A 144,179-nucleotide genomic window follows, 5' to 3' on the forward strand; every position below is an offset into this window, starting at 1 on the left:
TCATAATCCCTACCACACATTTCGACACAATTCATTGAATGAGAAACTACACCATTTATGAAAAACACCTGATCTTATAAACAAAGATTGTGGAAGAAAATGTCAAAACCTGAATGATTGGCCAAAGGCATTTGATTCTGGCACAACAAATCCATCTGATGCTTCTTTTGGTATTGCATTCTCTGACACTTATATTTTCAAACAAAAGAACACAAAAGTTAGACTCCAATTGAACTAAGCTTATAGACTTATAATAAAATAAAAATTATTAACATTCATGGACAAAAGGAAGAAGGAAACAATAATCAAAGCAGTACCAAGTGCCTGGTTCTCAACGGCAATCATCTTGTTCCCACTTAAAAACTCAAAAGAAGGCAAACAAAGCATAGACAAAATACCTTTGAAAGGCCCCGGTCAGATTTATAGGTAAATAATAAGTCCTCAACTGAAAATAGACCAGGCTTGGACTCCTCATCTGCAAATTTTCATTATCCTAGAGCTAATTTTTTCAAACAAACTTTACGTTAAAATAACTTGTTTCCAACTCCTCCACTCACCAACACTCCCTCTTGGCCTTGACGTTGTAGACATCCCAGCTGTTGATATTTCAGCTTTGGTCAGGGACGACACTCCCATCGTCACCAGGTTATCTATCAACGTAGAGGAAAGTCTCAAGCCTCTAAAGTCTATCCTTATCGAGCTAGGCAAAAAATCCTTAGCTTTCTTGGCCGAAGCCTGAATGATACACACAAAATAACAAAAATAATTAAACTTATAAGGCAGGATATGATAGTAAGAAAAGAATTTACATAAACCAATCATTATCTTCATCTTAGACATGTATCCAAATTCCTAATGCTTTGGTTGTTTTGTTGCCAAAAACATGCATCGTTGTCATTTACAAAGAAAAAGGGGAAAAATAAATGTGATAACGAATTGAGTCAACTTTGAGGATAATCACATCCTATTTTTCGTAATGCAAAAAACTAGCCTAAGATATGGATGACAAGACAATCCAGTCATATATGGCCAACTCCATGTTTTGCGTTCTATTATGAGGATAAGGTTTAAAAAAAATAAAACCAACAACCGAGCTAAGATATTTGTGTATGAATAGCCAAAAGCCACCAAGAAACTTCAGTGTTTTGTTTTGTTTTGTTTTTTTCCTCCATTGATAGGATTGGAACCTAAGAACTCTGCTCACCAGGAGCAGATGATTGTATTTTTCCACATAAACATGACTATGTGTGAGTTTCTATCTTGTATTGTATTTACCTGAAATAGCCAAGATATGCATGACATGTATAATTAGGGCATATTAGTTAAGAAAGTATAATTCATTTTTTCTGCCATTGAGGACCAGGTCAAGACATTGGTTTCAAGAGAAAATTATGGGATTGGTTAATAAATCAAGGGATTGATTGCTAAAGAAAATCATGGAATTGAAGTAATCAATATGTAATTTTTATTCAAATGTCATGGACTTTTGTATCCCATTATAAATATGAAATTCATTGTAATGTAAAATGTGAACGAGCCTTTTAAGTTGTAGCTCAATAAGCTTCTAAGGTAGTTCCGAATGATGCATCCAGATTCAATTCCACTCTTCCCCAACTATTAAATTATTAAATTTAAAAAAAAATGAAGGAGAATCTTTATATATATATATATATATATATATATTTATATATATATAAAGGTGGAAAAAAAACCGTGATTTAACAATTTTGTTCTGGCAAGCAGTGATGGCAAATCGTGTTTGAGACATGGTATGCAGCTACATTGGCCAATCCTAACCTAACTCATTTAATAATCATTTCAAAACATGTCTACCCTAACTGAACCCATTTATTAAGCAAGTGACACAACATGACCCACATAGCTCCCTTAATATACACAAACACTACTCATTTCAAATGTTTGATAAACTTGTTTAGGTTAACATTTAAATGACCCATTCCAAACCATTCAAAAAATAAGCCAAAATGAATTTAAAATTCTTTTAATGACACTGTTTCGAGGGCAGTTTTTTGCGCATAGCCATGTGTCTTTCATTGGAGGTGTGACTTTGCTAGGTCCGGATTTGTTTTAGGGAGGTCAACCCGGAACTCGACATTGGGTCGCATAGACCAATGGCTTCCAGTGTATTTTTAAGCCTACAAAATAGATAAAAACCCAAAATCTTAGAATCATGATAATGGTTGAAATAAATAAATAATATGCTTAGCATGATAGCTTTAATTAAATGGTGAGTTGATGTGTTATTATTATGTTTATTAAGTAATGTCCAATATTAGAAAGTGTTTAATTAGGTGTCCAATGTCCGGGATGAGTCCAATAATCCATGTCTAGTTGCGGTTCATGGTTCATGTTCAACATGATAAGGTATGTCTGGCAATGGTCCATATCCAAATAATATATGTCCAATGGTAGTTCATGTCCAAAAAATGTGTGTCCAAGGATGGTTTATGTCCAAAAAATGTGCGTCCAAGGGTGTTCATTGATTTATTAATATGTATGTTCATTAATGAAGTATTAGTGAGATCATGTTCATTAAATAGTGAGATGATATTAAAATAGCTTGCATCCAGCGGTAAAATGATAATGAATAAAATATATTTAATAATATAAATTTGAAGATAAAATATAACGACTTATCTTCATATTTTGCAACTCTAGCCGTAACATCAGTGGACTTAGCATTTCAACAACATGAGAAAAGGAGTCCAGTAGCATAATAAAATTAGTCGAGTGGTATAATGACAATGAATAAAATATACTTAATAATATAAATTTGAAGACAAAATATGATGACTTCATTGGACTTAATGTTTTAGCATCATGATGAAGTGAATCCTTTCATGGTGACTTCATGTTTGAAAGGGAAAAATGAGTGCAATTGGAGGGAGAGAGAATATGTCCAGTCGTGTGCATAGGTTGGTTAAGTTCATCCTCTTTATCGTGGACTTAAATGATTTTATTCATGTAATGCTCTTTTGGTTTTTTAGCCAAGTATGAGTGATATTGCCTTCCATGAGAAGGACTTTTAATTTTATGAGTTTTTGCCTTTCATAAGAAGGGCTTTTAGCATTATAAATATATATCTTCCACAAGAAAGGGCTTTTGTAATGTGTTCTTAGAAGAGTATTTGATATGTTTTTAAGATGTGTGGAGATGGTAAGAAATATATAGATTTTGTGAGATATGGTGTTTGTAATATATATAGGAATTATATGAGATACTTTGTTGGACATGGATCTTGTATATGTATACTATGTGAGACATGGATTTTAAAGATATATGAGGAGTATATATGGGTATTTTGTTAGGAATGTGTTTGTAAAATATATGGAAGTGTGAGATAGATGATATGAAGGTTAAATATAGTAAATAGATGAGATTATAGCTGCTGCTAGAGTGGTTTTTGTGTTATGTCATGGGTTGTGTTGCTTTCTAAGGAGAGAGATTTTGTATGAGAAATAAAGAATGAGATGGAGATGTGTTTTTGGGCAGCAAAATGATGAAGTTTCAGAATATTGAAGTGTGGGAGAGATGGATAATGTGCAATGTTGTGGTGTAATCGGTGTAATGTAATGGTGTTATCTAACAAGAGATATCTTTGTAAGGAAGATGGAGAAGTATGGAGAAGTTTAGAGATATGTGTAGCAAGGTGAATCAAGTTTCAAAATCTTGAGGATCAGAGAGAGGGATCAAAGAGAGGGCCCTTTAGTGTGTAGCTTGGTCCTCTTTATATAGAGCCAAGCTATGTAACTAGATCAGAACTAGTTGAAGGAAAACTTAGCAAATCAGGAAAAATCTTTGACAAAGTAAGTGGTCTTTTGTTTTTTGGCCAAAAGAAGAAAGCTAAGGACCTTAAGGCTGATGGAGCTGCTATCACAGCTATCAATCATAGTTGTCACAGCTGGCTAATGACATCTTTTGCTTGGAGGACAATGCTTAGCATTAAATTCATGATTTGGCTAAAGATGGTAAGATAATCTTTATGGGATCCTCTTGTTTCTAGTACCACAGCCGCTAGGATTGGGCATTAATGGGCGAATGACATCATTTTAGGACATGTGTCAACCTGCTGGAGCTTCTGCAGCTTCTGCTGGGGTTGTCACAGCTTCTGCAAAAGCTGTTTGCAGCTTCCGCTAGAGCCGTTTTAGCTTCTTCAGAAGTTGTTGCAGCTTCCGCTGGAGCTATTACAGCTTGTGTAGAAGCTATTGCAGCTTCCGCTAGAGCCGTTTTTGGTGTTTTCGGCTAAGTTTTCTCTTTTGAAAAAAATATATGCTTAGTCCATATATAATTTTGGTAAGTAATAGACTAGTTGGTTGATAGTTGATGAAGTTTTAGAGATGTAATTATGGTCTTTTTGTATCTTAACCAAATCTTGGAGAGTAAGGAGAGCATTTTAATGCTAGATATGAGATATTAATATATATTTAGCCATGTGATTGGAATTGATTTATATGATAATAATATAATTGATATAAAATACTATAATTACATTTTTAAACTTATATTATATGATGAACATTAATTTTTATGTAAAGAGCATGGGGAGTTTTATCATTTTAAGTGTTATGTAATATGAGAGGCTTGCCTAAATGTTACCTATTGCACACTGACCTGTCAGAGTTCAGGGAATTGGGGAAGACATGCCAAGCAACATGCTTTCCTTTATCAACTTTGAACCACTGGAGCTTTACTGAACATACTTCTTGACCCTCCAAACCATGACTACCAAAATTCCCCCGATGAGACTCACGAGCTTGGATCATGAGCCAAAAATGAGATGATGTACCATGAGCTTGAACCATGGGCTTTGACACCTTTTTGTGTAAATATGGGCTCTTTTGGGCTTTAAAAGAGGTTTTCCCAAAATCCATGATAATGTTGACGTGGTGCAAGTTGCCAATGAAATGAAGCCATATGGTGTGAAAAATTTGTCCTCAACACACTGTTCTATAGAGAAAATTCAAATTTATATTAAATGACATTTATTTATATGAATGGAGCCTTCTAGTGTTTTGGCTTGGATCCAATATCCTGAGGGGACTGGTCAAAATTTAAATATCCTTCAAAAAAGTTAAGCCCCTTTTCTTTTTAAATTCCAAAATCTCTCTTGTTTTAAAGTTTATGCTTGTTTTTGTTTGTAGAATTAGGTTAGGATTTTGTTTGATCACTTAGAATGAAGAAGATGTAGAATTAGAGTTTCACTTAGTTAGGATGCGTACACATGCCTCACAACTGCGTATGTATGTTCAATGTATGTTTATGGAACAACAGGTCATGTGTATGCTTGTCTGTAAAAATAACAATTTGGAACCTACTTTAGGCTAAGCACACATTGTTTATAATCTTTGTACCCTATTTTCTTGAATTCTTTTTATTTTAAATTCCACTCTATCTATATATCTATATATATACTAATAGACAAAGCTAATAGAAAATCAAATTAGATTTTAATTCGATTCTCGATTTTGCACCACGTGTCCTATTTAATTTTTAATTTTGTGTCACGTGAATTATTGAGTGTATAAATCAAAGAGTTCAAATCCAATCCATCTATCTTTTTTTTTTTTTTTTGGTGGCAAGTGAATTATTGGGTGTAAAAACCGAAGAGTTTAAAACTAATTAAATTTTAAATCACACACTCATGCATACACACATACACATACACACACACACACAAACCGTTCCATTACCTTGAATGCAAACTTCATTATAAAACACACCTCATGCTTAGATGACAAATTTGTAGGAATGGTGTTTTCTCTCATCTACCAGTTATGATCAAAGCCTTTAAACTTCACTCTTCCCAGATGAACTCCTCTGCACATTTTCATTCTAAGATAGTCTAGTTTCTTCTTTGTCACAATAAGATCTTTTTCAATAATCATCATGATAGCTTTCAAATAACTTTTAGACTTGCATTTTCTGAGACACTCAATCAAATAGAGATTAGAAAAACAAGATGTATTTGAAGCAAAAGATCTTTTCTTGTTGATTACAGCCATGACAACAAGGGTCAATGGATCACACAACAAAGATTAACCCTAATCAAAGTGTGCCTACTCTGATACCACTTGATAGGTCAAGAATGTATTGAACCCTTGGGTAAATTAACCAATTAATTGGCCAAGTTAATTAATTAAGTCAATTAACATGCAATATGCGTGGTAGCACAAACAAATCACCAAATAACTAAATGCGGCGGAAAATAAATTTGACACGGTAATTTGTTTACGAATGGAGAAAACCTCCAAGGCAAAACCCCACTAGGTGAATTTAAGGTCACCATTCCCGAAAATCCACTATTATCAAAACAAGCGATTACAAGTAAAGGAATCCTAGTACCTTATACCAACCTACAGTTGAACATTTACCCCAATACACATTTGGACTTATAATATAGTGACAATCTCTCCTTTCAATGCACGGCTCCAAGTACGTGACTAACCAATCGATGTACAGATCCCAGTATGTGACTAACACACCAACTTAAGAAGGATGTTGGTTACAAAGTTCTTTAGTTCATCCACACAATAAAGATCAAGAAGCTCCTTGGTTACAAAACCCTAAGATGTACAAACGTAGCAGCTTCTTCAAGAGAAAGATGAACTAGGGCAAATTATCTTCGATCACAATATGCATGCAACAACAAGTGCAACAACCTTATGACGGCCCTTAAAATAATCCTTATATATGTCTAGAATTGTGAGAAAAGAAAACCTAAACACATAGCTTAGATATGCGTGAAAAACAGATCTGAAAATCTGAATTTCGTAATTCTTGATAGATACAGCTGTCAAGCTATCTGTCAAGCTTCAGATTTTAAATCTCGATAGATACATCTGTTGAGCTATCTGTCGAGCTTTAATAAACAGCATTTATTTACTTGATTCTTGGATAGATTTGCATGGTTTCAATACTTGGACTTGAACTCTAGTTCCTTGAAGTATTAAACTCATCATAGATCTACCTAATTACAAGTAAAATGTTTTTTGTTAAAAGATTAGCCAATTCTAAATGACATATGTTCTTAACATGCTCCACATATGTCCTAATACCATGTATAATTTAAACATCCTCAAAACTTTTGGGGTACACACTAGTATATATTAATAGGTAAAATTTAGAGAAACTCCAATTAGAATTTCAAATTAGAGTCCAATTTTATGTCATATGTCCTAAATTATTTATTTTTAGAGTGGGTTTTATCTCCTAATTTTAAAATCAAATGTGAGACCACATCATAAATATTTATCCAAGTGAGTTATTGAGTACAAAAACCAAAGAATCTATAATAAATAAATCGTAAAAAAAAAAAAAAAAACATGCCTCACAATAACAAAAATTAAGAAGTAATAAATAAATAAATATGGACAATTTACATTTTATACTTTATAATATTCTTACAAGAATTTTAAAGAGTTAACAAAATATAAGATTCTTTCAAGATTTTTTAAAGAGTTAACAAAATATAAGAATGACTATCAATAGTATTTAAAAAATATATATATATATATATATATATATATATATAGGAATTACACTATCTTTTTGTATATCTTTAAGTATATTCATGCATATGCATGGAGTTACAAAACTAGACTCTCTCTCTACATATATATATATATATATATATATATATTAATAAGTAAAGCTGAGAGAAAATTCAATTGGAATTTAAGTTGAAATCCAATTAGAGTCTAATTTTGTGTCATGTGTCCCATCTAATCTATATTTTAAATTTTAGTACCAAGTGAGTTAATGTAGTGTAAAAATTGGATTTTAATTAAAGTTTATTCTTGTGCCACGTGTCTCATCTAATCTAAATTTTATAATTTTTTTGTCAAATGAGTTAATTTAGTATAGAAAATGAGGAGTCCAATATAAATAAACCACAAAAAACCTAATCATATAAATAAAACAATTTAAATTTATAAGTCATTTATGTAAGAACAGGACTTAAGTACTGTACTTAAGTGTTGTTTCCTAGATTCCCCTTTTAAGATTCCGCCATATGAATTTTTTCTCATAAGATGGAAACGTATTTTTTAGTTAAGTAGTCACATAACTAAATTTTAAGAGGAGAACATAATAAACAGCACTTAAAATATTATACCTAAGTTTTGTCCTTTATGTAATATATCATGACTATCTACAATCCATTACTAACTAGGTGTCGGGGGCTTTTTTTTGCGTGCAGCCACGTGCCTTTGGAGGTGTGACTTTGCGAGGCCCGGATTTGTTTTGGGGAGGTCAACCCAGAACTCGACATTGGGCCGCATAGACCAATGGCTACCGGTGTATTTTTAAGCCTACAAGATAGATAAAACCCAAAGTCTTAGAATCATGATAATGGTTGAAATAAATAAATAATATGCTTAGCATGATAGCTTTGATTAAATGGTGAGTTGATACGTTATTATTATGTGTATTGAGTGATGTCCAATATTAGAAAATAATTAAGTAGGTGTCAAATGTCCAACAATGGGATGAGCCCAATAGTCCATGTCTAGTTATGGTTTATGGTTCATGTTCATCATAATAAGGTATGTCTAGCAATGGTTTATTTCCAAGTAATATATGTCCATTGGTGGTATATGTCCAAATGATACAAGTCCAACAATGGTTTATGTCCAAGTAATATATGTCCATTGGTGGTATATCAATTTATTAATATGTATGTTTATTATTAGTGAGACCATGTCTATTAAATGGTGAGATAATAGTAAAATGATAATGAGTTAACATATACTCAATGATTTAATTTCAAAGATGAAGAAAACATTGACTTGTCTTTTATGTTTCTAACTCCAGCTGTGTAGCATCACTTTGTTCTTCATGTGATTTGTGGCTCCAACTGTATAATGTTGGTGAATTTCATAGTTTGTGGCTCTAGCCTTATAGCGTTAATGAGCTAATAAGATTCCAACAGTATAATGACATTAGTTGAGTGCTATAATAATAATGAACAAAATATACTTGATAATATAAGTTTGAAGGTAAAATATAATGACTTATCTTCATAGTTTGGAGCTCCAGCCGTAGGACAGCAGTGGACTTAGACATTTCAGCAACGTGATAGAATGAGTCCAGCAGTACAATATGATATTATGAGTCCTTCCATGGTGGCCTCATGATTGAAGGGAAAAAATGGGTGCAACTAGAGGAAGAGAGAGTATGTCCAGCCGTGTGCATAGGTTGGTTAAGTTTATCCCCTTTCATCATACACTTAAATTACTTTCTCCATGTAATACTCTTTTAGTTTTTAGTCAAATATGAGTGATATTGTCTTCCATAAGAAAGGCTTTTGATTTTATAAGTTTTTGCCTTTCATAAGAAAGGGCTTTTAGTAATAAGTTGTTGGAAGAATGTTTGATTTGTTTTAAGATGTGTGGAGATGGTAAGGAATATGTATATATTGTGAGATATGGTGTTTGTAATATGTATGAGAATTATATGTAGATACTTTGTTGGACATGGATCTTGTATATGTATAATTTGTGAGACATGGAGCTCAGAGATGTATGAGAAGTATGTATGGGTATTTTGTGAGGAATGTGTTTTGTAAAATAAATGGAAGTATGAGATAGATAAGTGAAGGTTAAATGTAGTAAAGGCTACTGTTGGGATTGTTTTTTGTATTATGACATTGGTTATGCTGCTTTCTAAGAAGGAAGATTTTGTATGAGAAATAAAGAATGAGATGGAGATGTGTTTTGGGCAGCAAAAATGATGAAGTTTCAGAATAATGAAGTGTAGGAAAGATGGGTAATAGGTAATGGTGTTGTAATATGTGTGTTGTGTTGTTATCTATGAAGAGAGATTTTGTAAGAGGAATGAAGAAAGATAAGGAGATCTTTTAGAGATATGGCAGCAAGATGAATGGAGTTTCAGAATATTGAAGATGAGAGAAGGCTAGTGTGTAATGGTGTGCTCTAAGAAGAGATATTTTTGTAAGAGAGATGGAGAAGTGTAAAAATGTGTATTTTACAGCAAAATGAGTGAAGTTTTTGCATAAGAGGGTGAGATGGATCAAAGAGGGCAGAGATCAAGAGGAGCCTAGAGAGAAGGACCCTTAGTGTGTAGCTTAGTCCTCTTTATATTGAGTCAAGCTATGTAACTAGATCAGAACTAGTTGAAGGGAAACCTAGCAAATCAGGAAAAAACTTTGATAAAGTAAGTGGTCTTTTGTTTTTTGGCCAAAAGAAGAAAGTTTGAGACTTAATGGCTGAAGTTATAGTTGTAACAGCTGTCAATCACAGCTGTTACAGCCGAATGATTTCGTCCGAATGACATCATTTGCTTGGAGGAAAGTATTTGGCATTAAATTCATGATTTGACTAAAGATGGTGAGATAAGCTTTATGAGATTTTTCTGGTACCACAGCTGGAACTACTGCAAAATGTGCTGGTACTGTTTCAGCTTCTGCAGAAGCTATTTGCAACTTTCGCTGGAGCTGTTTCAGTTTCCGCAAAAGCTGTTGCAGCTTCCGCTGGAACCGTTTTTAGTGTTTTCGGCTAAGTTTTCTCTTTTGGAAAATATATTTGATAAAGTTTTAGAGATGTAATCATGGTCTTTTTGTATTTTAACCAAATCTTGAAGAGTAAAGAGAGCATTTTAATGCTAGATATGAGATATTAATATATATTTAGCCATGTCCTTGGAATTGATTTATATGAAAATAATGATATGATATAATTATATTTTAAAACTTATATTATATGATGAATATTAATTTTTATATAAAGAGTATGGAGAGTTTTATCATTTTAAGTGTTATGTGATATGAGAGGTTTACCAAATGTTACCTATTGTATACTGACCCGTCAGAATTCAGGGAATTGGGGAAGACACGCCAAGCAACATGCTTTCCTTTATCAACTTTGAACCACTGGAACTTTACTGAACATACTTCTTAGCCCTCCAAACCACGACTCCCGAAATTCCCCCGATGAGACTCATGAGCTTGGATCATGAGCCAAAAATGAGATGATGTGCCATGAGCTTAAACCATGGGCTTTGACGCCTTTTTGTGTAAATATGGGCTCTTTTGGGCTTTAAAAGAGGTTTTCTCAAAATCCATGATAATGTTGACGTGGTGCGGATTGCCAATGAAATGAAGCCATGTGGTGTGAAAAATTTGTCCTCAACACTAGGTTATATAAATATATATATATATATATATATATATATATTAAACCATAGTTTAGAGAAAATTCAATTAGAATCAAAATTGGATTTTGCTTTTGTTAGCTTTCCATGCAAATTAAATTGTTTAGATTTTTGTTATTATTTTTTCTCTGAACTAATGAGTATATTTTTTATACAGTTTCTATTTAGATATTTGTATGCGAAGATATTGTACGAAATAAACTGTAATTGAGCTAAACGATCTCATATACCTATCCCCATTCAATTTAAGAGATATTATTTGACCAATTTATTATTTTATTTTGTGTTGTATTTAGTAGAATTTTACAAACAATAATTGTGAATTGATATTATCAATGTAGATTTAATAGTAATTTTCAAAATTATATGCGTAATAGCAATGTAATGAAAAACTTAGCATAACCAATATCATGAAAATTGCAAGGAAAAACTATATTAATATCTCCAAATGTATTAGTCAAACTATGTCCTATATGTTTAATAACCTAAGCTAATATCAATAGCAACACTACAATTTACCATTTCTGTGCGTAAGCATGGGTTACATATTAGTCTATATCTATATCTATATCTATATATTACTAAAAACTGAATCATAGCATTTATTGTTGTTACGCTCCCGTTAAGCCACATCAATGGCCATGTCATTTCCAATTTTTTTTCTCAAATTTCTCCTATAATTTTAAAATATTTTTACTAAATTTTTCCCTAATTTTAAGATACTATTAAAAAGAAAATGATTTCCAGCCATATCTCCACCGCCCGATTTTTATAGCTTTGATTATGATGACCATAAAGCCCAAAAAATGAATATTACATTGCTTTGCACCATTAAGCCCAAACCCAATCCCTTGTTCTTTCAAATGCCAACCCTTCCTTCTTCTTCTTCTTCTTCAGACCTTCAGTATGACTACCGCCAACCTCCCTCTCTTCCAAAGAAAAATTCAATAGATACTTCAAACCTTCGGCTTTCTAACTCCAACCTCTCTCTTCCCTCCTTCATCTCTTCCTCTCCTTATTTAAGTGAATCACTCCTTTTGCTCTTCCTATCTTTCACGGTTTCAAAACTCCTCATTTAATTGAATTAGAAAATAGCATATTTGAAGAAGAGCTCAGAAATTATGATAGAATGTGGATGATTCACTTCAGGTATTTCACCTTTGTTCATGTTTCGTTTAGGAGTGTTCCTTCTGAATGATTTGCTTAGATTGATGGGTTTGGAGCCCTGTAGTGGGTTTTGCTAATTTCAATTATTGGACGCATTGCTCTCTCTTTTGTATTTCAGTAATTCAATCAACACTCTGTTTCCTATCCGCGCCCTTTTGCGAGAGGCAAATTGGTCCAACCATAGGCCCAGGTTCAAGGCCACCGTCAACTTTCATGGCAAGGAGTTGTTAGCTGCCTCCTCTGCACGGATCCTAGTACGTGACTGACACACCAACTTAAGAAAGATGTTGGTTGCAAAGTTTTTCAGTTCATCAACACGAAGCTCCTTGGTTACAAAACTCTTGGCGTACAAAAAGTAGCAGCTTGTTCAAGAGAAAGATGAACTACGGCAAATTGTCTCCGGTCACAATTTGAGTGAATAATCACTTTGCATCAAGTTGCATCACCTTAGACGGCCCTTAAAATAATCTTTATATATGTTTAGGGTTGTGAAAAAAGAAACCTTACACAAATAACTTGGATATGCATGAAATATAGATCTGGAAATCTGAATTTCGTAATTCTCGATAGATGGGTTATCTGTTGAGCTGCTGTCGAGTATCGGGTTGAAGTTCCCCTTTAAACCTTGATAGATGCAATCTGTCGAGTTATCTGTCGAGTTTTAAAATACAGCACTTCTTCAATTGTTTCTTGAACAAATTTGCATGGTTTTAACTCTTGACTTGGATAATATGTTGCTTAAAGACTTAAACCATTCTAGATCTACCCAATTACAAGTAAAGTGCGTTTTGTCAAAGGATTAGCCAATTCTACATGACATATGTTCTAACAAGTTCAACATATGTCCCAACAATCTCTCCCTTTGGAAATCCGTGACAAAACCACAACAAACAAATGAAGTATGAGAGAAGTCATAAATCACTAAACTCATAATCACTTGTTGAATACAATAAAATCTAATCCTAAAACAAACCCTTGAAAAACTTTACAATAAGAGAGTTCGTGGCGTGATAGATTTTAACAACCTGTATTTCTGAAACACTTTAAAGAAAACTCATCTAGGCATCTTAGTGTGAAATAGAAATAAAGATTTCATGCATAAGAAACATGTGTATAAAGAGAGAAAAGAAACAACACATGGAGAGATAAGTGAAAAAAAAAATGATAACAACATCATCATCATCATATATATATATCAAAGACAAGTACAGTGTTTGCTATCACTAAGTGGTCACAAGACCGATGTACAAAAAGATAATGTATCCAAAAAGAAAAGATACATAAATCCTCACCACATCCCTCAGAAGATATAAACACTCCCCCTAACAAAAAAAGTCCTATACTAACTCTCCCCCTAAGTACATGACAACTCTCAACCCAAAACTACTCCCCCTTTTTGTCACGAATGACAAAGGGTAAGTCATTGAGAAACAGTCATCTATGGAAGAGGTAGCATCCTCATCCTCATCATCAGTGTCATCATCGCTGAGAGTGTCAAGACGAGCATCCATGTGCTCAAGCTGAGCCACGATGGCCTCAAGAGTCACACCACCACTCGAAGAAGAGGGAGAGGAGGTGGATGGAATGAAGGAGGCTAGAGGAGTCACCATCTAGGTCCATGGCCACTTCGGTCGAAGCTGGGCCTTACTCCGTCAAACAGACGCTACACTCAAGGCACCCATGAAGGAGAAGTGAACAAACTCAAGATAGGAGATAGAGGAGTGGTGAATGATCTTGTGATAGCAGAAAGAATGATAAGCTTATCACAGGTCCCCATATCCTTATAGACATCTATAAGGGAAAGAATGAAGTGGAAGGGAAAGTCTATAGTAAGGTCCTCAATGAGGGAAAGCAAAAAGCGAGCACGAGGTTCGGTAATGGAGTTATATGGAGACAAGGGATGGAGAACAAATGTCATTCCCATATTAAGGAACCTCGGACCCTTTGTAAAGCCCGAGTATAAGGTGTTTTAACGATCACCCCATGAAGAAGGTGTCTCACAAAAGAAAGATAGAAGTTCATCTTTGGACACAGTCCTCAAACGTGGACATCCGGGGTAATTAGGATGCGATACCCTTGGAACATGTAGCACTTCGGAGATAAGCTCTAGAGTAACTACTATACGTGTACCTCGTACATGAGTAACAAACCGAGGTACACAAGAATCAAAACCGTGTATATTGGAGTAGAACTCCTATATGATCATGGAGGGACAACTCACAGGTATCTCACATAGAGATTCCCAACCCCGCCTATGAATGACAGTTAGTAGAATAGTATCAGAAAAATCTGATAGAATCACGTGGCGTTCCGAATGAATGCCACGTTTAGAGAAGTTCTCCGAGAAGTCCTAACATGCCTTCTCATCATGGAATAAAACATGAAGAGAAGTAGGATCAGAAGATGATGCCCTAGAACCAAAATGGTTCCAGGATGGAGTGGATTTGCGCTTGGATGCCATGCGCAGAGAGAGAGAGAGAGAGAAACAGAAAAACACCATCACAGAGAGTACCAAAAGAAGGAAACGTATGCGTGAAATGTACATGAGGATGTGACGTGTAAAGAAAATTCATCATGGATTCAACCCAATCCAATCCTAACAGCACACAAGTTTCAACATATAAACACACATCTATAATGCATGAAACATTGTGAAAATGCAAATGTAATGCAATGCATGAGCATATAACATCATATAAGCAAAACCCAACCCAAAAATTTCACAAAATAATCAACAATTTTCCAAAACCCCAAAAATTTTAAGAAAACCCAAAACCTAGGTCTAAATGTGTGAAATGCATGAAGAATGAAGGATTAAAGGAGCATACCAAAGGAGAAATGCTCAAACAAGGTCCAAATTAAAGTGGGTAAGAGGTTTTAAGTGAGAAGAGGGTGTTTGGGAAGTGAAAAGACAATTTCTATCAAGAGAGGACAAGAGAAATAAGATCTTATTTTCGCGCTAAAGTTATTTATGGAAAACGCGTCTCAATGGATCGAGGATCTATCAAGATTCTGTTGAGCACTAATTCTCAACAGATAAATCTATCTAGGTGTTGTCGAGAATCTGTCGATGGCAAAAGCACCTTGATGGATCAAACAACTGTCGAGAAGCTATCGGCTAGACAAAACATTCTTGATGGATCGAGAATCTGTCAAGAAGTTATCGAGACAAATTCTAAATAGCTCGATGGATCGTAATTGCAATAGAATCAGTCGAGAAAAGAAGTCCAAGGGTCTCGATAGATAGCTATCTATCGAGAATTTGTCGAGAAGCTGCCGAGCTTGATAAAAAGTAGTTTTTCAAAGAGAGGAAAAACACAAAAAGATGAATGCAACCAAGCAAGCTACTCAACATAGATCCAAACAACATATTAAGCTTCAAATACATCTCTCAACAAAAAAAATGTAAAGCATTTATGATCCAATACTCACACACACACTAAACAAGTCTAACCAATTTTATGTTTCAAAAACAAGCCATAACAATTTAGTGAGCATACATTAATACATGTATTCCTTGTGATGGCCAAATCACATTGTACCTGCACATGTATCAAAAGTAGCAAAGAATTTGCATGTTATGTGTGAAAACATCACAAGATTGCAGAAATGTCTCATTTTATGACAATTTGAGATATGAGAAAATCAATTTAACTCACACATAATCAAAACTGCTTGATAGAGACTATCACCTTCGAGGTATATCTTATAACTCCCACATCTTCTAGAAACACGCTTGCAACCATATTCAAAATTATTTTGATTCTTTTTGGTTTTAATTTTCTTTGCTTATTTTTTTTTTCTTTTGAGCATATCATGCATGGGCATACAAAAAATGGAAGAAATACTCAATTATGTTAAGCTTTAAACATCACAATTTTGCTATGTCAAAGCATACATATGTTTTTCATGATTGGCAGGCTTTAATGGTGAGATGGTTAATTATGTCTTTCTCTTAGGATTTTTTAGTCCTTCCTGTTAAAAAGAGTGATATGAGTGTTAAGTACAAGAGATTACTTAATCTGACTCATCACAAACACGAGCCACAAAGCTCACTTGCTTAGTTGTACATTAAGATGCTCATTTAAGCTACAAAGGATACAAAGTTTAGAAAACTTTGTTTCAATGTCCATCCAAGGTACACAAGTACCGATGTACACAAAACACACACTATTTTTGTATTTTTCCGATATTTCAAAAAAAAAATTTATTTTTATGAAAAACAAAATAAACCAAAAACCAAAAACAAAAAAACAAAAACGTGTTAAAGAAAGCATAGCATAAAACTAGACTAACTCAACGAACAAGAGAGCAAAACACACAAGTAATGCATAAACAAAAAGAGGGAGAGAGAGAAAAAATGACTAAATCATTTTAAGCATTTTTCCTTCCACACCTTAGAAGAACCTTTCCATTTGGCAAACCCTTGATCTAGTGATGAGGGGGAAGAATTGAAACCATTCAAGTTCGAAAAGAACATGAGGGCCTTAAGAAGATCTCCAAGTGGAGCAAAAAATGATGGAAATTGATTCTGGTTTCCAAATGAGATCATGTTGTTGCTCTGTTAAGTGGCTAACCACTTGTAGCAATTAGGACGAGTATGCCCTGTAGCTCCACAATGGTGACAGAGATGCTACTTCTTCTATTTAGACTTTTGGTTATTTCCCATCTTAGTCCTAGGGTGTCTAGTCTCTTTCTTATTTAGTTTAAGGGGTGCTCTTAAGATAGATTTTCTCTTGTCCATGTTTTCACTAGCTAAAACAGTTTTAATATTATTGTTCTCAGAATTAACATTATTAGTAGGTGAGACAAACACAGTAGTATTAGAAGAAGCAATATTAGGAGAAAAGAAATCATACCTCAAACCGGTTCTATTAGAAGCAGATTCTGAAGGCTAAGCATCTCATCAAGATTTGCACTGGAAGTCCTCTCCAATTGAGCTCTAACTTGAAACAACTCTGCTTCAAGCTTCTTGGTCTTTTCAACCAAGAAAGTGTTATCGAACCGCAAAACTCCAATGGTCTGATTAGCTTCATCAAATTTTATGGAGAGCTCTTTTCGATCAAGTTCCACTTCACTTAGCTTCTTGGTGGCCAATCTATACTATTTCTCATGCTTTTTGGAGACCTTGTACAACTTTGCATAGGCTATATGGATGTCATCATGTTCATCCATTTTCTCAAATTTAGACTCCACCAAGTTCTCTTCCTCATCTACCTCTTCAACAATCCCCTTAGTAGGATTCACTGTGGCAATGAAGGCATTAAAGATTCCCTCATCATCATTATTATCTAACTCAGTGTCAGGTTCAGTGTCACTCAAGGTAGCAGCAAGGGTCTTGCTTTTCCCAACAGTCTTGAGATAAGTTGGACATTCTTGTTTCATATGTCCAAACCCTTGACATCCGAAGCATTTTGGTCCGGAGGGAATAGTGTACTAACCACAGTCTTTAGCATCCTTCTTTCCTCTGTCTTGGCTCTTGAATTGAGACAAACTGGACTGCTTACAATCTTTATAAAATCCTTTTGCATTGGCATTCTTCATGAACTTTTTGAATTACCTTGTAATGTAGGATTTCATCTTGGAATCTTCATCATCAGAAGATTCATCAGTATCACTGCTTTTGGCCTTCAATGCCATTCTCTTGCTTTTGCTCTTGCTTGATTTCCCGATCCTGGTCAAACCCAACTCATAGGTCTGCAAGTTGCCAACCGGCTCTGTAAAAGGAATTTTGTCAATGTCCTTTGACTCCTCAATGGCAGTGATCTTGGCATAAAATCTCTCCAAAAGAGAACTGAGCACCTTTCTTACAATCTTGGGTTCTAGAATGGTTTCCCCAAGATTAAATGCAGAGTTCACTATGTCCTTCAACTTGGCATAGAACTCATCAAATGACTCATTCTCCTCCATCTTAATTTCTTCAAAACTCATGGTAAGCCTTTGAAGGTTTGAATCATTGACAGCCTTAGCCCCTTCATAGGCTGTCTAGAAGATAATCCATGCTTCCTTAGCAATTTCAATAGAGGATATCTTCTTGAATTCCTCATTTGTGACCGCAATGAATAACGCGTTCAATGCTCTACTGTTGAAGTTCACCGCTTTGATCTTGGCATCATCCCAATTCGCCGGTGCTTCCTTTGGCTTAGTCCAACCAATTTCCAAAGCTTGCCACACCTTCTCATCTAAGGATTACAAGAAAGCTCTATGCGTACTGTCCAGTGTGCATAGTTAATGCCATCAAATAAAGGTATGATAATAAATTATCCTCTATCCATTACAAACAGAGGTCAATAGATCACACAACAAAGATTATCCCTAATCAGAGTGTGCCCACTCTGATACCACTTGATAGGCCAAAAATGCGTTGACCCATTTGGTAAAAATAATCAATTAATTAACCAAGTGAATTAATTAGATTCAATTACATGTAATAAGCGTGGTAGCATAAATAAATCACCAACTAAAGTAAATGCAGCAGAAAATAAATTTGACATAGGTGATTTTTTTACGAATAGGGAAAACCATCGAGGAAAACCACCGAGACAAAACTCCATCGGGTGAATTTAAGGTCACCACTCCCTATAATCCACTATTATCAAAACAAGCGGTTACAAATAAAGGAATCTTAGTACCTTATACCAACCTACAGTTGAAACCTTACCCCAATACCTAATTGGACTTGTAATGTAGTGACAATCTCTCCTTTTCAATGCATGGCTCCAAGTACATGACTATCCAATTGATGCACAGATCCCAGTACGTGACTGACACACCAACTTAAGAAAATGTTGGTTGCAAAATTCTTCAGTTCATCCACACGATGAAGATCAAGAAGCTCCTTGGTTACAAAACCCTTGGCGTACAAAACGTAGCAGCTTCTTCAAAAGAAAGATGAACTAGGGCAAATTGTCTCCGATAACAATTTGAGTGAATAATCACTTTGCATCATGTTGCATCACCTTATATGGCCCTTAAAATAATCCTTATATATGTCTAGGGTTGTGAGAAAAGAAACCCTACACAAATAACTTGGATATGCATGAAAAACAAATTTGGAAATCTGAATTTTGTAATTCTCAATAGATAGGTTATCTATTGAGCTGCTGTCAAGCATCGAGCTAAAGTTCCCTTTTAAACCTCGATAGATGCAATCTGTTGAGCTATCTGTCGAGTTTTAAAATACAACACTTTTTCACTTGTTTCTTGAACAAATTTGCATGGCTTTAACTCTTGACTTAAACAATATGTTTCTTGAAGACTTAAACCATCCTAGATCTACCCAATTACAAGTAAAGAGTGTTTTGTCAAAAGATTATCCAATTCTACATGACATATGTTCTAACAAGTTCCACATATGTCCTAACATTAACATCAATTGCCATTGTGACCAACAACTTTCCTTAATATTTACCATACAGATGGGTCCCATCAATATTGATAACTGGCTTGTAATATTTGAATCCATCAATGCATGGACCAAATGACCAAAACACATAATGCAAAAATACGGTGTCATCTACACTAGTGGGTATGGTATGATAGGACACCTGGTATTCGAATCCTGATCAATATATGCCATTAGCAACCTTTGGTAAGACTCTTCCCAATTCCCAAATATCTTTCCAATCGCCTTTTATTTCGCATCCATACCTTATAGTAAGAAGGCTTATAGCCATCATATTTCGACTCTGTTATAGATCTAAAATGCTTAATTGGGGTAGTGTGATACTCACAAAACTTCTTAAGGATGTCTGATGCAATAAAATTACAATTCATCATTCTACCATCATTTCGCAACCAAATCGGTATACACATGTGAGGACCCACATACACAGTGACCATCCATAGTCCGTGGAGATTGGGCTTCATGACTACTGCGACATACCACTTGCATGACTCATCCATGCATTTCGCACAAAGTTTGACCTTCATCGACCTACTGATCCTAAAATGTTTGTTTTTCTTGAAGGCACAAATTGTTAATGCGCGCTTCACCTCCACTTTATTGGCAAAAGTCAACCCTTTGCACAAATTCATCCCATCTCTCCAAGTAGACACAAATGGTATCTCAATATTTGAAGGATCAACCATATTTGCCTAAGTATTTGCAGAAAATGACAAGGCAAGAGGTGCGTAGGCAGGGATTATGTTTGTAATGTCTCTCTCAATGTCCCTCTCAAAGTCCCCTCATTCAATCCTCTCTTCATACTTATCTCTATCGAAAAAATATTCACTGTTAATGGCAGTCTCATCAACAACATCATCATCATCATCATCGTCATCATAAACATCATCATCCTCTACAAGTGTAAAATACTCATATTGAGCATCTGGAACTATAACCTGTAAATTTATGGTTGTTTGTTGGATTTCCTCGATAACAACTTATGCACGCGGCTTCAAGTGTATGTACAACTTAATACCACTTACTTCAGGTATTCTCTCCAACTTGTCAAACATGATCTTTCCATGTTTGTCTGCTTCTATCGTCATCTACTTGTAATTAATTCGGTGTTTCAGGACTTCATGTGGCATACGATAAGTAATTTGTATATTGTACACAACAGGATTCACACAAAATTCTTCCATAACTATCCTCTTCAATTCATCAAGGGTCTTCAACCTATGATCAATTTAGGTATAATAGCACTTTATACCCGACCCTTCAAATGGCAATCCCTTATTCGCATTGGCATTCTTAAGCAAACCACCGTGGTATAAGATTATATCAATTACAGTCATTGTGAACCTGTTAGAGTTAAGTTACTATGTTAGTTAAAAAAAACATTTTATCTGATCAAACTACACAAAGTACAAATTCCAATTCATTCAAAGGGCATGAATTTCATTACAAATTTCATACCCAAATCATTTTTCGGTCATGCTAAGACTGCCCATTTCATACCCAATACCCAAAAAAAAAGTCAAAATCTTTGTAAAAGTATACAACATTTTATCTAATTACATACCCGTAACATTTACATACCCATTTCATGCCTAATACACCCAAAAAAAAAAAAAAAAAACCATTTCATTACACATTCAAAGGGCATGAATTACATACCCATTTCATTAGAATTCATTCGAAGGGCATGAAGTTCACTACCCATTTTGTACCCAATACAATGATGAATAAAGTCAAAATCCTTGTAAGATCATGATAAAGATAAAAGCTTAAAAATGATGAATAAATTTTAATAACAAAAACCACTCAAATAAATACTCAAAAATTCACAATATTGGTATCTTAACCAAGTTATGTTAACTATATATCAAATAAATAGTCAAACTCTTTAACCCACACCCAACAACAAATAATACCCAACTACAATGACAATCAAATCAAAACCCTTACCTGAGATGTAAATTTGTTGAGAGGGAGGAGCAATGATAGAGAGAGGCAATGTGGTGTGAGATCAGAGACAATATGGTGTGAGAAGTGTGAGTGTTATGAGTGAGTGAGGCAGTGAGTTACTGAATAGTGTGAGGCTGAGTGTTATGGGTGAGTGACTTATTAATGCATATTTGTGTATTATTGAATTTTGCCCAGCCAAAAGTCTATAAGACTCAAGATCCAAGTATATTTTAATTAAATTTTGAGTCTTATAGACTCAAGATCTATGTGGCATAACCATATTTACCAAAGAAAATCGAGTCTTAAAGACTCGGTTTGGCTTTGTAGAACTCAAGTCTTTAAGACTCGAGATCTATATGGCATAGTAGTGTCCAATTCATCAAGTACGAAGCGAGTCTTTAAGTCTCGAGTTTCTAAAACATGAGATGCTAGTTTGCTAAAACCTTTCAAATGTGTGTTAACTTACTATATTCTATCCCCTTACTATGCTAGTCCCCAAATATCCCCAAAGACAATGAGAGAGAGAGAGAGTACCAACAAAGTCAACCCATGGGATCTCCGAGCTAGGAACAAAGAAAGTAGAGTCCATAAGTGCAAGTTCTTCGGTAGGAAAAGTCATCACTAGCCCAATATAAGGCCTTGCATTCTCGTTGATCTTCAAAGTGCAGATTTGTGTGAAACACAAGAGCTTGTTTAGACCCCCTAAAAAAGGTTATGACTAGATTGCTTTTACTCTAACTTAAACTAAGTGTGGAATAAGAGTAAATGAGCACAAACAACCAATAAAATTACTCTAAGCCATAATCAACTAATATCAACAATAAAAGATAAGTTTAAAGAGTAGGAAAGATAGATGCAAACACAAGATAATACCAAGACGTGTTATCGAAGAAGAAACTGAAGAACTCGACAAAAAACCTTTCTGCGACCCTCCAAGTCGAAATCGATCTACTAAAGAAAAAGTTGGAGTACACGAATAACAAAAAACCCTCCAAGCCTAGTCTATCCAATGTACTTGAGCCCTCCAAGCTCATGCTACCAACGGACTTCTCAGAGTCATGTCTTCACTAACTTTCCAGATCCCGCAATACTCCAGATTGCATCCGCCAAGCCTCACCGACTTCTTTTGGCAAATCCCAAAGCTTCCCAAACTCCAAAACACTCTCTACTCTCTGAAAAGGTGTGGGTTGTGTTTGGATACAAATCTTCTCTCAAGATATGACAATGGGAGAGGGAAGAAAAAGAGGCTAGAATGATTTCTCACTAAGGATGAGTAGCTCTCTCTCTAAAAGATGGGTGTGTTGTCTTATAGAAAACCAATCTAGGGTTTTTCTTTCTGAATAACCTCTCATACATTTGTGGTTAATGAGGGTATATATAGTATGAGTGAAGGGTAAGAAAATCACACTTAAAAACCTCTAGGCAGAATGTTTCGTGGGTATCTTGCGAGTAGGCCCTTCTCGCGAGAAACTAGCGAAACTGACAACCTATCATGACTTTTCAGCTTCCAGCATGTGCTTCTCACGTGCCTTTTTCACAGGTAAGCTTCTCGCGAGACACTAGCGAAATTGCACTGATTCTTCATTTCATGCTTGATTCTTCACCAACTTAATACTAAACCCAATACAATAAAATCCCACAAAATACAAGGAACAAAATTAATGCAATTACAACACTTTTTGTCATGGAATAAAGCCAACATAAAACATAGTTGTAAATCACAACTTTACAGATCTTATCCACAACCCCATGCATTGGATGACTAGATCTCAGTTGCAAAGACTGTTGAATCTGTAACATAACCAATAAACCCACCACTAACATTACTTGCAAATTAACAGCCCACATTGTTGGTCATGGATATTCTCTCCCTTGGAAAGTTGGAAGTGTGCAAGAATTGTGTAGTGAAAAGTGAGGAGAGACAAAAGAATATGGGCAATATATGTTTCATTAGGTGTGGAGTCGTGTGCATATTGAAGTTTAGATGTCATTCGTATCTGCCAATCAATATTATAAAACAGGAATACAATTGGCCGAGAGTTATAATTCACATGGAGAAACCCTTTAATAATTGTCATAGCCTTGGTACTTAGCTCACAAAAGCACACGATTATCACAATTCTAATTCATGGTTAGAAACATGTACTTACAGACACTATTTACCGTAATTATCGCTAACGGTAGATGATGGAGCAAAAATAATAAGTCTATACATAGGGTAACCCTTTAATAATTGTCATAGCCGAGTTACTTACAAGAGCACTCGATTACCACAATTCTAATTCATGGTTGGAAACATGTACTTGCAGACACTCTTTACCGTAATTCTCACTAACGGTAGATGATGGAGAAAAAATGATAAGTTTATATGAAAGTAATAGACGGCTAATCACATTCTAACTATTACATAGGATAGTTGCAATAGAGTTTATATGAACATGTACTTGTAAACACTCTTTACCGTAATTCTCGCTAACAGTAGATGATGGCTAGTTCAATAAGCTCATATTTATCAACCAAAAAGACTATTGGGAAAGCCTTAGGCAAGAATATTTAATCAAATCAAATGAAGCATGATATCAAAACTAGCCTTAGCCCAATCACTAGCCATATTCTAAGTTTGCATAAGATCCCAACCAGCTCCTGCCTAGTTTAGCTGGTGCCAACACAAGATATATGCCCCCAATTACACATACTCTGGAGTATGGACAACACACAAGAAGAAGATGGCCCAACCACTTGCCTTAGGAATAGAGCCTACTAGCAGTTGGGTTTAAGGCTTAATCTATTAATGTTCTTAATTTATTCGATTTACTTTATGAAATGACAAAATTTAGCAACAAAATTTTACTCAATTAAATAAATATTACTACATATTTTGAAAATCTAACCGTTGAATTGTATGCTCTTTACGCTCTTAATACACATGTCAAAGTTTGTATCAATCAAATATTATTTACTATATGATCTCTAAGCTTATATTTTATGCATAATCCAAACTACAAAAACTTGAAATTTAAACAATTTATTGATGACATAGCTATTGATCTTTAATTTTCTAAAAATTTTGCAAGCATGGAGGGTATAAGAAGAAGATATAATCCAATAATGGATTTGTCAAAATTCACCTCCAATAAAAAGATATTGAGTAAAATTGTAGCATTTGGCTTCAACTAATTTTGTAACTAAACTTTATCCATTTTTTAAATCTTATTTTATTTTCCTACTTGTTTTAGGGATTTAATTCATCTTCTTACTTCATTAGTAGAATTTTCATTGGTTAGAATTGTTTCCTTTTCTTGTTAGGATAATAAGTTTGGAACTCTATTTAAAGAACCTGGAATTCAGTATTGTATATATACAGTTTGCTTCAATAATGAAATTAATTGTTGGAGTTTTCCTTCAATAGCTTGGTGTTGATTCCAGATAACCCTAGGTGTTGATTTCTAAGGGTTTTTTTTTTTTTTTTTTTTGTGGTTCTTGTTCTTGTTGAAGCTGCAACATTAACATTATTTGATTAGGCCCCAGGGCCTTAAAGACATATCCCACACATGGCCTCCTGGGCATCAATACATAAGAACCAAGCCAAATAATAATGAACACGCCACATCTCTATGATGTGTTTTATTTATTAATATTAATTAATATTTTACAAACTTCTTAGTACTGATTACAGAAATTTGTAGTGCATATATAAATAAAATTAACATTGCCAATTGAAAGCGAGCACAACTAAAAGTATGGCAGGCAGCCTAAAGCCGGATCCTCAAGGATTACCATCTGATCTTTTCTGGGAAGTACTATAGAAAGAAAGAAAAAAAAAATCCAATTTTAGTCAAGGAAAAAAAGTGTTTAAAATTACCAAAGCACAGAATTTTGCACTGGTACACACCTTTTTTATGAGGGATTCATAGTATGGTTTAACTTTTTCAACATCAATATGAACTTTGCTCTTACTGTAGAGATCATATTTGCTGTTATTTTGTACAATACAATAAAATAAGTTTAGTTGTCACAATCAGCTGAACCAAAATTGAATAATTGGTGGAGAAAAACACTGATGCTCACAATTAGCTCAATGAGAAATGAATAATTGTTGGGGAAGAACACGAGTAAGAAAGAAAAAAAAAGTACAAACTAAACAGCAAAATGGAAGCTTACCTGAATGTTTGAGACCACTTCAAATTCTCTCTGTCCTCGTCATTCATTAGGTATTGATATGCTCCTTTCGAATGCATTGCTGCGAGATGGACAGATAAAACTCATTTTATTATATAAAAACGATTCAAGAATATTAACTATTTTTCAAATTTACAAGAAAAGATAAAGAATAATACTTACGGTATAATGAGTGATATCGGATAATAAATAATGCAGCTGGAGGTAGAGTAGTTCCACTTGCCCTAAGCACCTAAGGATTTGGAAACAACATTATTAGTATTATGATTGTTATTTTGGAATAATATATTGTGGAAATTTCAATAAGAAAATCTCATTAAAGATTTTTCATTAAAAATTCATTGAAGGTTCAGAGGATATACCAAGTACATGTAATCATCATGCCCCCATGACAACAGCACATTTTCAAGTCCACATCCTTCAGAGTAGACTCCAAGTTTAGTGTTGTAGGCAGGATTGTTGTAATCTGGATTTTCCTTAAGATACTGCAATGCAAAAGATTCGAAGAAATTTCTTTCAGTTGACTGACTACATATAATCATGTCAAACATAATTAACTAATGTTTTTGAGAAGACCTTATGATAAACAATCGATTCGTCATAAGCACAACCAACAATTAGCGTATCTCCTGCGACATCAGAATTCATCATTAGATTGAAATGACTCGAAATGAGAGAAATATATTAACATTTATTTGGTCAGTGAACATTTCTTACCATTAACAGCCCACTGGGGAAGCGATCCAAATTTAGAATGGAAAAGAACCTTTCCAAGATCTGAAATCCATGCAAGAATCAATTATCAAGTTGTTTTATTTAAACTTCAATATTTAGGGCCTAGTGTGTGTAGTTATTATCTGATATTATGAATAAGAGCATAGTGCCACTAAGTTAAACATATACAATTACACATTCAAAGAACTTATATTTTGCATGTTAGCCTTAGAACAGAAACTAGGAGTGTGCATGGGGTATCTACCATGAATAAGGGCAGTCAAGTGCAGCCAATCTTCACTAGGATAGTCTTTTCTTATTGCTTCAGCCGTCTGCAGCATATGCTGAATCTGAGGTTCTTCTAGGTCAGGGTCAGTTTCATCCACAAAATTGTCAAGGAGTTCAATGGCTTCCCATATGGACATCTCTGCTTTGTTCAATTTTGCATACTCTTCCCTTGTCCTCTTTACCTGCATTTGCATTGAAAGTTTCATATATCAAATTGAATCTATGAAGTCCTAAAGTTTAATATTTAAACATTAACTTATTCAAAGTGTACTTACAAAATCATATGTTTGGTTAATATGATGCAACCGATAGCAATTCTCCACAATGCTTTGCCTCACACTTCCTTCATAATCCCTACCACACATTTTGACACAATTCATTGAATGAGAAACTACACCATTTATGAAAAACACCTGATCTTATAAACAAAGATTGTGGAAGAAAATGTCAAAACCTAAATGATTGGCCAAAGGCATTGGATTCTGGCACAACAAATTCATCTGATGCATCTTTTGGTATTGCATTCTCTGACACTTAACAAAAGAACACAGAAGTTAGACTCCAATTGAACTAAGCTTATAGACTTATAATAAAATAAAAATTATTGACATTCATGGACAAAAGGAAGTAGGAAACAATAATCAAAGCAGTACCAACTGCCTGGTTCTCAATGGCAATCATCTTGTTGCCACTTAAAAACTCAAAACAAGGCAAACAAAGCAAAGACAAATACCTTTGAAAGGCCCCGGTCAGATTTATAGGTAAATAATAAGTCCTCAACTGAAAATAGACCAGGTTTGGACTCCTCAACTGCAAATTTTCATTATCCTAGAGCTAATTTATTCAAACAATCTTTACCTTAAAATAACTTGTTTCTTCTGACTTCTGTTAGAGTATTGAATGGTCAATCATTATCTTCATTTTAGCCATGTGACCAAATTCCTAATGCTTTGGTTGTTTTGTTGTCAAAAACATGCATCGTTGTCATTTACAAAGAAAAGGGGAAAAAAAAATGTGATAACGCATTGAGTCAGCTTTGTGGATAATCACATCCTATTTTTCGTAACGCAAAAAACTAGCCTAAGATGTTGATGACAAGACAATCCAGTCGTGGCCATGTAACACCCCATAATTTTGATACCAATTAAATTATTATACGTAAATTATAAAGGAGGCCTACAATTAAATGGATTAAATTGATTTGGGCCTAAGATATTAAAAAAAAAAATACTACGGGATATGAAGCTCAAGTGAGGTGACATAAGTAAATATATGGGCCTTGAAAACCCTAGTCTTTTACCTCTTAAGTTACACGTGCATATACTTATAAGGCTTCCTTTTGCTTCAACCGCATCACACTACTGAACTTCGCTTCTCTTCACTGTGGCTGTGAGTAGAGATTACAGGTTCTAATTCTACTGAATTGTTGTGATTCAAGGGAGGTTGATTTCTTTTATTTTTTTTGCAACTAAGGTTATGTTTGGATTGGGCTAAAAACCCACGTCTACGTCTGCGTTCTTTTTTTTTTTTTTTTCACGCATTTGTGAGACTTGCGGCTACTATTCATACATTGTTCAATGAACAGTAGCTGCAAAGTTTGACATTTCTCACTTTTTTCAGCCAATCAGTGCACATCGTGTATTGTTCACGGACCCACAAATTTCACTTTTCAGCAACTTTTTCATTAAAAATTGGTCCCATGGTACTATTCATACATTGTTCAATGAACAGTAGCTGCAAAGTTTGACATTTCTCACTTTTTTCAGCCAATCAGTGCACATCGTGTATTGTTCACGGACCCACAAATTTCAGCAACTTTTTCATTAAAAATTGGTCCCATGGTACTATTCACACATTTAAAAATTATTTTGCTACAGTGTTTTTCAGTTTTTAGTTTCAGTTTTCAGTTTTCAGTTTTCAGCTGTATCCAAATGGACCCTAAGAGATAAGGGGTGTTTACTAATTTTGGGGGTTTTCCCAAACAGTGTTAGTTTTTAAACTATCATATATCAAAGAAATATATTGTTATTCTATACATATAAATGGATATTTTATAATTTCTTGATGTGCACATTAATTATTTGTTTTATGAAAAACTTGTGGGACAACCTAAATTTATTTAAATTTGTATATGTGAATATATCCTTATATTTTCGAGAATTATGAATGGATTATTTTTGTGAACATCTTGAATGGAATATTTTTGTGAGCATCTTGTATATGTTTTGAAAACCTATGGCAAGTCGTGATTAAAAGCTCAGTGTTGTATTAGTCCTTAGCAAGGGACAATCATACTGTAGCTAGTCTTTAGCAAGGGACGGTCCCAGAAAAGGGGACAGTGCACATTTGATAGCTCCTTAGCAAGGGAGTATACTGTTAAGGATCCAAAAAGGAAGCTCCTTAGCGAGGGAGGGCACCTTTAGGTTCCAATGGAGCCATCCTTAAGAAAGGGAATGAAAAGGAGGTTCCAGTCCTAAAAAGGGGACAGCATAACTCTGTCAACGGGACGTAAACGTTGACCACGAGAAAAGCCTAGGAAATTTTTTATGTGATGGTATTAATATATATATTATAAGGGCCCACAATATAAGGATATTATATATATATATATATATATATGAAGTAGATGATAAATATTAATGAGTTACAAGTTATGAAATTGTTGTAAGAATTATTTATTTGAAAGGTTTGTTTCCACACCCCAATGTTAGTGAATTCCACTTATTGAGTTATCTCACCCCCCCCCTTTATTTCCCATTACAGATACATTAGAGAGATTATTGGAGTAAAGATTCTTGGGAGACAGTAGTTACGAACTATTTTGTGGAACTGAGGATTTTATTATTATTTTATGGCATTAAACATTGTATTGGAGAATTATTTTGAGGATGTTTTGTATTTGGTGAATTAGAGCTCTGACTTTTGTGATGAGATTCGAGGTTGCTAGTTTCTTTTATTTAATATTTTTATGGATTATTCAGATTAATTAGACTTTTATTGCTTATCATTTTGGGGTGTTACAGGCCAACTCCATGTTTTGCGCTCTGTTATGAGGATCAAGCTTTAAAAAAAATAAAATCAACAACTGAGCTAAGATATTTGTGTATGAATAGCCAAGAACCATCAAGAAAGTTCAGTTTTTTTTTTTTTTTTCTCTCCATTGATAGGATTGGAACCTAAAAACTATGCTCACCAAGAGCAGATGATTGTATTTTGCCACTCAAACATGACTGTGTGAGTTTCTATCTTGTATTGTATTTACCAGAAATAGCCAAGATATGTATGAGATGTATAATTAGGATATATTAGTTTAGAAAGTATAATTCATTTTTTCCGCCATTGAGGACCAAGTCAAGATATTGGTTTCAAGAGAAAATTACGGGATTGGTTAATAAATCAAGGGATTGATTGCTAAAGAAAATCATGGAATTGAGGCAATCAATATGTAATTTTTATTCAAATGTCATGGACTTTTGTATCTCATTATAAATATGAAATTCATCGTAATGTAAAATGTGAAGGAGTCTTTTAAGTTGTAGCTCAATAAGCTTCTAAGGTAGTTCTGAATGATGTGTCCAAATTCAAATCCACTCCTTCCCAACTATTAAATTTAAAAAAAAAAAAAAAAAATGAAGGAGAATCTTTATATATGTATGTGTGTATCTATATATAAAGGTGGAAAACAAACCATGATTTAACAATTTCGTTCAAGCATGTAGTGATGACAAATCGTATTCAAGACATTGGTATCCAACTACATAGGCCAATCTTAACCTAACTCATTTAATAATCATTTCAAAACCCTTCTACCCTAACAAAACCCATTTATTAAGTGAGTGACACAACATGACCCACATAGCTTGCTTAATATACACAAACACTACTCATTTCAAATGTTTGATAAATTTGTATTGGGTAAACATTTAAATGACCCATTACAAACCATTCAGCCAAAATGAATTTAAAATTCTTTTAATTACACTGTTCTATAGAGAAAATTCAAATTTATATTAAATAAAAATGACATTTATTTATATGAATGGAGCCATTTTGGGTTGATTTTAGGTTAAGCAAATTAACACTGAATTGACTTACTTAATAATTATGTCAAAAAGGATTCACTACAAGCATTCTCTCTTTTCAAAAACTCTCTTGCAGTTCCATTCTTACAAAGCTACAGTTTACTAACCCGTCTAGTGTTTTGGCTTGGATCCAATATCCTGAGGGGACTAGTCCAAATTCAAATATCCTTTGAAAAAGTTAAGCCCCTTTTCTTTTTAAATTCCAAAATCTCTCTTGTTTTAAAGTTTATGCTTGTTTTTGTTTGTAGAATTAGGTTAGGATTTTGTTTGATCACTTAGAAAGAAGAAGATGTAGAATTAGAGTTTCATTTTGTCAGGATGCGTACACATGCCTCACAACTGCTTATGTATGTTCAATGTATGTTTATGGAACAAAAGCTCATATGTATGCCTCTGTCTGCAAAAATAACAATTTGAAACCTACTTTAGGCTAAGCACACACTATGTATAATCTTTGTACCCTATTTTCTTGAATTCTTTTTAGTTTAAATTCCACTCTATCTATATCTATATATATACTAATAGACAAAGCTGATAGAAAATCCTATTAGATTTTAATTGGATTCTCGATTTTGCACCACATGCCCTATTTAATTTTTAATTTTGTGTCACGTGAATTATTGAGTGTATAGTCGAAGAGTTCAAATCTAATCCATCTAAGTTTTTTAATTTTGTGGCAAGTGAATTATTGGGTGTAAAAACCGAATAGTTTAAAACCAGTTAAATTTTAAATCACACACACACACACACACACACACACATATAATGAGAAACCGTTCCATATTTTAGAAATGTATAATTTAAAAAAGTGTAAAATAATACCATGTATAATTTAAACATCCTCTAAAATTTTGGGGTATACACTAGTCTATATATATCTAAAAGCTGAAGCGTAACATTTATTGTTGCTACGCTCCAGTTGAGCCACATCATCGTCCACCTCATTATCATTTTCTTTCCAATTTTCCTATAATTGTTTTTAACATTTAATTTTTATTTTATTTTAATATTTACACTTTTTCCACACTTTCTCCACCCTTACCTTTTCATCTCCCCACTACCTTCTACATAAATATTATTCTTCTTCTTTTCATCTCCCCACTACCCTCTACATAAATTTTTTCTTCTTCTTTCTCTTCATCTTCCTTTATTTTGTCACTTCTTATTCACATTCTCTTACTATAAATTTGTAACTATCTATTCTATTCTATGCATGGTTTTCTCTCACAAAAAAGAAGTTCTCTCTCTCTCTCTCTCTCTCTCTCTCAATTTTTCTATGAATTTTTTTATACATTCTTCTATTTATGCCAAATTACTAATCTTTGGGAATCCTTTTTTTTTTTTCTACACTAGAATCATTATGCTCATTTTCTCACTTAATTTAATCGGGTAGTTTGCCATAATTCAAAAAAAGGTTCTCTCTCTTTCTCTTTTAATTTTTCGATGAATTTTTTATACATTCTTTTATTTATGCCAAATTACTAATCTTTGGGATTTTTTTTTCTACACAAGAATCATTATTCTTATTTTCTCCTTAATTTGATTGGGTAGTTTGCCGGAATTCAAGTAAAACCAAACAATAAAGAATTTTATGGCATTGGAGAACGCCTGAATATATACTAGCCAAAAGTTGAAAGTCAGCAAATTAGTGGAGCTATGATTAAGCTTTAAATGGTATTGATGGTATTGCCAATGTTCTTTAATTAGCATCCTAATTTCAATTTCTCTATATATGTTTCCTAGAATTAGTATTAGTCTCATTTTTATTTTATCTATTATATTCTAGGTAGACCAAGAGTTCATTAAAACTCCACATTGGTTAATGCCATTTAGATTTGTTTTTTAAATTTTTTTTTTCTCTTTAATTGTTAAATGTTATCCTATTTTTGTTCTTTCTTATAACTCTAATTAATGTTGATGGTTCTTTCTTACAGAGGAAAGAAGAAATTGAAAACAATTGAATTCCATATAAACCTGTACCTAAAGGAGACAAGAGCCTTTGTTTATTTGATTAGAGACAATATATTAAAGGGGCATATCCTTTGGTCATTGCATTGCATTTCTTAGAGGTTAAAAGATAAAGCTTGTCATTATAGGAAAACATTTGGGGTGGATATCATTTTAATATTTTTTTTTGGTGTATTTCATTAATATTTTTTAAGGTGAACCATATTCTTCTAACTTTGTTGTAGTGTGTTACATTTGCTTAATATACAACTCATCTCTTTGGAATAAGGAAATTACCATAATAATAAAAAATCATCACAAAATTACAAGGTTAACTTAACCAAAATTAAAATAAAACTAAAGAAATAAAAAATAGATTTTATAATAATTTATTAGTCAAAAAATTGGTAGGCATATTCAAATTCCTATTTCCAAAAACAACTAAGTATTAATCCAAACCAAAATTCAATGAAAATTATAAAAGGGAAAGAAAAGACTTTCTAATGGGAAATTAAAAAAATACAATACTAAAACACATATTAAAAAAAAAAAACCATCAATCTTAATTAGAGTTATAAGAAAGAATAAAAATCTTTTATGTGCAATTGTTCTCTTTATTGGTATTTATTGTTATATATTTTATTTTTACTTTTTTTTCTTCTCATCTTATGTTATTCAACAGTTAAATTCAGTCACATCTATATATATATATATATATATTTAATAATTAAACATGGAATATTTTATTTAAATTTAAATCAATAAAATTATCCTTAAAAAATTGTACTCTTTTTTTTTTCATCTACACTTTGTCCAAAGCTTTTTCCTTACCTTTATAAAATTTTAAAATTTTACTTAAATTCAATAAATAAAATTGTCCTCATAAAGTGGAGTAATACTAGGGACACACTCATTCTCAAACCCAATATATCAAAGAAAAAATATAATACAAAACAAATGCCAATTGGGAAACACTAAATTAATAATAATAATAATAATAATGAGGATATCAAACCAAATATAATATAAAGAAACTAATAGTTATGGATATACTAACTTAAGGGTAGCAAAATTAAATGAAAAAAAAAAAAACTACAATGCATATTTAATGCTATAAAATAATCATCAAGTTTTGGAAAACAATAGGTTGCCTATGGAGAGAGAGATAGAGAGATGGTAAAGAAAAAAAAGTCAAATGTCAATTAGTAACTATTAATTGGAAAACAAAGAGGTTGTAAGGAGAAGTAAAAATAAAAAATAAATATGACCAATATGAAGACCATTAAAAACTTTACAGTGCAATAAAATCAATTGTTACATTCACTTAAAAAATTGAATCAATAATTAAACACAATCATAGCAATATATTTAAACTTAAAACTAATCAAACTCTAATTCATAACTAAAAGGAGATGTTCTCATGTAATAATAGAAATTACATAAGAAATAAAATTATGATAATAGTAAAAAAAAGTTATAAATGAAATTATGAAAAAAAAAAGGTGATAAAACTAATTAGCTACTATCATTATGAAGTAGTAGTCTATGATTTTGCACATCTAAAGAAGTGGAATATATAGAGTTTACTTAAGGTATATGTAAAGATTGACATTAAAAAAAAAAAGATATGTAAAGGTTAAAAAAATGTATATTCCATAAATAAATAAAAAGGTATATGTAAGGTTTTTATTAACTTAGAAGAAAATGAAAAAACAACTATTAATAACAGCAACAACAACAACAACAACAATAATAATAATATAGAGGTAATTACATTCCCATTTCTTGAGGTTTGAAGAAATGACACTCTACCTCAAACTTGAAAGGAAAAAATATTTTCACCCTTTACATTTGTTTGACCAAACTTTGTTAAATTAATATTAATATATTGTGTACTAACTTGCATGTGCTTAAGGTAGGTTCCAAAATTAACCTTAATTTTAAAATTAAATTCTCTTATTTTAAAATTTTAAATTAAAGTGTATTTCAAAATATTAAGTAATGTCTTTTCCTTTTTCTTTTTTTTTCCTTCTCTTTTCCCAATGAGTTATGGAGAGATTTGTCATTTCAAATGTTTTGGTATTTTATAAATTTGTATTTTAATTCTAAAATTATGAGTAATGTCTTTACTAACCATGGTTAAACATTTATAAACAGATTCTTAAAAAAAGTTAAAATATTTTGTTATTAATATAAATAGAATGGGAGAGTGTTATTACTTATTACCCCAAATATATTTAATAAGATCACCCTAAAAAAAAATTATCTCGCGCAATGCACGGGTCTACGACTAGTATATATTAATAGGTAAAGCTTAGAGAAAGTTCAATTAGAATTTCAAATTAGAGTCCAATTTTATGTCATATGTCCTAAATTATTTATTTTTAGAGAGAGTTTTATTTCCTAATTTTAAAATCAAATGTGAGACCACATCATAAATATTTATCCAAGTGAGTTATTGAGTACAAAATTCAAACAGTCTATAATATATAAATCGTAAAAGAAAAAAGTGCTTCACAATAACAAAAATTAAGAAGTAATAAATAAATAAATATGGACAATTTACATTTTATATTTTATAATATTCTTACAAGAATTTTAAAGAGTTAACAAAACATAAGATTCTTACAAGATTTTTTAAAGAGTTAACAAAATATAAGAATGACTATCAATAGTATTTAAATTATATATATATGAATTATACTATTTATCTTTTTGTATATCTTTAAGTGTATTCATGCATATGTATGGGGTTACAAAACTACTCACTCTCTCTCTCTCTCTCTCTCTCTCTCTCTCTCTCTCTCTCTCTCTCTCTCTCTCTCTCTCTCTCTACATATATATATATATATATTAATAGGTAAAGTTGAGAGAAAATTCAATTGGAATTTAAGTTGGAATTCAATTAGAGTTTAATCTATGTTTTAAATTTTTGTATCAAGTGAGTTAATTTAGTGTAAAAATTATGTTTTAATTAGAGTTTATTCTTGCGCCACGTGTCCCATCTAACCTAAATTTTATAATTTTTGTGTCAAATGAGTTAATTTAGTGTAGAAAATGAGGAGTCCAATATAAATAAACCATAAAAAACCTAATCATATAACTAAAAACAATTTAAATTTATAAGTCATTTATTTAAGTGCAAGACTTAGGTACAGTACTTAAGTGTTATTCCTTAGATTCCCCTTTTAAGATTCTGGCATGTGGATTTTTCCTCATAAGATGGAATTGTATTTTTTAATTAAGTAGCCACATAAATAAATCTTAAGAGAGGAACCTAAGGAACAGCATCTAAGATACTACACCTAAGTTTTGTCCTTTATGTAATATATCATGACTATCTAAAATTCATTACTAACTAGGTTATATAAATATATATATATATATTAAACCACAGTTTAGAGAAAATTCAATTAGAATCAAAATTGGATTTTGCTTTTGTTACCTTTCCATGCAAATTAAATTATTTAGATTTTTGTTATTATTTTTTCTCTGAACTAATGAGTATATTTTTTATACAATTTCTATTCAAATATTTGTATGAGAAGATATTGTACGTAACAAATTGTAATTGAGCTGAACGATCTCATACACCTATCCTCATTCAATTTAAGAGATATTATTTGATCAATTTATTATTTTATTTTGTGTTGTATTTAGTAGAATTTCACAGACAATAATTGTGAATTGATATTGTATACGTAGATTTAATAGTAATTTTCAAAATTATATGCATAATAGCAATGTAATGAAAAACTTAGTATAACCAATATCATGAAAATTGCAAGAAAAAACTATACTAATACCTCCAAATGTACTGGTCAAACTATGTCAAGGCTGCTGAGTTGTGCCAAGGCTGTTGAGTTGAGTCAGTTAGTATCGCTGATTAGCTAGTTACTGTACTGTTAAGTTGGACCTCTAAGTAAGGGCCAAGAGTGTTTCTTGGACCTAAAGGAAGTGGGGGCTTCCACTCTTCACCTTAGCTCTAGATTCAGTGGTGTATTCGCTGATCCATGTGTAGGACAACTAGATGTGTCCACACCAGACAGCTCCCAAGAGAGTCATTCACATGGCGGATATGGTAACATTCACAGGTCACACTTAAGAACTCTCACACCTCATAGGCAGGGCAAGACCTTCTAGAAATCAGTACTGACTGTACAACATGGGGCATTGCTAAATATTTTAGGACATTACTTTATGAAAATTAAATAATTTGTTTACATATTTAGCAATATTTCTCTAGCCTCAAATGGTGTCCACTTTCAGTGGTCGTGGAGCTTCCTCGCCAAATAATCCAATAAACTCAACAGCAACACTGAGAGCATTCACAGCAGCCAAATAAGTAAGGCTCGTTGATGACAGTAATCCCTCTCCGCCTGCATAATCTGATACACCACGAAACACAATACAAGGCACTCCATTTGATAGAGATGTCTGCATAGAGAGCAACAACACAAAAACATGTAAACAGACATTCTTTACAAACACATTTGAATTATCATTAAGTGAATCTATTTTTTATTTTACTAACCATTACAATTGCAGCGCTCTCTTCATCAACAGTTGAGACATTAAATGCTTTGAAGAGAAATTCTCTATAAGCTGCATTGTCAAGGTATATATCTGCAGTAGAACCTCTCAATCCATATACAACCTTTGGTGTTTCAGGTAGACAATATGTCTCACTGACACATTGTTTTAGCTTTACATCCTGTAACCACTTAAAATTTACATCATAATGAACTAAAAAATAAACCTTGAATGATATTTTCATCAGAACATATTAATCAACACACATAAGCTATAAAAAGAGATCGGGGGATGATTATATTACGAACCTGAAGTTCAGAAGCAATATTGAATAATTTTGGATCAATTGGAAGCCAAAAAACCTCTTCCATTGGTTTTCCAACAGAGTACAATTGCTGTGGAGTGAAGTCTATCATTGCCAACAAATTCTCTCCCTTCTCAGGGAAGTTGAAATTACCAAAATTCAATTCTGTTACATTCTCCTCTGCTGACCTGAATTCCTTTACAACGTAAATAAGAGGATGAAAGATGAATTAAACATAGTGCCAATACTTAACCAGGTGCTTCAAACATAAGACCATTTCTGAACCAAAATATAAGTAGAGCGCATATTCTTTCTGTTAAATACATATATTCAATAAAGTCAAACATCATAATGTAGCAGTAAAATCAAACAAAGAAAAGATTAGTTGTTTTTTCTTCTTCTTCTTCTTCATTTTAAAAGCAAGGATTGTAGTGAAAAAAAAAATGCTTTATTCTTTCATCAATTTAAAACAAATTTAAACTTGTACCTTCCATGTCCAAGATCCTGTATAGGCAACATAATTTGGGACACTAACATCACCAATGTACACTGAATCATTAGAACTTCCAGCAATCCCATAATGAACAATTCCTATGATATCAAATGTATCAAGTAGGATTTGAACAGTCATACCTGCATTCACCTAAAAGTGCCACAAAAAGGTCAAGTCTGCCACTCATGAAAAATGTTTCACATCAAGTATATGTAGTATGTATTAATTGTTGTGGTATTGAAAAAAAACAATGAAAGATAAATGAAATCTTACTGTTTGCTCTCCAGTCATCACATAAATTACATCTTCACCTTTAATAGTCCCAATGTTGAACCTCCTTCCTAGGCAATCAACAAAACAGACACATTGGCAAGAAGTTGTTCGTTATGTGCAGGCATGACAATGTGTATGTCTGATAACTTTTTTTCATATTCCCTGTAGGCATTTGCTTATTGATTGTGTGTAACTACAAGGCTTTCTCAGTAAATCTAAACTCCATAGAAGAATATAGCAAAGCTGACAGTGCAACTAATGCCTTTGCCACAACAAAAAGGCACGCATATAAATATGAAAGTTTTTTATTTTTTTATTTGACACATACAAAAATGAAAGTACTTGACTTTTTAGATTGACTCTTTCTTATGTTGTCACTTCAACTGTTTAAAAGCTTATATAAATCATAATTTTTTATTTTTAAATTTGGTATTTATTACATATTTACATGTAAATTAAAACCAACTAGAATTCATTGTTTGATTAGAATAAAATAACTTTTTTTTTTTTTTGATAATTTGATAATTGGGGAAGGATCAAAAAGGTAATTTAAACTATTGATGACTCTTGGCAATTAGAGTAAAAACAGCCTAAAATTAAACAAATTCTGATTATACTATATATGGTCCTTTTCTTAAATAAACCCTAATTTATTTTTGTATATTTTTAATTCTTTTGACTTTTTATTTACCAAAATATATTTAAATATAAAACATTTATAAATATCTTTCCAACAACTAAGAGCATTAGTGAAGTGACATAACTTTGGGCTAAATGGGCATAACTTGGGCCATCTCCCCCAAATTAAGACCATTTACACAAAACATTTTCATATTTCAACGAAAGCTATTCTAGTCAACAATCAACGCCGACAAGTCCAAAAGAAGAAAGAAAACAAAGACAATGAGAGAGAGAGTACCAGCCAAGTCAACCCATGGGATCTCCGAGCTGGGAACAAAGAAAGCAGAGTCTATAAGTGCAAGTTCTTCAGTAGGAAAAGTCATCACTAGCCCAATATAAGGTCCTGCTTTCTCATTGATCTTATCCACAACCCCATGCATTGGATGACTAGATCTCAGTTGCAAAGACTGTTGAAGCTGTAACATAACCAATAAACCCACCACTAACATTACTTGCAAATCAACAGCCCACATTGTTGGTCGTGGATATTCTCTCCCCTGGAAAGATGGAAGTGTGCAAGAACTGTGCGGTGAAGAGTGGGGAGAGACGGAAGAATATGGGCAATATATGTTTTATTAGGTGTGGACCGGAGTCATGTGCATATTGAAGTTTAGAAGTCATTCGTATCTGCCAATCAATATTATAAAACAGGAATAGAACTGGCCGACAGTTATAATTCACGTGGAGAAACCCGTTAATAATTGTCATAGCCTCGTTATTTGGCTCACAAAAGCACAAGATTACCACAATTCTAATTCAAGGTTAGGAACATGTACTTGCAGACACTTTTTACCGTAATTATCGCTAACGGTAGATGATGAAAAAAAAATAATAAGTTTATACATAAAGTAACCCTTTAATAATTGTCATAGCCTCGTTACTTGGCTCACAAGAGCACATGATTACCACAATTCTAATTCATGGTTGGAAACATGTACTTGTAGACACTCTTTACAGTAGTCCTCGCTAACGGTAGATGATGGAGAAAAAATGATAAGTCTATTTGAAAGTGATAGATAGTTAATCACAGTCTAGCTATTACATAGGATAGTTGCGATAAAGTTTATATGAAAATGTGTGGTACTAAAATTATTCTTCATGGTTGCCCATGATGAAGTTTATGTTTATATTACTCACCCAAATTTATGGTGAATAATAAGTAATGTTATATACAACTCTTTTTATAAAAATTAAATATATGATATTCATTTTATAATAATTGTTATTTATCATCAAACCAAGATAGTAATTGATTTTTTTTTTTTTTTTGTGCGGGATTTAAATTCATCTGTTACTTGACAACAACAACAAAAACAAAAGCTTTATCAATTGAGCTTACGGAAAAACCTAGAACTTTTTTTATCGCATTTCATTCACGATTTATCAATGTGCTATTTCTACAATATCAACATTTCGTATATGAACTTGATTTTTTAAATATAAAATATAATGTGTCTAAGAAACTATATTTAAATATAGAAAAATGTCTCCTATGGTTGAACTTGCATAATGTGCATCCAAGATTACAATGTTCCTTTAGCTTTCTTTGTTGAGGAAGAGACTTGGATGGACAGAAATTGTATGCCTTGGACTAATGAGGTTTGCTAGGCAAAAATGGCAAAATACCCCTTTCACCTAAAAGTTTCAGCAAAATGTCCTTATTCTGAAACTATTTAAAGATATGCCCCTGTTTTGAAACTTGATTTTCTAAAAATCAAGTTTCAATGTAAAACTCGATTTGTAGAAAATCAAGTTATAGGCAATCAAACTTAAAAAATAAAAAATAAATTAATTGAACTCAAGTTCCTTGAATGGAACTTGATTTTTAGTAAATCGAATTTCAAAACAGGGGCATATCGCTAAATAGTTTCAAAACATCATCAATATCAATGACTATATTGGACTATATTGACAATAAATTTATTGGTAAAAAAGAAAAGGTATGTTTATTCCAACTTTTCTATTTTTGCTAATTTAATATTTATATATATATATATATATATATATATTAATTATGATATCATCATGATTTGAATTCAATCTGACAACTCTGACCTGAAAACCATAAGCTCTCCTTTTGGTTCTCTGGTCAATCTAGTTTTCAAAACGCTAAATAATCTTTCTCATATGGTTTTTATTTTATTTTATTTTGGCTTTATGTTTTTTTTCTTGTTTTCATTTTTCTTTTAGCAATAATAATTACTTTTTTGTTAAAATGTTATTGGACATATAATGAGATTATTAACATAACTTCTATTTGATTCGTAGATTATGGGTAACTCAACTATAATATTTGACTTTTTCAAAAGGAAAAACTAAAATTATTCATAAGATAAATTTTTATTATGAGTAACTTTTATTTGTTTTATAGATTATATTTTTTAAGGAATTCTTTGATTTTATAAATTAAAAGGAAAATTACCATAAGATTTATTACAAAATCAATCATAAATAATTTTCGAGATAGATAACTGCATTGCAATTTAATTTAAAAAATAAAAACAATTACTTCGTGCTTTTTCATTTGCTAAGGAGATGTTAATTAGGATTTTGTAAAAACTCACGGTTCATGCTCCCCCCTCCCCCTCCTGGCTTTGTCCCTGGTGACATTGTATGCGCCATCAAGTTTGGAAAAGGTTTAGAATATTTAGATGTAGCTGTACTTTGTATATCAACTTTCAAAAGAATTTAATCATTAGAATCAATATATGAGATACAAGTTAGTCAATTATAATCTAATACATCAAGGGATTAGAGGTATGTTATATCCACAATAATTTCTTTAAAATTTCACCCAAATTAGAAGGGAAAAAAATTTATATATATGTATAACACATAGTATCTAACTAACCAGTTTTCCAAACATACCTCCAAGAACCTCACTGCTCTTTCTCTATTTCATTAAACAATTCTTTTCCTCTCTCGATTTGTTATTATTTTCTCCCCAAAATCAACTCCACCCTATAGAGGGAAGATAGTATGCCCCTCATCTATGTGAAGGGCAGGAGAGGAGTCAAACTCCCTCGACCACCACATCCTCCCTGTCCCTCCATTGTCATCATACCCTCATCCCTGTCCATCTACCTTCACCCAAGTAGAGAGAAGGGCTAGGTGAGAAAGAAATTGAGAGAGTGAAAGGAAAGCTGAATATTTAATTCAGGTATTCAATATTAGTCTCAAATTTTTGTTTGCACGGTACAGTTACTCATCTCATAAGTAGAAGAGGTATCCTAATAGAGAGGAATACAAATCCTCTATACTATTTTTTGTGTTCTACTTTGTATTCAATAGGGAGTGCTGGAACCCAACTTTATAGGTTCACTCTCCAAAATTTTAAAATTGGTTTAAAGCACCTGTTGGAAATGTTGTTCTGTGGACAAATGTCTAAGCATCAATTGAGAATTCTTGAGGCTTGAATCCACCTAATTGTTTTTCCACTCATTTTTTTACTGGTTAGTTATGCAGGCACCCAGTATATTTAACCCACAATCTCACATTCCAAGCATTTTTGTGAGAGAACCAAACAGGTGTAATTTGAGATAGAGCTCATTGGCAATTTAGCATTAGTTTCCATATCTAATAAAAGTTGAACTGCTGTAATGCGATCAATATTAACTCCATAGCCTAATGAGTCTATTACAAAGATTTGGTCGGCATTTTTCATCATCATCGCAATTGGTAATAAAGAAAGGTTAAATGTGAACATCTGGTTAAGGCCCTGCATGACATGGATCTTCATAAAATGTAATTGGACTCACTTGCCGTCCAAGACATCTGATCAATGACTGGTATCCTCTAACTGCTCCACCATTGTGTGGGGCATAGGATGAAGATCCACATGAATGAAGAAACAATTATAATAGTTTTAGTCCACCAGTTACATCATCAACCACTTCAATAGGTCCTGTATTTTTTCGAATAAATCAAAAGAATGATAACTTAGAATATAATATAAATTACACACACACATCTAAATATAGGGAGGAGAGAGTGTGAGAGAGAGAGAGAGAGAGAGATGTCTAAGCAAAAACCAAATGCTTTGTTGGTATGGATGAGAGCATACATATGTAAGCATTCTATCTTTTAGCATCAAAAGAATCTAGTAATCTGCAGTCAAGTTGGGAAGCTCCAAGGACACCATCATACCAACTGGTTAAAACTTACTACAATTTCTTGGGTCCTTAATAAGAAAGAGAAAAAAAAAATGCAAAATATATAGGTATTGGGAAGAGAACTTACCAAGAAGAGCCATCACTGTCCTTGAATCTGAAAGATCAAAGAATTAATAAGTTATTTCATAATATAAACTGCTTAAGCAGCCTCTGAAGCATGAAAGTTTATGACACAAATGTGAACTAGATAAGATCTATAGAACCAATTCAACTGTTTGGAACAGTGTTAACCAAAAAAAAGTAATATAAATCCAAACCACAATTACTGGAAGGACTATAGGCAGTGGGAACCACAGACTTTGAAACAGCATTTTGAAGAGAAAACACATGCTATTTTACTTCATTTAGGCTTTCTTTTTCTTTCTTCTTTTTAAAAATAATTCATTCAAGCTGTCTTATTTCTTCATGCCTCCATGTATGATGTCTCAAAGATGGTAACTTAATTATAATTTACTGGCTTGCAGCACATTGGGATTGCATTGTTTACATAAGACTCATCAGAGGATCAACTTCACTTCATATACCCTTGTAGTACAGTATCCAAGGGACCGAAGCCTGTTCCTCCCTGTTTGCTACAGTGCAAAACACTGTCTCACCTATTCTTAACTTGGAATCCAAGCTCAATTATACAAAAAGCACAAATTACTGATCTAAATGGCTTCTTCAAGTAGCCAGCCAAACCTGCCTCTCCCCAGTCCCCATCTCTCTGTACCTACCAGACCCAATCATCTCTATTCCGATCTTTCTGCATTCAGTGCATTATTAGTGGATGGCTTTATTTGATGAAAAGAACACACACTACGTGATAAATTATCAATTGCCTCAAAAACTTAAGCTAATAGAAAATAGTGAATTTAATCATTTAACCTCTATTCTAAAATTACTCATCGGGTGTGGGATTTTAATTTTTTAAATGCAAAGTAGAGGTGAGATAAGGTTCGAACTTTAGGACAATCAGAAATAGCATGATAAATAACCAATTGTACCAAAAGCTTACGCTAATAGGAAATAGCGAAGTTAATCACTTAACCATTAATTTAACATTGCACATGAAAGACTAGACATGTTTTTTTATTTTCCCATCCACTGATTATATATATATGTCCCAGATATCAGTAGAAAAATCAATCAACTGTATGAACAACCAAAACCAAGATCAATCTACAAGAAAGAATTGTTTGCAACTCACTTGGTGCAATCTGTGTTCTCCCTGCATCAATTGTAATGTGGGTTGGTAATTTTAGTGATTTTGCTCGCTCCTGCCAAAGTAAATAAGGTTTAGAGAAAAAAAATAGTCAAGCCCATAAAACAAACATGCACTACATAAAATATAAAAACCAGTTGAACAGGAGAATATAGTACAAAAAGAGGACAAATTAGAAATTTTTTTATAGGTAAGGACAAATCAGAAACATAATTTCACTTTTTCTTTCCTCAAGAAAAAAAAGGAGAAAGGAGAAAGGGGGAGTAAAAACTAAAAACATCAGAGAATTGAAATTATGCCAGCCAGTGAAATATAAAAACTGAGAAGAATTATAAATTTAAAAAAAAAAATGTCACAGTGAAAGTTTTTCCGATGGCTCAAAAAAAGCTAGGAATAAATAAATGAGGCTTCATCCAAGCTCACAAACTTCCCAGTTTAAGTTCATGCAAAATTTTTAAGTTAAAAAAAATAAAATAAAAAGCTTATTATAAACCAGAAGAAGGAAAAAAGAACACCGGTAGACATCAGAAACTGAAGGGAGGGGAAGGAATCCAAAATTTCTTTTAGTAAAAAGTATTAGCTCAGAAGAAAAACAAAGAGATGATAAATGATAATGCAAGATTAAAAAAAAAATTATTTGCATCCCTTCATCATTGGCTGCCATATTCTGTTACAAAAATGAAACATCATGCACCTACACTAGCGTCCTAATTACGGTTTATTCACTCACTTTTGGGGGAAAAAAATACAGAAATAATCTAGATAGGAGTGTCAATCAATCAAATTTGGCCTCAACTATCTACTAACAACAAGCTAACAGAAGTAGCAAACCTTGAAAACTAGTTAAAGTAAGAAAGGGTTCCTTTTAACTAACCTGAGTCTAAAATCTTCATTTCAACTATAGCTACTTTTTTTCTTTTCTTTTTTTGATAAGAAAGATGCATATTGAAAAAGCTACTTCATGCAAATAGAGCACAAAGCAGTCCAAAAGTACAGGGAGAACTATAGCTACTTCTGAAACTAATCAATCATAAATATGAATTTAGCAGACTCAATTTAGATGCTATAATATTAATAACTAGAGTAAGCAACAAAGAATAGGTCTATGTTACACCACATAGCCTCAAAAAACCAAAAACAACCACACACACACACAGACACACACAAAAAAGAAAACACTTACTTGCAAAACTAGCATATCTTCCTCACTTTCTATTTTTACAACCACCTTAGGCTGCGCACACATCTCCCACCTGCATACAAACAAACTTAGTCACAAGACATAGAAAGATTAAGCAATATACTGGCAGATTTATGTGTGACCTTACCTGTTTAACGCTTTTGGTGCCCGATGAAGAAGCTTCTTATAAAGACCCAAAGTTGCATGACTGATTAAACAAGGCAAAGATTTGGATCATGAATTAGATGAAAATGTATTTTAATTCTGGAAAAAATATAGCAAGCATGCAACAACTAACCACGGCAATGGATCATCAATGTCAATGTTTTGCTGAGTAGGTGGGCCAACCATTGTAGGGGGAAAAAGTAAAGAAGTTACAACATAAACAATGTCAACCCAACTCTCAAGCACTTCACAATTATATATATACTAAATCAATGAGTAATCTACAATTTTATAAGTATACCATACACATAACATGAATACATAAGTGGTTTACTTAAAATTAAAAATAAAAAAATAGATAAAATAGTCTATTCAAGACTAAGGTTTAACAACGGTCATTCAAAGAGTTAAGTCCAAGAATGTCCTTTACTTTTACATTCATGGTATCTGGAAATAGATATCTAGCCTTCACAATTTATATAAGAGCTTAATGTCAAAGATCTAGATGAAAACAGCATCATTTCCTTGAAGCCAAAAAGAAATAAATTATAAAAAGTTTTTTTTTTTTTTTTTTTTTAATTTAAGTAGATATAAGCAGTAATAAGCTTCTTCTTCTAAAAATATACTGTAAAATAGACACATTTCATATACCATACAAAATAAATGTTAAAATTTAGGACAAATTTCTCTAATGAAACCAACCTTTCTAAGAAGAGTGGAAGATCCACTTATCAAAAAGAAAAGATATCCAACCCAACTCAACAAAGTCTCAATGCCCAACTACAAGGTATTGGAAGAACTCCTTTTCAGAAGTTATCACTCTTATTGCCTGATCTATCCTGACCGCCTCTACCCTATTTTTTTCATATTCCTCAACTTTGTAATGCCCTCAACTAGTATCATTAAATCCTTGTTAAATCAGCCACTGATCTTCGGTGCACAAATTTAAATTCATAAATGCTACATCTCCATATTAACTTTACTTGATGAAACATACTATGATCCTTAAAGAATCAAAGTTCAAGACTCAAGAGGCTTCTGGCATATGTAAGTAGCGGAAGCAAGAGTATGAACCTAAAAGGGACATTCAATGAATTCAAAAAGGAAAAGGAGCCAAAATGCTAACCCACCCTGTGTTTATAAATTTCTAACCCAAATATGAAGAATCACCCCAAAATTCTGGCCGATGACTCTTTTAAGTCTCCATAACGCCATTTTTTCAATGGTAATTACATAGACCCGGTGGGTCTTGACCCATTACCTTGTCCCACTTTACTCTTACAAAGGGAAGAGGGTCAAATAGAGTTCATTGGCCCATAACTCCATTCTTTATAGGCTTTGTGCAAGTAGACAATTTTTTATTTATGCTTTTAATCAAATGTTACAGCATCACTAAGCCACCAAAATACGTTACCCAAAAATACTAATATGTCTTATATGCATCCATTCTATTCAGAATTCTACTTGGCCGCCTCTTTTATTTTGCTAAGACAGAATTGTTAATTGGTTTCAAAATGAAACATATCATCGCATGGAAAAGAATTCATCAACAGATAATTAATTAATCAATCAATCAACATAACCTATAGTGTGTCTCGACTAAGGTTGATTTGCATCTATAAGAAGATATCTGAAAGAAGAGCAAAGAATACTACTTTTAAAGTCTACTAGTTATGCTGGAGTTATACATGTACATAACAAAATATACATTTTATATAAAATTTGAGGCTACCTGCACTGGGCAGCAATTTTGCCTTTACCCATCTTTAGATCATTCCTCACAACCAAAACCTGCAAGAGGGGAGTGGGTGGAGGGCACAGAAGAATTTCAGTTCTTTTTCCCCTGGAATTCTCTTTTTGTGTGTTTGAGAGGGAGAGAGAGCATACCATTTTGAAGTCTTCAAGAATGTTAGCCAGACTTTCAATCTCAAGGGGCTCTTTTTGCTTATCCTTCTTCTTCCCACTACCAACAACTTCACTATCTTTATTTAATCTGGCTGAGATAAAGATATGACCAGGATATCGCGCACCAATGTAGTATCCCAGAGCAAGGCAACCTGCCCCAACTAGAACAGCACTCAGAAACGTCAGGTCCATCCTATGTTATGCCCAAACAATGGCCCCTCAAACTTCCCTCTAGTCCCAGCCAGACCGAAGCTGGGAAACACAAAGAAAATCTTGATAGCAAACCGTCCAACTCTACCTAGACAAAGGCAGATCAACTAAAAACCACTCCTTGTCAATAGATGAACAACAAACATGCACCCAGAATATCAAATATTTGATCTTTAAAAACAAAACAAAAAATGCCCATTCTCCAAAACTCATGCAAAATAACTTTACAACACTCCTATACGGGTTTCATTTCAGTGAGTCGAGATTTAAATCTAATTTAACAAAATTCAATCACTTCAAAACACATAATACCACACCATGAGCTTCAACTGCTCTGAATTTCGATCATTTCTGGTAATGTACAAATAGTATCATCAAATTCAAAGGGTTGCTTTCTTCTCGTGGAGTGCCATAAGATTTTGACTATTGAGAATTTATGGTATAAGGGTGTTGCAGTAGATTAGTGCTATATGTGTAAAAAGAGTGGGGAATCAGTGAATCATCTTCTTCTTCATTGTCCTATTGCTTATGAATTATGGTCTATGGTGTGGGCTCTATTTGGTCTTCAATGGGTTATGCCGCATGGTGTCTCTGATTTATTTTCAAGTTGGCAAGGTTCCTTCAGTAGAGCATTGATTTATGGAGGGCTGTCCCACATTGTGTCCTATGGTGTATTTGGCGAGAACGGAACTTGAGATGTTTCGAAGGAAAGGAACGGTCTATTTCATAATTTAAATCTCTCACACCTTGCTAGAGTGGAGCTCTTCCTTTAATCTTTTCCCTTGCTCTAATTTTTTTAGAAATGCTTGATCTTTGTAATTTATGTGTTTGTACTATTTTCCATGTACACCCCCGGTGTACCTGGACTTTTGATTAATACAATTCCATTATTTATCAAAAAATATATATATCAGACAGTGCACATGCGAATTAGAACTACCATTTGGTCATTTTCAGACAAGGTTCAATTTCAACCAACTAGAAATGTCACATAGAACTATACAAGACAGACATAGATACTAAACTTGTGAAATTTGAAACAACCTTGTGGAACATAATCAGCAAAAAATCGAAACATCGAATTGAAATGATGTCTTCTCCGGCTATGCCAATTTTCAAAGTCTAAACAATAAAAATACAAATGTATTTATCAAAACAAATTGAAATCTTCTAGAAGCTTAAACTTGGATCAAGAAAAAAAAAAAAAAAACTGAAATTTAGATTCCAATGATCTTAGAAGAAGTTTTTCCGTCAAAACAAACAGAAAATAAGACAAACAGAATAAAAGAAATGGGTGAAGGGAGTGAATATTGGGAAAACAGGATGGCATTTTGGGTAAAAAAAAGGTACCTGTAGTTTGATGCTACTGGAACAGCATTGATCGGAGTGTGTAAAACCCTAGTTAGAAGCACTGGTTCTGTAGCGGAGACTTTTTAAGAGGAAGAAGGAAAAAAGAGGAGAGAGAGAGTGTGTGCGCGTTCACCTGAGAATCCGGGCGGGTTCTGTAATGAAAGCTTCCAATCTTGACCGCTCAAAGTGCTGATTCCTTTCAATCTTAACCGTTCAAACATTTTGAGCAGCCAAATTCTTTCCATAAAAATTTATAAAAAAAAAATAAAAAAAAAAAAAAAAAAAAAAAAAAAAAAAAAAAAAGCTAAAATACAAAATGTCTATCTGACCAAAATTCATTTCAAATTTCAAATTTTGCTTTCATTCAATTTTTTTTATAAAAAATAAAATATAAACACGCACACACAAGATAGAGGGAGGGGTTCATTCAATTGAGTCTTCAAATTTATTCAATTCAAGATCTTTCTGTCAACTTCAGTTAAAATTTTAAAAATATATATATCAAGAAAATATTTTTTCGTAATTAATTAGATTTTTTAACTTAAAAAATTTTAAAAATATATATATAATTTAGGACAATTAACTACAAAAATTAATGAAATTTGATATAAAATTTTACTTGAATGAACTTGAAACTTAGAGGATTTGATTGAACGAAAGTAAAATTAAAGAATTTAAATAAATTTTGGTTAAAATTATAGGGTGCAATTGTATTTTTGCAAAATAAAATTAAAAAGGTCAATTATTTTGTTCTACTTTCATAATCTATTTTTTGGATGTTGGTGTTGTCATTTTCAATATCTAATTATCTAATTATGAAAATTGGATCCTTAGGACTTAGGAGTGTAGCATGCACGCAAAAATAACATGTGTCCTTTGTCAAACACAATTACATTCATTCTCTTTTTTTTCTTTTTTCTTTTTTTCTTTTTTCTTTTATAAGAAACAAATATAACTCTAACACAAAAACACATTACAATCTCCACTCAAAAGTTATGAGTTTGAGTTTTTAGTGGGGAGAGTTAAATATTGTTAGGGTCTTATCCAAATGAATTGGTTTTCCATTTTTAAAACAAACAAATTACTCCCCTCATCCCCCATGATTTGACACAATGACAATATAGTTCTATAAATATTTACAATTGTTAAATTTTAATCTTTAAAACTTGAAATAAAATAAAATCATAACCCTAAATATTTTAGATTAGGAGAATAAATGTAACTGTAAATACCGAGTTTGAATCCCTGACCCAAAGGATGAATAGGCTCAAGCCCAAAAAACCCAAAATAATACATTTGTAGAGAGTGGGTTGAAAAAATGGGCTAAAATGAGTTGGATGGCAAACAAAGTGGGTTCAAGTGACAAGAACAGAAAGATAAATGGATTTCAACTAAAGAAAGTCGCCCTCGGAGAGGTCCGAGGAGATCAGTTCTTGTATCTTTATCTTAAGTATGATTACAAATTTATTTCCAGATTGCTACAGTGTTTCTCTTTTGATTTTTTTTCTTTGTTTCCATGGAGGGTCTCTTACATTATATAGTCCCCTTTGAACGATCTTGGTCCTCCACTTGTTGATCATCTAAGCCACTACTTGAGTGTTTGTCCCATCGGACACCCTTTAAACTCTGTGAGTTGGGGTAGCCAAGACAGGACTGTTCAGGGGTCTCCTCCACATTAATGTGACTAGGAAGTTAGCTGTAGAGTATTTAATGCAATGGCAGCAGCCTTTCCCTAGACATTTCTAGGCTTCCATCCCTCTTGTATGTTTATTATGCACGTCCCTATTAGTAGAATTTCTTGAAAAATCACCTTGAACGATAGAATATACATTTGACTTGTGCTTGGCTTATCCGAGGAGACAATCCTCCTCGAACCACCTTTCCCAACCTTTCCACTTGCACGTTACTTATAAGACTTTGAACTTAACGTCCTCACTACTGTTTATTCGTCATCGGACCCATCAACATCCTCAGCCAAAACCTAAGGCCCAATATACAATCCTAGGCTCTTATCCCTACAATAGCCCCTTAAAACTCCGGTTTTTCCCTATTATCCGAGGAAAAAAGTGGGGTTTTGACATTTGAAAGTTAAAACTATTCATTTCTTTGGTTTACATGCGTGGGATTACCATTTTGCATGCCCCATAATTGTTACTGACGCTTCGGAGCCCGCAACGTGTCATTAATTGCTCCAGGCGGCACTTTGTTCCCCGCATCCAATGATGACACCCAGATCCTATGGTTGACATTTCTCCTTGAACTATAAGCGGGATAACTCCCATTCATTCCGCCTTCTATATAAGACACCTGGGGAAATTATTTTTCTTCATTTCACAAGTCTTCAAACTCTCAAGAAATACTTAGCTTTCGATCCTTCAAGGCTTCCCAGATCTCTAAAATCTTCAAGTCTTTTTCTTTAAGAGATTGAAACTTTTAAAAACTGTCAGAAGCAAAACACGTGCTCATTCTTGTAAGTTTCTTCCTTTCTAGGTTCTTTCCTCCTTGGCCAGTCTTCTCGGCCTTCTATTCTTCTTTTCCTTTCCTTACGAACTTCACTCACTTCTCCTTAGCTTAACCAAATGGATAGGTTTAAGCACCTAGTAAATTCTCCCACCGCTATGGAGGGCTTTAGGGCTAGGTACCACATCCTGCAAGGAGTAGCCCTGCAATATTGTACCCCAGACCAAACTCTTACAGATAGAAAAGAAGGTGAAGTTGTCATTCCTACGATCGCCTTCATAGAGGGAGGAATTACACTTCCCATGAGTAGGGTAACCAAAGATTACCTAATCAACCACAGACTGTGTCCCCACCAGTGCGCTCCAAACCTGTTTAGAGTTTTAGGGAGTGTAGATGTTCTAAATGAGCAGATGAATTTAGGGCTCACATGGCACAACGTTGTTCACATATATGAGTGTCATTCCCTTGCCAGCACAAGATTTTGTCTCAAGTCCCAGTCCGACACTGTTAGAATGGTATCATGTCTTCCTAAGTCCAACAAGGGCTTGAAGGATGATTACCTAATTGTCTCCGGGGATTGGCACGACGGTTTTCACTGCCCAACTCGTGAGGGAGAACCAGGTGGGGTACCCTAGGATTAGGTCCCTCGACAAGGGACTTAGCCTTTTTAGCTTTACTTCCTTTCAGTTTTAACACTTCACCTTCCTCTGATAATAATTTTCATCGATCTAACCATGATTTCCTCCTTAAATGTTTTTGCAGATAAAGCGCACATTGCCCCGAGACTAAGTCTGGTCAACGTTCCAGGTCTCAACAAGTTGCTGAGATCGGAGGTGTTTATAAGTAAAGACAGGCAGCTACGAGCCGTCCACATAATTCTTGACTACGAGCCTCTGTTAAGAACATACCAGGACGCGGCCCAAACGATAGAGCCAATGACCCCAGATTAGCCCACATAAACGTCTTTGTGCCTGGCTTTTTGGCTCGGAGAAATCTTCCACCAATTGAATTGCATTTTTAACGCTCTCCCCGAGAAGTAGCTGCTCCAAGGGATGAACTAGCTTCCTCACGTCTATCTCTTGAGGCCGAGATTGTCCGATTTCACTTCGAGGAGGGTGAGGAGGTGCAGGCAAAGCCATAATCCATCTCCTAGACTCCGAGGAGGAATTAGACACACTTTGCCGCCCATTCTCCTAAGCTCATCATCGCGCATGTTGACAGCGACCCCATAGAAGAAGAGGAGATGTCGCTGGATAACAAGAAGACAAGACTGCGTGACATCCTAAAAAACAAGGGAGCGGGTCTCCAGGGCGCCTCGGGATCTAAGCCTCCCCCTACGCTTCCCCCTCCCTCTCCTTCTCCCACGACCAAGCTCGGCCTGCTCCCCATTCCTAATTTTAAAAAGAAAGGAAGGAGTAGGAGTTGGAGGAGAGTGAAGTGGTCCCGCAAAAGGGAGCTAAATAACAAAAGATGGCCAAGGACAAGTGAGCCTCTTCTGTGGACAGTAGGGAGGATCCAAGCAAGGCCGAGATGTGCCAACAACAATGTACCTGGGCCCCTCGGTTGGAGTTGGACGGTGTTGTTATCCCGTCGAACGCCACCTTTAGGAAGTACCAGAGGGGGCGCTCAGCTTACATTGCCGAGGCCTTAGAGCAGCCCCTTCTCTTGCCTAAAGATATGGAGGCTTTAAGGCACGTGAGGCAGCTAGACCTGTTCATGTCCCTGAAAAGGGACCTTGCTATGGTAAGCTCATCGTCCTAATTTTTGATTAGATGTTGAGGTGCTCCTTTCACCCTCTTTTTTTTTTTTTTTTTAACATAGGATCCACTTGTTGTTTTTGTGCAAATTACTCAGGAGGTCTATATGGCAGAGGAATAGGTCAACGACACCCGGAATGAGGCCAAGGCCGAGGCAAGCCTCCGCGCCGAGGCCGACAAGGCTCTGGGTGCAGCTGAACACAAGAATAAGGAGCTCGCCACAAAGTTGGCTGCAGAGAAGAGCTCTCACCTAAGTGTCAAGGCTGGCCTGAATAACGTACAGGCCTAAGCTGAGGACCAGCATAAGAAGCTCCATATCACGGAGATAGAGCTGGCTACCTAAAGGCAACTGGTCCTAGAGCTAAAGGCCGACTTGGAGAAAGCCAAGAAAGCAGCCAAGGCAGTGAAGGAAGTTGCTGAGGCTTCAGAACAGGCAACTTATGACTACGGCATGCTGGAAACCCAAACCCGACTGGCAGAGGAGCTGGCGAAGGTGTGCAAAGACTTCTGCAAAGAGGTGTGGGTGGAGGCGCTCAACCGAGTAGGAGTCCCTGCTACCTCTGAGTGGGGATTTGCTGAGAACGTGTTTCATCCTAAAGATATTCGAGAAATTCCAGCGGATCTCCCTTCTCCCTCTACTCTTGCTCTCCCTCCCTCGGGACAGCACTTTTCCACCGAGGCCTCTCTTCTCCCTCCCGACGCCCTCACAAGGCCTGACAAGGCTAGTAACCAAAGCTAGGAGCTTAAAGTGGCCAAGGGCAAAGAGGCCAGCCAAAGGGGAGCTCAACTTAAGGATAAAAGTAAGGAGGCTACAACTCTACCAAAGGCTGAGGGTAAAGAGGTTGCCCACAAGGTCAAGGGTGCTAATTCCAAGGCCAAGGATGACCCTCCTTTTGCTAAGGCGTAGCTTTAGGATCTTAGCGCTTCTTCTCCTTTTTTTGTTTTTGTAGTGACAGTCTATCATTGAATGTATTGTACTTTCATTTTGTCTAATGAAAAGACTTCGTTTTTTACCTTATGTATCTTTACTTTATGTGTCTTTAACTTAACAAAGTTACAAGTAGCAATGGACTACTGCTATTCTTTTAATAAAGGCTAACAGCAATACATCACTTCATAAATTAAATAAATTAAAGGCGTAAATGTACTTTTAATCCCTACACTTTAACTTTTTTCCATTTTGGTCCCTACATTTTAATTTTACCACTTTTAGTCCCTAAACCAATTAAAGCGTGTTATTTTCGTCTTTTCCGTCAATCAACCGATGGAAATAGCTGAGGTTGCAGCCGGAGGCATTAAAATACTATTAAAAAAATTATTTGGCATTTTTTAAATGCCAAAATTTTTTAAAAAATTAATTACTCAATTTTAATTAAAAAAAAAAAACAAACAAAAAAATTATTTTCTCTCAAACAAAAATTTTACTTTCTTTTTATTAAAATGAATTTTTTTTATTCCAATTTTTTTTTTTTCAGAAGATCACCGCCGAATCACCACCACCGAATCAAACCCAAGCAAAAGAATAGAAACCTAGCAAAAGAACATTATTACTTATCATTATTATTTTTCATAAGAACATTACAACTTGTTCTTCGTGTTCTTCCCAGATCAAACCCAGCAACCAAGAGCACAAATCCAGCAACCAAAAACTCAAACCTAGATCACAACAACACAAACGAAAAAAAAAGAAAAGAAATAGAGACCAAACACAATCATAGATCCAAATCACAAATAGAGATCAAACACAAACGAAACCTAGATCATAACCCAAGCCAAAATCATCAGCGAACCCAACCACTGATCCATGTTCACAACACCCACATGCAAGCCTCCAAAATTTTCCTTTTTTCCCATTGTTTTCACAGCATCAAGACCCCACGACCTCCATGATCAAAACCTCGAAGATCAGCCTCTTGATTTGCTCGCCGCTAGTCAATATCAGGTGAGGTAGAAATAGGTGTGAGAATCACTGATCTCGGCTTCACAACCACTGATCTGGGCTCCAATATCGAATCGATGACTGGGTTTTCTTTCAAACACACAGGTTCTAAAACAAGATCAAAATTTATGTTTATAGTTATGAAAAAGGTAACCATTATCACTAGCCGCACAAACAAGGACATAATTTTTTTTTTTGAAATTACAAAGAAATGATTTTTGTTACTTGTTATTGAAAATTAAGAGAAAATCATAAGAGGAAAAGTGAAAATAAATAAAGGGTTAGAGCCAAAGAGACCTGAATAGGGAAGAGCTTGGTGATACCTCTCTTGGCCAAAGCAGAGATAATCTCCTGAGAGATTCCAAGCTTAGCGACCTCCAAACCTTCATCAACTTTCGATGACAAAGACGAAGATGAGGCTTCGGATTTGTAATCAGCTATGGTAGCATACTCGGCGAGAGAAGGCGAGGAGGCCTTGAAATTCAATGGCCTTGATTTGAAATGAAAGGCTCTGTTTTTAGGAAATAGAAATGGGTATGCAGTGTCTCCATTCTTGACAAGGTGGGAAGATGGGGTTGATGAATGGTGTAAGTACTGGGTTTGAAGAGTAAAGGAAAGGTTGTTGTTGTCGTTGTTAGTTGTGAAGGAAGAAGAAGCGAAGGCGGCGATGGTGCGTTTAGAGATGATTAAACAACCTGGGTTTTCTTTTTCTTCGGTGGTAATCTTCTGAAAAAAAAAAAAATTGGAATAAAAAAATTCATTTTAATTAAAAGAAAGTAAAATTTTTGTTTGAAAGAAAATAATTACGAAAATAACACGTGTTAATTGGTTTAGGGACTAAAAACGGTAAAATTAAAATGTAGAGACCAAAATGGGAAAAAATCAAAATGTAGGGACTAAAAATGCATTTCCGCCTAAATTGAATAAGTGCCAGTAATAAAGAGAATTATCACATACTTGTAAGAAATTAACAAGGCAAGCAACTCTCATTCTGCTCAATACTTAGATAGAAATCCAAGAAATTTAACTTACTCATAGCCAGTGATCTGAGGAATTGGGTATGACCTGAGATCTACTTGACACTTAGGAAAATAAGTGGATGTCACAGAGTGTTAATCCATCCAAAGCAAGTGGTCTGAGGAGTCAGGAATGATCAAGATTCCGTTTGATGCTTAGATAGATGCCATTAAGTATTAATTTACCCCAGGTAGGTGGTCCGAGAAACCAAGCATAGCTAAGATTCTGTTTAATACTTAGAAAAATAGCTAAACATATCAATTTACCTAAGATATGTGGTCTAAGGAGTTAGGCATGACCAATGTTTTGTTTGATACTTAGAAGATTGTCATTAAGTATTAATTTATCCAAGGTAGGTGGTCTGAGGAACCAAACATAGTTAAGGTTCTGTTTAATACTTAGGAAAATAGCTAAACATATCAATTTACCCAATGTATGTGATCCGAGGTGCCAGGCATGACCAAGGTTCTGTTTGATGGCCAAAATTGAGAATTAACATTGATTTCCAAACAATATAATTAGTAGACATTGTTACAAAACTATATTTTTTACTAACATTTCGAGTCTAAAAGACTCGATTTTGAGCTTATAAATCGAGTCTCAAATACTCGATTTCCATGGTCTGATTACGTCTAATGTGGCATTTTTTTCACGTGGCGTCCACCTGAAAATCGAGTCTCTAAGACTCAATTTATAAGCCGACTCTCTAAGCATCGATTTCTATGTGCTAGCAAACAAAACAAAGCACTTTACATTTAAGGACTTCTAGCGGCTAGACCTGAAGCTATCCTTCGCGAGGCTACGTCATTTCTGCGTGAATATCAAACATTAATGGCAAACCAATGGACACATTAGTTGTTTGAAGTGATGGGTGTAATGATGATTTTCTTTTTTTATTTTTTCTTCTTTGTCATGGGTGTCAAGCTAGTATGTATAGCCCTGGAGCACATCAAGACCCTTATACCTTTGTACTTTTATTTCATTATTTTAATTCAAATTTGTGGGGCCACAACTCTTCTGCATGAGTACCAAACTCTAGTTGCTAATCAACAAACACGTTAGGCTACATAGGGCTTTCAAAATTGTATTGGTGTTTCCTTTGTCCTGTGGCTTTTAATATTGTTTTTGTTGGATGGCATGGGACTTTTAATATTGTAGTTATGTTTCCTTTGTCCTGTGGCTTTTTAATATTGTATTAGTGTCCTCTGTCCTGTGGCTAGGCCTAAGCTAGTGAGGTTAGCACTAAGTGGCTACAGGACCCCTTTTTTATATTGTTGTACTTTTGGTCATTTTAATATATCGATTCCACCTCTTTTAGTAAAAAAAAAACACATAAATCGAGACTTAGAGACTCGATTTTCAGGTAGATGCCACGTGAGAAAAACGCCACATCAGACGTGATCAGACCATGGAAACCGAGTTTTTGAGACTTGATTTATAGGCCCTAAATCGAGTCTTTTAAACTCGAGATGTTAGTAATATATATAGTTTGAAAACAGTGCCTACTAATTATATTATTTGGAAAACAGTGTTAATTTCCAATTTTGGCCTCTGTTTGATACTTAGAAGATTGTCATTAAGTATTAATTTATCCAAAGCAGGTGGTCTGAGGAATCAGACATAGCTAAAGTTCTCTTTAATACTTAAGAAAATAGCTAAACATATCAATTTACCCAAGGTATGTGGTCCAAGGAGTCAAGCATGACTAAGATTCTGTTTGATACTTAGATAGATGCCATTAAGTATTAATTTACCCAAAACAGGTGGTTCGAGAAACCAAGCATAACTAAGGTTCTGTTTAATACTTAGGAAATTGTCATTAAGTATTAATTTACCCAAAGCAGGTGGTCCGAGGAATCATGCATAACTAAGGTTCTGTTTAATACTTAGATAGATGTCCATAAGTATTAATTTACCCAAAACAAGTGGTCTGAGGAACCAAGCATAGCTAAGGTTTTGTTCAATACTTAGGAAAATAGCTAAACATATCAATTTACCCAAGGTATGTGGTTCGAGGAGCTAGGCATGACCAAAATTCTGTTTGATACTCAAAATAATAATAATAATAATAGGAAACTCAACAGATAATGGAGTGGACGAGAGTGTGACAAAGAAAGCTTTCATTAATAATAATATCTTTTGTGATTATTTACATTCCAAGGGTGTGGTACAGCCTTTTCCTCTAGATCTTCAAAATAGTACGCATCTATTCCTGCCACTGATGTGATACGATATGACCCTTCCTAGTTCTATCCCAATTTTCTCCATGTTGAGTTCTTTGCAGTACCCAAAACCTTTCTTAAAACCAAGTCTTCAACTGTCAGTGGCCTTAACTTTACGTTGGCATCATATCCCTGCTTAAGCTTGTGTTGATAGTAAGTCAATTGGACTTAGACCATGGCATTTTCTTTTCGTTCTTCAATTAAGTCCAAGCTCTTCTCCAATAGCCCATCATTACTACTTGGGGTGAAAGAACTTGTTCTCACTGTGAGGAATTCGGTTTCTAAAGGAATAACAGTCTCGGTCCCATAAGTCATTGAAAATGGCGTCTCCCCTGTTGATCTACGGGGCGTAGTGTAATATGTCTAAAGGACGTGTGGCAGTTCTTCCACCCATTTTTCCTTTGCGTCGTCTAGCCTTTTTTTAAGCCCACTGACTATGACCTTGTTGACAGCTTCGACCTGCCCGTTCCCCTGTGGGTATGCCGGGGTGGAATATCTATTTGTTATGCCCAAATCACAGCAATACCTCTTGAAAGCCTTGCTATCAAACTGCAATCTATTGTCCGAGATGAGTGTATGAGGGATTCCAAACCAAGTGACAATGTTCTTCCAAATAAATTTATTAGCATCCACATCTCTGATATTTGCCAAAGATTCCATTTCAACCCACTTAGTAAAGTAATCCGTGCTGACCAACAAATATCTTTTATTCTCTGCTACTTTAGGGAAAGGACCTACAATGTCCAATCCCCATTGAGCAAAAGGCCAAGGGCAGAACAGCGGGTTAAGGACTCCTTCTGGTTGATGAATATTTTGTGCAAATCTTTAACACTGGTCATACTTCTTCACATATTCTTGTGCTTCTTTTTGTATATTTGGCCACCAATAACCTTGTGTAAGGGCCCAGTGAGACAAAGACTTGCCCCCCGTGTGACTTTCACAAATCCCTTCATATAATTCTTCTGGGAAAAGCTCGACTGCTTCTGGGAGTATGCATAGTAGATATTGGCCAAAAAATGATCTCTTGTACAACTTTTGGTCCTCAAACAACCAAAACCAAGGAGCCTTCCTCCGTACCTTTTCAACCTCGAACTTATCCTCAGGTAGGACATCCTCCTTAAGGAACAATACTATGAAATCCATCCAGCTAGGTCCTACCTTAATTTGATGAATGTGAACCACATTGCTTCCTACCTCAGTAGGCTTATACAAGTCTTCCACTAGAATCATCCGAGGTAAATTTTGTGCCGAGGAGGTTGCCAGTGTGGCAAGAGAATCAGAATGTGTATTTCTACTTCTAAGGATTTGTGATAAGTTAAAAGATTCAAATCTTGACTGTAAATGTCTAACCTAGCTCAAGTACTCCTGCATTCTGAGATCTCTGACTTCTAACTCTCCTTGAACTTGGCCTACCACCAGTCTTAAATCAGAGCATATTTCCACCGCTTTTCCACCCATCTTCTGAACCATGGTCATCCCAGCCAACAGAGCTTCTTACCTCATTGTTTGTGGCCGAGAACCCCAATCTCAATGATTTCTCAATTGTAATCCTCTCGGGCGATATCAGAATTAGTCCCACTTCAGATCCTCCGTGGTTCGCCGCACCATCAATATATACCTTCCAGGACAAAGGTTCTTGTAAGGAGATTGCACCAACCAATTTTTCATCCATGTTCTACTTTTCCATTCTCTCTTTTAACGGAATTTCAGCAAACTCAGCCACTAGATCGGCGTGAACTTGGCCCTTGACAAAGGTGCGAGGCATGTACTTGATATCAAAGACTCCTAGGATCATACCCCATTTGGCAATTCTCCCAGTGTAATCAGCGCTCCGACGTAGAGATCTAAGTGGGAGCTGGGTGAAGACAATAATCGTATGTGATTGGAAGTAATGAGGGAGCTTACGTGTGCCATGCACCACTGCTAAAATGGCTTTCTCCAATGGTAGATAACGGACCTTGGCCTCATATAATGACTTGCTCACATAGTAAACTGGCCTTTGTACCCTACTATTAACCCGTATAAGCACCAAGCTCACCATGTGGGAGGCGGCAACAATGTATGCGAACAAAACCTCGTCCACCTTGGGTCTTAACATTATGGATGGCCGAGAAAGTTATTTCTTTAGTTGCTAGAAGGCTAAGACGCATTATTCGTTCCATTCAAACTCCTTCCACTTGTTCAACAACTAAAAGAAGGGCCTACACCTGTCGGCTGACCGAGAGATGAATTGGTTTAAAGCAGCAATCATTCCTGTTAGCTTCTGGACCTCCTTGGGATTCCGAGGTAGTTGTAGGCTGTTAATTGCCTTAATTTGGTTAGGATTAACCTCAATCCCACAGTGAGTGACCATGTAGCCTAAGAACTTTCCCAGACCAACACCAAAGGAACACTTAGAAGTGTTTAGGCGTAGCTTGTGCCTCCTCAAGACCTCAAATATATTCCTGAGGTCATTAATGTGCTCGGACTCCGTCTTACTCTTCACCACCATGTCGTCTATATAAAATCTTAATGTTTTTTCCTAGTTGAGGCTTAAACATCCTGGCCATCATCCTTTAATAGGTAGATCTCGCATTCTTTAAACTGAAAGACATCACTTTGTAGTGGTAATTCCCGATTGAAGTGACGAAAGTTGTCTTTTCCTGGTCGTCCAAGGCTAGTGGTATTTGGTGGTAGCATTGGAAGGCATCTAAGAAGCTCATCCAAGGATGTCCTACAGTTGCATCCACCAATTGGTCTATCCAAGATATAGGGAAAGGGTCTTTTGGACAAGCCTTATTTAGATCAGTGAAATCCACACACACTCGCCATTTTCCACTCTTTTTCTTCACTACCACTGTGTTGGCCAGCCACTCAGGGTAGAACACCTCCTTGATAGCCCCAGCCTGCTTAAGCTTCCCATCTCGTCTCTTATAGCATCAGAGTGGTCCTTAGATGAGTGCCGAGGTGGTTGCTTTTTGGGGATGACAGAGGGCTTGACATTCAAATGGTGACATATGAAGCTCGGATCCACCCTGGGAGCTTTGTAAGCACTCCATGCAAACACATCTATGTTCCTCCTGTTATGATAGTTTTTTTACACCTAATTTTATTTGGTTATCACCTATTTACTTTCAAACACCACTAATAAGTTATTGGGTTTTCCTAAATATTTTTTACTCTATTATTATGTTAGTTACAAATGTTTTATATCTCATTATCTAAATTGAGTTATGATATAAAATATTACAAAAAAAGCCCAAAAACTCATATTTTATCCAATTTTATTATCATATTCTATTTAAAACCCAAAAATATTTATGCTTGACAATATTTGAGAAGCCCATGATTCAAGTCCATGGCAAAACAATTTTATCAATGGAATTCAAATCCATGATCAAAGCCCATGATTTAAACCCATGTCAATTTATTTATCCAAAGCCCAATTTTCATTGGCAACATCAAAACCCAATTCTCATTTGCAATATCAAAAGCCCAACTTACGTTGGCACTATTTAAAGCCCAATTTTCATTGGTAACATCAAAACCCAATTCTGATTGGCAATATCAAGAACCTAACTTACATTGGCACTATTTAAAGCCTAATTCTTATTGGCAATATCAAAAGCTCAACTTATGTTGGCACTATTTAAAACCCAAGCTAACTACTTGGCACTATTCTATCAAAAGTCCAAGGTTATTAATACTTGACAAAATACTATATCATAATTATTTCACTTAAAAGTCTGATAATGAACAATATTTTAAATTCTTAAACATATTATTATAATATTACAAGCTCATGGAATTTATGAATTATCTATTCTCAAAATCCATGACAATCATCTTGTAAAAGCCCATGGAAAGTTATGATTGTTAGACCCATGACATATATTTATTTCATGTTATAAACCCATAAAATACATGGACATCATTTGCATCGCGACATCCATAATATATGTCTTCAACACTCATGGTAAACATTCAAACCCACAAGATCATCATTTAAGTCATGATGCGATTATTAGAAACCATGAACATTATTGCAACATGGAATTCATCAAAGTAAATATTATTTACAAAAGTATTTTTGAAACTTGTCATATTATTTCAAACATTACAACTAATTGCCCAAAGGCCCATTACAAGTATTTATGAAAAGCCCCAAAATATTTACTAATAAAAGTCCATGAGGAATGAAAGCCCATGGCAACATATGCACACAACCCAACCCATGTGAGCAAGCCTAAGCAAAAAACACCAGTTGGAGACAAAGGAGAGTGGGCAAACAGCCCTTGTTCATTCCTAACCAAAAAAAGCAACTAGGTACTCATACAAGGGAACCAAGCCTTTGAGAATGGATTAAGGGCTGCCCCATCAATTTTTTGCCACCCTTTGCCTGACGTGAACAATGCCCATGGGCTGCCATATTAGCTGAAGTCAAAAGGATGAAGGAACTCCATCATCTTCCTTAAGATTGCACCTCCAGTGGAAGGGGAGCTAAAACCAAACTTCAACAAATTGATGTTATAAATGTTAAAAACATTCGAGATGTGATTCATGTGCCAAGCCCATGAATCCTAAAGGGGAGGCCTCTCTAAAAATTTCTGCCATTAACTACACTCTGCAGAAATTCAATCTCTATTTGCTTTCTTTAAGCTTCCCCAAGCTCTCTTGAGCTCACTCATAACCTTTCTCAGCCTATAGTCACCATAATACCAACATTCACCACATTGTTTACATCTTCCTACTCCATAAACGTTCCATAACTGACCAAGACAGCCACTCCTTCTGAAATCCTTGGTTTGTTTACTATTTTGCTTATGGTTTAGCTTTCCTTAAGCTCACCACTCATCATCTTTAACCTATACTCATCTAATCTCAAATACTCTTTTCCCCTTTCACACAATCACAGCCCATAAATGTCTCTCAACTAGTCACAAACAGACCACTACTCACAAAAAGCCTTAACTTCAGAGTTAATCTCATCTCATTCACTCAAAACAGCCAATATTGTCTCATTCATGCCTTATAAACACATACCAACTAAAATCTTAGTTCAATACTTGCTATATTGAGCTGGAGATCTTTCTCTCCCTTCATTCCATCATTTTTTTCCTCTTTTATTTGTAACTATGGAGCCTTTAATCCTTATTTAGTATTATTATGATGAAGGCTATAATGTTCTGGAAACTATCTCTTCCCATGAAACCTTTAATTTTTACTTTTTATTTTACGGTTGAAGGATATAATGTATATATAACAACTGAACTTTTCCCTCACATTGATGTAATGATGGCTGAAAGTATAATGAACTCTCCTAACTGAGACATGCAAGGACCCCCAAGAGTTAACACATTCCTAAACTTATTTAATCATTGACCATTGGACTGTTTAAATCTGTTTTTTCTGGACTAAGTGTAATTTTACCCTTACCGCTGGAGGACTAATTTGAGTTATGATGTTGTAAAAGAACTAATAATATAACAAACTAATAACACTAATGTATTTATTATGTTTTATTGTTGTCTTCTTGTTAGGGTGCAGCCTCTATCTCTTGCTTGGGCGGACTTACACCACACCGATAGCCTTTAGCCCTTATTTCAAGGACCCATCGTCGAGTTTTGACTTGGCTACCCCATATTCTATTTGGGAACATCAAAATTTTCCCCTCAACACCTCCTAAGAGACGCTAATAACTCTTTCTTCTCCTGAGGGGGTAGCTGGGCCCCCACCTGAAAAAACTTCTCTAGATCATCCCCCACAACAATCTTTTCCAAATCTTCACACTTCGCCTCCTCGACTAGCCCATCGACAGATAGGACCAAGGTCTTTGATTGCTATGAACCCCCCTCAGTAGAGGCTGAGGACTCGGCCCCAGGTTGATGCAAAATGACGACCACCAGGCATTACCTAGCCATGGATTGACTCCTAACAAGCTCTTCGATCTGGTCATCGGAAAAGTATTTCACCTTCTGATGCAGAGTGGAAGAAACAACCCCTAGGGCGTGAAGCCAAGGTCTTCCCACAACGGCCATGTAGGGGGAATAGGCGTTCATCACAATAAAATTTACCTCCACCACTTCTGACCCTGCCAGCATGGGTAGTCTAATTTGACCCTTTGAAATGACAGTTTTTCCACCAAAGCTCACCAAGGGCGAATCATAGGCTGTTAAATCCTCGGGCCTCAAGTTCAACCCTTTGTACAAGTCAGGGTACATAATCTCTGCTCCACTGCCTTGGTCGACCATCACCCTCTTCACATCATACCTTCCTATCCTGAGGGTGATCACTAGACATCACCCTTTTCGGCATTCTGTTAGATTCCTCAACAGGTAGCTGGGTTACAGACATCACCCTGGAGGGCTGCAAGCCAGCTCTCCCAGGAGCAGCGAAGATGACGTTGATTGTGCCTAATGAGGGCCTTGAATAAGTGTTCACCTGAGCCCCCGACCTTGATTGGTCTCCCTACCCGTTAGGCTGGTACAGGAACTATTGTAACCTTCCTTCTCTGATAAGCTGCTTTAGATGATTCTACAGAGTTCTGCAGTCCTCGGTGGTATGCCCCCGCTCTTGGTGATATTGGCAATGGAAGCTCTAGTTGCGCCTTGAAGGGTCTCCTCCTATTTTATTTGGCCATTTGAAGTATGACTTGTTCTTGATCTTCTCCAAGACTTGATGCACTAGTAACACCACGTTAACCGCCTGGGAAGCCGTAGACCTAGACTGCCCAGCAAAATCCCTCCGGGGTCTGTTATGGTTGTATCGGTCTGACCTGAAATCCCCCCTCTCCTGAGGGATAGCCTTACATTTCCCTTTACCTTCTTGTTGGTCCTCCTCAACCCTCTTATACTTATCAATCTGCTCCATAAGCTTACGTACACTAGTGACAGGTTTCCCAGTCAAGGACTTCCTTAACCCATGCTCAGTAGGCAGGCCGACCTTAAAGGTCCTAATGGCTACATCGTCAAAGTCACCGTCTATCTCATTAAACATTTCCTAGTATCTGTCCGAGTACGCTTTTAGGGTCTCCCCTTCTCACATGGACATAGACAATAGGGAATCTAGGGGTTAAGGGACCCTACTGCAGGTGATGAAACGGGACCCAAAGGCTTGGGTGAGCTCTCTGAAGGAATTAAAGGAACCTGCGGCTAGACCATCAAACCACCTCATTGCCATAGGCCCTAGACTGGAGGGGAACACCTTGCATATTAGGGCCTCATTTTTGAAGTGCACAGCCATCCTCTGATTGAAGTGGCTCACGTGTTCCATGGGGTCAGTTCAACCAATGTACATGGTGAATGTGGGCTAGGTGAATCGCTGAGGAAGCACCCGCTCCTCAACTCTGCGTGTGAAAGGTGACCTAGAGATCTGGTTGAGCGCCCTGCTCATTGCATCGTTTCCCCCACTCTTGGAGAATGAACTCTTGTTTCTACGCTCAAGGTGGCGATCTTCATCGTATGAGAAAGACTTGCTGAGAGGGGTTCTCGATCTGTGTCTATAACTACCATCCTTTTCAGAATCAGAAGAAGAGTTAGAATTAAAGGGAGTTTGCTTTCGCCGTTCATGGTGCAACTTTCTCTTTAAATTGTCAATCTCCAATTGCAAGGCTCTAGTATTTTCCTCATGAGAGAGGTGGCTCTTCCCTCGGGACTGGCTCTTATTGGTTTGTGTAGTATGCACACTCCCCTCCCGGTCCCTTCTTCGCTCGAGGTTGACAAAATGGTTCACACGTTGAGACCTCATAGATTCTACTTGGTGTGGAGCTGAACCTACCATATTTGAACGTTAGACTCACTATAACACCAGAAATCCCCACAGACGGCGCTAATTGTAAAGACTGAGTTTGAATCCTTGACCTAAAGGATGAACAGGCTCAGGCTCAAAAAGCCCAAAACAATAAATTTATAAATAGTGGGTTGGAAAACTAGGTTAGAATGAGTTGGATGACAAACAAAGTGGGTTCAAGTGACAAAAATAGAAAGATAAATGGATTTCAACTAAAGAAAATCGTTCTCGGAGAGGTCCGAGGAGATCAGTTCTTGTATCTTTATCTTAAGTATGATTACAAATTTATTTCCTGATTGCTATAGTGTTTCTCTTTTGATTTTTTTCTTTCTTTCCATGAAGGGTTTCTTACATTATATAGTCCATTTTGAACGATCTTGGTCCTCCACTTGTTGATCATCTAAGCCACTACTTAAGTGCTTGTCTCATCGGACAACCCTTTAGACCCTCTGTGAGTTGGGGTAGCCAAGACAGCACTATTTAGGGGTTTTATCCACATTAATGCAGCTAGGAAGTTAGCTGCAGAGCATTTAATGCAGTGGCAACAGCCTTTCCCTAGACATTTCTGGGCTTCCATCCCTCTTGTACGTTTATAATGCACATCCCTATTAGTAGAATTTCCTAAAAGGTCAGCTTGAACGATAGGATACACATTTAACTTGTGTTTAGCTTATTCGAGGAGACAATCCCCCTTGGACCACATTTCCCAATCTTTCCACTTACACGTTACTAATGGGACTCTGAACTTAACACCCTCACTACTGCTTATTCATCCTCGGACCCATCAACGTCCTCGGCCAAAGCACAAGGCCCAATATACAATCCTGGGCCCTTATCCCTACAGTAACAATTGAAAATTTTTTAACCAAATTATGATAAAGCCAAATCAATGAGGTAAATTATAAATTTCCCTTTGTAATTCACAAGATAACACATGTATGTTGTATTTTGTGTATTTTCTTTTGTAAGAAATTGTAGTTTGTACTTAAAGCATGTTTATAACATTTTTTTAATATATCCTATTTTCTCTTGTATAAATAGATTTAATCAAGTTTATTCTCTATCAGTCAAGATGAGAAATGGTATAATGGTAAAGTTATCATTTATTTTATTACAAAATACTTATAAACTGACATAATAGTAAATGTGATTTATGCCACTTCATCGACATCGATATTGATATTTTTATGGTGACATATCTATTTGTAAGGTATATATAGTAAAATGTGTATTATTCTTGGTATCACTAATTTGAAGACAAATATTTTCTTTCATTAAGTCATGTGTTATTATCCTTCAAATTATATTTCTCATAATTAATTTCTTTAAAAAACAAATTAATTTTTTTATTAAATTGTAAAATGCTGCACATAGTTTAACAACAATTTAAAAAAAATAAAAAATGAAAACAAATCAATTAATTTCAAGTAATTAAATAACAAATGTCACTTTTATATTTATAAGCATATACAATATATTCTGAATTTAAATCTCCCTCTCATCATAATTATCAAATTTGTCATATATATACTATTATTTTTTAAAGTTTTTTTTTATGGGTTTATTTTTTAAAGTTGTTTATATGACATTACTCACAAGTCACAACGTAATGAATATACAATAGTTGTCACTCACGGTCCCTTTGGTGCATACGAATGCGTATCAATGGGGCAAGAAAATCGTATCCAACGGAGACCGACAAAATAAGTCATCGCCCAACAGCTCTGACTTTGACAAGTGTACAATTGTAAAAGAACGAGAAAGTCTACGGTGTGTTGCTAACGTTAAAGTCCGTCCATCAATAATCAAACACCCTTGAAAAATGCAAATTCCTCAAATTTTTTTTTTTAAATGTCATAATTCCCACAAACTAAATGCATCTTTAACATGGTGATCATGAAATAGTTGACATTAATGATCATGTTTTCCTTGTTGACAATATTTGGCACTGTCCCCATAGCCATAATAGAGAAGATTGACACATTACTGAATTTGTGATTAATGAATTTAAATGTATCCTCTTGACCACCCTTCTTTTCTTTTCTTTTTCTTTTTTAATAAAATCAAGGCCTAAAACTATATTGAATAAATTAGGCTAATCTCTATATAACATGGAACAAATGTCATAACTCTTATCGTTTCTATATATTAAGAGGATTTAAAAAGTTAGTTACGACTTTAAAAAAATGTTAAAAATACTCATAATCTAATTAAATAATCTTTATTCTTAAAAAATAAAAATATAGGGTTAAAAACTTAAAATTGCAATTCAACAAAATTCAAAAACAAAAACAAAAAACTACTAGATAAACTTTTTTCCTAAAAATTAGCACACTTTCTAGTTAAATATATCTCACACACGTTTTATACATTTTTTTCTTAAAAACTAGCACACAACAAACCCAACGGTTTACTTCATTTTAAATCCTAAATTTTAGTTTCTTAAAAACTTCATTATGTGGAACCTCACTAACAATAGATAAATGAAAAATAAAAAATTATATTAAACTCAAAAAAAAAAAAAAAAAGAGCTTCATCGTAACATGCAGAGCGCATGTGATGAGACTAGTATATTTTATATAGGTCACTCATAACTTTTAATACAGTCATTACAAGTTGACTCAAAAATCAAAATACACAACTTTTAAATGAGAATATAATTTACAAAGCCACATATTGTGTTTGCTAATCTGGCTCATTATATCCGGATCATTTGGTTTACTTCAATAGCAATAATAGATAAGTTTTGGCAAAATACACCTTTTATTGCAAGTAGGTTGCTCCAAATCAAATTCGACTCCCATATTGTTTTGTTTGAGGTATATCTTGTACTTTTAATATTTGTCTATAAAATTATTGATATTCATATTATCATGGAGACATTTTGTTTGTTTAAGATTGGCTAGTCTCTAGGCAAATAAAAAAAAATGTACTTTTTATTGCGAAAAAATTATATAATTACAAGTAAGTGGTTTAATAAATTAATTTCAACTATAGCCTATTTGATGATAACATCTTTAGAAATAATGATATTTGGACCACGCACAACACCTGCAACAATAATTCATATTCAAATAAGAGACCATGATCTCCTTTCAAAAAAAAAAAAAAACAGTATAATTCATGCGGTTACACAAATAAAAAAGTGCTTAAAATAAATGAGGGTAGGATTTAAATCTAGATACTCTTAATCAAGAAAATTGGATAATATCGAACCATTGATTAAAACCATGTGCAACACACACGACAATAATTCATATGATCTTTTCAAGAAAACACTATAATTCATGTGGTTACACAAAAATAAAATGAAATAAAAAATTGTAAGTGCTTGAAATAAATGATGGTATGATTTAAATCTTGGTTCTCTCTGTTTGTTTCTATGAAAATCATTGTATGAATATAGTTTTTCATATTTTTTTAGTTCTTAGTAGTATCAGAAAAAATTGGTTAAATGAAAATTATCTTTAGTGAACAAAAAAAATATAACTTATTTTTTAGAGATTATTTTTCTACTAAATTTTTTTTTAGAAAACAATTCCATATCATGGTAAGCTTAAATAAAGGAAATTTAGACTTTGTAAATTGTTTTTCAATTCATTTAAAGTTGTTACAAAACATAAGAAAAATGAGATATCTTTATGAAAAATGCTTTTTGAAAAATGACTCTCTCTCTCTCTCCATACATACATACATATATATATATATATATATATATAATATCAGCTAACCATTGATTAGTTATAAAATATAAAAAGATATTGAAAAAATTAGTGTAGACTTATTATAAGATACCAAGAATCACTCATTCCACATATTACTTACCAAGTCCACCAAGAAATCATACATTTTTCACCTAAAAAATTTCCTAACAAGAATTGACCGAAATATTATGAAAAATGATCTGTTTATAACGAATCATAAGTAACAGGTTATTACAGGTTGTTATTAGTGAGTAAAAAAGTAAATTCAATAGTAGATTCAAATTAAAACTAATAACAACTTATCACTTATGATTTATTATGAAAATGTTGCAGAAATATATGTAACACTTTTATAATATTAAATAATAATCATAATAATCTCAATTGTATTTGTATACCTTAATTGGAGCTAAAAGCCTAAAAAACCCAGCGACTTCCAGCGGGTCCATCATAAAAATCCACGCAAATAAAAATTATATATAAAAAACCAAAGACAAAGCTTGGACTTGAATATTCCAATCTTCTATGTAACGTGAAAAGAAAGATAAAAGACTCAAAGAAGAAAGAAGAGAATGTGAAACTGAAACAAACAAACTCCAACAGACCAAAAAGAAAAGAAAAAAAAAAGAGTCGTTGCGCTTGCGCGTTGTTTTTCTCAAATCTCTCAACCAATCCATTTCTCATTTTTCAAAAGGTACTGTATGTATTTATGGTTTTATGTTATGGTTATATTTGTGCTCCGATCGACTGAGTTGACTCCGTTTGGTTTCTGAGAAAGTTAAGAGGAAAACTTGAAGGAAAAGCAAGCTTTCAATTTCAAATAAGAATTTCGTATAGGAGTTAGGTGCTGCCTCTCCTCTTTGACCGTTAGGGTTTTGTTGCGGAAATTTGTTGTCTTCGTTAATCGTTTTTTTTGGTAGCTGAGAAAGTTGTGAGAGAGAGAAAATAAAGATATTGAATTTTCGTGATTTAATGGTTTAATTAATTGTTTTCCGTTTTGGTTTCTGATATCTGCAAAATTTACTTATGTTCAGTTGACTGTGGTGTTATAGATGTTAGACTTTGTTAAATTCTTCTTCATGGCCTGTACTCGGTTATTAATGTCAAATTAGGGTTCCTAACAGTTTTTTATTTTTTATTTTTTTTATAATGATTTTTAGGGATTTTATTAATAATTTCGCTAATTTTGGGGAAAATTTGGGTTTTGAAAAGCGTTGAATGTGTGAGAATTAGTGCTCAATACTATGCTATTTTTAAATTGGGCAAAGGAATTATAATATGGTTTATATGTGGCTCTTGAATGCTTTTGTTTGGTTCCTGGGAAAATTTTGTATTTTGTGTTGTTTTGTTGTTGCAGAAATGCAAAATTCCTTCTTATGTGAAAAACTTACCTCTACCAGAATTATTTAATTTTAGCACCATAGGGTGGGAGTGTTCTTTATTCTGACATATTGGAGGTTTGTGGGTTTTGCAGGTTGGTTTTTTGAAGATTTGGTTTTAGGGTCTTGAAGGGTTGCAAATATGAGTGACAATTTGATGGAGAAAGTTAGTGCCTTTGGTGAACGCCTCAAGATTGGAGGTGCCGAGGTGGGCCGAAAGATGACTGCAGGCATGAGTTCAATGAGCTTCAAGATGAAGGAGCTTTTCCAAGGCCCAAACCAGACTGATAAGATCGTTGATGATGCCACCTCGGAGAACCTTGATGAGCCTGACTGGGCCATGAATCTTGATATTTGTGACATGATCAATACTGAAAAGATTAACAGTATTGAATTGATCCGCGGAATTAAAAGGAGGATCATGTTGAAGAGTCCTAGGATTCAGTACTTGGCTTTGGTGTTGCTTGAAACATGTGTTAAGAATTGTGAGAAGGCTTTCTCGGAGGTAGCAGCGGAGAGAGTTCTTGATGAGATGGTGAAGTTGATTGAAGATCCTCAGACTGTAGTTAATAACCGTAACAAGGCTTTGATGCTAATTGAATCATGGGGAGAATCGACCAATGAGCTCCGCTATTTGCCTGTTTATGAAGAAACATACAAGGTAAAGTTCTTGTTGCTTTTATATTTTAATACTGGCCTTTGTTTGGTTGCCAACCCCCACCCCCCCCCCCCCTCCCCCGCTGGTGGGTAGTTCTCTCATAAATGTAAATTTATGTCAACTACAGTGTAAATATTTTAATTTTTCTCTATCTAGTATTGTTTCCAACTGGCGTATGAAAAGTTAGTAGCAGTGGCTGATAGGAGGTCAATGAGCTCAGGCTCAAATTGCCCTTCCTTCTCCCTTAATAATGGGATGGAAGGTAAGGTTGTGGGTTCTAGTCTTCTAGATTATGGAGTATGCGTGTAACTTTTTTTTTTGATAAGTGATAAACTTCATTGAAAAAAGATGTAAGAAAATACAGAGGAATCTCATACAAATAAATAAATTGGAGTATGTGTGTAACTTACCAATACAATATTTTTTTATTTTTTATTTTTTAATGAAGAAGATTAAAGAAGGATCTTGTTCTTGTAATAATATTTCCAAAAAGGTAAGAAGTTTTTGTTTTTTTTCTTATCCATGTCCCACAACTGAATTATTTTTTGTGAGCCAACAATTTGGTGCAAAGAGAGTTTATGTTTGAATTAAATTACAAAAAAAAAAGTGTAGGAAGCAAATCCATTATGTATTTTTAGTATGAAAAATAGATTTTTAAATATCTCCATGCAAGTTTTAAATATATATATATATATATATAAATATAATTTTCTGTTCTTGTCTTTCTATTTCAGAGTTTAAGATCAAGGGGCATTCGGTTCCCTGGTCGTGACAATGAAAGTTTGGCACCTATATTCACTCCTGCTCGTTCAGTATCAGAGTCAGAATTGAATGAGGGTCTTCCTCAGCAGATTGAGCGTGATCTTCCAGTGCAAAGCTTTACGGCTGAACAAACAAAGGAAGCATTTGATGTTGCAAGAAACAGTATTGAGCTTCTTACAACGGTTTTATCCTCTTCACCCCAGCAAGATGCTTTGCAGGTATTTTTATCTTATTCAGCTGGTTGTCATTAAGCACCCCCCCATCCCCCCCTCCCCCCCTCCCTCTCTTCTTACTCTAGATTTCATAATGTTAAATGATTTTAAATTCCTACAAGTTATAGTATTGACTTCTGTGCCATATCAACCTTACTTATTATCATTGATCACATGGTTCACAAATGGCTTATTGCATTACCTCAGAAGCAGTATGCTCTAGTTGTTCCCTAATTGTTTGTGGTGACATATGCAATTTCCATTAGACTGGCTAAAGTTTTGGATATGGAAATTATCCACAAGTGATCCCCTACAAATGAATTCTTGGTTTAACTGGGATTTTTTACCCCAAAAAATTTTGGTTGCAGTGGAATTTTTACTTTCTTACAGAATGTTGATTCTATTTAAGCAATAGGACTGACTTAGAATAGAGTGTATTTCTGTACTTCTTATAGACTTAAAACATCTCCTGCATTCGTTTAATATTCTCCTTCAGTGAAATTCTTTCTCTTGTCTTCTTTGTCAAAATAAGCTGTTTCATTCACACTTCCTTTTTTCCCCCTTGGTATCAGGTCATTTTCCTTTGCCATCTTCTCTCTCCTAACTTTCTCTCTTGAGTTAATTTGTCAGGTGACATTGTCAATTTGTTGGGTAGCCATTTAATTTGATTAGTTGTGAAATGATTTATATACAAGTAGATCTAGCAGTTTTTGTTGGAATGGATGATGAGTCATTTGCATTTTGCATACATGCAAAGTTCCAATATAATCTATTTAGACAATTGACCTCTCTTATCGGCTTGCAACTTCTTCTTTTTTCCCTTTCCGTTCTGGTTTTAATTTTTTTATTAATTATTTAAAAAAAAATTCTTAGAAATAACTATAAATTATAATTGATGGAATGCAAAAGTTAAGGAAAACTCACGATCCGTTTGTTTCAACGAAAAGCTTTTTTTTTTTTTTGGGGGGGGGGGGGGGAGATTTTCTAGAATACATTTTCTGGAAAACTCACTCATTTTCTTGTGTTTGGTAGTGATAGAATTTTCTAAGAAATCATTACTATTGAGGGAATGCATAAAGTTAAGGAAGACTCATGCTCCATTCATTTCAATGAAAAACTTTTCTTTTTGTAAAATGACTTGTTTTTAAGAAAAACATTTTATGGTATACTGACTTATTTTCGTGTGTTTGGTAGAGACATTGAAAATGAGCTCACAACCCTCACCTTCTCTTTCTTCATAAGACCAATTTCATTACTGCTTTCATGCATTTTATTTATATCAAACAAGTCTCATATACTCTCTTCAGACCCACCATTTCTCAACCTTCCAACCCTTTTCAGCTCATAACCCCAATGAACCCCATCTTCTTTTCCTTCCAAGTTCTATCACTAAACTACTCCTCATTTTCGAGTCTGAGAATCAGCCTCTCAAAAAAAATTGGGGCTGATTGGTCTCTCTCTCTCTCTCTCTCTCTCTCTGTGTTGGTAGAGACTAGAGAGAGTGAGACAGGAGAAATCTTATTGCAGAGGGAAGAGAAGAAAGAGAGACCTTACCCTTACATGTTTGAATGAGAGAGCCTTGGTCTGGAGAGAGCTTGTTTTCTTCTGGAAAATAATAGTGGAAAACAAGGGTAATTATTATATGGCTTTTCCATTGACCAACTTGAGTTTTCCTTTGACCCACATTTTCTTATGCAACCATACAGAAATGTTTTTTTTGCTCAAACAAATGCAGCATTAGAAATTTTCTGATTTCCAATAAATCTTTTCGAAAATCCACCTTTATTTTCAATTGAACATTCTGTCAAAACTTTTCATTCTTAACAGTTAACAAATTTTGGTTCTTTTTGTCTTTGGTTGTCATAAATAAAAAGTTGAATAAGCTGTCAAAAACTTTGAATTCCAATGAAGCAACTTCTTGTTCCTAGTTATCATAATCATATTTTCTGGAATGGTCATTTACATCTACCTTCCATCTAATGCTCCTGATTTTAAATTTTCTACCATTAATCCCTTTTCCTGTGTATTTCCAAAGCAGCAGAGGGTTGAAAAAATTCTGAGGGAGGAGAATGATGAAAATATTAGGTAATTCCCTAATGGATTTAGTGGAAGAATTAGAACATTTAGAATGGATTGGAGCCATGTTTAAAGTGACGTCAAGAATCCTAGGTAAAGAGGATTAGTGAGTTATGCAAGCATCCAAATGCATCAACACCACAAATTCCAAGGGAAATTTCTAGGGCTACTTGGTGTGATTTACTTTTTAGGCTAGGGTTTCACTAGGTTAAATTATAGAGGAATATCCATTATATCCTCTCAATGATGACTGGTTGTGGGTCATTGAAAAGAAGCACTGATACAGCAAAAACTACTGTGTTGGACACAGACATGTTTGGGACATGGCTGCATTCATGTTTGTGCAATGTCCAACAAAAAAAATTAATTTTCTATTTCATACACGGTTGCAACACAAGGACAACTATTTCTTTTAGAAAAGAAAAAAGAATATTGATTACTGGGCACAATTTGCTTTGTCAGTTGACCCCAGATTAGACTCTCTCTCCATCTGCTATATTTGCTGCTAAATTGATCATTTGGAGCTCTCCTGCCTCAGATCAACACTTAGATTGGCCACTGCTCAAAGCTCATCAGTGATCTTTCTCTGTGTTTGTGTGTCTGTCTGCTGCCCAAAAGCTCATCTTGGTTTCAATTTTTTTTTTCTACTCACTTTTGAATTTTGGGTCTTTTGACTGATAATTGCTATTATATTTTCTTTTATCTTCTTTTTGCATCTTTATTATTAAAAATTATAAAATATTTTTCTGAAGAGAGAAACATATCAAAATGTATTTTCTAATTATAACTTTGATGTAAGACAAATTCGTAGGTTGTGGGTTGAAAGGAGTTGGCCAATGCTATATTGCAACGTAAGTTAAGGTTGAGCCTCTCACCAACACTCACCTAGATCTTGGTTTAGATGCAATTTGGTGTCCATAATGGTCCACCTGCAATTTGTAGCCTGATCATTGTTCGTTGGTAATTTGGAGGCTAATCATGATTCACACACTTTTCACGTCATATACACCTAAGAACATTGATAGGAATTAGAAAATGTTTGCCTGCAGTTACCTATCTAATTCTTATCTTGGTATATGGAGCCCACTCTGCTAATTAGAAATTTGGTAGGGATTGCTAACAATTGAACAATGGTAGCAAAAAATTATCTATTATTGATGGTATATTTTGGATCCTTGTACTAGAGAGTGACCTTTTAAACCACATGTGAGAGTACTAGAAATTTCCTTCAAATGAATCCTTTTGGTCTTGTGTAATTGAAATATTGAATACATGTGGGTGCTCATGGATGTGTTGGCCATCTTATTTTAGAAATCTTGGAGCATTTTCTATTTGTGGTTATTGTGTCAATCCATCCCTTCTTCTCTGAACCTAATTATGTTTTCCAACCCAATATTTTTCTTATGAAAGAAACTTGACCAATTTGTTCCTTTATTAACCCAATCTCTCTCTCTCTCTCTCTCTTGTTTGGTGTAATTAAGGCAAAAGGGAAGCAAAATTTCCCCAAGTAAATAAAAATTCACTTCATGGATACTTGGTGGAATGAAAACAATCACCAATGTTGCTACCATCCAGAATTTCCTGCCTCTCCAAAATTCTGAGATCTTGCAAACTTTTGTGGTGAAAGCTTAATTTTTTTAAAACCTAAACCTTTTTTCCATGGCAACCATTGTCCTCTTGTTTGTGTGTTTGTTTAAAATTCATCAATTTGATTTATAGCATGCATTTGATTGAATTGAATGTAACCATTTCAAAAATGGTGTGTGAAATAAGAACATGGTAATATGAAACTCACCTCCGTGATAGCTTCTTAAGTTATGCAGTTTCTCACTTAAAAAGAAAAAAGTTTTAGAACTGTCTACCTGATCATCTGATGAAGCAGTTGAGTTTGGATATAGTATTATTATTTCCTGTGTTATGTGCATATTGACAATATAATTTAAATGTCCATGAAAAATCATTCAGAAAGATAACTTACACCTTTAGCTTAATACTGTGACATTCTGGTGTATCTCTGTTGCATGATGCGTTGCAGTTTTCCTATGAACCCATAATGTTTAATGGCAATGAACGTGTTAAATTTGCTTATTTTATTATAGTTGAATGAACACCAAATAATTTTCTGTCATGTAAGATCAAGTGTCTGATCTAGATCCATTTGGTGGGTTAAATATTGGGTTGTTATCCTTAATAACAATGACTTTTTTTATTTTTTTTTGTGGATTAGTGAAAATAGTTTTTTTAAAAGAGGAAATGCCTCACATGCACAACAATGACTGGTATTGGATGTCCTAATTCTTGGCAGTCGATCGACCTAGCAGGTCTGGCCATGGGGACAGTTCACTTGAGTGTTATATTATTCCCTATTACAAGTTGAGTCCAAAAAAAGGAAAAGAAAGAAAGCATAGCGCAATGACAACCACCTAGTACAGTGCAGATGCTGTTTTATGTCATTTGCATGTAATGACATTTTTGTTTGACACTTTTGTAATGATGATGAGATCGAGACTTGATTGTTCTGTGTTCGAGCAGTTCAAAATCACTAATCATTTGAATTCTTTTTCAGATTTTATTGATTCATTCTTTCTTTGCATGTAATGATTTATGTTTTGTATTTTTCAAGAGTACTAAATACCGTGTTTTCATAAAATATCTTCTCTTTCTCAACACAATCTTATTACTTATCAAAAAAGAGACTTAGCTGTTTTGTGCCTTCTTGAATGAATGGTTTCAGCTGTTTGAGGAATTATATTGTCAATTTTAGTTTTGTTACATATTTTCCTGATTTTTGCAACTACTATTTCAGTTTATATATTAGGTAGTCATTGTTGGTGAGCACAAAGTAACATGAATGGAATGTTTTCTTCCCATTGTCAGGATGACTTGACAACCACACTGGTCCAACAGTGTCGTCAGGCACAATTTACTGTCCAGAGAATTATTGAGACAGCTGGAGATAATGAGGCCCTGCTTTTTGAAGCCTTGAATGTGAATGATGAGAGCCAGAAAGTTCTCTCCAAGTTTGAAGAGCTGAAGAAGCCTTCAGTTCCACTTGAACCAGAACCAGCTATGATACCCGTTGCTGTTGAGCCTGATGAGTCACCCCGTCATGCAAAAGAAGATGCCCTGATTAGAAAACCAGCTGGTTCTCGAGGTGGTGGCCAGGGGGGAAGTACTGACGAAATGATGGATGATCTTGATGAAATGATATTTGGTAAGAAAGGTGGGGGTACGTCTGAAAGTGGGCATGATTCCAAGAAGCAACCACCAAAGGGTGATCTCATCAGCCTTTGAGCTGCTTCACATAGCCGATTATTATGTGGTTTTGGGACAGAGCATGCCTGGATGTTGTTGATACTGGGTTTTTTAGTTGGTGAAGACAATTTATGTTTGATGTTTTAAAAAAACTTATGATCTTCTAAAACAAGGTTGTGGACTTTTTCTCTTGGGAACTTCAATTATTTCTGCACATTATGTAAGTAATTCATGTTTATATTTTGATACATAACAGCTTGAGAGAGCCAGTGACTGGTAATTCATTTTTTCTGCTGGCTATGGATGCAAAAAAAGGTTTCATGTGTGTGCCGTCTGTTCAGTTTCATATACATTGGTGATAGCTGCAGGCTGCAGCTTCAGGATAACAGTTTATATACATGACCGTCTGTTTCTTATTTCATTTATCAGTCATAATTTACATACTGAACTGGCCGGTGAACGGATGGAAATGAAGGAGTGAAGAGAGAAATGAAAGCTAAAGGGGAGAGATGTCACAATCAATGCGATTATTTTGTTAGTAAATTATAGGCATTAAAACTTAGAACTTATTTTTTTGTTGAGATGAAAGGGCAAATCTTTTATGACCCCTCAGTGAAAGTAAACCGTGTGAAATTTTCTTTTCATTGGACAAAGTCGATTAGTGTTGCTTGGATTTTAGGTTAGACAAATAAATTTGCCACTGGATGGAAAATATTTAGTTACAGCCTCTGCTTGGATAATGGATAGAGATAACAAAATGAAAAGGAACAGAATCTGAAGTGGGAACTGGAAAGTTGTAAAAGAGAAAATTTGGCGGTTTTATTTTTCAAGTCTTAATTTCATGTATTTTTATTTTCATTCTTTTTTAATTTTATTTTTGCCTGTTGGGAAAGTGGGGATTTGAACCCTCGATGCTTCCACAAGTGCAATTGAGTTAAAAGACTCTTACTATTCATCAAAAACTACCTCATTTAGCAAAAGATATTTTATTGGTTTGGCACAAATGCGCATGGTAGGTTTAGAGCCCACAATCTCAACCTACATTCCCTTATTATGGAAGGAGAAAATATATTTGAGCTAGAAATTATTGACACACGTTCTCATTTCATTCCATCTCCTCTTTGTATTCTTTCTTTAAAATCTCTTAACCTTAAACTCTCAAACATATAATTTATTCTCTTTACAAGATGGGAGCTTATCTATTTTAACCCTATGTTACCTCTTTTATGACTTGAATCTATGCTTATACATAAATCAAAGTTTTGGTTTAAGTTACTTAAGAAATGAGTAGCTCCCACAGGACGTGGACAAGTTGCTAAAGGAGCAAAACATTTAATTGAGAACATTAATTAATAAGTGAACACGGTTCTTATCCTTAAAATTAAAAAATAAAAGAAACAGATGTTTTACCAGTTATTAGGAGTTGGGTAATTAATGGTTTTGTTAATTACAACATGTTACTAATTTTGCAGTTCGAACATTTTCCTTCTTAGACCTCCAAGCATTTGTGCATGGAGATGTGTCAATTCAGCTGCAAGTCCTTTGGCATATTTCTTTTGAATTTAAATATTAGTTTTATCTTGTAAAACCATCTATTAATAATGTTGATTAATAAAGTAAGCTGAAAAATTATAATTATTGAGTGAGTATTCACTTTAGATGTTTAGACGGTCTCGAAGTAGGTCTTGATTCCCTCAGAGTAACCATCAATCCAATTGGGTTCATAACACATTTTTTGGGTGCTAAATTTATTTGGAATTGAAAATTTTAGAATAGTTGATGGATTCCAACTTCAAGCGCATTTAATGGGGCACTATTTGTTTTGGTCTAGTGTACGTGGTTTTGAAGAAAAAAATCCTTTTAAATGAAGGTTCGGTCACATAAATAGTATTAGACGGTGCTCTTACGTTCCAGCCCGGGAACCAGTAAACTAAATAACTAACACCACCTGGTCACATTCGAAGCTCACATAATAAAAACTTGATCAGTTCAGTCAAAAAGACCGACAAGAGTCTCTCAAATATTGAGATTTGAAAGGCAAAGAAATGGCAGGAGCAGCAGGAAGGTACAGTCTAAACCCAAGATCCAAGTCCCCAATCCTCCTCATTTTTCTCTCTCTCCTCGCTATCTCCGTCCTCTTCTTCCTCTTCTCTCTCTCCCCCAATACCCGACCCGACTACAACAACCCTCACCCGACCCGATCACCCGAGATTTCCTTCGTCGCTTCCTTGGAAGACTTCCTCGCTCACCGCGCCCCGAAACCCCGCTCCGAAGACACCGTTTCCGCTACCGACAACACCGACGACGACGTCGTTAAAGCGCTGGACGACTCGATGTATACGATAGAGACTGAGAGATTGGTGCACGGAGATTCGTACTACCCTCTCTCGACGCCGATTAGGGTTTACGTGTATGAAATGCCGAGCAAGTTCACCTACGATCTACTTTGGCTGTTTCGTAACACTTACAAGGACACCTCTAATCTCACCTCCAATGGCAGCCCCGTCCACCGCTTGATCGAACAGGTTCCTCAATTTTTGCTTTTTTGAAAAAACGTATTTTGATCTGTTTGGTTGCTGAGAAAATGAAAATTTTGGATGCAGCATTCGGTGGATTACTGGCTGTGGGCAGATCTGATTGCGCCGGAATCGGAGAGGTTGTTGAAGAATGTGGTGAGAGTTAGTAGGCAGGAAGAGGCTGATCTTTTCTACATACCTTTCTTCACTACGATAAGCTTCTTCTTGCTCGAGAAACAACAGTGCAAAGCGCTTTACAGGGTGTGAGTGCTCCTTCAAGGTTTTACTTTATTTACTGCTCTGCATTGTTCCTAATTTGTTAAAAAATTTAAGATTTTATTTATTTATTTTTTTGTGTGTGTAGAGGATTTGATGCTAGGTGTGTAGGTTATGATTATTGAATGATTGTGCTTTCATAGTATTTGTTTTGAACAATTGTTAAGTAAGCTTAACCTACAAATGTGGTTAAAGCTTCATCCTTAAGCTACTTAAGATTGAAATTATTGTGTTCATCATTCTTCAATTTATTGAGGATTTTTCTTTGATTGAGTGTAGCGGAAATGAGAATGTTAAGATAGATTAGCGGGAATACACGGAAAGATAGGATTCGAAATGAGGAAATTTACTTAAAGATAGGGGTAGATGGTTTGGTCATGTTCATAGGAGAGCGACTAATGAACCATTAAGAAAGAATGAGTTGATTCAAGTTGAGGGAATGAAAAAGGGTAGAGGAAGGTCGAAAATAGCATTAGTAGAAGTAATAAAAAAAGACATGCCAATTTGAAAAGTAAGGGAGATCATGACTTTAGATAGAATAGGATGGAGGAAAAGAATTCATGTGGCTGCCTCTAATCTCATCTGTCGAGGATCCATAGCCGACCCCAAATATTGGGACTAAGGCTTTGTTGTTGTTGAAATGTATGGTTAGATTTATTGGTGTCTAGCTTAAATGTGGATAATTGGATGGATTTTTTTCAGATGTTGTTCATGTAGTGTGGAAGAGTTAGTTGTTAGTTGAAGCAATATAGTCATTATCTCACATTTTTTAGATTGATTAACTTAATGTCTGACCTAATAATAGGGTACCTTGTTATTGTGAAAGTTAGTACTTACTAATAGGGGTTCTGACTCATTATTATGATTGTCTTTAAGCTTTTGAGTGTCCAAATGAGTGTATTCACTATAATTGTCTTTCTGATTCATACATCCCACTGTGCTGCTTGAAATTTTTTTCTATTCACACAAATCATTTGTTTTAATAAAGATTTGGGAAATGGAAAACAAAGTTGGAATTTGGGACGCTACATTTGTATTAATAGATGGACTGTGGTATATGTAATAGTGTCTCTGGCCTGAATTATACCAATGGTCCTTGGACCCTATGGCATCTCCTATCACAAACAAGGGTGGAGCTTGTAATGGAAAGAAAGAGTAGTCCGTGGGCTGAATTCTGGAGATGGCTGTCATGTATTGACTCTTTTTTCTATTAGTTTTTGTGCCATTTGGTATATTGTTGCCTTATCAAATTTTGAGAGTTGTGTGGAGGTTCATAGGATTTTAGAAATCTTTGTAAATTTTACAATTTGCATATCTGTTCTTAAAGCTCTGAAATACTCATAACTGTGGATGTAGGAAGCTCTAAAGTGGGTGACAAATCAGCCTGCCTGGAAGCGATCTGGAGGAAGGGATCACATACTTCCAGTTCATCATCCCTGGTCTTTCAAATCTGTACGCAAATTCATGAAGACTGCAATTTGGCTACTACCAGATATGGACTCCACAGGGAACTGGTGATTAGAGAAGTTGCAAATAAATCTATATTTTAGAATTTTATCACTCATTATAGTTGCAAATACATTTTTTTAAGAAAATATTTTTTTCTTTAAAAAAATATTTCAGGTACAAGCCGGGGCAGGTGTTTCTGGAAAAAGACCTAATTCTTCCTTATGTTCCCAACGTTGAATTATGTGATGCCAAATGCTTATCAGAAACAGAATCAAAGAGAAGCACACTACTGTTTTTCCGTGGGCGCCTTAAAAGAAATGCTGTAAGAATTTTGATTAATCAATGACTAATTTTCGGATTATTTTCATCCATTTATGCTAAAACTTTTGGAAGTAAAAATGAAACTTCTTCTCCACCAGTCTTAAGTTGTTTATGTGAGTCTTTGGCTGTTCACCTGGTTTTTGACTTTTTGTAACTTGCATGGCACAAGATAATGACTTTGTGAGATTTGATCACTGCCTAAATTCATATTTAGTTACATCTGTTGAATCATCTTTGAAACACAGATGGATTATGCAACTATTCTAAAATATGGCAAAAATGATTATATATATTTTTGGTATGGGGTTGGTTGGAATATCTTTGGTTACCTGCATTTTTAATATTTGGCTATTTTTTACTTATCAAAAAAAAAAAAAAAATTGGCTATTAATAGAAAATACTTATAACTTAATGATGTTTGTGTTTTGTTGGAGCAAAACCGAGAAGACTGACTGAATTCTCTATGAAGTTTGATTATAATGTCTTCCAGTTTCCACTTGCAATTTGATGAGACTGAATTCTTCTTAAGATACATAATTTGAATTTCTGCACCTGGGTTGCTCCAAAGATGTTGAGTTTATCCCTAAATGACAAATCAAGATTGTAGAATATTTTACTGTTTGGGCCAATGAACTCTAGCTTAATTGGCACCTCTTCCCCTTATAAGTATTAGGTGAGGGTGTGCTCGTGTGTTCAACACCCATCGGGTGCATGTGCAACTTACCAACTGTAAAACAGAGAATATGCAACTGTTCAGGTTAATTTATCTTGTTCCAAGTAATTTTTTTTTTTTATGATATGGTGCACGAGTTTGTGTGTGATCTTGTTTAGAAGTGTCATCTAATTCTTGTTCCACCCCAGTAAAGATTATGGGCAAGGATTTATTATTTTGAGTGCTGTGACATTCATCTCTATAATTTTTTTGAGACCCCAAAAAGATTTAAATCAATTGTATTATCAAACTGATTGATCTGATGCTGCTTTGGGGTGTCGGTCATGTTTGAGAACATGATATCTGGCCATATATATATATTTATATATATATTTTGGTAAGATATCTGACCATAAATTAGATGGTTTTGTCATCTTTTCCTTTTCACTCCTGGCCTATGATGTCTCTACATGATCATGTGTGTGAACAAGTTTATGACTTTTTCCATTTCTCTGTCCTGGATGATCACTTATGTGTATCCCTTTGTTTGTCTGTGCATATTTTATGTTCCAAGATCATGCTGCTTATTTTATTACATGTTACTTTCAGGGAGGAAAAATACGTCCTAAACTTGTAGCAGAACTAAGTGGTGCTAAGGATGTAGTTATAGAGGAGGGAACAGCTGGAGAGGGAGGCAAAGCAGCAGCTCAGAATGGCATGCGCAAGTAATATAGTTATTTGCTTACAATGTTTTGTAATGTAACTTTTTTGTTGCACTCTGTAAGTAGTTATGTTGTTTCCTCTGTCACCAGGTCTATCTTTTGTTTAAGTCCAGCTGGTGACACTCCATCATCTGCTAGATTGTTTGATGCTATTGTTAGTGGATGTATTCCTGTTATAGTTAGTGATGAATTGGAGCTTCCTTTTGAAGGAATACTTGATTACAGGAAGGTATGCATGTATTCTTGAAGCCTGCTCTGTTATTTCCTTCCCTTGATGCTTCTCTTGAAAGCATAAAGAAAGTTTATTGATTAGATGTGGGAATGTAAATTAAGGATGACACCAATGTTGCAATAATGTTTAATAAATATAGAGATAATTTAGTGATTGTGGTAGGGAGCAAAGCAAGTATTTCAAATTATATGAGAATGATTTTTTTTTTTTTCCAAAAAAAATCCTGCTTAAGAAAATATATATATTGAATTAGGCTGACAATTTTTTTGTTTCCTCATGTCTTAATGTTTGGATATTAAGATGAACTAGAAACCTAGACATGTATTCATAGCTGGCAGGTGTGCCTAGTCCATTTGACGTGGCAGATGAGAGCTATAAGTTGTGTGGATTGCCTTATTTGAGCGTGACCAGCATTTGCTGAGGCTTTGATTTGTTTATCCTCCCATGTAGATAGCTTTATTTGTTTCGTCCAGTGATGCAATCCAGCCAGGGTGGCTTTTAACATTTCTAAAAAGTGTTGGCCCTGCTCAGATCAAAGAAATGCAACGGAACCTTGCCAAGGTTTGTGACTACAAATTTAATAATGTACTGCTATTTGCATATCATTTTAATTACTTGGATTAGATGCATGCATATCTAGGTTCTGTGCTCTAACCATTATGGTTCCATTTATGCTGCAGAAATAAAAAATTTGATGATTTTTCCTTTCCTTTATCTTACTCTTTTCAAGATCCACATGCTTAGAGATTCTTTTTTTTTTTTGGATAAATAATACCTTTATTAATTTAAAGGAGATTTTATGTACACAAGGAAAATACACAAAACTCTTTTAAAAGAATGCTATAGAAAACAGAATTATAGTCTTAATTCTTAAAGAAAAAGGGTCTATGAACATGATGTCCTTTTCATGATGTCCTTTTTATGCAATAAATCTTTGATCACCTATAAAAAAGAAAAAAAAAAGAAAAAAAAGAAAGAGGGTCTATGAAGTCTACTAGCAAATGCCTATCATTTCCTTCCGTGCACTGATATCACTCAAACTGAGAGATCACAAAAGAATATTTCAGCTTGATCATTGATCATTGAAATTTCCACCCCATTAAAAACAATCATTCCTCTCCCTCCAAAGTGTCCATATTAGACATAAAGGGGCCATATTCCACGCCAAATAGCTGCCATGTTTTCCAATCCAATTCTTCCAGCCAAAGAAGAGCTCCACAATGGTCATAGGCATCCCCAAACATAAAAGAGAGTAGTGACCACAGCTTCTGAGCTACATCACAATGCACTAACAAATGATCCACATTTTTGCCATTACATCCATGCATACAACATCAATCCACCAATGTTATGCCTTTTTTCATCAGATTGTCACAGGTCAAAATTTTATCCCACAAAGCTGTACACATACAAAGGAGCCACCATTCTAGTATCTTTGTTCCCACAAAGCTGTACACATACAAAGGAGCCACCATTCTAGTATCTTTATTGCACCTCACACTCTTCCAAATAAAAAAAATCATCAGCAGAACCATTTATTTTTATTTTTTTTGATAAGTCAATATTTACAATGGGGGAGGGGATTTGAACCCTGAACATTTTCATTGGAAACACTAAGAGGTACCAGTTGAGCTACTAGGCTCTTGGCAACTGTCTAGTGGAACCTAAATCTCATAATAAGAATAAACATTCAAATTAACCATTTTCTGTCAATTTAAAACGATCAAGTCCCTCTTCTCTTGGGATATTGGCATACAATGTATCAAACAATAAGTCCACAGATTCCAATTCCCAATCACTTACAGCCAGTCCAAAGTGAATATTCCAAGATTGTGGGCCCCCCCACCCCCCCCCACCCCCCACCACCAACATTGTGATTCTGTTGCATATCGTTTCTTTTTTCCTTTACTCTTCAGCTTATATGTATGCACTGAATTGAAAATGGTTATACACATGTAATACCTAATCTAATTAGTTTGCTAAGTACTAACACAAATCCTTTACACAGTTGATAGATATTTTGTGTTAAACATTAATTATTTAAATTAGGTTGGTAAATCAGATATTTCTTTGAGGGGAATCACTTATTTTAATCTTGTGCAGTACTCTAGGCACTTTCTATATTCCAGTCCAGCTCAACCTTTGGGTCCAGAAGACTTGGTTTGGAGAATGGTTTGTGTTTTTTTCTTCCTCAACTCAGAAGTTAGCTTGTGTTTATAATTTTCGTTTATGAATAAATTTGAGGAAGTACTGTTCCAGGAAAGTTATGCTGATGGTAAATCTGCCTCCTCGTGTGATTGCTGAATTTTTGTATTGTAAATTTCCTTTTCTAAGGTTATATATATAATTTTTGTTTTACATTGTGGAAAAATTTGAGGTATTGTAGATTATGGGTATTCTAGGAGACAGTCTTTTGTGTAATATGATTTAGTTTGACATCAAGATTCCTGATCTAGCATGGAAATGGCATACTGATGTGCTTTTCTAAACCAATTATGGATCTCCCAAAGGTTATGGGTGACAATTTAGAGAAGAAACATAGAAACTGATGATGAGCCATGTTAGGTTTTCTAAAATAACAGCTAATATTTTGATACTTGATTTCAAGCTGACAAAAGTTCGGACTCTATTTGACATTGATACCCTCTATTAGGCTTAGCACCTGAAGTTTAGTCGAGACACCTAAATCCCATTTAAATTCTCACTTAACTGGTTCTTTATTGTATAACAACTTGGAGGGCCTATGCAGGCATCATTTTACTTTAAACAAATGATGGTGTTGAGCCTAGTTATTCTTCTTGTTTAAATAAATTTGTTTTTATGCAGATCTAGATACATAGACACTAATGTAACTATTATTGATATTTTCTGCAAAAAAAAATTTATGGTTTAGTTTAATTAGACTAAACCAGTCTTAGTTTATGGTAGAAATCCAATTGCTGTAGAATTGCATATACTACCATTGCGTCACATTGTTTATGTGAATCTCTCCCACGTTTTTGACAAATCAAAATCTTTATTTTGAGGATGCTATCATGTGAATGGTGCCATTTAGTTTCATGTCTTAGAGATTTCTATGCCTGTGTTTCTTCCTGTCTGTGAAATCTGTTCCTGTTATGCTGATAGTAGAAGCCATATAACATAATAATGATTTTTATTTATTTATTTATTTTTTTTATGAACTCCCAAGTTTGAAAGTACTCTTTACCTTAATTTTTTTAACAGATGGCTGGTAAGTTGGTAAATATCAAGCTTCAGACACGGAGATCTCAGCGCGTGGTGAAAGAGTCTAGAAGCCTGTGCACTTGTGATTGCAGACCTGCCAACATTACGAGCCCAGGTCTCTTATCTTAATGAATTGCTACTCTCTCTCTCTCTCTCTCTCTCTCTCTCTCTGCTAGGTCAAATGTAATATTCAGTTATCCACTCTGTCAAATTTTGGTTTGTTATCTCTTAATTTGTTGGTGGTAATCTCTGTCAGTTAGCTGGATTGTGAATGCAAATTTGTTTCCATATATATATATTACTTGTGATTTTTTTTTTTGATAAGTAATAAGTTTTATTGGAATCAAAGATAAGTACACAGGGAGTATACAAGATGTAGATGACATCTAGACACCAAAGAGTACAATAATCAAGAAACTTGAATAAGTTTGAAAAAGAGAACTTCACTGAAGCGAATGACCAGTCGAACAACATCATCAGAAAGTGTAGTTTCAAATACCTGGTTGACTTCTCACAGCCTCAAAGTTTTAGGCATTTCTCTCTCTCTCTCTCTCTCTCCAAAAGCACAACCTCCTCCCCCGATCTCTCTCTCTCTCTCTTCTTCAGTGTATGGCAACCACTTTGTAGGTTCCATCACAGTAGGTATCATGATACTTTCTTAAGTTTTAGGGTTGTTTGGCAAACTAAAAAACCAGGCCAGTCAAGAACTAGTTAGCTTTAGTTGTTTCAGTTTTATAACTTTTTGGTTCGAAAAACTGGTTCAAAGGGGATTAGATGTATCATATATTTCCATATAAAAAGTGGTTTTAGCTTTGGTACTTTCAAGTACTAAAATATATTTCCTTCAAACTAAAAAATTTAAGTTTTGGTGTTTTGACACCCACAATATTTTAAAAACCGAACTGTTCAAAGAACTAAAAAGGGAGATGTTCAAGGTTTTTAGGTCGAACTATAATGATGTCATAATTATTTTAATAATTAATTAAAATAATAATAAAGATATTAAATTTGTAAATATTAGTAAAATTGACTAAAAATAACTCTGAAAAATAGAAACAAACTTTGAAATAATTTTTCATGATAATATAAGGTTAATAGAAAATAATACAACTTAAATAAGCTTAATTCTTAAATCACAAGTAAATTTAGAAGAAAAAAAAAATACAATGAGAGAGAGGTGATATAAAAATTAAAAAAATATTAATCTCCATTTAGAAAAAAAACTATAAATATTAATAAGTGACAGTGTAATGAAACTGAACTTCGTGATTTTGCAATCTATGGTGCAAACTGGAGAAAAAAATATTCAGAAAATCAGCTAATTGTATTCCATAGTGCTGGAAATTTCCATCTATTTAGTAGTTGAAATAACTCCGTAGAATTTGAGACCCACTCTTGAGAGGAAGAATTGAAGAGCAGTAAATGTCATGTTTTTCCTTTCCATTTCTCACGGATAAGACGGTGATAAGCAATGGATGTAACTCAACATGCATCTGCAGCAGACCATTTCACAGTTGCACCCATCACTCACAGCTGACCAGCTCAGCAATTGTAAATTTTGTTGTGAGAAAAGTTGTCTGTAGTATCATTGGCAGCCGACCTGATGGTTTGGGATCATCGAAGGCAAGATATCATTTGGAAAATTTCTCTTTTTATGTTGCTGGCTATGGTCATGACTATGGAAAACTGAAACCCTCAGTCTCTCATTTTTGTAGAGTTTGCAAGCCAAGAAGGCAGGGGAATGTTTATTAGGTTTCTCATTTGATTTACACATCCAGAAATCTAACAAGTACAATTAAATTCTTTATCTTTAGAATGACAGGATAAGCCTGTAAAACTATCTGAGCTGCTCAAGTTTGGCTAGTATTCTACTTATTTAGAAGTTGATTCAAGCTCAGGCAGATTTTAACCCAGCGGAGTTTGATCAAAACTTCCAACTTCATCATGTGTTTTTTGGTGCCAGACCTGAACATTGTATAACTTAGCTCATTAGTCTCAGCAATGTTAGACTTGCTTGTGCAAATAGTGTGGGTGGGTGAAATTTGGTGGACACAATGGGACCTCAATGAGCACTTCAACTTCAACGGAATTGTGTTGGACCTTCCTGATCAAACTGATCACCTGTTAAAGGTCTCAGACCAACCAAGACTACCCAGAGAGAGGGAGTGGCTAGGGAGGCTTTGATAGTTAAGTTAAAAAACCAATGGAGAAGTGAAAAATGAAGGAGTGACAGTGCATAGAGTTTGCAAGACCTTGTTATGTTGAGTGAAGGGCTATTTATAGAGCATGAGAGGGAGAGGTGTTTGACAGGAAATTGACCTAAGTCCTAGCAGTAGACCGGCCAGCTGGTCATCCTTTCAGCTTACTTTCAGCTTTCTTGAGGGGATGTCTGTCAAGACGCTAGTCTAAAGATGTAAACGAATGGGACGAGTCCAATAAACATTCAGTGCAATAATTGGCTTGTTTGGCCACTATGTTTAACCATTGTATACAGCCATTACCCTTGGATTGTTTGACCACTGTATTTGGCAGTTAAGGTTTTCTAGCCATCTTTAGACTTATTTGTTATAAATTTTTTATAACAGTTGTAGTCCTAGGCTCCTAGCTAGGCACTCTTACTTTGGTCAATAAAAATTTCTGACAAGTTCTCTCTTCTTTTTCTATATGGTGTAATTTTGGGTTCTCTATGACTTATCTGTATATATGAGAATCGAATTTAAGCATATGTTGTTGTAAAAGTGACTTGTAAGATTTATTTGTGACATCATAAGATTGCATAATAGGATGTTACATATGCGTATTTTACAAGTGACATGATTAGATTTGATTGGTAATATCATATAATAGAGATAAGGACATGTTACATATGCGTGCACAATGTCATATTACTGAGCTGAATACGAATCCTTTAATCCATTTTTAATGAAATTGACTCGAAAGTACATTATTGTGTGAAAGTAGACAAAGGTAATGATTGAAATTGAATTGATTAGGCCGCACTCGTGATCCTTGTGTTCTACAGCTTAGCATTTGTGTGGTCATAGAACTTTTTAGTTATGCAGAGATGAACATAGAAATAGGAACAACTTTCACACACACACACAGAGACCAGCAAATCTAGTTTGCGTCTGTGATTCTAACATGCTTACACGCTAGAATACAGATTTTTGTTCTTAACTTACCAGTTTACATCTCAGGATCTCACTCTTTATATATTTGCTTTGAAATTGGTTGGGGATTTGGAGGAATACCTTGTTGATTACGGAAGACATTATTTGGATCAATAAGTGTCTTGGCTCTAACTAGTCTATCGTAATTTTTCAAGAAGTACTTTTCACCCCATAGCCTGGCAATCTCTGCAGCATCCTCTGTTTGAACACTAGTATTAACCAATTTCATCACTCCAAGGTCAAAGTCCATGTAATTAACATAGGCAGCCCTGGGACCCTTTGAAACAAATGGTGCCATTGAATCATAAATTCCTCTTATCCAATCTATGTACTCGCTGCTTCTGTAATTATCTTCTTCTTTCCAAGTCACTATATACTGAATGGAAAAAAGATTACCTTTTCTATGTGGAAAAGGGATGTATTCACTGCTTATATTTTGCATAATCCCACCATAAGGGTCTAAGATGACATGACCCTTGGGCTCCTTGTCAAGTGTGTCCAGGGCAGCCCTTAAGCCCATAATAGAAATTGGAGTTCTCACATAGTCAGATTTGACCTTAAAATATCCCTTGTCTTCCAGATACCTATTTTTCATGTCAGAGACTGAGCTGTCATTGATTAGGCCAGAGAAGAATACAATTGATTCAATCCAAGTCATTTCCTTGCAATCTTCTTTTGCAATACCCAACTCAGGAAACACCTGGTTTAGAATGGATATGGCTTTGCTCCTAGGACCCAGATAAAACCCATTAAACGTAGCTGATATTCCTAGACTTACAGCTTCTGGCAGATCAGCACCGACGAAGCATGACAAATAGAAGTTATCTTCTAAGTAGGGTGCAACGTATTGCCACTTGTGTACTAACTCTGCTACATGGCTTTTGGTGCCTGGTCTAGAAACTATGAAAGCAGTCACAGTTGGTGGCACTTTCAACAATTTGATTTTCCAAGAATACACAATCCCCCAAACTCCACCACCACCTCCTCTAATTGCCCAAAACACATCCTCTCCCATATCTTCCCGGGATAACAACCTTCCATTAGCATCAATAAGAAGTGCATCCACCACATTATCAGCTGCAAGTCCATATTTCCTGGACAAAAAGCCAAATCCACCACCTCCAACATGCCCACCAACCCCTACGGTGGGGCATGACCCAGCTGAGAATCCATGACTACCTTTGCTTGACTCAGCAATGGCATAGTAAGTCTCACCAAGTGTGGCTCCCCCCTCTACCCAGGCTGTTTCAGTTTCCAAATCCACCAAAACTCGATTCAAATTCATCATGTCGATAATGACAAATGGAGCTCCATCAGTGGCAACGTACGAAGTCCCTTCATAACTGTGTCCACCGCTCCTTACTCTAATTTCCAACGACCCTTCTCTACAGCAAATCAAAGTGTGCAGTAGCTGGTCCACAGTCTCTGGCAGTATAATGGCTATTGGCTTGGGAATTGTGGACTCGACGAACCTCAGATTTTGAAGGGAAAAGTTGAGGAGCTCATAGTAAGCTGTTGATGACTGATCATTTTCTATGCCGCCATGGCCAGTGCCAGGGATTGTGGTGAAGTTTTTAATGTTATGATGAGTCAAACAAGAAGTGATGTGGTCTGTGCCTGTGGGTGCTGCTGCAGATAAACAAGAAGGAACAAGTAAGGATAGGTAGAATTTCAGAACTAAAAGAAATGGGTTCCTTTCCGGCTTCAACATGGCTTAATTACTATTGAAGTTGTTGGTTTAAGAAGAAGTTGAATATCTATGTAAAAAAAATTGAAAGTGGAGGTGGAGATGGTCTGATACGTTGAGGCCAATGGGATTTTAGTCGGTCGGCCATTTGGTTTTAATTAATTAATTAATTAATCAGGTGTAGACCATTAGACTAGAGAGATACTTTTGTAATTTTCATTTTTCAGCATGAATGCCATTATAAATTAAAATTACTACTGAATTAAAGCTCCCCAATTTACTATATAAATAAATAAAATTTCAGATTTAATGCATTATGCATGCAGGCCAACCATATATCCCACGTTTGCTTATTTGTCTTTTTTCTTCAAGTGACTTCAAATCAATGCAATCATGGAGGGCCAGACCAGATAATTATGAGAGCAAATAATGGTTTATTTTTTGAGTTATGATTGTACCACATAAAGTGGCTAATTTATGCCACAACTTGGTATAATTTATGTCACAACTCGCTCACGTGGCGAGTTATGAATGGTAGAGAATGGGGGTTCATGTGATGGGGGTTCATGTGGAGACATCTCTCTACCACTTATAACTCACCAATTGTGCCACTTTATGTGGCACTAGCATAGCTCTTATCTTTTTAACTACAACAGCCAAAGCTTTGTCTTCACATGCTTTTATATGTATTTGTCATTGGTCATTATTATTTTTGTCTTATCTCCTTGATTTATTTGAAAGTCCTAACATAAAACTTAAAAATTCGTAATAAATAAATTGAAAAGGCTCTGTCTACCATTTATATATATTTATTCCTTTAACAAAGCTAAAGTTAAAACTAAAAAGCAAGTAATTAAATAAATGAAAATGAAAGTTAAATATAAATATTTAGAGTTTGTTTGGGATGTGATAAAAAGTTTAGTTTATTTGAGTTCTTAGCTTTTTTTTGGTATTAGTTATGAGTTTCATTGTATTTTTTTGGTAATATTCATGGGTCTCATTGTACTATTCAGTTAGTTTTTAACTTTTTATTTATTTATTTATTTTATATTTTCAGTAAAAAATTTTCAATTTCAGTTAAATGCGTTTTTCCCAAATGGACCCTTAATCTATAATTTAGGCTAAACTACAAATTACACATTTTAAATTTAACTAAAATTCAATTGAGCTCTTTAAGTTTTAAATTTATTTAATTTAGGTTTTTTGTCCAATTTCTTTTTTAAAAAAGCTTCTATTAAGTATGCATTTAACTAAATGAAAAAGTTTTTTTGGAAAAAAAAAATCCTCACATAATTTTTTTATATTAATTTTATAGATTTTTTTCATGTGAAAAAAAAAAAAAAAAACTTTTTAATGGAAAATTTTTAATAAAATTGAACAAAAAGTTTGAATTGAATAAATTTAAAATTTAGAGAACTCAATTGAACGCAAGTAAAATTAGAAAATTGGATTAAATTTAAGTTAAACTTGGTGCAATTTGCACTTTAGCTTAAAAAATTTTCTCCATCCGTCTCTAATTGTTGGTCATGTTTATAAAACTCAAATTTTTAATGGAGCATCACTTAAAGATAGAAGGTTCCAAGATTACTCTTAAACAAAGTTATAAAAAATTTTATTTTTTAAATAAAATAAAAGTTATCAAAATTTTTAAATATAGTTACCCAATTGGAATTTTGAATCTTTAAAAAAAAATTACAAATTGAGTGACGTGATTTAGAATTTAGGACTCCAACAAATTAATGTAGGGTAAATTACAAATTTGATCCTAAACCTTAATACTGTATCAAATTAGTCCTTAACGTTTTAAATATGTTAATTTAGTCCATAACCTTTTGATATCGTATCAAAATGGTCTATGTCATTAAATGATAAATAGAAAATGTTGACGTGACTAATGGTTAAAATAAAATATCATTTTCATGTCACTTGCACGGCCACATATGTTGCAAGTTTTTGCCCAATCTCAATAGAGATTTTAGATTAACAAATCCTTTGTAGATGTTGATTCTTTTTTGTGTTATTTCCATTGACTCCTAAATAAAAATTTAGTTGATATTATTTTTTCTACCAGTTATAAAAAAAAAAAAAAAAAATTAAAAGCAGCTGTGGAAAAAAAAAAAAAAAACCCCCAATATTTAATAAAAAATAATCAAACAAAACTCGTGGAAACCAAACAAACCATTCGCTGGGTTATTTTTTTTCAAGTCGCTCTTCAGATTGGAATTGTTGGCTTCTGCTCAGATTGGAAACTACAGAGTACAGACCCATGACCCGAATCTTTCTTCATGGGTTGGTTGAGGTACGTACCTGTTCGGCTCTCTTCCATAATTCTCTGCTTTCGTTCTCTTTCTTTTTAATTTTTATATTTTCTATTTTTCCCTTCCTTTTTACTCACTTTGAACTCACATTTAATTCTTACCTCTATTCGCTTTCAGAAGCTGTAGTTGACGATGATGAAGTTGAAGATGAATAAGTTGATTAGTGGTTTTAGAAGCTCTCTCTCATGCTTTTGTTTAGGAAGTTTTACCGAGAAATGCTAGTGCGACAAAATATTTCACAACTTTTACCACAATCCGCTACGTGGCGAGTTGTAAGTGATAGAGAAAAAGTAGTGAGTCCACATCTCTACTACTTATAACTTGCCACATGTCGAGTTGTAATAAAAGTTGTGAAACATTTTGTCGCACTAGCATTTCTCTTTTTGTGGCTAGTATTTCTCATTTTCTCTGTCACTCACAACTCGCTACGTGACGGGTTGTGGTAAAAGTTGTGAAATATTCTGTTGCACTAGCATTTTTCATTTTTAAGTGGGTATTTTTTTTAGTCATTGTGGTATATGTATGTGGCAATCTATGTGGCATGAAAATGGTATTTTATTTTGACCCTCACGTTTAAGATGTACTCTTGAAAGGAAGAATTGAAAAGCGGCAAATATGGTGTTTTTGAAATAACTTCCTAGAATTTGAGACCCAACTATTCATTATTTTGAAATAACTCCCTGGAATTTGACAACCAGTCTTGAGAGAGAATTGAAGAGCGGCAAATATAGTGTTTTTCCTTTCTATTTCTCGTGGTCGTGGATAAGAATAAGATGGTGATAAGCAATTGATGTAGCTCGGTAGACTTCAGTAGCAGACCCAGAAATACTATAAACTCAACTTTTTTCCACAAAAAAAATTCACAATTGCATCCACCATTCACAGCCGACCAGCTCAGAAATTATGAATTTTGTTATGAGAAAAGTAGTCTGTACTCTGTAGCATTATTGGCAGCCGACCTAATGTTTTGGGATCATCAAAGGCAAAACATCATTTGGACAGTTGCTCCTTTTCTTCTTGTTGGCTTATGGTCATTCTTTGACAATGGAAAGTTGAAACCCTTGGTGTCTCGTTTTTACAACATTTTTCTTTAGGTTTCTCATTTGATTTACACGCCCAAAGTCCATCCAACTAGTACAGTTAAATTCTTTATCTTTACAATGACGGTTCAGCTTGTAAAATTATCTGAGCTGCTCAAGTTTGGCTACTATTCTACTTATTTGGAAGTTGGTTCAAGCTTGGGCAGATTTTAACCCTGCAGAGTTTGGACAAAAAAACTTCCAACTTCGTCATTTGTGTTCTTTGGTGTCTAACTTGAACATTATATAACTTAGCTCATTAGTCTTAGTAATGTTAGAGCATCTCCAGCAGCCTCTCTAAATTTTTGCCTAATTTTTACCTGTTTGGAGAATGAACAGTGATATTTAGCTTTTAGCTACCCACTTTTTCAAATACACTTTCCAACAGACTCTCTATTCCATTCTCTATTTCATTTAAATAATATTTCATCATTTATTATTTATTCTTTTTTTAACAACTATATTTTTCAATAAGAATTGCTATGTTCACAACATTTTACACAATACGTTGATAACAAAATTTACGTGGAAAGTTATTACTAGTTCTAATTTAAACCCATCACTAAAATTATTTTTTTACTCACCAATATTAACTAATAAAATTTTATTACTTAAAATTTATTGAGAAAATATTGTAAAAATATTGTGGTAGTATTTTTTAATTAAGATTTTTTATTTTTCCTTTATCTTATTTTTCCCTCCACACGTTTCTTTTCTTCTCTTTTCTTTTTTCCTCTTTTTTTTCTCCTCCACACCTTTCCCTTATCTCTATCTTCAACTTTTCTTTTTTCTTTTGTTCTCTGGCACTTCCTCTGAGCTCCTTCACTTTACTTTTTTTCTTTTCTTCTCTTCGTCTACTCCACCGGTGTTCTCTTCACTTTTCTTTTTTCTTTTTTCTTTACTTCTCTTCGTCTACTCTACAGCATTCAAGAAGCTCTCTCTTTCTTTTCTTTTTCTTGTTTTTCTCCTCCACACAAGTGTTCAGCCCATCTTCTTTTATTTTATTTTTCACCTCAAGAACATTCCAACAACCTCACATTTGCTTCACATCAGAGAAAATAGAGAGAGAGACAGAGAGGGGAGAAAGACTGGGTCAGATTGTCCGCCGCCCCACCGCCGGTGGAGATCGGCGTTCACCATGCAGCACTACCACGTCCGCTGCCCCACCGCCGCTCGTCCTCCTCCCCACCAACATGCTGGGTCAGATCGGCTTGTTCTTTTTTTCTTTTTCTTTTTTTCATATTTGCTTGTTCTGATTCAACTTTATTTTAAGAATTGGAATTTGCTTTTATGGTTATGGTTTGATTAATTTTAAGATTATGTTTTTGAGTTTGTATTTTGATTATAGAGAAAGATGGATGGGTTTGTAGCCGTTGTGTTTGTAGCCGTGAGAAGAGAGATAAAGGGAGGAAAGAGAAAAAATTATTTTTTTAATTCATCCGGTATTATTTTAATGAGAAATAATATTTGCAAAAGCTACAGTAATTGCTACAGTACTCTCCAGATCTGAAGAGCTACTGTAGCAAATCTAAAAAAAAATTTAGAGATGGAGAGGCTGTTGGACTTCATTTTTAGTGTGAACAGTGGCTTTTTTCTCCAAAATTTAGAGATGCCTAGCCCTGTTGGAGATGCTCTTAGACTTCTTTGTACAAATAGTGTGGTGGGTGAAATTTGGTGGACACGATGGGACCGCAATAAACAATTCAACTGAATTGTGATGGATCTTCTTGATTGAATCAATCACCTATTAAAGAAGGTTTTAGACCAACCAAGACCACCTAGAAGGAGGGGAGTGGTTAGGGAGGCTCAGATGGTTAAGTTAGAAAATCAATAAAGAAGTGAAAAAAATGAAAGAGTTACAGTGCATAGAGTTTGAAGAACATACTTTGTTATATTATAAAGTCTCACTCTCCGTTCTCTCTACTCTCATTCTCAGTCTCAACTCTCTAGTCTCAATCTCAGTCTCCGTTCTCTCTACTCTCAATCTCAACTCTCAAGTCTCTCTAGTCTCAATCTCAGTCTCTTTTCTCTCTGCTCTCAATCTCAAGTTTCTAGTCTCAACTCTTAACCCCTCACTCCATACCCTCCACCTCCACGGATACAGCCCTCTCGTCTTCTTACGACAAAAACCAGTGAAATAGATGGCAGAGCCATCATCCAATGCTGACGATGCGAAGTTAAGGCCCGATGCAACAGAGATAAAGTTCATTCTTTTTTTTTTGTTAAAGGAAGCAGTTGATGGGAACGCTCCTTACAATTGGGCAACTGTCACAGATAAGTTTAACAATATATCCGAAAAAAGCTATAGTCTCAAGCAAATAAGTAGAAAATATAGTCGGCTTAAAAAGAGATACGTTGCGTTTACCCATCTAATGGGTAGAGATGATATGAAGATTCTCTCATATCATCCAAAGTTTTTTATAAAGACAATTTTGTTAATCAAAACAAGGAGGAGGGAATGCCGCAACTTTTTCTATGATTTTATCTCTCAGCCAATTAGAAAGGAGGCCATGGCCCATGGAGAATGTACTGACATATGGATGGTGGTCCCACTGGGCCAGATTATGGAGTCTTACAAACATGTGAAATAAACACAAAAGTCCAACTGTCTAATCCAGGGTATCGTCCTCCAAGGAGACCAGATTCGTTTTATTCTTTTGCAAGCAAAGAGGCCTTCCTTAGCCATGGCCCATAGTATATCGGCTCATAAACTGTCCAATTATAATTATATTTGCTTAGATAATAATATTTTTCTATTCATATTTGTGTCAATTATGTGGAGGACACATCTCAGATTCTATAGGAGAAACTATCATTTGGTTTTAAATAGCATCTCTATCAATAAGTCTATGTCACAAATTTTTTCACATTAATTGAGAGTGGCCGATTGTTATGGTAAATAAACAAGTAATGTTAATGGTAGGTTTAGATCCAATAAAAATCTGTCTACTCAACTGTTTTAAAAAATGTTGTAAAACATTTTATTTGTAGTATTATTCAATCTCCGGTTACCTCACTTTCTTGGGCTTGAGAAAAAAGAAAAGGCAAGAGTAAATGGGTAACACCTTAAAAATAAATAAAATATAACTAATTTTTTTTGACAAATTTTTATATTTCTTATAAAAATAGTATCAATTTTTTTCTAAAATAATTCGTTAATAAATTTCATATAATTATTGGTCAATTAGTAACAACTTATTTGAGACTGTTCTAAGAATTATCTAAATACTTAATGACCCCATTAAAAAAAAAAACACTTAGTGTGCGTTTAGATGCCATTTATTTTACTGAAAAATGAAAATTTATTGTTAAAAATACTGTAGTAAAATATTTTTTATTACTCAAATTTACTGTTCACTCGCAATTTTCACTTGGCTGGTCCATGAACAGTGCTATGGACCAGCCAAAAAACGCAACTTACTCTAAAAGCAAACGCAAAAGCCCTATTCAAACGGAGTTTTAGAGTGTGTTTGGATATTGCTTATTTTACTGAAAAAAAAAAAAAAAAATTTGGGTTACTGATCACTCCTCCAAACACTATATATTTGTCTTAATACACTGTTCATGTCTCATGAACGGGACATAAACAGTGCAAGAAGCGCTGGTAAAACCAAAAAAAAAAAACATAGACTTGTGAGTTTTCATTCATATCTAAAAGGATACTTAATGATCACATAACATGAACAGTGCAAAAAGCGTTAGTAAAAAAATAAAAAAGCAAAAATGTGGACTCGTGAGTTTTCATCTGTATATAAAAGGATACTTACACGGCCACATGGGAACGGCTAAGATAATTTTGGGCTTGAATGAAAATGAATCTTCAAAGCTTTACACCTACCCCACTTAACACGTTGACCCTTTGTTTCTTTCACCACCAAATACCAAACTTTGATGAATCGAGTTCGGGGTGGTAGTTTTGGACCTTGTGGTTAAGCACACATATGGAAAGAGATATCTCTATTTTTATTTTTATTTATTTATTTTTATTTGAGGACCATCATAGTAGAAAGAGATTCTATATAGTACTTGTATAGCCACAAAACAATCATGTAAATAAAAAAGAGAAAAGGGAAGGGAAAAAAAAACAAAAAAAAGCCTTTATTAATTAATAAAAAGTAGACTATCAAGAGAATTTAAAATTGGACAAAGTTTGCAACACTGTAGACTAAGACTAGAGTTCCACTCAATATTTTTTTTTATTAGATGTGAATTTTGACAAATCCACTATTGCATTATATATATATATATATATATATATTTTTTTTTTTCTCTTATATCCTCCATGCTTGCAAAGTTTTAAGAAGATTAAAGATCAATAGCTATATCATTTCTCATTAATCAAATGTTTAAATTTCGAGTTTTGTAGTATATTATTTGACTAGTAAATAACATCCAATATTTGACATGTGTTTTAAGAACATAAATAACATGCAATCAATAGTTAGATTTTTAAAATATGTAGCCATATTAATTTGTTTAATAAAAGTTATAGCTTTATGGTACAAATAATTTTGTAACCAAACTTTGTACTTTGAAATTCTCTTTCAACCTTTCATGCAACACATTCAAACAAAGCCAAGGTTGCATGCAATATTAACCCATATGCATCGTAAATAAGATTTGTGTTTAAAAAAGAGATTTAAGTTAAAATGAAGCAAATCTCTTGGCCTTGTCTTTAGTATTGTGCATCTAGGATCAAATTCCACATTTATAAAAAGTGGAGGATTAATCTCATTGTGCAATCTACTGTATTTGTTAGAAGGGGATTGAAGAATAATTGAGACCAACATGAGTGTCATCAATTGCAAAACATATATATATATATATATATATACACACACACACAGACTTTTGGACAGACAAAGTAACATGATAGAATTTTGAACAAGTCTTGATTAATTAATGTCATCATGCTGGTTAGTGGTGACTTTAAGGCATAATTATAATTAAATTATAGTCTTGACTTTAGGTGAAAACTGAAAAGTAAAAGACCCTTTAATGGGTGCATAAACTATTCTCTGTTTGATGGTGAGAATATTTAATGTCTTTATGGAATGCAAAATCTACAGCGACGTACAGATACTAATGTATTTACTATTTAGCATTCAAAATATTTAGAATGTATCAACTACCAATTTTATTTTACTATAAAGGGTAATATATATCTCTTTGCGTCAAGATCAGTTGAGATGGTTGTAATTATGCAATATCTGTTTCTTTTTTATTGTGAACATTAAATTGTTAGAATAAAAATGTGTGAGATACTATCAATTTCACCATAATAAAGTGCAATAAATATTGTTTAAATTAAAATGTTGTTAAAAAACTGTGACTCAAAGGTAGTATGTGGTGTGGTCCCTTCTATTTAGAAAATTTGGGTTCAAATACTCCCTTTTCACTTATTTTAAGGAAAAAAAAAATCTAAATTGTCATTATAAAATTGATTATATATGTTAGGTTAGAATCAAGCATACAGTAAGAAAAAAAAAAGTTGATGATGGTTAAGAAACAATATATTATACTTAATTTACTTAAATTAAAATAAAATAAAATAAAGTATGATAAATAGCTTCATTAGTTTAGTATTTGTAAAATAAGAATAAGGTATGCAAAATAACTCGAATTTTGAAATTTGAAACTGAGTTGTGTAGAAAATAAGTCTGACTTATATTTATTCTTAAAAAAGTCTGACTTATACTTTAACCCATCAAAAGATATTTATATCAAAAGAGAAAATGACATTTAGAACCAACATTCGTTCACGTCTTTAAATACAAAAAGTTTACGTTGCGACTCGATGTATGTGTGCCTGGGAGGATGGGACAATGTGCTCTGCTCAAGTGCAAGCGCAACCAATGCGAGTTTGATGCACTCTAAGGTATTTTTTTTGATAGGATTAAAAAAAAAAAAAAAAAAAAAAAAAAGAGTTGGCACATGTCTACGAGAAATTATACACTCATCTGGTGGACTATGTCATTTGTCCACAATTTCACTAAAAAACTTTTACTTGTTTAAAATTGCTAAATCAGTAATCAGTTTCTGTTTTAAAAAAATTTTCTATTTCACAATTTTAAACAGATGAGAGTCTTTTAGTGCAATGATAAATTACGTCATTTGCCCACTATAAGGACTTTATAATTGTTCACTATCAGGGACAAAACTCGGATTTGAAATTGAGGGGGGCAAATATAATTTTCTTGAGGGGGGCAAAATATAATTTTTCTTGGCCATATTTTCTAAAACCTTAAATATATATCTACTATTTAATATTTTAAAAAAAAATTTGGGAGGCCACAGCCCCCTTTGCTTGTACGTGGTTTCGTCTCTATTCATCGTGAAAACCTTATAATTTATTCTCTTATGGTCACTATCCAATTATTAATATTGGTGCAAGAAAATGGTGATTGATTACTCTAACATGGATGTGTGGGACTGTGGGTACCATCAAAGAAACCCATGATTGGACTGTGTTTTTCACGCTCCTAAAGAACCCAATCTCAATCTCAGCCTCAGTCTCAGACGGTCCAAAAGTCACAAAGCACGTATGAGAGAGAGAGTCGCACAAAAATTGTTCCGTTATTTCCGCATTTGGAATTGTGATGTAGGTCAATGGCTTTTATGTTAAATCACATTTCAATCTCCCATGAATACAAGGTAATGATTCACAATTTGAACGCAGCTAGAGCTTGTGGTTTTTTTTCTAATGACAAAAGTGTAGGGACGATTATTTCCTATAAGACTTTTGCTTGGGTGTAGACTATTGTAGACGATAAATTAATGTTTGAGGGTTCAAGGCGAGGAATGGAGGATTGCAAAGACTTTCTCAAGTGGGTTCAATCATACCTTAACCTCAACTATTTTCGGGTTTTAATAGTATGATTTGGTGGATATATTGAAAACAAACTTACGTATTCTTGAGAATTCAAACTCAAGATGTTAATCCAAATCATATTAGAATAAATGTTTAATATTGGATCACTCCTCGTTCTGTTGGTGGAGTTTAAAATTATATGATGTATTTAAACGTAATTGTTGATAGTAATGAACTTTTATAAAACCTCAATAGTTATAATAATGGGGGAGGAGGGATTTGAAGTTTTGAACCCTGGTTTTTTCTAATGAAGGAAAACATGTTATACCATTGAGATTTTTGGCTAACTCACTTACTTTTAAATTTTAATTATAAGTAAATGTAAAAGATAACACGAACCATGACCAATTAATGGATTGGAAAAATAAAATCTTTCAAAGTTAAATTTATCGTATGAGAAAGATTATGATAGGAAATAAAAGGGGATAAAACTTAGGTCTAATTTCTTTAGTTGCAATATATTAAATTCCTCAATTAAATTCAAATATATAATTATATTGAATTTAATTATCTTTAAAAAGATAAATCTCTTTGTACTTCGTCGATTAATATAACCACACGTTTATATTTAATTGGAAAACCTACTATGTAATATATCAACAACTAAGGAACCATAGCTACATTTTGCGCACAAAAAAGTCCTCCAAATTAATATTGGACTATAATGGATACGAGCAATAATTATTTTATATATCAGATATATGCATTCTCCTTCTCACAATATATAAATCTTATAGTTATATGGAACCCACACAGGAAAGCATGTATATATTAGAGGATTCCAAATATCCTCCCCAGAAGGTTATCCTTGGATTTTGACATTTTATTTAAAAAATCCCAATCAATTGCAGGAATTAGGCTCCCTGCACTGCACTATGAAAGTTTATATTTATTTAAGAAAAAACAAAAAGAAAAAGAAAAATGTGGTTTATAACTGAATCAATAGAGAAAAAGGACACCTAGGAGTAATTTGCACTTCAGTTTTAATATTAAAAAAAAAGGTATATATCTGAGCCAATAGAAAGAAGACACCTAGGAGTGATTGGCATTTTTTGTAATCTCAAAGAAACGTGTGGACAACTGAGCAAATATATAATATACAAATCAGTAGATTATTTTTATTGATCTGTTTATTTTAATTTTGCATTAAAATTGATCTATTTATTTGTATATGTACATAGTACATGTAACATTTTTCTTAAAAAAAAAAAAAGAAAACATATTTATTGTGGACAGTAATGCACTTTCAATTCACTTACTATTTTTATTTGTCTTGATAACTCAGTTACAAAATACAATATCATGATTTTCCTAATAAAAGAAAGCATGTTATACCATTGTATTATAATTCTTACTTACGTACATATAAAGTATGTTATATATAAAAAATAACATGAACCATAATCAATTAATGGATTGGAAAAAAAAAAAACCTTCAAAATTAACTTTATCATATGAGAAAGATTGTCATAGAAAAAACATAAATAAAACTAAAGTCTTTTTTTTTTTTTTTTGAGGGAAAAAACGTAGAAACTGCTTTTATTCAGATAAGCCTAATAAATCGGCTTGAAGTATATCTTGAAACTGTGGAGGAACATTCTCCATCCAAACTAAAAAATCTAAAATACCAAGGGCATATCTAGCCAAACTATGAGCTAAAGTGTTACGGTCCCTTTTTGTATGAGAGTAAAGTAATTCATCGATGCATTGAGACAACTGATTGGCATCCTCTATGAGCAAACCTGGTGGTACCAGTAGCCTTTCTTCCTCCATTAACCCTTCAATAACAGTCAATGAGTCTCCCTCCAAGATAGCTCGTTTCACTCCCACATCCAGTGCAAAAGAAAGAGCCCAACCTGCAGCTATCGCCTCAATATCAGCACTGCATAATTCCTGGTGTACCAGCTTTGAGCATGATACAATCACTAAGCCTTTGTAATCTCTAATAACAACTCCTATGCCTGTTTTTTTATCGTGTGAGAAGACAACACCATCAAAGTTTATTTTGAAGAGCTTTGATGGTGGTGGCCTCCAATGATTTCTGGGACATTTACAAATATATGATCCCATTAGTAGATTATATATATTTAAGAAACAAGAAAAATAAAAAAAATGTGGTTTATACATGAGCCAATAGAAAGTGGACACCTAGGAGTGATTGGCACTTTTGTAATCTCAAAGAAACGTGTGGACAACCGAGCAACAATTTAATTATAATACAACTTATAGAATTGATCTATTTTTTTTTTTTGTTTATGTATACATAACTGATATTTTTTTTCTTAAAATAGAAAGAAGAAAAAAAAAACATATTTATGGTAATTTAGTCTGAACGAACCCGCCTAATGTGAAAAAGCAGCCAAAAAGGCATGCTATACAGCACAATAACAACTAGCGTTTTGACACGTCAACGCGTATTCACATTTCACACACAACAACAATATAGGCAACAGCTAAGTACACGCTTTGTTACATTAGTCTGAATTGTAACAAGTCCATTAATTATTAATAATTATAAATAAAAAAAGGGTCAATTTAAAGTTGCATAGTTCAAATCCTTGCTCTGATGTTTATATGCTACTTACTACTATGACATCAATATTAGAAATGGTCGTGTCTGATTGCCTTCTCTTGGACTACTATTTTGGATAATCATCCCAACGAAGATTTATACTTAGGAGACTCATTCTGATATTAAAAAAAGAAAAAAGAAAAAAAAAAGAGACTCATTCTCATAATACCCAATTTACAAAATCATAGTGTACTAATTAGAAAAAAAAAAAAAAAACCTTTGTACTAATTAAAAGATAAATGAATCAATTATTATATAATTAAACTCTAAATTGGAAAGAAAATTAGCCATGGCCATTCTTTCCAAAGTTGAAGGCCTGAAAATATATTATTATCAAATCTCCCTAATTTGTGACTCAATTTGTAGAAATAAATATCCAAAAAATTCACTTCACTTTTTTAACCCAAAAAATTCCCCAAAATAAGAAAGAAAGAAAGATAGAAAAAAATTCAAGATCCTTTCCATAAGAAGCAATGCCGTGTACACAATATTTTCACAATAGATTTCATAGTTGTGGAGTTGTTAAGTCACTATTAATTCTCATTTAAGCTTACTATTGACATCGTTTTATTATTTTATTCGCCATTTACAACTTGTCACCTCAACAATGGTGAAAATTTTGTGGCAAAAGAAAAAGAATCTAGACTAATTGTTCCATAAGCAGAGTCCATTATCCAACAAGAAACGATACGTTCACAAAATTTTCACAATAAATTTTAAATGACAGATTGTTGTGATTTTTTTTTGACAAAAAAGTAATTTTAGTGGTAAATTAAAATTAGAACTAATAAAAATTTACCACATATAATTGGTTACGAAAATATTGTAGATGTAGTAATTACATTATCCAAAATGTAAAAGTCTTTTTCATGACTTTAAAATTAAGTTACTCGCTTTCCGGTGATTAAAAAAAATAAAACAAAGCCTATTTTAACTCCAATCTTGTCCAAAACTGTAACACTTTCCTCTTAAGTCTTAACTCTTAACCTTAAAGAACACACAAAGAACACGTCTGAACCAGCGGTCCAATAAGAAGCCGGCCATGCACAAACACAAACACAACTCAACATTTCTCTTACCTAAAATCTCAGAACCTTCTCTTTCTACAATAAAATACATATATAGTAAGAATATCAAATCAAATATAATATATAATAAAATAAATAAATAAAAAAAGAAAAAGAAAACAAGGCCCCTTCAATCATGGCCTATTAGTGCACATTGTTTTTCCCACGACTAAATACCAAGTCCCCAAACACTCTTTTTTCTTCTCTCTCTCTCTCTTTCTATCTCTCTCTATCAAAACTACTATATACCCAGTCTCTCTCTATCTGTGTTGTGCTTTTATGCGTGTGTCTGTGACAAATACGAAGTCTTTAGTATTATTATTATTATGGGATTAGCGGCCTCTTTTCTTTGTTGTAGAGCAGGTCACCCTGTTTGAACAATTCTCTTCTATACTACTACCTACGATCGCTTCAAAGTTTTAAACCATTATTATAGTCTCTTCGTTTTCATAATAACCCACTGCATTTTTTTCCATTTTGCCTGTTATTCTCACAAAGGAGTTTTACACACAACAAGGTACACCCCCTTTTCTCTTTTTTCCTTTCAATGCTCTATGATCTAGTTTCTCTTTCTTTTTTCAGCTTAAAAAATATTTGTAGTAGTAGTACTAAGATAGTGTTGTTATGGTCTGTTTGGTTGCTCGGAAAATGAGATGAGAATTCTTTTGGATCTTAGATTTCTTAGTGTGTTTGTGTTTTTTTTGGACTTAGTTTGAGGATTTTGGACTGGTGATCTTATCTTATGCTTTGTTTGGTTGCTGAGTATTTGGATCTTTTTTATTTCGAGGAGGAAAAAAAGAAAAAGAAAATTGGATCTCATGTAGTAGTACTTCATAGTCGTTTTTTTTTTTTTTTTTTGAAAATTTTTGGAACCAAACAGAGATTTAAGAGATTAGAAGATGATCTGTTGCTTTACCACATTTTTCGGATTTTTGTCTTAAGATTTTGACGTAGTATAAACTGTGTCAAAGGTTTGTACCGCTATAATGGTCTGTTTGGTTGTGGGAATAAAAATGTAGAACAACAATTTTTATTTTTTCACTTAGAGCCTTGATATGTATATGTATGAAAAAAAATCTAGCTCTGAATTTTTGTTTCAATTAAGGCGCATTTAAGATCTGGTCATGGGTTTTGTTGTGGTGAATTGAAACTGTGCTGATGAATTTGTTGTATTTCTGAAACAACAGGAACTTGGGATAGTTGCTGTTAGTGTTTGACCATGGCGTCTAAGTCCTTCCACATGAGTAGATCAAATCTATCGACGTCTTCTGATGCGGTTTCTGAATCTCAAAACAAGCCTCCACTACCTCCAACTGTGACCTTTGGCCGGAGAACTTCCTCCGGTCGTTACATCAGCTACTCCAGGGATGATCTTGATAGTGAGCTTGGGAGTGGTGAATTCATGAACTATACAGTACATATACCACCAACCCCTGATAACCAGCCTATGGATCCAATGATTTCACAAAAGGTTGAAGAACAATATGTGTCGAATTCACTCTTTACAGGTGGGTTTAATAGTGTTACTAGAGCTCATCTCATGGACAAGGTGATTGAGTCTGATACAAGCCATCCCCAGATGGCTGGTGCAAAAGGCTCTTCATGTGCAATTCCTGGGTGTGATGCAAATGTGATGAGTGATGAGCGTGGCTCGGACATTCTCCCTTGTGAGTGTGATTTCAAAATATGTCGGGACTGTTATATTGATGCAGTGAAAACTGGGGGTGGGATTTGTCCAGGGTGTAAGGAGCCTTATAAGAACACTGATTTGGATGAAGGAGCTGTGGATAGTAGCGGGCGGCCACTTCCCCTTCCTCCGCCAAATGGGATGTCAAAAATGGAGAGGAGGTTGTCGTTGATGAAGTCAACAAAGTCAGTGTTGATGAGGAGTCAAACTGGGGACTTTGATCACAATCGGTGGCTATTTGAAACAAGGGGGACTTATGGATATGGGAATGCCATATGGCCAAAGGATGGGGGTTTTGAAAATGGGAAAGATGATGAAACTACTGAGCCAACGGAGTTGATGAACAAACCGTGGAGGCCACTTACACGGAAATTGAAGATACCTGCTGCTATTATCAGCCCATATCGGTATGGTCTCTGTTTTGTTGATGCTGTTGTTATGCTCCTTTAGATCTTATTTCTTATAATGGGAATTCTTCTATATAAAAGGATGTTTGTCAAATTTCATATCGTCCAACCATGTATAAGTAGTGAATGTTAACGAGAAGGCATACAAGGACACGCATGCACACATGCCTTGTGCGTGTGCACACACATCCCTAATTTGAAGTATAATATGATGTTAAACTACTAAAACTATCAGCTTTTTGATTCCTAGATCAAGTGTGTGTGTGTGTGTATGTATGTGTGCATGTATAAATTATTTCTCTCATGCTATCCTTGTGTCTAGAAGATCATGTCCAACCATCCTAGTCAAGCCATGATAGTCTCGTACTATCATATTTTGAGGATAATAGTTAGCAAAAGTATTTATTTCGACGGATACACCGATATTTATTTTTTGGTTCATCTATGCAAATCAGTTGCTGATAATGTAACTTTTGATTTTCCATGTTTATCTTTGCAAATTGGACCTTCATGATAAAAAAAAAAAATGGTTGAAGGAAGTATATACAAGTTAAAGTTGCCTGAGTATCTTATCCTTTTATTTTTTCTATTTTTATTTGCATTGGTGCCCTATTGAAATCAACTTTGATTTGGTCTATTGCTAGTGAAGTCTAAATAACTAGTCTTATCTTAAAAAAAAGAAAAAAAAGAACCACATCTTATGTCTATGAACTGTTTAGATCCCCTCTTAAAATGGATCTATTTATAACGTGCTTTATCACTTAAGTATTCTTGAACCAACAGCCTAGTTCTTGTAATATATAATGTTAAATGTAGGCCATAATTAAGGGCCTTAAAAAAAGACATCTTTCTGAGTTTTCTGTAGAATTTATCTGATAAGTTCCTTTTGTCATTTCCTACATCCTCATACTGATCAATGCCTTTTGCTTTATTTTGCATCTGTATGCAGGCTTCTAATCGTCATTCGTATGGCTGTTCTTGCATTGTTTTTGATGTGGAGGATCAACCACCCCAACAATGATGCAATTTGGCTATGGGGAATGTCTGTAGTTTGTGAGATATGGTTTGCTTTTTCTTGGCTGCTTGATCAACTTCCCAAACTCTGCCCAATCAATCGTGCTACAGATCTTAATGTTTTAAAGGACAAATTTGAAACACCTAGTCCCAACAACCCCACTGGAAAATCTGATCTCCCAGGCATAGATATCTTTGTCTCTACTGCAGATCCAGAGAAAGAACCACCACTGGTCACTGCAAACACTATCTTATCTATTCTTGCAGCTGATTACCCAGTTGAAAAGCTTGCTTGCTATGTTTCTGACGATGGAGGTGCACTTCTAACCTTTGAGGCCATGGCCGAAGCGGCAAGCTTTGCTAATATATGGGTTCCATTCTGTCGTAAACATGATATTGAGCCCAGGAATCCAGAATCTTACTTCAGTTTGAAGAGGGATCCTTACAAGAACAAAGTAAAGTCAGATTTTGTCAAAGATCGTAGACGAGTGAAGCGTGAGTATGATGAGTTCAAGGTCCGGATCAATGGCTTGCCTGACTCTATTCGCCGCCGTTCAGATGCCTATCATGCTCGAGAGGAAATCAAGGCCATGAAGGTTCAGAGACAGAACAGGGGTGATGAACCAGTAGAGGGTGTGAAGATCCCAAAAGCAACATGGATGGCTGATGGAACTCATTGGCCAGGGACTTGGTTGCAATCTTCATCTGAGCACTCCAAAGGAGACCATGCTGGTATAATACAGGTATTTCTATGATCTCTTTAGTTTGTATTGATAGTTGGCCTATCAGTTTTTAGTTGGCCCTTTCTCTATTTATTGACTAGATAACTTAGAATAAGAAAATAAATGAAAAGAGGACAAAAGTAGACAGAATAAGGCTTGAGTTCTTTTCCCCTTAAAATGATACAGGTGATGTTGAAACCTCCCAGTGAAGAACCACTACTCGGAATTGCTGATGATACCAAGCTTATTGACGTCACTGACATTGATATTCGTCTCCCGCTTCTTGTTTATGTGTCTCGTGAGAAGCGTCCAGGCTATGATCACAACAAGAAGGCTGGGGCCATGAATGCCCTGGTTCGAGCTTCAGCTATTATGTCCAATGGCCCTTTCATTCTCAACCTTGACTGTGACCACTATATCTACAATTCCCAAGCTATGAGGGAGGGCATGTGCTTCATGATGGATAGAGGAGGTGATCGCCTTTGTTATGTCCAGTTCCCCCAGAGGTTTGAGGGGATTGATCCATCTGATCGATATGCCAATCACAACACTGTTTTCTTTGATATCAACATGAGAGCCCTTGATGGGATTATGGGCCCCGTCTATGTCGGAACTGGATGCCTCTTTCGAAGGGTAGCCCTTTATGGTTTTGATCCACCTAGATCTAAAGAACACCACCCTGGCTGCTGCAGTTGCTGCTTTGGCCGTTCCAAAAAGCATTCCTCAGTTTCAAACACCCCAGAAGAGAACCGATCTCTGAGAATGGGTGATTCTGATGATGAAGAGATGAACCTCTCTTTGCTCCCTAAAAGGTTTGGGAACTCAACTTTCCTCATTGATTCCATCCCAGTGGCAGAGTTCCAAGGCCGTCCTCTTGCAGATCACCCAGCTGTGAAAAATGGACGCCCACCTGGTGCTCTCACTATTCCCCGTGAGCTTCTTGATGCATCAACTGTTGCGGAGGCAATCAGTGTTATCTCATGTTGGTATGAAGACAAGACGGAGTGGGGACAACGTGTTGGTTGGATTTATGGGTCAGTTACTGAAGATGTGGTCACAGGGTATAGGATGCACAATAGGGGGTGGAAATCAGTGTATTGTGTGACCAAGCGTGATGCTTTCCGAGGAACAGCTCCTATCAATCTTACTGATAGGCTCCATCAGGTCCTCCGGTGGGCTACTGGTTCAGTTGAGATTTTCTTCTCCCGCAACAATGCCCTTCTTGCCAGTCCAAGAATGAAGCTTCTGCAGAGAATAGCATACCTTAATGTTGGCATCTACCCCTTTACTTCCATCTTCCTGATTGTATACTGCTTTCTCCCAGCACTCTCACTTTTCTCTGGCCAGTTCATTGTCCAGACTCTCAATGTCACTTTCCTTGTCTACCTCCTTGTTATCACTTTGACTCTATGTATGCTTGCTATCCTTGAGATTAAATGGTCTGGCATTGAGCTAGAGGAATGGTGGAGGAATGAGCAGTTTTGGTTGATTGGAGGGACTAGTGCTCACCTTGCTGCTGTGCTTCAGGGACTTCTAAAAATCCTTGCTGGGATTGAAATTTCTTTCACTTTGACATCAAAATCAGGAGGTGATGATGTGGATGATGAGTATGCTGATCTCTATGTAGTCAAATGGACATCCTTGATGATACCACCAATCACAATCATGATGGTCAACTTAATTGCTATTGCTGTTGGATTTAGCCGAACGATATACAGTACTATACCACAGTGGAGCAAGTTAATAGGTGGTGTTTTCTTCAGTTTTTGGGTCCTGGCTCATCTCTACCCTTTCGCCAAAGGGCTGATGGGACGAAGAGGGAGGACACCAACCATTGTTTTTGTTTGGTCAGGACTCATTGCAATCACTATATCCCTCCTTTGGGTGGCAATCAGTCCCCCTTCTAGCACTGATCAAATTGGAGGCTCATTCCAGTTCCCCTGATAGGTCATTTTTTCCTGTCAACTCGAATGTGTTCAGCAATATTCCTTCATTAAATTTTTTCTCTCAAAAAGGAAATCTGAATGGACTAGGTATGTTCTTTTTCTTGAGCCCATTTGAATGTTTGGAGCTTTTAGCAATCTGACTAATGATGGATGGGAACAAGAGAATGGGAAAAACTGGTTTTCCCAGATTTTGTGATTGTTGTATGATGTCTTATATGGATTCATAAGTTAAACGTCTCATTTTCACCTCAAGGATTAGGATAATTTAATTCATTCTTCTGTATAATTCGAAGTTCATCTTCTTTTGTTACTTATTTATAATTTTAAATTTCAAATTGGTGGTGGCATTTTTGTTGTCATCTGATCCGGAAATTCTAGATTAGACAGTTTGGTCTGAAATTTGGATGTAGCCTGGAAGTCAGCTTTGATTGCAGTTTGTAATCTGACCACTCAAAATTATATCATTGTGCCTGAGGTAGGCCTTAGTGTTAGTGAACCTCCTCTTTAGTGTGACCTACTGAATATATTCTTATAATTCTAGTGGAATAGTTGGGTTAAAGATGAAAATTATTCCATACCTAATAATTTCAAAAAAACGAAATTAATAAACACTCAGGCTTTATTAACTTCATGATTATTTATTTTGTTGTTCCTAGACTGGTCCTTTGCCTCTAACCATATTACCATTTTCTATTGTTAGTTTGTCACGTTGCAAAAGTGCCATCGAACTGTTATCTAGCCGAAGGAAAAAAAAAAAAAAAAAACTAGTATCTATAATGGTTTTAGGGTATTTGAACAATGCACTACAATAGGTATATCATATACAGTTCCAGAATACTCTTTCCCTGGAAACAAGAAAATGTTTCCTATGCGCAAAAAAGACTTGATTTATGGTAATAATTTTGGGTATTAAGTTGTTTTTGTTTTATAATTCAAAAGTTGCAATAAAGAAGAATTCTCTTGCCCTGGATGCAATATATTTCCTATCCGCGTAGAAGACAAATGAGTTGAATGTAATTTTTTGTTGAAAACTTATTTGCTTAGTTGGTTAAGTATATAATGAAGTTTTAAAAAGTTGTACATAAATAAATAAGTTTTATTTTTTCTTTTTTTCTTTTTTGAGAGAGTTTAAACCTATAACGTCCGCTTCTAATGATAGTTTTTTATTATCAAATCAAGACACCAAAGGGATTGAATCACAAATCTCTTATACAACCATCATAGACTTTATCAGTTGAGCTAATTGGAATTCACTAAATAAATAAGTTAAAAAGCTAAACGAAAGTTAAGAGTGTTTTATGTCTGTGATTTGAACCTCATCTCTCATTCTTTTACTATATATTTACCAATCTAAATATATATATATATATATATATATATATATATATATATTTAAAACAAAAAACCAGTTTTCAAACCAACCCTCGGCAGAAACAATTTTGAGTAACAAGCTTGAAAAATATTAAACAGTGGAACTTGGAACTGAATGAAGTTGGAGTTGAGAATTAGTGTATGACTATCTTATTACGTTAAATTTTGGAGTTAGGCTGGCGAGATCAGTTGGCAGAAATTCATTGAAAGTCAGTCACACTGATTCTACCCTGCTATTCAACCTCACCCAAATTGGAAAGGAATTCTTCAAACCTTATATTGTATAGCCCAAAATGTAGTGGCAAGTGGTAACAAACTTCAACAAGAAAGCCTATTTTGTAAGTCCTACCCTTAAATTAGTCCTACTCCTATACACGCATGCAGGAAGTGTGAAACCCAGTTGTTAAGAAAGCAAAGTCGCATGTCCAAGCTAAACTCTTTCTTTTTTTCCTGAAAGATTAACTAACCTCCCCAATATCTGTCACAAACTCATTCACACCCCCTTCATATTAAGAGAGGTTTCATCACCCATCAAGCAGAGAATGACCAACATGGCAGCCTTAATCAGATTAGCAATTCTTCTAGGAGCGCTAGTCTCAGCAGCCACCCCCATTACTTATCCTGTAAGGAACAAAAACCATGAACTTCTTGATGCCATTGCAGAGATGCAAAGAGCCAACTACTTCACCTTTGTCACTCTAATCAACATGGTCTCTCTTGACCAAAGAATCCAAACCAATGTCACTTTCTTGATGCCCAATGACCGGATGTTATCAAGGACTTTGATGCCACAAGGCACTGTTTTCGACTTCTTACTCCGCCATTCAATCCCGTCACCTCTGCTTTTTGATTATCTACAGCATATCCCTACAGGTTCTATCATACCTAGTTCATTGCCTGACTACGTGCTCAAAATCTCAAACAATGGTAGGAGAAATTTCACTCTGAACAATGTGAAAATCATTAGCCCAAATATTTGTTCAGCAGGGTCTTCCATTAGGTGCCATGGCATTGATGGAGTTTTGTCACTAAAAGTGATGCCAGAGAATAATAACACTTCTCCCCCCTCACCTTCTTGCTCTAACAGCTCAAGTCCTCCTGCTGCAGAGGCTAAAGCACCAGCTCCATCTTTACCATTGCCGGCAACACCAATTGGTGAACTTAGTCCTACTCCAGCAACTGCCCCAACTCCAACTCAACCAAATGCCAGGCCACACAATTCAGGGTCTTCTCCATGGTTGTCTCATGGAGGAATATTGAAATTCTTTGTGACCTGTGTGATGGTGCTAATAGTGGGGTCTATCTAGTGTACTATAATTTTGAAATCTTTGCAGTACTAACTAAATCAGGGATGTTGAAAGTTTGCACATGGGCCAACTAGTTATACAATTTTCACTATGAAGTCCTTGTTTTTTGACTTTTTTCTTTGGCCTGAACGATCAAGTCATTGTTGGAAAAGGCCAATATGCAGTTATGCACTAGTCTTATAATATGCATCGGCTACTATTTTGAATTTAGCAATAGCTAAACAAACACCAATGCACTCCAAGATTGAACTGTTTTTACCCTGGAATTCCATTCTGAGATCTCTGGCCCTCTGCTGATTATGGCACTGATGTATTTGGAGTAACTCATGGCTTTGCACTTGGTTTTTAGGGCCTGTTATCTGTCTTAGGCTGTTGGGTACTTCTGGTTTGTTATTAGTTTAATATCTCCATTTAAGTTATCATGATGATGATGTCTTTGTAAGTCACTTTATAGACTTGTGTTACTGGTAGTGTTATAGACTATGTAGCACTGGTACGAGTATGCATGTGACATGGTGACATGACAATTTTTGAAAAAATAGATTAATAAAGTGAATTCATGACTAAGATATGATGTTTAGAAATTAGACTATGGACAAAGAATAAGATCTAAAAGTGTAAATAAAAGATAACTAGATAAGTGTTTAAGATTAAAACTAAAAAAGAAATAAAAGACAAGTGTCCCTCTTGTGTCTCACAAATTTTCAAAGAAAATAGAGGACACAGCTGGGGCATGAGTGCAAAAGTGTCCCCAGGTGTGTCTTGTGTTTGACACGAGTACGACAACCTAAATGAAGTGTTTGTAATGTCTAGGTTATATATATAATATGAGTAAATATTTAGTATCCCGAGAATAATGATCCTTCCTCTTATATGATAATCGGTCTCACTAATTGGGGAAAAACTCATGTACAGTTCCTTAAGTTCTTAAATTAATTTTAGGTACATTGTGGTTTTGACCAATGCAACAAAAATATTGTTATCTTTCCAATTACAACTAAATTCAATCATGTGGTTCATTGTTTAATACAATTGCATGGTTGAATTTAATTGGAAAATCTAAGGAATTGTTCCTAAAAAATTGTATCAGAGTTCCCCCCCCCCCCCCTTTTTTCTTTCTTTTTGTCTGAAGCAAAATATCTAAGTTTTTTACCTTTTTTTAATTTTTTTTAAGGCCAAAGAAGATAATCGAATTCTATCATCAATAAACTAATGGAGCCATTTTAAGAAGATGTGAGATTTCTCTATCTATTTTGGATGCCCAAACCACTTAAGAAAGAGTTGTTTTAGGTCTATTATGGGCAGAGGCGAAGTTAGGGTGTGCCATGGCCCTCCTAGTTTTCTCAATTTTCCATCACAAATACATAAAAAGTATATATTATAGAAAAATGTAGTTATTGGCACCTCATATTTTACAATTTAGGTCTTTTAACTCCTCAAACCTTTTGAATTAGTCTAGAAAAACCCAAAAAAAAGGCCTTCAAATTTATAATTACTGTTCAAAGTATTGAATTAGTAAAGAAAAATACCCATTAAGCCCATTTTCAGCAATCAGCCTGTGGCCCCTCCAAATCAAAAACTCATTTTCTCCATTAAAAATTCCAAATGGTAAATACCAAAAAAAAATAAAATACTATAGGTTTTTTGTTGTTGAATAATATACTTTAGATTAATGTTGTTTGCTACACATTGATGCTTTATATTTTTTCTTTAAGGAACTGCACAAAAGTTTTATACACTGTGCAATTGTTTGGATTTTAGATAGCTCCTAATTAATTATTTACACTTCACTATCTACCATTTTTTTTAATTAGTTATATAGAAAATCTAAACATCCATATCTAAATAATATTTTTTGAATTATGATAAGGGTTGGTGAGAGCTAAAAAATCAACAATTTATGTACTCGTTGATAGATTAATTAGACTTGTACTTAATCTTCTTGTTTTAACAACTATGAAATGTGTATTTTCAACATGAAACTTATTGTTCGGGGCCATTTTTTTTGCTTGCTAAGCCACGTGTTGTCCATTGGAGTGGTGACCTTACTAGGCCCGGGTTGTGTTTGGGGAGTTGCATCTAGAACTTAACATTGGGCCACGTGGTCCAATGGCTACTGGCGTACTTTTAAGCCTACAAAACCATTAAAACCAAAGTCTAAGAATTAGGATAATGGTTGAATAAATATGGCATATGTGTTTGATATAATAGCTTTGATTAATAGTTGTATAGTGGTTGAAATAAAGTAATATGTGTTTAAAAGTGAAGTAATCATGTACTCAATGATGTAAATTTAAAGTTATGGAAGCATAGTCACTTATCTTTGTATGGTTTGTAACTTTAGCTGTATAGCATCAGTGAGTTGATAGTATTCCAGCAACTCTAGTGGTAGAGAGGCAGTTTGTCATGATAACTTTAAGATTGGAGGGGAAAAATGGGTGTAAATGGAGGGAGAGAGAGTATGTCCAGCTGTGTGTAGAGGCTGGTTAAGTTTATTCCTTTTATCATGCACTTAAATGAGTTTTCCCTTGACAATGCTCCTTTAGTTGTTGTGAAGTTATGAATAGCATTGTCATCCATGGGAAGGGATTTTGTAAGAAGTATTTGTGTCTTTTAAGAGAAAGGTTTTATGTAAGATAGATTTATACCTTCTAGGAGAAGGGTTTTGATATGAGATCTTGGTGCCTTCTAGGAGAAGGGCTTTAGTAATAGAAGTTTATACCTTCCATGAGAAGGGCCTTCATAAGAGAGGTGGAGAAGAGTATTGAGATGTGTTTATGGGTAGCAAAATAGTTAAATTTCAGAGTGAGAGGGTACGAGAGTGGAGCTTAGAAGAGTTGTAGGGTGTTATATATAATGGTGTAGTAAGTATGTATGGGATTGTGTAAGAGAAATTGAGAAAGAGATGTTTAGAAATATGGGCAACAAGATAGATATATTTTCTGAATATGGAGAGTGAAAGAATGAGTACAAGAGAGTAATGGTGTTGTAGTGTGTTTAGCAAAACTGCTGAGATTTTCTGCTAGAGGATGGATAAGGGCTTATGAAGGGCAGTTATGAGCTAAAGGCTTAAGAGTTTAGTTTCTAATTTGGAAACTAAAAACTCAGAAGTTCAGAAATTTATTAAGAGCTTAAGAAGATAATTGGAGGGACAGAATAGAGAAGTTTATGAGAAAGTTATTCTTCTTTATTGGTGTCCTTTAGTATGTTGATGAGGGGTTCCATTTATAACTAAGTTTAAATGATATGTTTAGCTTTAAGGTATTCTTGCTGTTTTGGGTAATAACTGTTGGAGGAAAGAGTAGGAAAAAAAAAGGTATTTTAGCAAGAAAAAGATAGTTTCTTTAATTGGTTTTGGTTTTTAGCCAAATAAGGAAAAATTTATAATGTTAAGGTTGCTGGGTCAGCTGTCATAAGACAATTGTTGCTTGGGGCAAAAGCAGATGAGGTTAGATGTCAGATTGCTGGGATTTGAGCATTAACTGACTGGTGATATCACTTTCAGCCAGGTGTCAAGTGCTGAACACATTGCTGATGTTCTGCTGGAAATGTTTCCTCTTTTAGGGGTTTGTGTTTTAGTCCAAGATTCTATTAGAACACATTTTTAGTGAGTAATAGAACGATTGGTTGATAGCTAATGAAGCTTTGGAGATCTAGTTAAAATCTCATTGTGTTGTGACTTAATCTTGGTGAGCAAGAAGAGCATTTAATGCTCTGCTCTAGCAGCTAGTAGAGGAATATCTGGTCTGATTGTGGCAGATGGTAGCTGAGTATTAGAGATATGATGAATATTCTATATATTTGAAGATTAAAGATAGCCAATCAGATTAGGTCATGTGTTTGAGTTGGATTTTAATTGAAAGTAGTAATAAGATTTATGAAGAATAATATAATGAAGTTTTTAAATTTGTATAGGAACAGCTGGAGGTTGAATGAATAGTTATTTTCTCAGCATTTAGATGGTTGGAGATATTGAATATTTGTCATATGATGAATATTAAGTTTTAGGAAAAGAGCAATGAGGAGTTTTATCATGCTAAGTACTATGTCATAAGAGAGGCTTACCCGCTACACATAAACTCGTTAGAGTTCAGGGAGTTGGAGAAGACACGCCAAGCAACATGTTTATTTTATCAACTTTAAACCGCTGGAACTTTACTGAACATTTCTCTTGCCCCTCCAAACCACGACTCCCAAAGTTTCCTCAAAGAGACTCATGAGTTTGGATCATAAGCCGAACATGAGATGACATACCTTGGGTTTTGTTGTCATTTTGTGTAAATGTGGGCTTTTGTTGAAGAAGCCGCTTTCCATGAGTGTGAGAGAGGTAATATGGGCCGTAAGCTTCGATTTATTTCTTGAGCCTGATCCATATATTGATGTTATTGATGTCGTGGGGTTATGATCCCAATTGATGAAGAGGAAATGTGGATTATGAACCCGCCTCTTGAAGTAAGGATCTTGTAGACCATGTGAGCTCAATCTATGAGATATAAGCTTATTTTGGGCTTTCAAGAGATTTACCAAAAAAATCAATAATATGTTGAAATAGCATGAGTTGCCAATGAAGTAGTGTTATGTGGGGCAAAAAAAAGGGTCTTCAGCACTTATCAAAACAAAGATTCTTACCAAGATTGAAAATGCATTTTCAGTTACTTTTTAATGTGTATGCAGAAAGAGAGATTGCTAGAAAACTTACTTTATATTAACTTTAACTGTAAATAATATTAGTATCATAAAAAGAGTGTATGACACAAGTTAAAGTTAATTTATAAAAAAAATTAGTTTAAAATTTTTTTTTCTCAAAAAAATTTGTTATATTTAGTTTCGCCCTCCTAAAATTTTTTTTATAGCTCCGCTACTAATTATGGAGCTTTTAAGTTTTGTATTGTCTAGCTAGGTTATCCTCTGTTTTAGGAGTTGCTCCTACTTTGGGTTTTCAATTTTCATCTAGATTGTTCTCCTGTGTCCTCTAGCTTAATTTTTTAGCAATGTGTTCCAATTGTATTTGTTAAGTTATATTAGCCAAAATCCGTTTCTCAAAAAAAAAAAAAAAATAGCCAAAATCCATATGTGGGCTTAGACCCATTGTAATATTTTACTTGTTTTACTAGTCCCTACGGACAATGTTTGCAGTCCTTGTAGTCCTAGGACTTCATGCCTCCATATATAATATTTAGACCTCTATCCATACACTTCAGTTGCTGTATACAATAGAATGCATATTCTCAGTTCTTGTTTTACATGATATCAGACCCATAATCCTGTATAAAAACCAAGATCTACTTCGAGTGTTTCACAAGTCACAATTTTACATGAATCTTGAAATCTAGATAAAAAATTACATCCCGCCAAAAAATCCAAATAGAAAAGGCAATAAAAATCTTGAAACACTTTGATTTTCATCTCAATGACTACATATTTGGCCAAGAGGATGAACTCTTCCTGTGTTGGAACTCCTAGAAACTATGCAAGTATGTATGCTTGTAGTCGTAGATAAATCGGAAAAAAAAAAAAAAAAAAAATCTTCTTCCTCGCTCTAGCCAATGTCTAATGAATTTTCTTATTAATCCACCGAAGAATAGATTGGTCCCTCGAAGAAATTTAGCTTGGCCCCCTTGAAGAAATTTTTTTACACTGTCACTTATTTGAGGGTAGTGTAATTTTGATTAACCTCAAGTGAAGTTAGTCTAATTTATTCTCCCCTTTTTTAATTTACAATATGAAATTATTGGATACAGACAATCTCTTATATTTTCCTTGGATATAGAGGCATATTTGTAGGGTTCTCTTTTTTTTTTTTTTTGGGTTTTTGTTTTGGTAGAGCCGAAAGAAATGGTAAGATCCGAACTACTTGTCTGATAACGTGCATTTTTCTAAGTTGATGAGTCATGCCATCTAACCCTTTGAGGGTATCTACCTTGTTTTTTTACGGTTAACCAAAACTCCAAGCTATTGTTTCCTCTGCCACAAAAAAAAATATGAGTATAGTTTTGGAGCTCTCTTTTAAATTAAATAAATAGAAGAGAAATATTTTTATATGTATGTGTATGGACCATTTGCCCATTTCAATGGCGGACCCATCTACGTTCATTATTGCAAGGTTCATTACATGTTGGGCATGTGCCATTTTCGAAGACCGGCCGTTTCTTACATATAACGTTTTGTTCTAAGAAACTCATTGTATACGTTTCGAATTAGAATATTATTGGGAATTTCGATATATCTTCAAATCAATTTATATCCATGTTTGCTTTCAGAAGCATTCACGTTAAAAAATTTAGTTTTTACTAACTCAAAAATATACTTTATTTATTTTAATAACTTATTTTATAATACACCCAACCTAACATTAAATAATCTATTACTGTTTCTTAAAAAAAAAAAAAAAAAAACTCTCTCTCTCTCTGACTTTTATTTAATTTTTTTTTTTTTTTTATGTTTATTGTAGCTAGGTGTTAAAAAAATTGACTTTTGTTTGGCACCTTTGATGTAGTGGGTAATTTATGTTTTCAGTGCTAAAATAGTATTTTAACTATTTTAGCACATTAGATGTGAATACTCTTATATAAATCTGGTGACATTTTAAGTAAGTGACTCTCTAAGATTAAGGTTTTTTTTTTTTTTTTTAATAATTTTTTTTAAAAAAGTATTTTATCTTTTGCCTAAATTATATATGTATATGATAAATTTGAAGTAAAAGTTTGTGTTTTATTTATTTTAAATGTGAAAATGGGCTTAGAGGAAGTGAAAACCTTGACCGGAAAAACCTACCACTAGTTTGTAGCTTACCACCAATATGAAGAATTAACTAAGATAAAATTGAAGTTTACAAGACTACATGACTACTTGCAACTCCAACTAATTCGAACTATTCTATCTTGTGAATCTCTTCCCGATTCATAAATATCCAAACCATATCTAACTCACCACAACAATAGCTTGATTTGTAGTAGCCTTGTGCAAGAACTTCACTTAAAACACTTACTGATCTTCACTTTGGATTTGGAGACGATGCTTGGTACAAATTGTTGGCGTACAAATGTCTCGGCAAGGCCTCCCTTTTTTTTTTTTTTTTAAGCAAACTGTTTTCTCAATTTCTAGCCCATGATGACCAAAGACCTTTTGAAGGAGTGTTCTCCTCGTATTTATGATAACTTGGTAGGAGAAAACAGACCTCCTCTTGGAATCTCAATGCACGGATCTCTAGGTCTTTGGTCATCATGGGCCAGAAATTGAGAAAACAGTTTGCTAGAGGCTAGATTGGTCAAGTGGATTTGATGATGCAGTTGTGCTTGATGAGCTCAATATGAGCAAATAGCGTTACTTTATCAGTTAAATTTAGTTGAAACTTTTGAAAAAATTATTCGTCGTAAGCTACAATAAAAATAAAAAATTGAGGATTGCATTATTGTTTTCTTGGATTGCATTTGTAATTATTGTGATTATGCTGGATTTAATTGTAAAGTAACGGAATTTGGGTGTTTGCTCATTTTCTAAATATAGAAGGGGAAACTAGTTGTTTTCAAAGGTAAATGAGAGAATTATAAATTATCCCAAATATAGAGAGGAAAAATATTTTTTTCCCCTACATTATTTATGCCATATTCATTTTTTTTTTTTCATTTTCAAAATATCATAGTTCTCATGGAATTAATTTTAGTAACAACATTACATTAGTTTTTGTTAAATTTAATGATCAAATGGAAAATTTGATAGTTACAATGTGAGATTTGAACCATAGATTAAAAATAAGAATAAAAATACTAAAAAGTGCCAGTTGAGTTACAAAAAATCAAGACTTTTAAAAACTTTATAGTTTAACTTGAAAATACTATCAAGCTCTAAAGTTTATATAATTTCAAATTTACTATAGAATGGCCAATTTTTATGAAGAATGATAGATTATTACCTTAAAAAATTTAGCTCATGTTATCTAACTCGCCTTTCCATTATTGTTTTATGTAAAATAAATAAAATAACTAAAAAGGTGAGTTGTGATACAGAGTTCATGTTATTACATTGCTAGAGGCATAAGGGGTGTGCGATTTTATTTTTCAATGAACAAATACGTAACTCTAGACTTATTATTTTATTCAGTCAATTGATATTGGAGAATGATTATTACATTAAAAAATTGAGCTCATGTTGACTAACTCGCCTTTGCATTATTGTTTTATGTAAAATAAATAAAACAATTAAAAAGGTGAGTTGTAATACAAAGTTCACGTTATACAATTGCTAGAGGCATAGGGGGTGTGTGATTTTATATTTCAACGAACAAATACGTAAGTTTAGACTTATTATTTTATTCAGTCTGTTGAGTAATAGATTGAAAATCCTATTCTAATCCTAATCTAAGTGTAAGTGCACGTTTGGATACGCGTTTCATGGCTGTGTTTGCGTTTTCATTTTTTTTTTTTTTTTGACTAGCGCCTCTTGCACTGTTCATGGGGACAATGCATTAAGGTAAATGAACAGTGTTTTGTGAGTGTGAATAGTAACCATAAATTTTATTTTATTATTTTTTAGTTTTTAGTTTTCAGCAAAATATGCGGTATCCAAATGCACCCTAAGTGTGTGAACCTCTCTCCTTAATAGTTTTGGATGGAGGGGGAGTAGATGAGAGTAGAGTAGAGAGAGGGAGAGTAAGTTAAATTACTTTGTTTGAATATTTTTTAAGGGAAGAGGGGGAGGGATTTGAAGGGGTTTGAAGGGGTTCTAACTACTTCTAATTCCTCATTTTTAATTCCCCCAAATTGGAGAGATTTGGAGGGAGAGTAGAGTATAGAAATGCTTGACTAAGTGAATTACCAAATTTACCCTTACCATATTAACAAAATTACAAACTATGAAAATGTTAATTATTCCTCTCCCTTTATTTAATTTTAAAAATATCCAAACAAGGTGAAAGATAATCATTACCCTCTACTCTCTTCCCCACTACTCCTCCCCTCTACTCTCCTCTCCCTCCAAACTTCCAAACATAGCATAAAATTTGAATCTTGATTCTTGCTCTCCAACTCCACAAGCACTTGTGTTTGTAGAATGATCATTATGCTAATGATGCACAGTAGCATGATTTTTTTTTTTTTGAGAAGATGATAGCATGATATATTGTGATTAAACTTACATTACTTTCATATGAGTTCGCCAATAACAGTACTTTAATTGTGCAATAATTACAATAGTCAATGTCAACAATCATGAAAAAAATTGGATCCGATTAACGGGTGCCTTCAGGTAATTTATTACTTGACCATTTAAGATAAAATTTTGATACTACTTATGGGAAGAGAAATGATATGTCCACAATATTTTTACAACAAATTCTAAGTGGCAGATTGTTACTGGTTGTTATTGTTGGAGCAAAAAAGTAATTTTAGTGTTAGGTTCCTTATGGGAAATATAAAAAGTTGTCAAAAATATCAGTTACTTTTTTTTTCTCAAATATATTTTCTAAAAATATTTCACAAATCAACACCCTTAGAGCATCTATTAACTTTTCCCAAAAAAATTAAGGGTAATTACACTTTTCTCCCTTAAGGTTTGTGGAAATGACACTCCACCCATACCCAAACTCCTCTCCTCTTGCTTATATTAGTAATAGAATATTCTAAATTTTTATAAGATTTTCTTTGACAAAATAACTACGATTAGTAAACTAAAAACATAACCGATAAATTTATAATTAAAATATAAAGTTTATCAAGCACTAGAAGACTTGCAACTACAAATATTTCCTTAGGCCGTTGAAAAAACAAAAAAGGAAAAAGAAAAAAGCAAAAGTCATTTTAAATATTTTAAACTACTCTTTAATTAAAAATTCAAAACAATGAATTTTAATTCCAAAAGGGAGAATTATTTTGGAAACCTGTCATTAAGCAGAAGGCATGTTAATGCACTAGTTTTAATTTCAATTTAACAAAGTTTGGTAAAACAAATGTCAATAGAGGGAATGCTTTTTTCCCTTCAAGTTTGGGGTGAAGTGTTATTTTCTCAAATATTAAAAGAGGAGAGTGTAATTACTTAAAAAAAAAAAAAAATCTTTAGACTTATTGCCTACCCTTTGGTGTTTCGCTATTCTCCACTGATTTTGAGTCATTGTGAAGAGTAAACAGAGATCTAATAAAAAACTTAAACATAAAAGGCAAAATGAAAAACAAAATGGAAGGGAACATTTTCTTTGAGAACTGTTGTGAGATAAAAAAAAAATTACATCCCTATAAATCCAATGAAATTTATTATTATTATTATTATTAAAAAGGACAAAATGAAAGAAATAGAGTAGGGGAAATTAATTAAAAATGTTTCAAGGAAGGAAAATGTTATTTTCAAATGAAGTGTCACAGGTAATGTGTACCCCCATGAACCGTACGTTAGAGTTAAAGACGTCGAAGACCCCATTAGGCCATTACTACGAAAGCGAGAGGGTTGGTAGGTAAGAGGCTTGATGGATAAAGAAACAATTTGGCCATTGAATGTGAGGTAAGGCATGCTTCTTCCTCTCATTTCCTTCCAAACCAAACTCCACTCTCATATGCTATAGCTAACCCCAACTCCCCCAACTTCCCCCTCACACACACTCACTATTGGTTCCTACCAACCTCTTCTTTTCCAACTTCATTTCTTGTGGTATTTATTACTTTCACATCTCAACTTTCTCTCACTCTCTCTAACCCCCCCTCTCTTTCTCTTGAATACATATCAAACACACACACACAAAAAAAACCAACCCCTTGCTACAGAAATTGAAAAGCAACAAACACAAACGAAAACACTCATTCAAACACCATGATTTCTGTTGCTTCATCTATTGAGCCCCAAACCCAAGAAACACTCTCTCCTAAAATCTCTTCCACACCAAATCAACCTTTGGATAAAACTACAACACCACCTTGTGTGTTCAAATCAAAATTACCAGAAATACCTATCTCCAGTCACCTACCACTCCACACCTACTGTTTCGAGCACCTCTCACAATTCTCTGATAGACCATGTCTCATCATTGGTTCCACCGGAAAAACCTACTCTTTCGCCGAAACTCATCTCATTTCACTCAAAGTCGCAGCTGGGTTATCCAACCTTGGCATCAAGAAAGGAGATTGCATCATGATTCTTCTCCAAAACTGCGCTGAATTCGTCTTCTCCTTCATTGGAGCTTCCATGCTCGGTGCAGTCTCTACCACCGCGAACCCGTTCTATACCTCCGCTGAAGTTTTCAAGCAAATCACTGCTTCACGTGCTAAACTGATCATAACCCAGTCGCAATACGTAGACAAGCTTCGAGACCATGGTGATCAGAATTATCCAAAACTCGGGGATGATTTTGTGGTGATCACAGTGGATGATCCACCGGAGAATTGTTTGCATTTCTCTGTGGTTTCTGAGGCAAACGAGAACGAAATTCCAAAAGTTGAAATCGACCCAGATGAGCCAGTGGCTCTACCTTTCTCTTCTGGAACCACAGGGCTTCCAAAAGGAGTAGTTTTGACTCACAAAAGCCTGATAACAAGTGTGGCTCAGCAAGTTGATGGAGACAATCCAAACCTGTACTTGAAACCAGAAGACGTGGTGCTATGTGTGCTTCCATTGTTTCATATATTTTCACTGAACAGTGTGCTTCTGTGCTCGCTCAGAACTGGGTCAGCGGTGCTGTTAATGCAGAAGTTTGAGATAGGGACTTTGTTGGAGCTGATACAGAGGCATAAGGTGTCGATAGCAGCAGTGGTGCCGCCGCTAGTGCTGGCGTTGGCAAAGAATCCGATGGTGGAGAAGTTCGACCTCAGCTCCATTAGGGTGGTGCTTTCTGGGGCGGCGCCGCTCGGGAAGGAGCTCGTAGAGGCTCTCCAGAGTAGGATTCCTCAGGCGATTTTAGGCCAGGTTTGTCATTTTTTTTTTCACTACACAACACAACTTATTTGCTGAGAAAAATTGGGCTGATTTCACGGCATGTGAAAGGTAAAAAAATTCGGATAAACTCAGGAGTGCAAAAATATTTACAGTGCTCACTAAAGGTGTGGACCCACTAAAGGTGTGGGCTATTGTGGGTCCATACCTTTAGTGAGAGCTTGAGTACTTTAAGATGATGTAAGAATTGCTAAATTTAAAAAAACAAATATCTTCTTTATTAAATGTTGCGTGACTCTCAAAACAAGTTAGTTGGTGATTACGATAAAAACTTTAAAATAATGATAGAGATATAAACATTTTCATAATTTTTTTTTTTTTTAGTAAATGGTTATTGGAACGTTGAAAAAGTGATATTAGAAGTTGGTTATAATAATATTTTGTAAAAATATTTTAAAATAGTTTGAGGCCGTTGGGTAATGTTGTTACAATAACGTTTTTTGTATTTTTTTAGAATACATGTAGATAAAAAAAAATATGTAAACATACGTGTAATGTTGTTTAAAAATTAAAAATATATTATTAAATCACTCTACCAAATGAGGTCTTGTGACTATAACATTATTTAAAAACTTAATCTTTATGAGCACTAGTTAACTGAATCCGAAAATATATATTCTCGTGAGAAGTTTTATAATTATAATATCTTCATAATCCTTTTACAACAAATTCTATAATAATAAATTGTTATTATTTCTAATTTAAATATATTATTAAAATTATTTTTTTTGTCAGTAACAATTTATTATTTAAAATTTAGCGTGAAACTATTATAAATATAGTACTCGCACGGTCAAACTAATTGAAACTGAAAAATTGGAAACACTTTTGTACTTTGTGGGTTGCGTTCAAATTGTACTTTATATGGTTTGATGAAGTAGGACTTAGGACTTACCTTCCGAGTTCCAACAGGGGTTGCGGCTTAGTGGTCGATGGTTTAGCAATTTTGGCTCTGGAGTGATTAAGTGAGGAAGGCAATGACAATATATAGGAGGATTGTTGTGGTAATAGGAGGATTGTTATGGTGGTCGACCTGGATCTTGGGTTGTAGAATGTAGACCAATCTTGTATTGTGATTTGTGAGAGATTGGTGGTTGATCTTGGATATGGTATGTGTTTCACAACTTGGAATGAGTTTCAACTTTCTAAGCCTGGTCTTGCCCATTGGATTTGGGGATCCTAACCCTAAATAAAATTAAATTAAATTAAAGAAAAAAAAATAGTGATACTTTTATATCCAGGTGAATCAATTATAAAAGAATAATTTTTCTCAAAAAAAAAAAAAATATAAAAGAATAACGTCACTTTTGCTTTAGTTGGCATGTTCGACAGTGGCAGAACTAATAAATATAATTTCAGCTCTCACTCTTTCTTGAAATGGTTTAAATTATATTTGATGTAACTTTAAATAATATTACATTATTTAATATTTTTTAATTTTTATATCAAAAAATATTTTTTTAATTTAATGTGAATTTTAATAAATTCATCATTATGTTACATTATCTTTATGCATTCTCTATACTTGCAAGATTTTTAAGATGATTAAATATCAATAGTTATGTCATCAGTTAATTGTTTAAATTCAAATTTTTGTTGTTTAAAATAATGAATAAAATATGAATTTATGTTTCAAATGGTAAATAACAACTGATTGACATGAATATTGGTGTGTGTGTGTATTGCTTTATACATTAAATGTATTTCTAGCATGACTTTTTTTTTTTTTTTTTTTTAAGAAATAATTACAACATGCTGTTAATCCCACCGTTCGAACTTTTTCCCCCCTAGACCCCCAAGCGCTTTGTGCATGGGGAGGTGTCAATTCAACTGCAAGGCTATTGGCATTTCTAGCATGATTTAGCATGTGCTATTTTCTTACATATAACAAAGATTTTAACATATATCCTAAATAGTAAGTTCCAGTTAGTTCAATTAGAAAAATATTTGATTGTTGGATAAGAGATTTTAAGTTCTATCCCTACATATACAAAAAATCAATTAGTATCTTGGTTTGGTCGGTTTAATTAGAGGAAAAAAAATAGTGTATTAATATATCTATTTTATTTATTTATTTTTTTGATAGAAGATAGACATTCTACTCTAACTTCTATTTTATGAAATAAATTAAATATGTTTTGACTTATAGAGTTTCTTATGCTATAAGAGTAATTAGAGAAAACAAAAGTAATATATTAATCATTTTTATAAATCTATTATATGTTTTTAGTAAAAATTTAGGGGGGCACTATTTAATTTATATCTAAAATTATTATTTTTTACCAAAAGTATAAGAGAGAGGAGGAATTATTTTTTACTCTAGGGGGGACATGCCCCCCTCCCTCCACCTTTGATCGTCAGATGTGAGATCCAGCTCAAGAAATTTAAGTGTGAAATTGAGTGTGTCACTTAACTTGTTAGAAAATAAAATCTTAGGTAGAGACTGGAGAATATTGAAGAAGATGGTTAAATACAATGTAAAAAAGTTTAAGTTTAATTAAAATTTGGCTAAAATTTTTGACAGATCAAAGAAAATGCGTTTACAAAGTTACAAATTACAAAGTAGGGAAATTTTATTTTACTTAAATGTTAGCAAAAATTTTGGGGAATTCATAAAGATTTGGAGATACTAAAAACATTGGGTAGCTTTTAGAGTAATTTATAATTATTAATCAGTGTAAAATTGTCTGTCCTCCGATGTAATAATTAATTAACAGGCACCACTTCTTCATGATTTTTTTTTTTTTTTTGAGAGAGAAATTTCTTCATGTGGAGGCTGAAGGTTCCGTTGTGAAAAGGAAAAGTATGACGCTAATTCTAGTGGCCAGTCATGTGGTCCTTGTGGCACCGACCCGAGAATAAATTAATATTGTGGCATTAATGACAAACATTAATATTTCCAAAAAGTTTAGCAAAAAGATTTTTGTTGTTTTTTGAAAATAAAGTGGTATGCACGTATAAAGAGTTAAAGTTACCCAAATATATTCATAAAAAAAAAATAATAATAAAGTTACCCGAATATGATGATCTATTTGGCTTGGCCCTTTTGAAAAAATTTTCTTGTTCCACCGCTAAATTGGAATATACTAAAGGCACAAGTTATCTAAAAAAACTTTACAGGTTTTTGTTATATAAAAAATAATGTTAACGGTGGGATAAATGAGAATTAGTAAAAATTTATTACAATAATAACTTGAAAAATATATGAGTTCTAGTTAGTTCAACTAATAAATTTTTTTATAGTTGAATAATAGATCAGGAATTCAACTTCCGTCTATATCAAAAATTAATTGATATCTTAATCTGATTATAAAAATTATAATCATCGTAAGAACTCAGAGGTGCAGTTCATGTCGATGTATGTGCAAAATGTGTGTCATAGAAGAACTCAAATATCGGTACTGTTGGGAGGTCTCCCTCGTTGGACTTTTGTTTTTGTTTATTTATTTATTTTGGTTTTTGGCTTATTTTTTTAAGTATGTGTCCCTCGTTGGTCTTGAACATTTCAACTTCAAGTGGTATTTTCTATTTTTGTATAAGAGAATATTCCACATAGTTGCTATGCGTAACTTTCATAGAACATCCTATAATCTGTATTTGAAAACATTTTCTAACACTGCCAAAACCCACATACAAGTCCAACATCCAGAAATTGATAGAAGTTGATTCTAAATATTTGACATGATATTAAAAGATATTATCATATACTCAACACCTATACCTTTTTCTAATTCTTCAGTTTATTTTTCCCCCTCTAATTTCTGAATCATAATGTAACATTTGGTACCATATTATTGAATAAAATGTTATCTCTTCTCTACAGGGTTATGGGATGACAGAGGCTGGGCCTGTGTTATCGATGTGCCTAGCATTTGCAAAGCAGCCATTTCCAACCAAGTCAGGCTCATGTGGTACAGTGGTTAGGAATGCAGAGCTCAAAGTCATTGACCCAGAAACTGGTTGCTCACTTGGGTACAATCAACCTGGCGAGATTTGCATTCGTGGATTTCAGATTATGAAAGGTTTAGTTATTATCTACTATATCATTTGGATAATTTTAACCTATTCAGCATGATCAAGGCTGTAACTATTTCTTTTTTTTAAGCAAACTGGTCCAATAGTTTTAGTCAACTTTGCCTATTATTTTAGTTTATTTATAGTTGAAGGGTTGCTTAGCATATAATATAATGAAATCAGGTTAGTTAATAACAATACAATTGGTGTTAAATTTTTATTATTTGCAAATCTTTTCTCCTCCTTTTCTGTTCAAAATTGGATCATATATTACTTATTCTCCCATTAAAAAAAAAAAAAAAGAGGAAGAAGAAGAAGAAGAAGAAGAAGAAGTTAGTTTTAACTTTGGTTCTTTAGTAGGTTCCCAAAGTCACTTGTTGAATAAAAGATTTAAATTTGAATTCCACTCCACAATAAAAAATTAAAAATCATTTGTATCTTGGTATGATGATAAAAAACAATAATCATTGAACAAATTCTATAGATTTTAATTTCTATAGATATTATTAGAGGAGCTAACTGGAACCCACTTATTTTAGATAAGTTAAATATAAAATAAAACCGCTTAAACTTTGAACTTGAATTTATTATATATATAATATATATAGTTTAGCTAACACTAGAAGTGAACCAATTCTGTACCTTACCAAACATCCAATACTTCCAAAAATTTGTTCTTATCCCAAGAGGTCAATTGATATTATAATCAATTTTATTTTATTTATACAGCTCATGGTTATGACATTTTATTATTTCAATACTAGCCTAACTTTTTCATTTAACAATTACCAAAATATCCCACAAACAAATTACAGGATATTTGAATGATGCCCAGGCCACAGCCACCACCATAGATGTTGAGGGTTGGCTTCACACTGGTGACATAGGTTATGTAGATGATGATGAGGAGGTTTACATTATTGACAGAGTGAAGGAACTCATCAAATTCAAAGGCTTCCAGGCATGTTCTCCTTATTATATATATAATTTTTCTACCCATTATTTCTCCCTATCTTTTGATTATTTTCCTTTATTGAGGCCTATAGAAAGGAAACACATTTTTGTTATGTTAAAGATGTTATCTTCATGAAATCATTGTTTAAATATAATACTTGACAAATAAGTCAGGACACCAAATTTTTTTTTTTTTTCAAGTGGCCTTACATTTTTTTTTTTTTGTTAATAAAACATGAAAGGTATAAGAGATATTATAGGGATACAAATTTTGCCAAAACCACGATGTGGCTAATTGTGATTGTTTTAGAAAAAATGATAGATCAATATGAAAGTAATAAACAATCCATTCACAATTTTACGATCTTAGAATTAGGGCCAGCCCTAAGCCTAGGCCATTTAGACCATGGCTTAAGCCCCTAACATAGAAGGCCCCCAAATATGGGGGTGGTAAGGTTTTTTATTTATTTATTTTATTTTATTTTATTTTATTAAATTAAGGAAAAAATGTGAGTTAGGTGTACATTTTTCTCCCATTCTCAACGACCCTAAAATATTAGAGTTATGCTAGTATGTTACATGTTTTTTTTTTTTTTTTTTGAGAAACTAGTATATTACAAGTTTGATTACATAGGTCCTATAAATTGATGTGCGAGTAATTCAATACTTATTGATTCTTTTGTTGAAATGCCATCTCATTGTTACGTCATTTTGTTAGTTTTTTGTAGTAAAATTTGTAGTGAGTTTATCTTTTTCTTCAAAAAAGAAAAAGAAAAAAAGAAATACAACCCAATTACCATTAAGTGAATGAAAAATGCTAAAACCAATACAAATTTTACGACAAAAAACTTACAAACTGATGTGACATGAATATGAACAATGTCACCTAAACAATATAATAAATGGATGTTTGAAATTTTTTTTTTTTTTTTTTTTATATTGGTGATATGCCAGTTTGTAAAACTTATATAATAAATATCATTAGCTCACTTTGGGTGAATTAGTCATATTAACAAGTAAGAATTAATAATAGATTGAAATAAAAAGTATATAATAAAAAAACTAAATATTGTTTAAGTGAGATATAAAAAGACTCCTTTAAAATTTTCGTCTTGGGCTGGTCCTGATCAGAATTATGAAAAAAGTTGTGGAATAAAAATTATGGTCCTAGAAGAACTCAAGCTATTGATACCTTTGAGCTATCACTTGACTTTAGTTCTAGTACTAATGTGCTATGCTATTTTTTATTTCCTTGACAAGAATTAGGATGCATATTAACATACTTAAAGTAAAGAATTCTATGTTTAATAAAACCTTCTATTACTTCGTTCAGGTGCCGCCAGCTGAGCTTGAGGCTCTTCTTGTAAGCCACCAATCAATTGCTGATGCAGCTGTTGTCCCGTAAGCTCCAATTAGACTACTCTTTATTAAGAAACCACAAGGTGAAAATTTTTCCTAGTTTAATGAAAAAAAGTGTCTAAAATTCCTTATGTTAACAGGCAAAAAGATGATGCTGCTGGTGAAGTCCCGGTTGCATTCGTGGTGAAATCCAATGGCAATGAACTTACTGAAGAGGCTGTGAAGGAATTCATAGCAAAACAGGTACAAAGGAATTTTTGCCATCCCTCTATCATTAGAAAAAGAAAAAAAAAAAAAAAATACACATCTAAACCTTTAAGGTTGTGCTAAAAACATTATAAAAATTTTCTACTTCCATTCATACAAAGTATTGAAAATGACTAGAGTGGACATTTGGACATTCCTTGGGTGTGACATGATTTTGTTTTCCATAGCATTAAAGGCTCAAAAGTATTTCTTTCTGGAATGGAGTGGTCATAATAGAAGTTGGAGTTAAAGACAACAAATGAGTTAAAGCAAAATTAGTTTTTGTGCATTTTGAGAACCTGTGTATTTAATATTAAATCATTGCAGTTTTTGAAAAATTCATGTCAATTGGGTGTTTGAATGAATAGCAAGTGCCAATGGAAAATTTTAATTTTCATCCATGGTCATATGCAATTTATTCTGCTTATGTATAAATGAATGGATGACAAAAAAAAAAAAAAAAAAAAAAAAAAAAAAAAAAAAAAAAAAAACTACACCAATTAATCCTGCCTTAATTGAGGGTTATAACTTATAACTAACATGATGGTCATGTGTTCTTTACCAAACAGGTGGTATTTTACAAGAGGCTACACAAGGTGTACTTTGTTCATGCAATTCCAAAGTCTCCCTCTGGAAAGATTTTAAGAAAAGATCTCAGAGCCAAGTTGGCTACAGCTTCCCCTATGCCTTAGAATTCTCTAAATTCTGGTTTTATCTTTCCTCAGCCATTATAAGTCATCTATCTTAGCTTTCATGGAACAGAGCAGATCAAAGAAACCATTGCACAAAGTCATCAGTCTTCTCAAGCGATCTCCTCTCCTTCAACTTTGTAATTTTGATGTGTAGTCACTACATTGTTTTTTATAATAAGAGTGATCTAGAAAATTCTTTTGGTTACTTTTTTAATTAATCTCATACATTACGTATCACATTGTTAGATGATTGATGAATCTTCTTTATTACATATTACAAAATATGGAAATTAACCTTTACTTTAGACAGTTTTATAGAGATTCGTTTACAAAAGGTAAGTTTAAGAGTATGCAACATTTGTCAATGTAAACAAAAACAAGCCAATCATGGGCATATACTAAAAGCAAAAGTTAGAAGTAACTAAAAGCAACTTGTGTATTTGAAGTTCTTTCTTGTTAGAAGTAACTAAAAGCAAAAGTTGCAGCCAACCATTACAAAGCTTCAAATATTGATACCAGAGAATTACTCTTAAAACTCAAATTACTGGTACAAATGTGAGTTCCCGTTCGACCAACCAATTGCTACTTTGATTAGGGTCAGACCCTCTACATGGGATATAAGTTTCAAAACTGATATTAAAATTGAGCTAATCATAGGCATATACTAATTTCCAAAGGGGAAAATTCATGAGATTAATTCCAAGTGAGGAACTCTTAGATTTGATTTTTTTTTTTTTTTTTTTTGAGAAACTGAGTCAATGAAGTAGGGGAGGAGATTACCTATATAAATTGACAATTATCTATGATCATTTTATGCTAGCTTTAAAGAAATAGATATAAATTGACATTATAAGAACAAACAAATCATTTAAAATTTTTAATATAAGTAAAACCCTCACCTCCCCTACCCCTCCAAATTCCCCCAATTTGGGCGAATTAAAAAACGAGGGGTTTTGGAGGGCTCAAATCCTTCCCCCTTCCCCTCTAAAAAAAAATGTCCAAATAAGGTTCATTAAAGTCTCTCCACCCCATTTCCTTTGCTTCTCTCTCCTAACCCTCAATCCAAACATGCTCTTAAGGTGCATGTATGTTTTGTAAGTCGAATGCGAGAGAATCATAGTGAAAGATAAGCCATTTGAAGGAGAAATCATTGGATACACCTAATATGCTACATTTTCTTTTTACATAATTGTGAGTCTCATATGCGAGACTCATAAAATTCACCTTTATGTGAGAGGAATGTGTAATGCACTGAATAATTTTACCATCTTGAAGTGGTGATATGAATATTTATGGGCAAACACACGTGTGTGACCTAAATAACACCTATCAATATCATTTGATTAAAGTTATAAATGTTGCAAATTTTATCAATATTATACTATACCATTCCATCTAAAAAAAAAAAATATTATACCATATAATAACTTTCTATCAGATTTTATTTTTGGATATTCTATCATTACATTACACTTTTTTTTTATAGCCTACATGCTTGAAAAATATCATAATGGTCAAAGATCAAATATTCAATAACATCTTGTTAGCAAGAAATTTGCAGTGCATGCTAAGACAAAAAAGGTGTAATCCATCAATGGGATTTCCAAAATATTAGTTAAATAAAAAAAAATTATCATGTGGTGTCACAAAGAATTTTGTCAAACCATATATATTTCCTATAAGATATTTTCTCCAATAAACCCTAAACATGGTAGAGTAGACTTGTTAAAATTTGATAGATAAGGTTGTGGTAAACAAAAACAAACCCTTTAAATCCTTATATTATTAAAACAAGACAATTAACTCTTCTACTATATGTTCCTTAAGGAAACTCAAGTAGTGGGCTTACTTGATTTGAAAGATGAGTTGAAACTTTGAGATCTCAAATTTGATTCTTTACTTTATCAGTTCATAAGATTTTCAAGATATCTCATGAGTAAAGAATGAAATAATTTAATTGAATATATATACATAAAATCTCATTTTATTGTACATATCTTCAAATGTCAATCTCTTTGTATTATATATTCCTTCAAAGGTTGGAGGCCAGCCCCACCAAATTCAAAACCTAAACACACCCCTCTCCCCCAAAAAAAAAGATGATAAAAAAAAAAAAATCCAATTTGTTGCAACCCATTTTAGAACTAAGAAGCTAGAGGGTAGACAAATGGCCCAAGCCTGCAAAAATGAACCGGGTTAAAACGTTGGGGGTCCAAATTCCTAAAACCGCCACAGCCACCACAATACCCAAAAAGAAAAAGTAACACAAACCCTACCAAAACCCTGAACCCCTCAAAGTCTCTAACACACACTCACACCTTGTCTCTCTACCATCTTCTATGGTAAGAGAGAGAGCATTTGAGAATTACCACATTCTTGCTCTGCAAGCTAATTCTTTCCCCTATTAAAACCTTTTTCCAAAACCCAAACTCACATTTACTTTCACACCCATATCACCAACAAAAAAAAGCCCCCATCTCTCAGGGTTTATCAAAAACCCCAAAAATAAGAAAAAGAGAAAATGGGTAAAGCCTATGCAATAGGGCTCATCTCAGCCCTTGCAGCTTCTGCCACAGCTTCCTTGTCGTCTCAATCCCATGTGGCTTATGCTGATGGCCCTTTTAAATTTTCTCCATTTTCTTCTCCTCCTCCTTCTGGGCAATCTCAGCCGTCCAATCCGCCACCGGCAGCTCCGGCTAATAAAGAGTCTGAGCCTCCGGCTGCGCCTAAGGTTCGGAATGATAACCCGAGGACCACATCGGCCGGGTTTGATCCTGAGGCGCTGGAGAGGGGGGCCAAGGCGTTGAGGGAGATCAGCAGTTCCAATAATGCCAAGAAGGTTTGGAATTTCGCTTTTAAAAAGTTTTTTTTTCATTATGGGAGTTGTTCATGGTTTTGTCATTTTTATGAAGTATTGTTGATGGGATATGCTGTTTTTGTGTAGTTTCTACAAATGGGTTTTGTTTAATTTTTATGGGTTTTAAACTTTTAATAGGCTTTGGGGTTTTTGCTTTGATAAGTTGTTCCCTGCATTACTTTATTTTGGAAAAATACTGGCTTTTTGAGTTTAATTGATAGTTTATGTTAATTCCTAAGCCCTGTCTGCTGAGTAAGGAAACATAGGAGATGTCAATACAGTTTGGCTTTTTGATAAAATGAATCAGTGATGTTGGTCAAGCCAGGTAGATCAATACTGTTTAACTGAGGATCACAAAAGAAAAGAAACAAAAATGTTGAACTTTTGTACATTCTAAGCATCTTTGGTCTTTCAGAAAAGAGGATATATGTTAGTTAAGTAAAACTGTTGTTTCATTTTCAATTGACTGGTGGGATTTGTTTTTGGGGAATTTCAGAAATGAAGGTCTAGATTCAATGTAATAAATTCATTCTTTTTCTATGTTTCTCTATAATTAAGGCCAATTATCATTGGATCAAATGACATTCCTTCCCCTAATAAACAGGAGGTGAAGGGGTCATGAGTTCCATCTTGGAGGGATGTGTTGTCATTAGAAAATTAAAAGGCCATAGAAACCAATCTTGTATGAAGGGTGCAGGTAGCAAATATTATAAAAAGCTTGTTCAAGAATGTTATAGTGACGAATTGACTTATTACATTATGCATGGTAGTTTCTAAAAGTAAGGAATGGAATAGGCAGATAATAAAATAATAGAATGGATTGGAATATAGTGTATTTGGTTTAGAGCCTTTTTAGGAGCATATGCACTCTATTTGAATGCTGAGGAAAATGGAGGACAAATAATAAATTTCAGTTTTTTTTTTTTTTTTGGGAGTTAAATAAGAACTTTTTTAATGATTTAGTTGTTACAACAAGTGGCAGAGAGGGGGGAGGGGGGGATTCAAACCTTGGTTCTCCTCATAAGGGAGATGAAAGTTTTGAAGTTATGAAGTTCTCACCCACCAGATGCTTTTCTATGGCCAGTTTAGTTGTTCAGACCCCAAAAGTAGAATACATGTTTAAGAATGTCCATTGAATACGTTTTTAACCGTTGGCTTGCATACTTATAAAAAAAAAAAAAAAAACTTTTGGCTTGCGCAGAATTGATGACTTGAGGGAATAAAATGGGTGCTTTTTGTGGTTATAGGTATTTGAAATTATAAAAAAGCAGGAAGAGACAAGGCAGGCGGAGATGGAGACGAAGGTTGCGGAGTTCAAGGCAATGCAAGCTCAAGCTGAGACTGTAAGACGCTGTTTTCTTTGTCCCTTCCTCATTACCATACTTTAAGCTAAGTGAGAGCTCTGACTAATCTGCATGTTTATCCTATGTGTATTTATGCATTCATATATATGTGTGTGTGTAAAATTATTTGGTTGCTAGATATGCATTTTGGAAATCAGTACTCTTTAAATATTTTTTCATTCCGTAACTGCAAATCCACCATATAAAGGCGCATGTGCTCATCTATCTAGCATTTTCTTCTTCTATGTAAATTTTATTAGCTTTTAATCATCTTAGCAAATTAAGTGAAGTTACTTGTGAATGTTAAGTAGATCTTCAGCCTTCTGTTGTGACAGTTTTTTGTCTTGACAAGAACTTTATATATAAAAGCATCTGCTTGGTTTAATGATGATCCGAAACCATGTTCCAAATTTTCATATGATGAAGGATACGACTTGATTGACTGAAGTCAAATCACTTCCAGTATCTGAATTTTTTTTTTGAACGTGTAATCAATGTTTCCTTTATGTCTGTCAGTTATTGTGTTGAATAAAGTACTTGTAACTGTTTTTATTTTATTTTTTTTATTTATTTATTTTTAAAACTAAAACTTCCCAATATTTTTTGGTGCTTCTTTTTGAGTTCTTTATTTGTCAACTCAACTAACCCTTGAAAATGTACTTTTCAATGTCACTTTTAGTTACCAAAACTTTAAATAAAATTGTAGATGTTGCCAAAATTGAGATTGTCCCAGTAGTCAAGTTGGGCAATTTAAATGCTCCAACAAATATTTTATGTTGCAAAATTGGTAGTTTGCCAATGACCTACCTTGGAAAGCCTTTTGGGGCTCCTTTCTAGGCTATTTCGATATGGGATCCTATTATAGAGAAGAAGGAGAGGAAACTATCCCTTTGGAAACATTTATATTCGTCTAAGGGTGGTAGACTCACTTTGTTAAAAAACACTTTATCCTATTATCTATCTTTGTTCATTGTTCCCAAATCTGTGGCTGATGGATTAGAAAAAATCTAGAAGAATTTCTTATTGGGGCTGACAGAGGAAGAATTCAAATACCTGCTAGTGGCTTGGGGTAATGTTTGCTCCCCTATTGTGATAGGTTGTTTGGGAATTTGGAGGATTGGGAATTTTAACCAAGCTTTACTAGGAAGAGGTTATGGTGCTTCGGACATGAAGCCAACCATTTTTGGCCTGAAGTAATTGCAACCAAATTTGGTGAAGATAGATGGGCTGGAGTGCTAGAGTTGATAAAGGGGCTTATGGTTGCATTAGAGTGGGTGGGGAGAGTTTCTTCACTTATGTGGAGAGGGTAACCGCATTCGGTTTTGGTACGATCCTTGGAGTGGGCATCTTCCTCTAAAGAATCCTACCCTGATTTGTTTGTGTGCTTAGCTTCTAAGGAAGCGTTGATCTGTGATGTGATTTCTCCAGATTGGGGCAATAGGAGTTGGAATTTACAATTCCATAGAGCTTTTCACAATTGGTAGCTGCAGATAGTGTTTTCTTTCTTTGAGTTTCTTTATTCCAAGTTGCCTAGGGGGAAGGGAGATGGTAAGATGATTTGGAGATTGACTAGGAGTGGTACTTTTGATGTTCGATCCTATTATAATTCTATTAGTGCTTCCTCACTCTTTCTTTCTCCTGGAGAGCATTTGGCTTGTGAAGGTCCCTTAAAGGGCGTAGTTCTTTTTATGGACAATAGCCTGGGGTTGGATTCTTACAATCGATAACCTTTCAAAGAGGAGGATTTCCTAGTTAATTAGGGTTGCATGTGCCGATGTTGTGGGGAAATAATAGTGGATCATCTTTTGCTTGATTGTGAGTATGCTCATACCTTGTTGAGTGAAATTTTCTTGATGTTTGGGATTCAATGGGTGGTGCAGGAAAAAGTTGCATCTTTGTTGTCTGGTTTGAGGAACTGGTTGGGGAAATATTTCTTAGATATATGGAATATGATACTGCCATATTTGTGTGGTTGGTTTCGAAGGAACGAAACAACCGCCCTTTTGAGGATGTTATGAGAACTATAAGTCAATTGAAGTAGGTGCTAATCCTGACTTTGTTTGATTGGTCTCGAGTTTGGGGTTTGTGATGAGTTGCTATTTTTGAGATTTCTTGTTAAAGATCTCTCTCTCTCTCTCTCTCTCTCTCTCTCTCTATATATATATATATATGTATATATATAGGGTTAGGTTCAAGTTTCTAAGTAATGTTACACCACCTAATAACTTTTTATTGGATTATTACTTCAAAAATCATTGTTGGATTGTGCCAATCGGATGCTATATTCTATTTGATCTAAAAAACCATCTTTTATACTCAAATTCAAAAACAAAAACTTGAAATTAAACATGTGATTGATGGCATGGTTATTGATCTAGGATATTTTGAAATTTTGCAAGCATGTAGAGTATAAGAGGGAAATCTAATACAATGGTAAATTTTGTTGAAATTTGCATTCAATAAAAAAATGTTGAGTGGTGTAACTTGAACCTAACAATACACACACACACATATAGTTAAAAGGAATAAAGTTCTCAAGATGTACTCATGTATTGATCTATGTAATATGTTTCTGAAAGTGGACCAAATGGTATCTCCTCTCCAGATAAACAGGGGGTGGAGGGTGAGATCACTAGTTTGGTCCTCTATGGTCCATGAGTTATATTTTTCTATTAAATGAATTTGAAAAAGAAATGTTGACATTTACTGTGGGGCATGTGTGATCCAAGGTTCAAAGATAAAAAGAAGTTTGTATATGCATCTTCTATATTTCTTCTTTTGCTTAGGGCGTCAGGGGTGAATGCGTCTAAATTACTCAACTGGTTGGTTCTGTCAAATGCGTCTAAAAAAGAACGTTTATATTTCAAAATAAAATTATTTTAACTATAAATAAACAAACACAAAATTGTGTATTTCTAGAGGAAATTGTAAAAGGTCTTTTGAGTTAACCTCTCTTTTATATTATCTAGGGCTGGAGATCCTTTTCTTTTTACTATTTCAAGAATACAAAAACCGCTTGCTAATGCTAGAAATTGAGCTGAGCCCAATGAATAGAATTGAGCACAGGCTGAATGTCTTGATTAACTTATTCTTTTCCTATATATTGTGAAACCATGACTAAAATGTTTTATTTCTTCTCAATATTATGAATTTTTACTACGAATAAACTGTTTATATCATCAATAAATTAAAAATAATAATTAATATCACATGAACCTATTAACAAACTTATTCAATCCAATTTCAAGTCTATATAAATATATTTTTAGACAAGTATACATATAAAAATATAATATTATATATAGTTAAATTGAGCCCTCATGTTCACGATTTTGTTCACGAATACATTATTATGTTTGAGGTTGACTCGTTTAATAATCGAGCCTAATCTTAAGGCTTGAACTTGACTTGTTTTCTAAATAAATGAACATAAATAAGTTTTTTCTCAAGCCGAGCTTGGTGAATAGCTTGGTTCATTTATAACCCTAACAAAGGGGTTGGGGGGGGGGGGGGGGGAAGAAGCTGAAGGGGGGAGAATTAAAATTTCAGCTGTGGGGACAATGTTCCAAGTTCATTATCTTAATTTTTACTTATAAAAAAAAAAATTCAGCGGTTTGGCTGAGAAGACAAGGGAGAGAAAAGAAAGTGGCATGGCTAGGTGTTTTCCACTTGGGCTTGCAAAATTTCATCCATCAAATTTGAAGAGAAAAATGGTGACAGAAACCTCAATTACAGTTATGCTCCTTTATACCCTTCCCAACATTCTAGAAGAAAATGGTGAGAGAAAATGGTGTGTCCAGGTCAGTGGGCACAATGTACCCATCCTCATTCAAACCTTTCTAAAACTTGCTTCTTTACCTTCACCACCATTATGGAAGTTGTTAGTGTTGCTAAAGTTTATGGAGGCGACAATGTGGTTTGCTTCCTGTTGTCTCCATTGAGCCAGCCCCTTATTCAAATGGGGACATCACCTTGTGGTTTGTCGACTGTTCAACTGATGCCATTGTCAGTGCCCCTCTCTCTGTTTATGTGTATCTTTTTTTTTTTTTTTTTGAGAAAATGATTGTGTATGGGATTCGACTAATCTGTTGATTCTTTGGGTCTTAAAGTGTGTTTTTTTGACTAATCTCTTGTTGTTTCCTTGGGTATTAAGGTATTTATTAAAGAGAATAATTGTGTATGGTATTTGATTAATCTCTCATGTTTCTATGGGTCTTAAAGTTTTTTTTTTTTTTTTGGGTGAGAAAGTAAGTTGTGTATAATATTGATTAATATGTTATAGTTTTTTTGGGTCTTAAAGCATGTGTGTGTGTGCGCCCTTTTTTAATAAGCATTTAGCAGTGAGTTTTTCTGATAGATGCTTGTTATGAAGATATCATATTAAAGCGTATGCTGGTATACTGATTGGTTTGTAACTTCTCTATTTTGTGCTTGATAGGAGAGACAAAGGGTAATTTATGATGAACAGAAGAAGCTAGCTCAACAGCAAGCACAAACAAAATCCCAAATTGCTCAGTATGAGGATGAACTGGCAAGGAAGAGGATGCAGGCAAGTACCTTTATCTGGGTTCTTACAAAATTATTTTTGGTGGAGAATTTAATTTGCTATATTGCTATGGCAGGCAGAAAATGAGTTACATAGGGCCAGGAATCAAGAGCTTGTAAAATTGCAAGAAGAATCATCTGTTAGGCAGGAGCAAGCTCGAAGAGCAACTGAAGAACAGATTCAAGCACAACGGCGACAAACAGAGAGGGAGAAGGCTGAGATAGAACGAGAAACGATCAGAGTGAGGGCTATGGCAGAAGCAGAAGGGAGAGCCCATGAAGCGAAGTTAGGTGAAGAAGTCAACCGGCGGATGTTAGTAGACCGTGCAAATGCAGAGAGGGAAAAATGGGTAGCTGCCATAAATACTACTTTTGACCATATTGGAGGTATATAATTAATTACATTGTCTAATTTGATTCAAGAAAGACCTATTCTCACTATTTGGTTGGGTACATGTTTTTTGTTATGCCATTTTAGATAATTAATCAAGACAAAGACAAACATGCCGTTTTTACATTATCTCATCTCAGGAAATAATATATATGGTATTCTGCTTGTATTTACACAAATTGAATAATATTACTCATTTTTGTTGTTTTGAATAAAGAAAAATAAAAAGAATGATAAAAAAAAAGACTAAAAGAGTCAACTGCATATAAAATCTCTTGGTAACAATACCATTTTACATTGTAATGTTTCTGTGTTAAATATTCATCATATAATCAAATGCCATATGGAATTCCCAAATTTCAGATATTGTGCATAAAGTAGTGGACTATCTTGTTTGATTTTCCTCATGCCATGCATTCAAGTTTGTGAATAAGGTTTGGAGTTGAGTAGTTTCTTTAGGAGCAAGACCTGTCTTTAAAAAAACCAAGCTTCTCTTATTGCATGCTATATTCCTTATTTCATATTGCAGACCAAAAGTTCAGCTGAGTGAGGACTTACAGGGCTGCAATTGAAATGCTATCATTGTTCTGTTGCAATTTTTCTAAATGTATTTTTTATTTCTTGATAATAGTTTTGGAACTGAGTTTGCTGTTGTTG

At 34.2% G+C, this 144,179-nt stretch overlaps 12 protein-coding genes across 16 annotated transcripts in view; 6 read left to right on the plus strand and 6 right to left on the minus strand.

Annotated features, from left to right (window-relative positions):
* The window catches only part of LOC115961428 (probable inositol oxygenase), a 2,398-nt gene extending 1,762 nt beyond the window's left edge, over window positions 1-636 (minus strand). Inside the window, exons 1-3 of the mRNA XM_031080413.1 lie at window positions 558-636; window positions 110-188; window positions 1-9 (exon numbers count right to left, since the gene is read on the minus strand). The exon at window positions 1-9 is cut by the window's left edge and continues 70 nt beyond it. Of these exons, the coding sequence (XP_030936273.1) occupies window positions 1-9; window positions 110-188; window positions 558-636 (167 nt within the window). The remainder of the gene's footprint in view (window positions 10-109; window positions 189-557) is intronic.
* Window positions 637-25,485: 24,849 nt separating this feature from the next.
* Window positions 25,486-27,574, minus strand: LOC115961429 (probable inositol oxygenase). The gene is made up of 11 exons (XM_031080414.1): window positions 27,547-27,574; window positions 27,348-27,426; window positions 27,169-27,247; window positions 26,871-27,075; window positions 26,609-26,668; window positions 26,468-26,520; window positions 26,254-26,376; window positions 26,054-26,123; window positions 25,874-25,952; window positions 25,605-25,686; window positions 25,486-25,512 (listed from the first exon to the last, which is right to left on the minus strand). The coding sequence occupies exons 1-11, from the start codon at window positions 27,572-27,574 to the stop codon at window positions 25,486-25,488; spliced, it is 885 nt and encodes a 294-aa protein (XP_030936274.1).
* Window positions 27,575-36,715: 9,141 nt separating this feature from the next.
* Window positions 36,716-39,848, minus strand: LOC115960100 (bark storage protein A-like). The gene is made up of 6 exons (XM_031078800.1): window positions 39,445-39,848; window positions 38,526-38,593; window positions 38,247-38,402; window positions 37,764-37,955; window positions 37,457-37,636; window positions 36,716-37,359 (listed from the first exon to the last, which is right to left on the minus strand). Exons 1-6 carry the CDS (start codon window positions 39,677-39,679, stop codon window positions 37,171-37,173), a joined length of 1,020 nt encoding a protein of 339 aa, XP_030934660.1. The 5' UTR covers window positions 39,680-39,848; the 3' UTR covers window positions 36,716-37,170.
* A 2,884-nt stretch (window positions 39,849-42,732) lies between these two features.
* Window positions 42,733-49,546, minus strand: LOC115960104 (peptidyl-tRNA hydrolase 2, mitochondrial). 4 transcript variants are annotated; one of them, XR_004085081.1, is made up of 9 exons: window positions 49,393-49,546; window positions 47,815-48,149; window positions 47,660-47,718; window positions 46,061-46,092; window positions 45,911-45,970; window positions 45,766-45,835; window positions 44,568-44,637; window positions 43,446-43,472; window positions 42,733-43,110 (listed from the first exon to the last, which is right to left on the minus strand). XR_004085081.1 is itself a non-coding variant. In XM_031078809.1 (8 exons), the coding sequence occupies exons 2-8, from the start codon at window positions 48,022-48,024 to the stop codon at window positions 43,061-43,063; spliced, it is 546 nt and encodes a 181-aa protein (XP_030934669.1). In that variant the 5' UTR covers window positions 48,025-48,084; window positions 49,393-49,542; the 3' UTR covers window positions 42,733-43,060. The 4 variants fall into 4 exon arrangements, 3 of the variants coding, with proteins under 3 accessions (XP_030934669.1, XP_030934668.1, XP_030934667.1); XM_031078809.1 differs by lacking the exon at window positions 46,061-46,092 and having other exon boundaries at window positions 47,815-48,084; window positions 49,393-49,542; XM_031078808.1 differs by lacking the exon at window positions 46,061-46,092 and having other exon boundaries at window positions 47,815-48,130; window positions 49,393-49,542.
* A 21,223-nt stretch (window positions 49,547-70,769) lies between these two features.
* LOC115960410 (TOM1-like protein 1) lies at window positions 70,770-79,018 on the plus strand. The gene is made up of 4 exons (XM_031079296.1): window positions 70,770-70,952; window positions 71,733-72,298; window positions 73,030-73,275; window positions 78,223-79,018. The coding sequence occupies exons 2-4, from the start codon at window positions 71,780-71,782 to the stop codon at window positions 78,637-78,639; spliced, it is 1,182 nt and encodes a 393-aa protein (XP_030935156.1). The 5' UTR covers window positions 70,770-70,952; window positions 71,733-71,779; the 3' UTR covers window positions 78,640-79,018.
* A 1,490-nt stretch (window positions 79,019-80,508) lies between these two features.
* LOC115960327 (probable arabinosyltransferase ARAD1) lies at window positions 80,509-88,285 on the plus strand. 2 transcript variants are annotated; one of them, XM_031079163.1, is made up of 9 exons: window positions 80,509-81,125; window positions 81,204-81,377; window positions 82,749-82,906; window positions 83,016-83,163; window positions 84,424-84,539; window positions 84,627-84,765; window positions 85,219-85,329; window positions 86,872-86,940; window positions 87,994-88,285. In XM_031079163.1, the coding sequence occupies exons 1-9, from the start codon at window positions 80,646-80,648 to the stop codon at window positions 88,120-88,122; spliced, it is 1,524 nt and encodes a 507-aa protein (XP_030935023.1). In that variant the 5' UTR covers window positions 80,509-80,645; the 3' UTR covers window positions 88,123-88,285. The 2 variants fall into 2 exon arrangements, with proteins under 2 accessions (XP_030935023.1, XP_030935024.1); XM_031079164.1 differs by lacking the exons at window positions 85,219-85,329; window positions 86,872-86,940; window positions 87,994-88,285 and adding an exon at window positions 85,069-85,212.
* A 1,673-nt stretch (window positions 88,286-89,958) lies between these two features.
* Window positions 89,959-93,389, minus strand: LOC115960326 (reticuline oxidase-like). The gene has a single exon (XM_031079162.1). It carries the CDS (start codon window positions 92,872-92,874, stop codon window positions 91,195-91,197), a length of 1,680 nt encoding a protein of 559 aa, XP_030935022.1. The 5' UTR covers window positions 92,875-93,389; the 3' UTR covers window positions 89,959-91,194.
* An 11,268-nt stretch (window positions 93,390-104,657) lies between these two features.
* LOC115961430 lies at window positions 104,658-105,188 on the minus strand. Its single transcript, XM_031080415.1, has one exon. It carries the CDS (start codon window positions 105,186-105,188, stop codon window positions 104,658-104,660), a length of 531 nt encoding a protein of 176 aa, XP_030936275.1.
* A 1,750-nt stretch (window positions 105,189-106,938) lies between these two features.
* Window positions 106,939-112,899, plus strand: LOC115959567 (cellulose synthase-like protein D3). The gene is made up of 4 exons (XM_031078009.1): window positions 106,939-107,274; window positions 107,945-108,851; window positions 109,801-110,608; window positions 110,774-112,899. The coding sequence occupies exons 2-4, from the start codon at window positions 107,977-107,979 to the stop codon at window positions 112,529-112,531; spliced, it is 3,441 nt and encodes a 1,146-aa protein (XP_030933869.1). The 5' UTR covers window positions 106,939-107,274; window positions 107,945-107,976; the 3' UTR covers window positions 112,532-112,899.
* A 1,427-nt stretch (window positions 112,900-114,326) lies between these two features.
* On the plus strand, window positions 114,327-115,477 carry LOC115960777 (FAS1 domain-containing protein SELMODRAFT_448915). The gene has a single exon (XM_031079765.1). The coding sequence runs from the start codon at window positions 114,447-114,449 to the stop codon at window positions 115,209-115,211; it is 765 nt and encodes a 254-aa protein (XP_030935625.1). The 5' UTR covers window positions 114,327-114,446; the 3' UTR covers window positions 115,212-115,477.
* Window positions 115,478-125,729: 10,252 nt separating this feature from the next.
* On the plus strand, window positions 125,730-134,637 carry LOC115959909 (4-coumarate--CoA ligase 2-like). Its single transcript, XM_031078573.1, has 6 exons — window positions 125,730-127,094; window positions 130,945-131,143; window positions 131,951-132,096; window positions 133,423-133,490; window positions 133,589-133,691; window positions 134,264-134,637. Exons 1-6 carry the CDS (start codon window positions 126,006-126,008, stop codon window positions 134,384-134,386), a joined length of 1,728 nt encoding a protein of 575 aa, XP_030934433.1. The 5' UTR covers window positions 125,730-126,005; the 3' UTR covers window positions 134,387-134,637.
* A 1,996-nt stretch (window positions 134,638-136,633) lies between these two features.
* The window catches only part of LOC115960271 (ATPase family AAA domain-containing protein 3-like), an 11,399-nt gene continuing 3,853 nt past the window's right edge, over window positions 136,634-144,179 (plus strand). Inside the window, exons 1-4 of the mRNA XM_031079068.1 lie at window positions 136,634-137,225; window positions 138,491-138,586; window positions 143,025-143,135; window positions 143,209-143,518. Of these exons, the coding sequence (XP_030934928.1) occupies window positions 136,908-137,225; window positions 138,491-138,586; window positions 143,025-143,135; window positions 143,209-143,518 (835 nt within the window). The 5' untranslated portion in view covers window positions 136,634-136,907. The remainder of the gene's footprint in view (window positions 137,226-138,490; window positions 138,587-143,024; window positions 143,136-143,208; window positions 143,519-144,179) is intronic.

Source organism: Quercus lobata, chromosome 9 (genome assembly GCF_001633185.2).
Source record: "Quercus lobata isolate SW786 chromosome 9, ValleyOak3.0 Primary Assembly, whole genome shotgun sequence".
Lineage (NCBI taxonomy): Eukaryota > Viridiplantae > Streptophyta > Magnoliopsida > Fagales > Fagaceae > Quercus > Quercus lobata.

Bases quoted from the DNA above. Each gene is read 5' to 3' on its own strand.
- LOC115961429 (XM_031080414.1), bottom strand. From the start codon at position 27,574: ATGATTGCCATTGAGAACCAGGCAGTTG. The intron at 27,248-27,347 runs GTTTTGACATTT...AATGTGTGGTAG, and splicing joins GCCTTTGGCCAATCATTTAG to GGATTATGAAGGAAGTGTGA. The intron at 25,953-26,053 runs GTAAGTATTATT...TCCATCTCGCAG, and splicing joins CCGATATCACTCATTATACC to CAATGCATTCGAAAGGAGCA.
- LOC115960100 (XM_031078800.1), bottom strand. From the start codon at position 39,679: ATGTGGGCTGTTGATTTGCAAGTAATGTTAGTGGTGGGTTTATTGGTT. The intron at 38,594-39,444 runs GTACTCTCTCTC...TTGATTGCCTAG, and splicing joins CCCATGGGTTGACTTGGCTG to GAAGGAGGTTCAACATTGGG. The intron at 37,637-37,763 runs GTTCGTAATATA...AAGTGGTTACAG, and splicing joins ATATTGCTTCTGAACTTCAG to GATGTAAAGCTAAAACAATG.
- LOC115960104 (XM_031078809.1), bottom strand. From the start codon at position 48,024: ATGGACCTGACGTTTCTGAGTGCTGTTCTAGTTGGGGCAGGTTGCCTT. The intron at 47,719-47,814 runs GTATGCTCTCTC...CCCCTCTTGCAG, and splicing joins TTCTTGAAGACTTCAAAATG to GTTTTGGTTGTGAGGAATGA. The intron at 45,971-47,659 runs GTAGCCTCAAAT...TTGTTTAATCAG, and splicing joins AAAATTGCTGCCCAGTGCAG to TCATGCAACTTTGGGTCTTT.
- LOC115960410 (XM_031079296.1), top strand. From the start codon at position 71,780: ATGAGTGACAATTTGATGGAGAAAGTTAGTGCCTTTGGTGAACGCCTC. The intron at 72,299-73,029 runs GTAAAGTTCTTG...TTTCTATTTCAG, and splicing joins TTTATGAAGAAACATACAAG to AGTTTAAGATCAAGGGGCAT. The intron at 73,276-78,222 runs GTATTTTTATCT...TCCCATTGTCAG, and splicing joins CCCAGCAAGATGCTTTGCAG to GATGACTTGACAACCACACT.
- LOC115960327 (XM_031079163.1), top strand. From the start codon at position 80,646: ATGGCAGGAGCAGCAGGAAGGTACAGTCTAAACCCAAGATCCAAGTCC. The intron at 81,378-82,748 runs GTGTGAGTGCTC...CTGTGGATGTAG, and splicing joins AGTGCAAAGCGCTTTACAGG to GAAGCTCTAAAGTGGGTGAC. The intron at 85,330-86,871 runs GTTTGTGACTAC...AATCTTGTGCAG, and splicing joins TGCAACGGAACCTTGCCAAG to TACTCTAGGCACTTTCTATA.
- LOC115960326 (XM_031079162.1), bottom strand. From the start codon at position 92,874: ATGTTGAAGCCGGAAAGGAACCCATTTCTTTTAGTTCTGAAATTCTAC.
- LOC115961430 (XM_031080415.1), bottom strand. From the start codon at position 105,188: ATGGGATCATATATTTGTAAATGTCCCAGAAATCATTGGAGGCCACCA.
- LOC115959567 (XM_031078009.1), top strand. From the start codon at position 107,977: ATGGCGTCTAAGTCCTTCCACATGAGTAGATCAAATCTATCGACGTCT. The intron at 108,852-109,800 runs GTATGGTCTCTG...ATCTGTATGCAG, and splicing joins GCTATTATCAGCCCATATCG to GCTTCTAATCGTCATTCGTA. The intron at 110,609-110,773 runs GTATTTCTATGA...AAAATGATACAG, and splicing joins ACCATGCTGGTATAATACAG to GTGATGTTGAAACCTCCCAG.
- LOC115960777 (XM_031079765.1), top strand. From the start codon at position 114,447: ATGACCAACATGGCAGCCTTAATCAGATTAGCAATTCTTCTAGGAGCG.
- LOC115959909 (XM_031078573.1), top strand. From the start codon at position 126,006: ATGATTTCTGTTGCTTCATCTATTGAGCCCCAAACCCAAGAAACACTC. The intron at 132,097-133,422 runs GCATGTTCTCCT...TACTTCGTTCAG, and splicing joins TCAAATTCAAAGGCTTCCAG to GTGCCGCCAGCTGAGCTTGA. The intron at 133,491-133,588 runs GTAAGCTCCAAT...TTATGTTAACAG, and splicing joins GCTGATGCAGCTGTTGTCCC to GCAAAAAGATGATGCTGCTG.